Source organism: Panthera tigris, chromosome C1, assembly GCF_018350195.1.
Source record: "Panthera tigris isolate Pti1 chromosome C1, P.tigris_Pti1_mat1.1, whole genome shotgun sequence".
NCBI classification, from domain to species: Eukaryota; Metazoa; Chordata; class Mammalia; order Carnivora; family Felidae; genus Panthera; species Panthera tigris.
This window is the reverse complement of record NC_056667.1, coordinates 91,879,205-91,999,762: the sequence shown is the minus strand read 5'-3', so window position 1 is coordinate 91,999,762 and position 120,558 is coordinate 91,879,205. Positions and strand designations below refer to the sequence as shown.

Below are 120,558 nucleotides of genomic sequence, written 5' to 3'. Positions count from 1 at the left end.
ATTTTGGCTTTCTAATTTAAACATACATGACTCTGAAATTACATAAAATTGTGTTCTTTAGAAGTATCTGGGAAGACAGTATACACTGTGAAATTATTTCTATTAATGACAATACTATTTTACACATAAAAGAAATTATGAACTTCAAATGGAAAAAAAACCTGCACTTATAGAAAATCATTCTATCATACACACACTTAAAGTTTTTACTTTTACTACCTTTTCACTTAAAATAATTCTTTCCCAAAAAACTATATTTCAGTATAAGACAGATAAGCATCTGGTAAGTAATTAATATGTACATAGGTAGTTGTGAAAAATTACCCACAATTCTAATATATTCAGTCCCAAAGGTGAAAAATTTCCTTTTAGAAAGCATTTTAACATTTCTTCTCATCATCTACAAAGCAACACTATTTAAATTATTAAACGTGGCAAATCCAAAGATATGTAATCATAAAGTCCCTTAAGAAGTATGTTTGAAAAATCATTATTCCATAAAATATTTACAGTGTTAAATTACATGGTAGCAACCTTGTCTTGATCTATTTTAGTTGAACATATTAATAAGAATCTCCAAAAAAAAAAAAAAAATCCTTATTCATCCTTAATTAAGGAGACTTTATCCTTGGGTTTATTCAGCATCTTTATATCATCCAAAAGCTTTCTGGGTGTTAAAATATGCGTAGAACCTGGTAGGAGAAAAGATAAATTTTCAGAGGCCAGCACTTAAATAGATTCTTCTTGGTTAATTATATTGCCCTGTCCCTCAAATTTGCAAAGTGCCATAGCATGGAGCAATTTAGCAAAATTTCTATAGGACACGTTCCTGAAATCTGCCTATACCACAATATTTCAAGTCCTTCCTCTTCATTGAACAGTAGGCTTAATAATTCACTCCTAGGGCTCTGTCTTCTTTGTGCTATATATTGATATGCTGAACAGCAAAACTGGAAGTTATTCTATCCCTGTGGCAGAACACAATAGTCACTGTTCAACCACAGGATCATTAAGCAGTGCTCTAGATTTAGACCTGGTGTACAAATGTTGCATTCCATAGACGAGGAGAGGTTATATATCAGTGGCTTTGATAAAATTCTTAAAACTAAATTCCACACAAGACTTGCCAATGTCACATCCACAAAAACATTCAAAATATTTCTGTAATAAAAATGTATTTATGTCTCAAAATTTATTTCATAAGAGCAGAACATAATATTTTAAAAGATACTTAATATTTAAGTCATATAGTATCTTCAAGCTTATTCCTTCAAAATCAGAGTATTTAAAAATCAAATTATCAAAAAGGTCAACCAGGAAAAACTAGTACATCACATAAAACACACTATGATTAATACCTTTTTGCACTGAACAATTTAGTCTTACATATAAAATACAACAAAGTTTTACATATATATTCTTGCATTTAGAGTTTGTTTAAAATAAAATTGAAAAGTGGAAAAAAAAGACTTACCAATAATAACTTCACAGGATTTATGTGCCTGAGAAACTTCATAAGCACAACGCATTTCAGAGTATGTAATTCCTCCAATTACAAAAACAATCAGTTTTGAGCCATTTTTCCTGTCCTCTAAATAATTAGCTCTGGGCTTCTGGCGAGCACTAAAAAATAAACACAAACATGTTAGAAACATTTCCAAAACCATAGTGCTTGTAGATTTCTTAAAAAGGCTAATTCAAGCAAACTCAAATTTGGCACCAACTACACTGATTTTATGGAAATGACTTAACTATGGTATGACTGGAGGATCAAGAATTAGATAGGACAGCGTCACTTCAAGTTTAATTTTGATCAGGGGTGCCTGGCTGGCTCAGCTGGAAGACGGTGCAACTCTTGGAATTCTCTCTCCCTCTCTCTACCCCTCCCCTGCTCACTCTCTCTCTCAAAATAAATAAACTTAAAAAAAAAAAAGTGGGGGGATGCCTGGATGGCTCAGTCAGTTAAGCACCTGACTTCAGCTCAGGTCATGATCTTGCAGTTTGTGCATTCAAGCCCTGCAATGGGCTCTGTGCTGACAGCTCAGAGCTTGGAGCCTGCTTCAGATTCTGTGTCTCCATCTCTCTCTGCCCCTCCCCTGCTTGTACTCTCTCTCTCTGTCTCTCTTTCAAAAATAGATAAAAAAAAAAAAATTAAAAAAAAATTTTTTTAAAAAGAGTGGTCTCTGAGGGCTCTCATAAAAAATAAAATATAAAATAAAAATAAGATAAAACTCTATATACCTGAAAAGTCTATGACCTTCTGGAGTCTTTAAAACCCTCTTGCTTCAGTGCCACTTTCCCCATTTTTTTTAACTTCACAAAGTCACAGACTTCTCAGGTATATTATTTCTTCATGTGAAATAAATGAGAGTGTCAGCTGTATTTATAGGTATAGGGAGGGAGGCACAGGTATGGATTTGCAGTTGATGTGGTACTGGGACATTCCATGCTGGAACTCACTGAAGTATGATGGCAGGAGATATTGAAGATATATCTGTACTTTTGTGTTACCTGCAGCATTATTCACAATAGCGACGATACGGAAAACACTTAAATGTCTGCTGGTAGAGAAATGGATAAAGAAAATGTAGTGTATATATCCAGTGGAATATTATTCAGCCTTAAAAAAAAAAAAAAAGGAAATTCTGCTAATGGCAACATGGATGAACCTGCAGGGCATTACGCTAAGTGAAATTACATTGGACTCAAAGACAAACACTGCATGATCTCACTTCTCTGTGGAATATGAAACAAATTCACAGAAGCAGAGAATAGATTACTGGCTGCCAGGAGTTGGGGGCGGGAAAGGGAAATGAGGTAGTGTTGATCAAAGGACACAAAGTTTCAGTTATGCAAGATGAATTAATTCTGGAGACCTAATGTACTGCCTAGTGACTATAGTTAACAAAAATTATATTGTATATTGAAAATTTGCTAAAAGGTTAGATCTTAAATTATTAAATTAAGCCTTCTCACCACCCCCCCCCACACACACACATGCGAAAGAAAATGATAACTTTGTAAAGGTAATAGATACATTAATTAGCTTGTGGTGATCATTTACAATATACATGTATCAAAATACCAAACTGTAGATCTTGAATATATACAGTGTTTCTAAGTCAATTACACCTCAATAAAGTTGTTTAAAAAAAAAAAAAGATAAAAGGAGTTAGACCTGGGTTACAATTCTGATTCTGTTGCTTTCTAATTCAGTTGCACTTTTCACCAAGTTACGGAACTTCTTTCTAAACTTCAAGGGTTGTTTCCGGATTAAATGAAAAAATGTACAGGATACACAAAGTATGCAATCTGGTACCAAGGAAACACTCAATAAATAATAGCTATTATTTATATGTCACTTCCTCCCCCAGATTGCTCTAGATCTGCACTGTCCAATACAGGAGCCACTAGCTCCATGAGGCTATTAAAATTTTTTTAAAGTTTATTTATTTATTTTGAGAGAGGGAGAGAGAGGGAGAAAGAGAGAGAGTGAGCAAGCGTGAGTGGGACAGGGGCAAAGAGAGAGAATACCAAGCAGGCTCTGCACTATCAGCACAGAGCCTGATTCAGGGCTCGAACCCATGAACCATGAGATCATGACCTGAGCCAAAACCAAGAGTCAGACGCTCAACCGACTGAACCACCCAGGTGCCCCAAAGCTACTTAAATTTAATTAAAATTAAATAAAATTAAAAATTCAGTCATACTAGCCACATATCATGTGCTCAACAGCCATATGTGGCTAGTGACTATCATACTATAGAGGACAGATATATGACATTTCCATTACTGCAAGAAAAGTTCTACTGGATAGCACTGCTATTCACAGGAATCATGTTCCCACACTTCACTAGTAAAAATTTTGAGCTTTTACTTCAAAAGTAAATATTTCAAAATAAAATTTTTGTACATCTAGGGGCGCCTGGGTGGCTCAGTTGGTTAAGTGTCCGACTTCGGCTCAGGTCATGATCTCATGGTTTGTGGGTTTGAGGCCCTGCATCAGGCTCTGTGCTGACAGCTCAGAGCCTGGAGCCTGCTTCCAATTCTGTGTCTCCCTCTCTCTCTGGCTCTCCCGCACTCATGCTCTGTCTCTCTCTCAGAAATAAATAAACATTAAAAAAATTTTTTTTAAATTATATGTGTATTGGTGCATATTAATAAAGCTTTAATTTCTCCCTCTTTTATAAAAATAAATACCCTCAAATCATCTTGTCACCCACTTTGGAGACCATGTTCTAGAGGACCTCTAAGATCCTGCAATGTAGGATCCCATAGTAAACTTTTAATAATGTTCTTGTTTACATCATTTCCATCTGACATCTTAAGGAATGACGAAGGAGTCAACAACAGGAAAAAAAGTAAGAATCAGTAACTGGTTTTGAAAGATGAAACAGGAATTAAGATACACTCATGATTCCCATAAAAGATACATCAAGGAGATACTAAAAGTGCAATTTTGGTTTAAAAACTGTTTCCAAAGTAAGAGAATTAGAGTAAGGAAGCAAAAAAAAAAAAAAAAAAAAAAAGGAAGAAAAATGGGATCATGCTGCTCAAAACAATTATGTGATTCTAACAATTTTTAAACTTCTGAACAGCAGTTTTGAGGGATTATATTTAATTTGTTTCACATATATGTATAAGATGCTGTGCTAGTGTTTTACATTCTGATAGATTAAACAAATAGTAATTAAAATCCCTAGATCCTAAAAATCTCACTCTAGAAAGCATCTAGAAGCTTTGGTTAAAATAAGAGTGAAACTCTTTTTAAAAGCACAGCTGAAAGTAAACAAGTAAGAGAAATCTCCCAAAGGCCAGCAGTAAAAAGGAAGCTAAAAACTAGGCTGGTAAACTGAGGTGAGGCTTGGTCTGCCTTGTAGAATGTCAGCTTAATCTTGGCAAACAAGGATGTTTACCAGTTTAATGAACAAAGGAGACAAAGCCTTAGGTATTGTGCAAAGTAGGGTCTGGGAGTTGACACCCCTGCATTACATAAGATCATGACATTCATTTGTTCTACAGTATGGTATGTTTTCATATTGCTTACCTAGACTCATTTAAAACAGGTCACAGTTAAAGAAAAACTGTCTTCTAAGTAACTATTCTTCCAGGAGAATTCTCAAAATAAGAGTACTTCTCAACGTAAGAGTACTTTCAATTATTAGTCTATAATATCATACTTCTATAGCTTTTACCTTACAGCCCCTGAGCCATTCCATACTGCTGGACACTGGGAACAATATGGCCATTCTTTTGAATCTAATCTATTATCGATGGCATCCTAGGGAAGAAAAAAATTAACACCATCAAAAAAATGTAAATTCCAGGATTTTTTTAATATTTATTTTTGAGAGACACAGAGACAGAACACGAGCCAGGGAGGGACAGAGAGGGAGACACAGAATCCAAAGCAGGCTCCAGGCTCTGAGCTATCAGCACAGAGCCCAACGCGGGGCCTGAACCCATGAACCATGAGATCATGACCTGGGCCGAAGTGGGACACTCAACCGACTAAGCCACCCAGGTGCCCCCTCCAGGATTTTTTATTTGTATGTTTTACATAAAACTCAAAATTTGTGTTAACAATTAAGGAACCTCAAGATATATAAATATTTAATAAAATAAGGTTAACCCTCTCTCTGAAACTTACAAACCTTACTTGCTTCAAAAATTAATGCAATCCTTTATTTACTTACTAAATTAATATTTACTGAATGTCTAAGTTTCATTTGGAGGGTCTACTGGTGTAAGGATTACAGAGACTTTATCAAAACCTTTATCTCTAGAGCACTACAGGTTTCTAAATACCATCCTAGTCCTGACATACCTCTTAGGCTACTGGAGAGTCCAGGTTTTGCCCTTCATTGCAATGGCTCTAAAATAAAATGTGCGCTCCTGACCTAGGGGTAATCAAGACAATCCAAGGGGATGAGAGAAGTTTTCCTTTATGTTTAAAAAAATTTTTTTAAGGGTTACATTTTATAATATACTTATATGTATGGGTATACTATATACATACATTATGCTTTATCAGTACAGTAATGCATAGTTCACAGATAGTTCATATGCTATAACTCATGTTCATAATTTTTATGGTTAAGTGTACATGATTAAAACAGTTTGGAGACCACTGCTTTACAGCATGGTAGTATAATAGGTATCAGTAGGTGGGCACAAGGAATGAGCACAAGGTACTGAGTAGTCCAAGAATATTTCATTAAGATTGTAAGAAGCCTAACTTGCATGTAAGTAAGTAAAGTAACTAAATAAATAAATACATAAATAAAAAGATTGTAAGAAGCAAAGAAACCAAGTTTCAGGAGAAATCTTGAAGGCCTTAGAATGTCACTGAGCCAAAAATAGACCATTGTTTAATTAACATGCAAATTCTTGTTACAGGGTTCAGGATAGTCAATTCTCATTTTAAAAGTACTAGCCAAGGGCCACCTGGGTGGCTCAGTCAGTTAAGTGTCCGACTCTTGATTTTGGCTCAGGTCATGAACTCAAGGTTCAAGAAATCAAGCCCTTTGTCAGGCTCTCTGCTGGCAGCGCCGAGCCTACTTGGGATTCTCTTTCTCTGTCCCTCCCCTGCTCACGCTCTCTTGCTCTCAAACATTAAGATATATACTTTTTAAAGTACTAGCCAAGAAAGACTACTTAATTCTACATCCTTGTTATGGATAGGGAAAAAAATCGTATGCTATATAACAAAGTCTAAATTCTTTAAACTTTTCATCTATGTTAAACATGTATGAATGACATAAAATTAGCCAAGCAAAACAGGAAAATCATAGTAATAAATTATAAACATTTAGTTCCCAAAGCAAAATAGAAATTGGGGTTTAAGTCAAAGGAAAATTGGAATAAATAGAACTATATGATTATAACTGAAGAATCAATGCCATGATTTTATTGTTCATAATATAATTTTTATTAGTTCATTTTCTAATTTCCTATAAATGAATATTAATTTCTAAAAGGAAACAGTATTAAAGGCATAAACCATCTGTTGGATATAACAGCAAACTACAATTTACAGTTTAATATCACAAATACATTTCCAAGAATACTAGAGTGTATTTTTTTTTAATGTTTATTTTTGAGAGAAAGAGACAGAGTGTGAGCACGAGAGGGGCAGAGAGAGAGGGAGACACGGAATCCGAAGCAGGCTCCAGGCTCTGAGCTGTCAGCACAGAGCCCAACGCGGCGCTTGAACTCATGAGCAGTGAGATCATGACCTGAGCTGAAGTCGGATGCTTAACTGACTGAGCCAGCTAGGTACCCCTGGAGTCTAACACTTTCTAACAGTGGTAACATACAAATGTTATTTTGTTGAACTTTCATTCAAATAAATTATTTATATTTATGCTACATAGTTATTAAAACAATAGTTTTTTTCATAAGGCAGTATGTGTACTTATTTTTATCTTGAGGCCATTAGTGTGTAAGTTTGTTTGATATCTTCACAGAAAGAATCTTCAAGTTTCCTTTCTCCCCCTGACCCCAGATACAGCCTTCTTTTGTGAACTCTCCCAGTAGTGCAGAAAATTCCTGACCCATAGATATGCTCAGACTGACAAATATACAAAGAGTAAAGAATACTCTACAGAAAGGCGCTTAGCGTATAAGTAAAATTTAATGAATTATACCTCCAAAATATCTTTGATAAAAGGTGTCCATCGGGAGAGTTGAAAAGTTTCTTCTGTAGACCTATCCTTTCTTAATGGTTTGCCTTGTTGAGACTAATACAAATAGAGGAAAAAATTAAAAACCAGTAATTTTATTTAGTAATATTCACTTATTACATTTTCTTAAAAACATACGTAATTTACACCAAATACTATGTGTATTTGACTTAGAACTAAGAGTGGAAAATGCTTACTCAAAAAAAATCTGAATAGGAGTGGTCACAAAATTTCACAGTATTTTGTGCTCCAATGATACAATTTGTAATAGTGTCAGAAATTATATTTACTCAAAAGTGCTATAAAACTTGATGGTAAAGACTGGGATTCTAAACAGAATTCTTTCAAAATTTGCTATAAATGAATCATACAGAAAAGTATAAGAGCAAATTACAACAGAAAACAAAAGATACAAATTCACTAGAAAATGTACTTGTACAAATTACTCATATACAGAAAATGAAATTAAAATTTTTCTACTTACCAAATCTATCGAGTGAAATTAAGCTATCCACATGGATTTCCCATATGAGGAAACATATTTAATGTAAACACACACATGCATGTATATGAATATATACCAAATGTAAGATTTCTTACTGGGGGGACAATGGGAACACCAAGGTAACTCCAGTTACGGATCATGTCACTCTCATTTTCTATCTTTACGTTCTGGATCAACCTGTCCAAATTTTCTTCTGTAGTTCCTTAGATAAAAATATATGAGTGAACAGTCACATCATTGCCACCACAATCATCTCTAGGTTCCAGGTAGTACCCATTAATAAAGCTTTTTAAATAAAAAACAAATGTTTAATTACATACCCCCTTTGGTGTTCTCCCAATTTCCTATTTTTCTTTGTGTTTATCTTAACCAACTTCAGCTACTATCTTTGAATTTTCTAAGACTCTCTTATGATGAATAGTAAAGTACTTAATTATAAAGTGATTTTAGAGCTGAGTATTTCAATATATTCGTGAAATAAAGTCTCAATTACCATTAATACTGAAGATGTAAAGTAGAATCGCTCTTATTTTATCATAATTATCATGATTTTTGTTGAGTAGAACTGGAAGAAGTACTCGCATAGAATCTTTCACTTTCTGTCCTTCTGCATCAGTTCCAAGTGCCAGGTCCTTAATGAAAATTAAATATAGTCAGCGGCCTATAATCCAAATTCATTTTTTTTAATTAAAAACATCTTAAACCCAAGGGTGCCCGGCTGGCTCAGTCAGTAGAGTGTGAGACACTTGATCTCGAGGTTGTAAGTTCAAGTCCCATGTTGGATGTAAAGATTACTTAAAAATAACATCTTTTTAAAAATACCTTAAATTATGCCAAATTTTAATGTAACACTGATGATACTTCACAAAAAAGTAGGCATCACTTGTAAACCATTGACTGTCTAAAATATAAAAAGTTAAAAAATAATTCAAAGAAAATCATTAATCTAAACCTATGCTAATATGGTAGCCTTGAGCCACATGTGGTCAATGAGCATTTGAAATGTGGCTAGACTAAATTAAGATGTGCTTACAAGTGAAAACACCAGATTCTGAAGACTCAGTTTTTAAAAAGGAATGTAAAATATTTCACTAATAATTTTATATTGATTACATGTTGAAATAACATTTTGAATTTATTATGTTAGGTCAAGTATATTACTAAAATTAACTATATGTGTTTCTTTTTACGTTTTAATATGATTACAGCTGACCCTTGAACAACACAGGTTTGAAGTGTGTGGGTCCACTTATACATGGATTTTTCCTTTTCCTTTTTTTTTTTAAGTTTATTTATATTTAGAGAGAGAGACAGAGAGAGTGAGCAAGCATGAGTGGGGGAAGAGCAGAGAGGGAGGGAGAGAGAATTCCAAGCAGGTTCTGTGCTGACAAAGCCTGACACAGGGCTTGAACCCACAAACCCTAAGATCATGACCTGAGCCAAAATCAAGAGTTAGATGCTTAACTGACTGAGCCACTCAGGCACCCTGGATTTTTTCAATAAATATAGCACAGGACTTTATTTTTATTTTTTTTTTAGTTTTTATTTAAATTCCAGTTATTTAACATACAGTATATTAGTTTCAGGTGTAGAATTATGTGATTCATCATCACTTAAATACAATACCCAGTGTTCATCATAACAAGTACCCTCCTTAATACCCATGACCCATCTAGCCCATCCACCCACTCCCTTCCCCTCGCCTCCAGTTAACTATCAGTTTGTTCTCTAAGTTTCTTGGTTTGCCTCTCTCTATTTCCCTTCCCCATCAATGTTCATTTGCTTTGTTTCTTAAATTCCACATATGAATGAAATCATATGGTATTTGTCTTTCTTGGACTTATTTTGTTTAGCTTAATAGTCCCTCGCTCCATCCACATTGTTGCAAATGGCAAGATTTCATTCTTTTTTTTTATGGCTGGGTAATATTCCTGTATATACACACACACACACACACACACACACACACACTTCTTTATCCATTCCTCAGTCGATAGACACTTGGGCTCTTTCCATAATTTGGCTATTGTTGAACATACTATAAATACTGGGGCGCATTTGGCCCTTCGAATCAGTATTTTTGTATACTGTGGGTAAATACCTAGTAGTGCAATTGCTAGATCATGGGGTAGTCCTATTTTTAACTTTTTGAGGAACCTCCATACTGTTTTCCAGAGTGGCTGCACCAGTTTAGCACAGCACTTTTGTTTTATTTCATTTTAATTAATTAATTAATCAATTTAGAGGGAGAATGTATGTGTGAATGTGCAGGCACATGAGTGGGGGAGGGGTAGAGAGACCACAACCTGAGCCGAAATCAAGAGTTGGACACTCAACTGAGCCACCCAAGCACCCCAGCACAGTACTTTAAATGTATTTTCTTTTATGATTTTCTTAGAAACATTTCATTTTCTCTAGCTTACAATATCATAAGAATACAGTATATAATATGTATAACATACAAAATATGTATTAATCAACTGCTTATGTTATCAGTAAGGCTTCTGGCCAACAGATGTTATTAGTAGTTAAGTTTTGGGGGAATCAAAAATTATACATGGATTTTTTACTGTGTGGGCAGTCAGTGCCCCTGATCCTTGTTCAAGAGTCAACTGTACTATAGTATTTAAAATTACATGGGGTATCTGGATGGCTCAGTTGGTTAAGCATCTGACTCTTGGTTTTGGCTCAGGTCATGATCTCACGGTTTGTGGGTTTGAGCCCTACATCAGGCACTATGCTGATGATGCAGAGTCTGCTTGGGATTCCCTCTCTCCCTGTCTCACTGCCTCTCTCTCTCTCTCTCTTTTAATGTTTTTTAATAAACATTAAAAAAATTAAAATCACATATGGCTTGCATTCTATTTCTCTTTGCACTAAATAGTTTGGCGTTAAAGAGGGGCCTCTAAAACAAGTTAAATGTGCCAATGCAGTACTCTGCAGGATGCTGCATTAAATGTTGTACCTACTGAGAAAGGCCTGCCAACAGTGCTACTCTGAAACAATGTTCTAAATACTTAAATTATTCCATTTAACCAAAAACACATAATCACAGATTAGGAGGAACTGCTTACTATGATACTTATAGCTACATGATAATGTTGGTGAATAGTGATGTATTTAAATACTGCCTAGTTGAGTCCCCTTCTAAGAGAGATTTTGTGGTTTAGCACACCTTACAAAGTTCATTCCGGAAATGTATTAGGACATACGTATTTCTCACTCTGCACATACCTGTTCACTTTTGCAGAGCTTTTCTATATTAGGCTTGAATTTATTCATGCAATCTTCTGCTAAGTTAAGATGGACAACTTGCTGAAAAACAAATCAATCATTTAAATCATTTTAATTTCTTTTTAAGCAACTGATAATACTAAACTTGTAAGATGGGCCTGAAGGAAATTATGGGCTTAGGCAGAAAGTAGGTACCATGTAAAGCAAGGAAAATAGCTCAAGAAAAAGAAAAAAGTGACAATTAACATGGTCCACAGGAGACAATCAACAGACAGCAAAAAACAGAAGGGTTGAGTATGTGTTGGGTTTAAGAGTAATGAAAAAGAAGCAGAGAAAGAAAATCAGCTAAGTCCTTAAAGTTTGAATTTATATTATTGGTTCTTGATTAGGGTGCCATATGATAAAAAATGAGTTAAAATTATTCTGATAATGACTCATAAGAAAGAATGATACACCACCACCACCACCAACAAAAGTTTACCTACCAACGTGGCTTAACTGCTCTTAACTACTAACACATAACTATTAAGGAACCAAGTAGAGTAACAACCAATGGTCAATCCAATATTAAATTTTCTTATTAAGTTGATAAATACAAAATTCTCTGTCTGGCTGTTCAAGACAAAGATATAAAAAGTTTAAGCTGGATTTGGATGAATCTACATTATATACAGAGAATACTACTGAGAAGCTTAAGTATTTGGAAAATTTCCCAGACCTAGACTAAAATTTTAGAGGTTAACTAACACCAACTATCCCATGACACCCACTACTAAACCTGACTATAGAACTGGACGACTAATAAACTAAAAATGATAAAGTATCTCATATACAATACTGCTTACCTTAGTAATCTGTTTACGGAAATGGGGCATCTTTTTCATCAGTTGCGCAAGAGCACTAAGTGATGTCTAGAAAAAAATCAAACATTTTTAAAGCAAACTTATAATTCTGGTATTTTATATAAAAATTGTTAAATCTTGTAGTTTTATTGTTAATTTTCTAAGTATTTGGCAAATTAAAAAAATTCAAGAGGCTTCCAGTTTCAGTCACAATAAAGTAGCTAATTTCAAAATTACTCTACCTCCATAAACAAAAATAGAATTGGACAAAGTAAATAAGACAACTCTCAGGCAATGGCTAAGAAAAACTGCTCACAGCTAAGATACGTAAGCAGAAGAAAGCACTGAAGGCGATCCCTGCACTTACCCTAGCTTTTCCCTTGAGCACTTTAGAAAACATGGTGAAAGGAAATAGAATTCAACTAAAAAGCACTAGTCTCTCCAGGCAGAGGAAAAAGAGGTCAGAGTTTGCGGCTGGTGAGACAGGGTTTGGGGGGCAGGGTGCTAGGAAAGAGGCAGTCACAACATAACTCAAAGATATAACTCAAAGAAGGGTTGTCTTTGGATCCCTGGCCAAACACCAACCTGCACATGTAAAGGGCAAAACTTTTAAAGGTCTAACACAGAGGGGCACCTGGGTGGCTCAGTTGGCTAAAAGCATCCGACTTTGGCTCAGGTCATGATCTCACGGTTCGTGGGTTTGAGCCCCACGTGAGACTCTGTGCTGACAGCTCAGAGCCTGGAGCCTGCTTCAGATTCTGTGTCTCCCCCTCTCTCTGCCCCTCCGCTGCTTGCGCTCTGTCTCTGTCTTTCAAAAATAAATAAAACGTGAAAAAAAAACTTGAAAAAAAAAAAAAAAAAGGCCTACCAGAGAACAACGGCTGGCTGCCTAAATGCTGAACAGAGATTTCAGAGGGGTCTTAGTGCTAAGAAAATACTGGCATTCTCTGATCCAAAGAAGACAGTGTTAAGGGAATATCCCCAGAGATTAAGTTCTAGTCTAGGACTACGTCTCTGAACTAAAGGAAATATGCTAACCATAACAGTGCCTGACATGAAGTGGCAACAAAATTAAGATTATCAGCAAATTAAATCCCTGCCAGAACAGAACTCAATACTCTTTGCAGGGAGAACATCATCTAGAGCTTCTGCAATGTAATCTGTGATGTCTAACATACACGAAAATATTACTGGACATATAAGACAAAAAAAGTGATCAATATTGAAGTGATAAAATAGTAAAAGTAGACTCAGGACAAAGAAGATGCGGTATATATACACAATGGGATACTACCAGATGTAAACAAAGAATGACATCTTGCCGTTTGCAACAACATGGATGGATCTAGAGGGTATAATGCTAGTGAAATAAGTCAGAGGAAGACAAGTATCATATGATTTCACTCATGTGGAATCTAAAAAACAAAACAAAAGAACAAAGAAAAGAAGAGACAAACCAAAAAAACCAGACTCTTAACTGCAGAGAACAAACTGATGGTTACCAGAGAGAACATGGGTGGAGGCATGGGTGAAACAGGTGAAGGGGATTAAGAGTACACTTATCATGATGAACACTGAATCATATATGGAATTGCTGAATCACTATATTGTATACCTGAAACTAATATAACACTGTACGTTAACTATACTGGTATTAAAAAAAAAAAAAAGGTAGACCCAGGACAATCCAGATGTTGGAGTTAGCAGACAAGGAATTCAAAAATAGCATATTTATGTTAAAGAAAACAGAGGAAAAGATGGACTAAATGGATAAAAAGATACAGTACTTCAATAAAAAATTAGAATTTATTTAAAAAATTCAATGGATGTCTTGGAACTAAATGCAATATTAGAAATCAAAAACATAGTGATTCCTTTACAATGCTGGAGGGACTATAAAATAGTACAGCCACAGTATTTTGGAATTTTCTTATGAAGTTAAACATATATTTACTGTATGGCCCAGCAATCTCACCCTTAATGGTCTATCCAAGAGAATGAAAACATCTTTTTACACAAAACCTGAATGTTTTATAGTGGCTTTATTCATAATTGCCAACAACTTGAAAAAAATTTCAATGTTCAGCAAGATGGGAATAGATAAACACAGTGGAGTACTTCTAAGCATTAAAGGGTAAAACCACTGTTACAGCCAACATGAATGTCAAGTGCATTATCATAAATGAGAAAAGTCATACTGTATTATTCCATTTAGATGACATTCTAGAAAAGGCAAATCTACAGAGACAGAAAACAGATTAGTGGTTGCCAGGAGATCAGAGTTGTATACAGAGGTTGTCTACAAAGAGGCACAAGGGAATTTGGGGGAGGTGGTGGAACTATTCTATAACTTGACTGTAGTTATATGATCGTATGAATTTGTCAAAATGAATAGAATTTTATACTATAGAGAGAAAACTTTACAAATCAACTTAAAAATAATAGATAGAATGGGTTTAACAGTATACTGGACACAAAAGAGACAGAAATAGGAGACTCAAAGGTTAACAGAAAATATTCAATTTAAAGTAGAGAGGGAAATATGGGGGGGAAAGAACAGAATGTAAAAGATGTGGAATATGGTAAAAAAAAAAAAAAAAAAAACTCTAAAACACAAGTGAATGGAGTCCTAGAAGGAAAGGAGAAAGATTAGGACAAACATGAGGAAATAATGACCAAGAATTTTTACAAATATGATGAAAGTTATTAATCAGTGATTTAAGAAGCCCAACAAACCCAAGGAAGATACATATTTTATATATATATATATATTATATACATTATACACATTATAGTAAGAAATATGATGGCCAAATTGTTAAAAATCAAAGATAAAGGGAAAATCTTTAAAAAGCCACTTTATCTTCAGGAAGATAACATGACAGCTGCTTTCTTTAATATAAAATATGGTAGCCAGAAGGTGATGTTTTACAATCTTCACATTGCTGAAAGGAAAACTGCTAACCTTTCATTTTAAATGCAGCAAAAGTGTAGCTGAAAAGCTTACAAAACAAAGATAACCTCAGATAAAACAAAAATTGAGAGAATTCATCTGGCCCTTGGAAAAACTGAAGAGTTATAAGGAATAAGTAACAATACATCTCATAAATATGAGGGCAATATAAAAGTCTATTGAGAATTTAAATAATAACAACTTAAGTTTATAAACACATGTTAAAGTAAAATACACGACGACAATGGCACAAAAGAGGAAGGAGGAAAATGTAGTTAAACTTTTACAAGGCTCTTGAATTCTTCAGGACATGGCAAAAGTATACTTTAAGGTAGACTGTGATAATACATTTAGTAATACCTAGCATAATGACTATAAAAAGGATACTAAAAGATAAAACAAATTTATATTGGAGATAAAATGGAATCATTAAAAAAAATACAATACATAAAGGTGACAGAAAAGAAAAAGACAAAAGGACAAAACAAATAGAAACAAGATGGTAGACATAAACTCAACTATATCAATAATTATATGAAATATTTATGGACTAAACATTTCAATTAAAGACAAAATTGTCGGGGTACCTGGATGGCTCAGCTGGTTAAATGTCTGGCTCTTGGTTTTGGCTCAGGTCATGATCTCACGGTTTTGTGGATTTGAGCCCTGCATCAGGCTCTGTGCTGACAGTAGGGAGCCTGGTTAGGATTCTCTCTCTCCCTGACCCTTCCCCACTTGGGCGTGTACGTGCACTCTCTCTCTCAAAACAAATAAACAAACTTAAAAAAACTATTTTAAATGTATAAAATTGAAAAGGGTCAGGCTAAATTTTCTTTATTCACAGATGATATTATTGTGTACTCTTTTGGAATGATGGAAATGTTCTCTATTTTGATTTAGGTGGTGGTTCCATATATATATATATATATATATATGTGTGTGTGTGTGTGTGTGTGTGTGTGTATACATATACATATATATGTAAAAAGTTACTCAGTATACACTTAAGATTTGTGCACTTGGGTAAATCACACCTCATTATTAAAAAATCCAACAAGAATGCATTTATGAAATTGACTAAATGACTTTTTAATTTTTTTAAATATTTTTTATTTATTTTTGAGACAGACAGAGAGAGGGGGGGAGAGAGAGAGAGTGTGTGTGTGTGTGTGAGCACAGGAGGGGCAGAGAGAGAAGAGAGAGAGGGAGAAACAGAATCCGAAGCAGGCTCCAGGCTCTGAGCTAGTCAGCACAGAGCCCGATGAGGGGCTTGAACCCACAAACCAGGAGATCATGACATGAGCTGAAGTTGAACACTCAACTGAGCCACCCAGGCGCCCCAAATGGCCTTTTAAAAATAAACTCAAATGAAACAAGACAGACGAAATGTTGCCAACTGTTGAAACTAGGTAATGGGTACATGGGAGTTCATTTCTTCTACTTTAGTGTGTGTTAGAAATTTCCCAAAGTGGAAAATTAAATAGTTAAAATACACATTTTAAACACACTTTAAAATCCACCATCATTAGTTTGAATGTTAAATAAAATTCTTACCTTTCCTTCTGTTGCTTTCTTTGTTGATGAAATTTCCTTCATTAGTTTGGGAATTTCCCTGTCAAATTTGAGAAAATTATTTAGATTTCTAAGGTCTAACTCTTTACAGAAATATATTAAGATTACAAAATGTACTTTCAGGTACTTAGTGCCTAAAAAATATGGAATAAGAATTAAAATGGGTTCACATACTCTAATACAACTGCAATATGCCGATGTCGAATTCTAACCCAGAGGTCATCATCTTCTTCAAGGACGGCCTCCTTTTCTTTCCCATCTGTTTTGTATCTACAAGCAGACAGAAATATAAAACTTTTGGATTATCTCCCACCTAAAGTGGAAGAAACATCTTTACAAACAATAATTTTAAGACATAGCTCAAGAAACTGAACAATACATATATATATTCAATCCATTAATTTTAGGAGGATAATGAATATCTACTCAAAAGTAAGGCATATTGGTATCCTTACATTCAAAATCAAAGTTGTAGGTCTACCAAGACATTTTTGCTTTCAAATGTTAGATTCAGCTACATTAAAGAGTTTTAGCTCAGCCAAATGGTACTTTATGAAATATTAAACATTCTACAATCAACTCTAAGAACAAGACTGAATTTATATTAACAATGTGTTCTAATTGCTTAAAATACTATTTTGATGTGCTAATAACCATCAGCACAACTATTAAACACCTATTAAATGTCACCCCTAATGTAGCCTATTAAATACTGAAGGTGTTTCAGAGTTCACATTTTCACAAACATGTATCCAAGTATATAAAATCATAAACACGTGTCATCTGTTTCTACATTCTTCCCTAATCCTATAACCACATCTCCAATGAAGAATGAGAAAGGATATGAGAGAAAAACTAACGCAGTCATAAAAAATTCTGATTGCCTTAATAAGTCCTACCGAGGTGAGTAGAAATTCAAGAGGTTCATGAAACTACTCAAAATGGGCTTTTTGACTGCCTCCCCAAATGTAACATCTCCCTTCTTTTTTAATGCAGATAGCCTCCTTCCATCTATAGTGCTAAGGAGATTCAATCATCCTTGGAACTGTCAATTTCCTGAGCCAAGATTAGGAAGTACAGCTTTGAACTTTCCCAGCTCTAAACTGAAGATAATAAATATAGATTTCTACTATATGAATATAATCCCACTTCCATAGCTCCAAACATTACAGGCCCCACGTATAAAACCATTTACCTATGCAGTCTTAATTGCAAATACCCAAAGGTAGAATGAGAGCTTAATCAGAAGATACATTAAGGACACAGCAGCCTATCTGCCATTTAAAATGTAACTTTGTACTTACATAATTCTTTTAACCTTTGATTTATAAACAAAGATTAAGACAGCAAGCCTGACAATACTAAAAGATGATGACAACCCCATTTTAAAAGTACATTTAAAGAAATTACTAATATAAAAACAGAGTATGGATACTTTGAATTTCCTGCTTTGTACTGTCTCCATTAACAATTGTAATGGAGCACAAACCATAGGGAGTTCAAACTTTCATCTCATTTTATCCCTGGACTTTTTTGATTCATAAAAGGGAGTATTGCTGGTGTTTTTGTTTTTTTTGTTTGTTTAATAGGTCTCTCCCTTACTCTTAAAAAAATTAAAACTTTCTTTCCTTGCCAGCAAATTTAAAGGGGATAAATATTTTAAATACTAGGTTAGAACTGCCTGAAATGTCTGGAGCCAAGTCCTTCAGTGTCTACTAGTTTCATTCCTTTCTAATCTCTGGAGCAGTGCAGGCTTACAGACCTAAAGGACAACAGAGGTAAACAGTATTATTCTCTCCTGAAAATTCTCAATAAACTGTTTGAAACTACTTTTATGTTAGAAAAATAAGCTATATTGATTTCTCTATGTCACCAGATGTAATATAAATTACAGGAAGGAAATTCAGAAGCCAGGATTTGACCAGAATGCAAATAAGCATACAATAGAAAATACATAAATATATACAACAGAAAAAAGATCTTTTTAATTTATTAAAATTACTGAAGTAATTTACACAAAATTTCAGAAAACTAATTTTCATTTTTACTACTATGCTCAAGCAGTAAATCTTAGCTGAAAAACGCCAATTTGGACTTAGAGATTATGATATCAAATAACATGTAATATACATATGCCTGTACATATATATATATACTCATAATGACTCACAAAAATACAGTAAAATGGTTCCCTAATAGAAAAATTATTTCACTTTTCATTTAGCTATTTGGCCTCACTTTTAAAGTAAATATGCTTATATCAGAGTTAAGTCAATAGGTACTAAATTAGTTAAGACTATATCTATTCTCAATAGCTATCCTATTCAGTTTTCCAGTATTCTAATCTTCTTAAAGATATTACGTTGACAAGACATACACACAGATACCTTTGGGTGGGTGATTCAGAATAATTACAGCCTAATAAGTTTGAATATGGTTTCCACTTCAATAAATATAATAGTGGGCCAGGTATTTACTCTTAACATAAGCAAGAAGCCCAAATTCCACTGGTTTAAATGTAGCTTTGTTGTAGACATAGTTAAGGAAGCAACTACATCAAAGAAGCTTCAAAGCAGTCAAATTACCCATTAACTTACAAGGTCAAGGTATTTTTTAATACACTATGATTATAGGGGTAAGAGAATAATAAAGTTTCTGAATAACAAAGTTACAGGGGCATTGGATTTCTGGTGCCTACACAAATCATTAAATGCTCATATCCTATATGCTCTTTGTATATGCCCTTTATATGCCCTTCAAAATATACTTGCTTGTATGTATCATTCTCAATTGGCAGTAGATCATATGCCATTGCCTGAAAGGTCAGTTCATGCAGGACAGTGGACACAGGATCAAAGCCACGATCAATTATTATGAGCTGGGAATGAGTTTTACCCTGGAATAACAAGATAAAATTATCTTCAGAAACTTCAATTTGTGTGAACACCTTGTTAATATCTCAGAAAACAAAAGCAGACTTTTCCTAACTTCTGTCTCATTCTTAAGAATGTGAAGTTCTATTAAAACAGAAAAATTGGAGTGGCACAATAGGGGAAAAACCAAGACTACAAAACTGAAAACTTATAATTAAGGAGCCAAACTTGATATCACAATATTGTGAAAATTTGTTTTAAAAAAGCAACATCTGCCTTGCACTAAACCCATTTTCTTAGGAATTTAGTTCCATAAACATTGAAACTGATATAAATTATGAACAGCAGTCACTACTTAGGCGCTTTGTATTACACATGTGCTAAGCAAAAAAATATATATTACTCAATTCTTATAGCAACCCTATGAGGCAGGTATTATATCTCCATATGACGAAGGCATTAGAGCTTAAAAGTCAGCAACCTGACTAAATGACATAGCTAGTAAGTAGCAGAATGGAGATTCAAACCCATGTCAGTTTCATTCCATGCCTATGCTCTTAACCATTATGCTATTTAAAAGGATTATACTGATACCAGCTAAGATGGCAAATCAAAATGAAAGCCTTGTTATCATTAATTCACAAACAGCAGTAATTATTAAACAGTGAATAACAGTGCTAGGAAAAGTATTGTTAATACTAGTATCTTTCATATGCTCTATTTTAGAAAATAATAAATTATTTGGATTATTATTTAAAGCAGTCAGAAATAACTACAACTCATTAGATAGATATTTCCTATTTATTTACTTATATCAGATATAAGTAAATTACATGAGAAAGACCTTTAAAAATTGTTTTATTTAACATTTACTCATTTAAACCTTGAGACAGTATGATACAGTGGTTAAGAATACAGGCTCTGGAATCACATAGATCCAGGTATCAGCCCAGTCTTGACCACTTTCTTGCTAAATGACTTTGGACAAATTGCTTAACTTAAATATCTCAGTATTCTCATTTGTAAAACAAAATATAACCAGAACCTCTGCTGTATAAGATTATTGTAAAGACTTAATGCAGGGGCACCTGGGTGGCTCAGTTGGTTAAGGGTCTGACTTGGGCTCAGGTCATGATCTCACGGGTCGTGCATTTGAGTTCCGCATCAGGCTCTCTGCTATCAGCACAGAGCCCACTTTGGATCCTCTGTCCCTCCCCTTCCCCCTCCCCTCCCTCCCTCCCTCTCTCTCTCTCTCTCTCAAATAAACTTAAAAAAAAAGAAAAAGATTTAATGTAATAACACCATAAAACACTTAGTGCCTAGGATTTGGCAAGCCTTCAATACATTTAAGTTATAGGTCCTCAAAAATACAAATATGAAAAAGATGGTGCAATGCAAGTGTTATATCAGGGCTTGGGGTTATGACAATACGTGGGAGGAAGTATCATTTGACCTGAAGAGTCACGAAATGCTTCAAAAAGAATGTGACACTTCATCATGTTCTCAAATGAAGGAAAAATACCAAGCATTTGAAGGATGTATAATTTCCCAGGCAGAAAAATGGAAAGTACAAGTTTGTTTTTTTGTGTGGATCTTGCCGTTTTTTGGTTTTTTTTCATTGAAATCATAAAGGACAAAAGGATATTTACTAACATACTGACAAAAGGATATTTACTAACATACCCATCATGTATCTCTTCCTGCATTCAACATACATTGACTATTACTATGCTACACACTGAGCCACTGTCTTCATCACTACACCAGAACAGCTTTCACCAGACCTCTAGCAACTCTTAAAAGTTGTAAGCTAACATTATATCTAAGCTTATACCCTCCTAATCCAGTGCAGGTATTTGTGAATTTCCCTGTTTCACTATGCCTCTGCCAAAGAATCCTGTTATCCAAGCAACAAACCCCTTCTTCCATCATGTTGTACTCATTCTTTAAGTTCAAGAGCCTCCTCTGGGATGCCTTCCAAGACTCCAGTTAGAAGATTAATCCACTGCCTATGTTCCCACTACATTCTATGTATTATTTTTTTCATTTCACTTATTAAAGAACACTGTATCAGTGGTTTCCCTTGCCCATCTCCTCTTCTAAACTGTCAACAGTTTCTTCTGCTCATTTAATATGGCTTCCGAGCCCCCTGGCCCCACCTCCTTCAGTTTCCTCAGACTCTTCATTTTCCAACGCAAGCCTAAATGCTGCTATTCTCCAGGACTCAACCTCAGTCTCTGATTACTTTATACTGTCTTCATAAGATAATAACAGCTGCCATTTATTAAACTCCTATACGTGCTGAACATGTTAATTCACCTATCTTCATGCCAACCAAGCAAGCTATATGTTTATCGCATCCATTTTATAGATGAAAATACAACTCAGAGTAAATAATTTGTATAAAGTCACAGAGCTAGCAGTAAGATAAGAATAACTATTAAATGTTTACTCAGCAAGCATCATTGTAAGAACTTTAAAAGTAATAACTCATTTAACCCTCTACTTTATAAAATAGGTATCCTTATTATCCCCATTTTACAGTTTAAAAAACTTAAGCACAGAGAACTTACATTATTTGTCCAAACTAACATATCTATGAATTAAAAATGGCAGAACCAGGAGTTGGACACAGTCCTTACTTCAAAACTCTTATCTTCCCCACTAAACCACAACATTATTAAGGTTCCCTCTACCATCTATATTAATTATTCTTAAATCAATACTGGGGATCTATATCAATGATTCTCAAATCAACACTGGAAATGAACAATAATTTTTTTGGTTTATGAAGAAATAAGACAGACTTTGTTCATAATCACTATTTGCCTTTTACACATTACCTTTATTAGGCTCTTTTCATCAATCTTGTAGTAGTTTTCAAGTTTTTTTTCAACAAGCTGGGCAAGCTTACTGGCATTATCTAGAGGTTTACTATAAGTGGAAAAAATGTTCAAACAATTATCCTTCTTTCAAAACACATGTTATACTAGCATAAAGCTGAATTCTAAAATTAAACCATGCAATAATTTATTAATTTAAAAGACTTTATAAACACAGAAAAGTTCAAATAATACATCAAATATAATATTATACCAATTTGTCTGGATTTTACAAATGTAAACCTTATCATATGTGCTTCAAATTTTCTTAAAGAAAATAATATATTATAAATAAAACTGCAGGTCCCTTTATTTCCTTCCCAACTCCTAATCTTCTCCTCTACCTCCATCCACTTCCAATAGCAACCACTGTCATGAATTTGGTGTGTATTCTTCCTGTCAATGCTGTTATATATATTTACTATTTTACATATGTTTAATAGTATATGTTATAAATGTTTGATATCTATGTTGATATACACATACCAAATTTACTCACTTTAGTTTTACACAATTTTCCATCATATAATTATATTGGATTCTATGTATTCATCCCCTTAAAGATGGACTTTAAAAAAAAATTTTTTTTTAAGGTTTATTCATTTTTCAGAGACAGAGCATGAGTGGGGGGAGGGGCAGAGAGAGAGGGAGACACAGAATCTGAAGCTGGGCCCAGGCTCTGAGCTGTCAGCACAGAGCTCGACGCAGGGCTCAAACTCATGGGCTGTGAAATCATGACCTAAACTGAAGTCAGATACCCACCCAGCCTCCCCTTAAAGATGGACATTTAAATCATTCTCAATTTTATACTATTTCGAACAAAAGTGAAACAAATATCTTTGTAAATATATCTCCATGTATGTTTTTCTACATCTAAAAGTATAATTGCTGAATCATGAAGAACATTTTTACTTTTCTAGATACTAGCATATTACTCTCCAAATGAGTTGACCAATTATCCTTCCTACTAGCAGTGTGAGATATCCCAATGTGCTAACACCTAATTAGCTTTCCAGTATAATCTTTTGCATAAAGTCTTGTATATCAGTCTTCTAAAATGATAAAATCATAGTTTAAATTACAACTTCATGACCAGTGGCATTAGCATAACTTCTGAATCTACAGGGAAAAATTCTGTGAAAGGCTCCTCAATTAGCACACCAATCTCAAAAATCTCATTGTGACAGCTTCCAAGAGTGAAAGACTCTTTAGGTTTTATACCTTAAAAATAAAATAGCAACTATAAAGAAAAATTTATTACATGTTTAGCTTTAGAGTATTTTCAAAAGGAAATAATTTTATGTCAGAATTACACTTTAACAGTCCATAAGACATAAAGGAATGCTTTGAGAAACTACAAGTAGGATTTTAATGTAACTTAAATATAAAGTATATGAATTTGAAATTAAACAGCTCAGCCAACAAACATGACACATGCAAATGTTTAAAGAAACTTTTAAAAAAGAAATGAGTGATAATACTTACTAGTAATACCATAGTATATTTACTACTACCATTTTACTAGTGTCATGTACTATCCCGAATGCTTTACAGAGTTCTAACAACAACTTAATAAGGTGGGTACTATCATTCCCATTTCATAGATAAGGAAACTGAGGGCAGAAGGGTCACACAGCTAGTAATTAGCAGAGATTAAAATCCAAGCTGTCTGGTTACATACAACAATATGGATGACTCTCAAAACATAATGTTGAACAAAGAAGGCAGAAACAAAAATTTCATATGATTCCATTTTTACCACGTTCAACACCAGGCAGAACTAAAATACATGTTAAAAGTCAGGATAGTAGTAACCTTTGGGGAGAAAAAAGGGGGTAGTGATCAAGAAGGATCATGAGCAGAACCTGTGAGATGCTGTTTATGTTCTATTTCTTGACCTTGGTAGGTTTAGAGGGATATGTTCACTTTGGAATGATTTATCAAGCGATATATATATCATTTATGCACTTTACAGTAAATTTTTATTATTTTTATTATTTATTAAAAAAAATTTTTTAATGTTAATTTTTTTTGAGAGAGAGCACGAGCAGGAGAGGGGTAGAGAGTGATAGGGAAACACAGAATCCAAACCAGGCTGCAGGCTCTGAGCTGTCAGCATAAGAGTCTGATGTGGGGCTCAAACCTGTGAACTGTTAGATCATGACCTGAGCCAAAGTCAGATGCTTAACGACTGAGCCACCCAGGTGCCTCACAGTACATCTTATTTTTAAAAAGAAGCAAATAAATAAAGGTACACGGTATTAAAGTCAAACTTTAGCTCTTTAAAAAAAACAACAGAAAATCTATTTAAAATGGCCACTGGGGGGCAGCTGGCTGGCTCAGGGTGGAATTTCTGACTCTTGATTTCTGCGCAGGTCATGATCTTGCTATTCTTGAGTTTGAGCCCTGCTCTGACAGCAGGGAGCCTGCTTGGAATTCTCTCCCTCTCTCTCTGCCCCTCCCCCGCTCATTCACACATGCTCTCTCTCAAAGTAAATAAACATTGAAAAATAACACTCAGATCAATGAAATAGAATAGAGAACCCAGAAATGTACCCACAAACGTATGGCCACCTAATCTTTGACCAAGCAGGAAAGAATATCCAATGGAATAAAGACACTCTCTTCAGCAAGTGGTGCTGGGAAAACTGGACAGTGACACGCAGAAGAATGAACCTGGACTACTTTTCTTACACCATACACAAAAATAAATTCAAAATGGATGAAAGACCTAAATGTAAGACAGGAAGCCATCAAAATTCTGGAGGAGAACGCAGGCAAAAACCTCTTTGATCTTGGCCACAGCAACTTCTTACTCAACACGTCTCCAAAGGCAAGGGAAGCAAAAGCAAAAATGAACTACTGGGACCTCATCAAAATAAAAAGCTTCTGCACAGCAAAGGAAACAATCAGCAAAACTAAAAGGCAACCGACAGAATGGGAGAAGATATTTGCAAATGACATATCAGATAAAGGGTTAGTATCCAAAATCTATAAAGAATTTATCAAACTCAACACCCAAAAAACAAATAATCCAGTGAAGAAATGGGCAAAAGACATGAATAGACACTTCTCCAAAGAAGACATCCAGATGTCCAACCGACACATGAAAAAATGCTCAACATCACTCATCATCAGGGAAATACAAATCAAAACCACAATGAGGGGCGTCTGGGTGGCTCAGTCGGTTGGGTGTCTGACTTCAGCTCAGGTCATGATCTCACTGCTCCTGAGTTTGAGCCCCATGTCAGGCTCTGTGCTGACAGCTCAGAGCCTGGAGCCTGCTTCAGATTCTGTGTATGTCTCTCTCTCTGCCCCTACCCTGCTCACACTCTGTATCTCTATCTCTCAAAAATAAATAAACATTAAAAATTTAAAAAAAAACACACACAATGAGATACCACCTTACATCTGTCAGAATGGCTAACATTAACAACTCAGGCAACAATAGATGTTGGCAAGGATGTGGAGAAAGAGGATCTCTTTTGCATTGTTGGTGGGAATGCAAGCTGGTGCAGCCACTCTGGAAAACAGTATGGAGGTTCCTCAAAAAACTAAAAATGGAACTGCCCTACAACCCAGCAATTGCACTACTAGGCATTTATCCAAGGAATACAGGTGTGCTGTTTCGAAGGGACACATGCACCTCCATGTTTATAGCAGCACTATCAACAATAGCCAAAATACGGAAAGAGCACAAATGTCCATCGATGGATGAATGGATAAAGAAGATGTGGTATATATATACAATGGAGTATTATTCAGCAATCAGAAAGAATGAAACCTTGCCATCTGCAACTATGTGGATAGAACTGGAGGGTATTATGCTAAGTGAAATTAGTCAAAGAAAGACAAAAATTATATGACTTCACTCATATGAGGACTTTAAGAGACAAAACAGATGAACATAAGTGAAGGGAAACAAAAATAATATAAAAACAGGGAGGGGGACAAAACAGAAGAGACTCATAAATATGGAGAACAAACAGAGGGTTATTGGAGGGGTTGTGGGAGGAGGGATGGGTTAAATGGGTAAGGGGCAGTGAGGAATCTACTCCTGAAATCATTGTTGCACTATATGCTAACTAATTTGGATGTAAATTTTTAAAATAACTAATTAATTAATTAATTAATGTATTTATTTATTTGAGGGGCACCTGGGTGGCTCAGTCGGTTAAGTGTCCAACTCTTGATCTCAGCTCAGGTCATGATCTCAGGGTTCATGAGTTTGAACCCCATATTGGGCTCTGCACTGACAGTGTGGAACCTGCTTGGGATTCTCTCTCTCTCCTCTTTCTCTACCTCCTCCCCACTGACATGCTCTCTCTCAAAATAAACATTTTTTAAAAAGTGCTTGCAAATTATACCAAATTTAAGCTCTGAAATTTAGTAACAGGGGGCTATTAGTTGCTTGGAAATTTCAACCTTAAACTTTAAATCTGCTATTTGAACAGCATAATTTTACATGGAGTTTGCAAAGTAAACCTTGCAAACCAATACACTTTAGCCCAGAGATATTACTTACCTCTATATTGGAGATCAAATAGAAAGCATAACATATACAGACAGTATTGAGTGTTCTACCTTTTATATCTTACTCCAGGGTTTTCATCCAGGGTAGCACATACTGTAACTATCTGCTCAGCCATTGCTTCCATAACGGCATCTTTTCCATTTGCATTACTAGGGTCCGGACTGTAACAGTAATAGAATGCATCCGGTACATCAAGAGTATAAACCTAAGTTAGGCCCCCCCCAAAAAAAAATAAGGTCATACTGTGTCAATTGGTGATTTGGTTTAACACACACACACACACACACACACACACACACACACACACACAGAGAAAAATGTGGCTATTATTTGGGACATTAAAAAAATTACTTGCTTAACCATGCTGTTTCCTGAGACCACTGTGTCTTTACCTTAATCAAATCTCATTTTCTCTCAGTCATCTTGATTTCATCCTTTATTTCTTTTCCCACTCTCCTTTCCTGCTTAGTCTACCTCTCTCCTTCATTTCTTGTTTCATACTGTACTATTTGTTTCTTACTACCTGTGCAACAGATGAAGGAATTTGAGGTAGTCAAACTAAACTAAAAATCTAATACCTGACACAAAGAAATACAACAAAGCCAAAGTTGGTCTATATATTTGACATACATTAAAAATCTTAATCTGTTAGAGAATAACCTAGAAATTTTCCATAGTTGATATGTATCTTCAATTCTTTGGTTTATATTCTTCATGTCCTTAAAATAGAGATATGTTTCCCAAAAAGACACAGTATTGTGCCAGACATAGTAATTGGTCTAATCATAGACCACACTGAAACCTCAAAGACACATTTTTTCAACTAACAAAAACATTACTTATGTGCAAAGAACTGGATTAGAAGGGCGCCTGGCTGGCGCAGTCGGTTAAGCAACTGACTTTTGATCTCAGGTCAGGTCATGATCTCTCCATTCATGGGTTCGAGCCCTGTGTCAGGCTCTGTGCTGATGGTATGGAGCCTGCTTGGGAGTCTCTCTCCCCTTCTCTTTGCCCCTCCCCCGCTTGTGTATGTGTGGCTCTCTCTCACTCAAAAATAAATATTTAAAAAAAGAACTGCATTAGAAATTTACTATTATTATGTTATTTGAAGAGTACAAAAGTGAGGCACCTGGGTGGCTCAGTCGGTTTAGCGCCTCTTGGTTGCAGCTCAGGTCACAATCGCACTGATAGTGGTATCAGCTCTGTGCTGATGGTGTGGAGGCTACTTGGGATTCTCTCTCTCCCTCTCTCTCTGCCCCACCCCCACTCATACTCACGCAGTCTCTCTCTAAATAAATAAACTTTTAAAAAATGAATACAAAAGAAGAAGCTCTTTTACTAGGGTTGGGAGTTAGTTCTTCATTAAACCAATTTTTATTTTTTTTAAACAATGATGATAATCTCTCTTAGCCTAGGATGATGTATTGAGTGTAAAAGTAAGTATGTAATAAACATTACATGCTAAACTATTGCATTATGAATAAACCTGCTCATGAAAAGTTTCCTTTCATTGTACATTCATTTCTCTGAACATAACCAACAGCAGCAGGCTGCACATGGATTCAGATTTAGCCATAGCTAATCCACTTATGTCTGTGTTGCTCAAAATCTTGGCTATTATATTAACTGCCAACAAGCACTTCTCTTAGTATACTATTACACTACAGTAGATAATATTATCTGTTCAAAAATACTTACTGCCCCTCCCTAAGGGCCTCTCCCTATAAGAGTATACTTCCCACTCACTAAAGTCAGCCTTGGCTATGGGTATTCAAACATGAGTAGAAGTGACACATGCTACTCCCCACAAAAGCTTTAAAAGCCATTGTGTGTCTCCAACATTTCTCTTTTCCTTCTGCTATGTCCCAGACAAGGGCTAGTCCTTCAGCCTCAGTTCCAGAATGAAGAGAATATACAGCAAAGCCCCAGACAAACCACAATGGACAAAAATATGAGAAATAAACTTGGCTACAGTAATGAACTGAGATTTAGGGAGTTATCACAACAGTTTAACCTAAGCTAATACTCCAATGAACCAAAGAGAATATTAGAGCTTATTTTCATTCTACTCTCACATTTCTTCCATTCTTCCATTTCCCTCCTCCTCTTCCTCTCCACTTTCCATTACCACCATACATGTTCCTTCAGACCATTGCCAAATATTTTCTTCAACTTTATGACCCACAGTCAGCTCCTTAAATAAAGACTCCTCCCACCCCTGCCACTTTCATCTACTTTTTTTGCTAATCTACAACTGGCTTAGCTCTATTTCTACCTAAACACCTCCCTACTAACTACACCAGACTCTTTGTACTCTGTAAGATCCACTGTAATCAAATTTCCCTACATTCTTAAATGCTTTCCCTCTAATTGCCTTAATGTATATGTGATAGCACTAATTATCTTAAATCCTGTAAGAAGTAAAGCAAGAGGTTTCTTTAATCTCTTGGACTCATAAATTCAGGAGTGAATCAACCTCCTTCCTCTCCATGCAACCTCTAAATGTGTTTAATGTCCGTCCAACTTGTCTTCTTTGGAGCACTATCCTATCTGACTTTGCATCTGGCAGACAGTATCCACTGCACAAGACCTTGATAAATGCTCACATAGGCCTTTGCTCTTAGCTCAAAGCACTTAGTAGTATTTCCTTTATATCTTCACTTGCAAACAAAGTTGAAAACATTTTCACTGTAATTTCTCTGTAACAGTTATAGTTACTAAGTAAACTCTCAGATGCTTATCAAGGAAATAAAAGCAAAAACTTCTTAGGGGAAAAACAAACCAGACAGGACCTTAAATAATCACATTTTGCAAAGACACAGTAAGAAGATTCTCATGAGATTTCTCTATATAGACAAAAACAAGTTATTCTCATCACCAATCAAATTGGTCAGATAGCTACACAAATCTCTCCTTCAAATAGAGCAACTGCAGAATTTTGATGAATTTTGAGGCTAAAACTATATTTACCATCTGTACAGCAGATGCTCTGGATCCGTTTATAATATTTATCACACTACTATTCATATCCCACATCATTTAGAAAGCCCATTTCACCCTATTTTAAACTTACATATCACATTAAAAGGAACAGGCCTAAAGGTAACCTTTGGCAATAGTGTAACGTTAAACAGATATCTTAAAATTTTACAATCTGGATTATAATCTTTCTTTGCCCAAAATAGCAATAGCTTAAAAGAAAAATCTCTTGGGGTGCCTGGGTGGCTCAGTCAGTTAAGCGACCACTTCAGCTCAGGTCATGACCTCATGGTTTGTGAGGTCGAGGCTGGGAGAACCCCGTTTAGGATCCTCTGTCTCCCTCTCTCTCTGCCCCTCCCCTGCACTCTCTCTCTCTCAAAAATAAACATACATTTAAAAAGAAAAGAAAAAGAAAAATTCCTCTTCTAGGACCCTTATTTCTCTTAAAATATTGACCTTATAGTTCCAAACAACAGTAAACTATTAGAATTCTATGAAATGCTAGAATCCAAACACAGAGAACAGAGCACAACAAAGTTGAGCAATGCACTAGCTGTGTGATCTGGGGCAAGTTACTTAACTTCTTTGATTTCCCCATCTTTAAAATGAAGACAGAATTACCATCCATTCATAGGACTATCATGAGGATTACATGAATATATTTACGGAAAATATTTAGGAAAGTGTCTGGCACATGGAGAATACTACATAGGTGTTTCCTATCACCATCATTATTATTAATTGAAGGATCATAACTATTCCAAAGTCAAAATGAATTTTTAAAACCCTTCATTTTATAAATTAATGCAATCTATATAATGTTATAGAAAAAATTTGTTGAAGAACATTTGTTTTAATATCACAAATGGTTACAGAAGCTAAAGATTATTTCTTTTGAGTCATCTAACATTGTGTTCAAAATCTTTTCATTTCATAATCTAATAGTTCTGTAAAACTTGACATACACAGCACTTAGTGGCAGCTGTGAAATTTAAGCTCCACTTTCATAATGTTCTGTTCCAATTTATGTTCCTCTCCTTTCCTTCATCATGAGAAATGTTTATTTGTGGATCATTCAAAATTCACCAAATACATAACATATAAAACATCTTTAAGATATACCTTATTAACAATAAGTAAGCTCATAAAACCAAAATTTTAAATCCATTATAAACTAAAATTAAAAGTAAAACAAGAAAGTACCTGAGATTCAAGTGGAATGAAGGAAATATTTATTTCTTTACATCTTCTTATTGATTTGGAGCAAGAAGTCTTAATTTTGTTAAAGAGACTATCAGGGCAAACTGAGAGGGGGGGAAAAAATCAAAGCATATAACTCCATCTAAATTTTTATTCTTTGGAATAAATCATTTTAACATGCAAGAATATTTAGTTTTTACATATAATTAGTGACTTTCACAAAGCAATTTACTATGAGGACAGAGACAATATGTAAATATTTTTCTTCACTTTACAGAGCAAATGTATTCCAGCCAACAGGGCTGTAACAGAAATTCCATTTTCCCCATTCATAGGCACCATAACTTATGATTATTTCCTTAGAGAGCTGCTTACACAGCAAACTAAAATTGTTAGGAAGGAAAATCAGATCCAAACTCATGGCTTAATAAACTTTCATAGGACTTTCAGAATTTCTTAGGAATTTATACTGCTTTTCAAAATGTGGCACTAAGTGCAACCATCCCACACAAATTGTTAGTTTTTCCTTGTATCTCAAGACCTTCTCTAATGTCAGGAAATCCTGAGACTAATCCAGAGCCTGTTCTCTCCACCCTCCCTTTACCTGTCTATATCTCTATTAAATCTAGGTTGGAACATCAACCATTGGGTCCTAGTGTCTTTTAACATGATGTTCTTTAGCCTCAAGATTCCTTAAGTTAAAAGAGGCTTCACATTCATTAAATTTTATAACTTCTATAAACATGAATTTCTGTGTAATACAGTTATTTAAAACACAAATACTTATAGCATGACATATTTAAAATGGAAACTATTACTAGGCATGAGATAAATAATAACTTCTAGGAAAAACAATATACTGCTTAAAATGAATTTCTAATAGCACAGACTAAGACTACACTTAGATGAACAGCATTTTTATTTTGCAAAATAATTATGTAAGATATAACATAAAGCAGAATTATATGTGTGTCTGGACTTCTCTGTGATGCTTTTGTTTAGCTGCTTTCTATCTGAACATATGGCATTGCAAGAGAAATGTGACAGATTCTCTCCATTAATATTTGCCAAACAGATGGCAATTTCTCCAGTACCGTCCCAAAGGGTCTTATTTTTGATTATATAATCAAATCCCCAATTAAAACTTAGATTTAAAAAAGAATTCCTCCTTCATCAGCATAAAATTTGAGATACAGCTCTCACTACCAACCCCCCACCATTGTATACCAGCAAAAATGACTGGCTCAGAATTTAATTTTCTATCACTTTAATATGAATTAGGATAGATATGATCTTATATTTTTAGATTTTTTCTAATCTAATTAGAACAAGCAATAAATAGAAAGTTAATATTATAATAGTACTATAAGAAATACTTTATAATTAATAGGATTTTAAACAATGAAGCAATACTTTTACAAAGCTACTTACAGTCAGTGAAGTATATATATGCTGCTTTGTATTTGTTCTCGGACTTACTTGCAAAATCACGTAAAAAACATTCTACAGACTTAAAAAAGGTTAGATGTTAATACACATTTAACAAAATACTAATTTAAACGTGCTAGCTTTTGAAGTAACTAAGATTATTCTTTTTCAATAATAAAACAAAACCTTAACTATCTCAAAGTTTACTTTATAAGCTGATTTTTTTTAAATGCTATGTTGTCTAGCAGTAACAGCTAAAAACCTAAGAAGTAGTAAGGTAATATGTATAAACAGAGTACTGTTTTGGCAATGAGAAGATCCAGGAACGATCCAGTGACTGGGAAGCTGAAGCCACACAGACCATTAGAAGATAACAAATCAAGGAACTGAAAAGCCAATAAGCATACTGGAAATGTTATCTACCTGGATGATGAAAGCATTGTGACTGTAACTGGGAAAGTGCTGAAGAGAGTGACAGTGAGCTAGGAGTAAAATTATTAAGGGATAATGAAAGACCCAGAGGTTGGTAGATGACAGCAAGGAGAGGAATGGCAGGTAATAAAGTCTGGTAGTTCTTGCATGCCTCAGTGCTGGTAATTTTATTTTTTTTTTCAACGTTTTTTGTTTTTTTTTTTTTTTTTTTTTTTTTTTTGGGACAGAGAGAGACAGAGCATGAACGGGGGAGGGGCAGAGAGAGAGGGAGACACAGAATCGGAAACAGGCTCCGGGCTCCGAGCCATCAGCCCAGAGCCCGACGCGGGGCTCGAACTCACGGACCGCGAGATCGTGACCTGGCTGAAGTCGGACGCTTAACCGACTGCGCCACCCAGGCGCCCCAGTGCTGGTAATTTTAAAGATACAATGATCTAAAAGCAAAAATGAGGAATACAGAATGTAATGATCTCTCCTCCATCTGTTCCTTTTTCTCCTGGAACTCTAGAACTATTTCTGTTAGACCTCATAGATCAATCCAGCAATCTCTTATCTTTCGCCCATGATTTCCATGACTTTGGGGTTTTTTTTTGTTTTTTGGGTTTTTTTTGCTTTGAGATATTCCATTTTAACTCGGCTATTAATTCAAATTTCAATAGTGATTATCCTCTTCTGCAATTAACCATTTAACGGAGAAATCACACACTTTTGAACTTCAGGAAGTTTTTTATATGCTGTACTAGACTCTTCTTATGTGTTATCATTTTTCTGTTCAGTTCATCATCCTTCTCTCTAAGCAGCTATATTTTATATTTTCTTCATTCTTACTGAACTTCCTCTTTCTGGCAGCTTGACTCACTTAGATGTGTTGATGCTTTCCTTTGTTAACTCACTGAAGGTTTAGGTTTGTTGCTGGAGAATCCTAAATACAGGCAGTTCTACAAGAGGGGAAGGCAAAAAGATTTCTCCTTCTCTGGGCTGTAGGTATATAAGCAGACAAACCACCAGGGCTTTGCTTTTTCACCAAATGACCTTTCCCCTGGGGTTCAGAGATCTCGTACAGCTAAACTCTTCAGAAATCTGTCATTTTATGACTTTGGCTAGGAACACTCTCATGCTGGTGTCTAAGGTGCTTACCCAGCTACTAAGGAAGGAAGTCTCTCTCTAGGCTTCTCCACTACTACCCAATAAGCTCAAGCCTTCGCTGGTACCCATAGGGCTATGGGGCCCAATAGGTAATTGATTCAGGACAGAAAGAGAAACTGGAGTTGGTTATAGTAGAAAAAAGAGTCACATTCAGGTACTATTTTCTCTGAGCCCTTTGCTCCTTTACTGAATATACAATTTTGTATCCTGCTTCTGTCACTTAACATTAAAAATGAACATTTACCTAAATCATTAAAATTTCCTAGAAATCTCATTTTCAATGGACACACAGTCTTTTCTACTATTAATCTATTAATGATAAGAATTAGCATTAAGATATAAAATGTCATTAAAACCCACCAGCAGCCAGCATATAGAAACTAAATAGTGAATATCTGTTTTTTTTCCTGCTGTCTGCTAGAATCAAAAGAAATGAAACTGCAATTGCCAACTTAACATTCTGGATGAATGTAACAGCCAAAGAATGTGTTAGAAAATCCATTCTCAAATATTGTACAGAATAAAGGAATATGACATGGCACCTGGGTAGCACAACTGAGCCCTGCGTCGGGCTCTGTGCTGACATCCCAGAGCCTGGAGCCTGCTTTGGATCCTGTGTCTCCCTCTCTCTATGCCCCTTCCCCACTCACACTGTGTCTCAAAAATAAATAAACATTAAAAAAAAAATTAGAATAAAGGAATCTGATATTTACTTGGCTCTAAAAGTTTGGCATTAATATGCATTCAATCACAGATTATAAACTAATTCCTTTGACGTAAAAGATATATTTACATATATATGCATGCATATATGTGTATATACACACATGTATGCTACAGGAAGTAACTACGATAAAGGATTAATCCAAGACTATTTCTTTTATGTACATTTCTATCCTCCAAAAATATGGTTGCATAGGAATAGCATGAGTAACAAACTACTCAAACTTCATCATTTTAATACAATTAAATTCTGCTTTCAGATATGAGGGGAGAATTCTTTCATTTATACATTCTCATTAAGAGTGCAAATGAAACAATTTTCTAACACAGAAAAACTTTCCTAAGCAAACTAGTTTATGGCACTATTTTTCTAATAAAGTATGTTTTATTGCTTTGAATTGCCTATGAGAAAATGATGTCAATGATAAATGAGGAAGATACTTTTTAAAGATTCAAAATACTCACCTTTGATGTTGGAGAGATAAAATAAAGAGCTTTCATTTGTCTGACAGGTTCTCGATTCCTATAAATATTCTCCACAACTAATAAAAAAAAAAGTCCATTTTATATAACCAAGTATTTATACACTTGAAACAATTTTAAAATAAAACTATACTTATTTATAATAGGGAAACACATTAACATATCCTGGGTTTAACATTTTTTTGGCCTCCCTTTGATAAATTAAAAAATCCCAAAATTGTATCTTCCCTAAACCTAAATTCTGGGCTAAGTAATCATCATAAGAAAAAAGGATGAAACAGCTATTTCATAGTTACATCTACCAGTGTAAGCAATCAACATGCCATGAAGCAAGAAAATGCATTAAAAATTAAAATTTGTATTTCTTTTTAAAAATATTCTAATGTAATAGCAAATATAATACCACATATCAGGCTAAGTCCTTAACATTACTTATCTGTTAAACTTTCTAATAATTATTATATAACAAACTGGTAAGATAAGTATTTTACAAATTAGGAAACTGAGACTTAAAGAAGTTAGGTAACTTGAAAGCTAGAAAGTAGAACAGGTAGGATTCTAACCCAGATCTGTCTGACTCCAGAACCCAAGTTTTTAACTGCTATAGTATTCTTTAAATAAACTGCCAATTAACTCTTACTCTTTTAAAACTACGCAATATTTTTAAAGTATTTTTAACAATGAAATATCGCCATAATTTACTGTTATATTTTTATTATTGAAATTAAGAAGTTCATAAAATTAACAAATATAAAACAAAGTGAATTTAAAACTAGTAAACTCTAGGGGTGACTGGGTGGCTCAGTAAGCATCCAACTCTGTTTCGGCTCAGGTCAGGATCTCACAGTTTCAGGAGTTTGAGCCCTGCATCGGGCCAGGCCCTGTGCTGACAGTGTGGAGGCTGCTTGGGATTCTCTCTCTCCCTCTCTCAGACCCTCCCACGCTTGCATTTGCCCTGTCTCTCCCTCCCAAAAAAATAAACTTAAAAAAACCCCAAAACATTAAAAACGAACAAAAACCACAAAAAACTAGTAAACTCTAAATTGTCAAATTAACTATTAAAGCTATATTTTAAAAAAATTAAGCATTATTCTACAAATCAAGAGAACCACTTTTCAAGACTAATGCTGGCAAAAGCCCTGGAAACAATTAAAAAGATTAACCTGATAGGCGAGGAAGGCTACTGTTGAACTTCTCTGGTAAATATGGTGATTCACCTTCTCATTCTTACATTTATATTAGTAAAGTATAGACTTATCACAGCTTCTATTAGACAGGATATCAAATAAGGTTTCCAAGGAAGTATTTAATTTTAATCTCCATTCCCAACTATTGTAATTTCACCTTTAAAAGATTAAAGTTAAATCTGTGCAAACTTACTTTTATTACTTAATATTCAAAATCAAGTGCCTTATAGTCATCTTACACTATACATACTATTATGCTTGGTGAGTAATGTACATGTTAAAATGTTAAAATATTGTGCTATGATTTATTAGAACACAGACTTTGAAAATAATCTGAAATGTCTGGTTATTAATAGCAGAAAGTGCCACTTCTTCAATTCCCTGAAAAATGGATACATACTAATAAGTGATTTAACAAAAAGGTTTTTACAGGATGCCTGAATGGCTGTTAAATATTAATCTAAAACCTCACAATAGCCCAACAAGATCAAAATACTCATTGCCATTTTACAGATGTGAAAATTGAGATTCAGAAGTTAAATAAGTCAGGGGCATCTGGGTGGCTAAGTCGGTTGAGTGTCTGACTGTTCATTTCAGCTCAGGACATGATCTCGCCGTTCTTGTGTCCTAGCCCCGAGTTGAGCTCTGTGCTGATGGTGTGGAGCCTGCTTGGGATACTCGCTCTCCCTTTCTCTCTGCCCCTCTCCCACTCATGCTCTCCTCTCTCTCTCTCAAAATAAATAAACATTAAGGAAAAAAACAACTCTGGAAAGTCCTAAAGAAACCTGTTTATGGGCACCTGGGTGGCTCAGTTAGTTGAGTGTCCAACTTTGGCTCAGGTCATGATCTCACGGTTTGGAGTTTGAGCCCCACGTCAGGCTCTGTGCTGAAAGCTCAGAGTCTGGAGCCTGCTTCGGATTCTGTGTCTCCCTCTCTCTCTGCCCCTTCCCTGCTCTGTCTCTCTCTCAAAAATAAATAAACATTAAAAAAAAAAAAAAAGAAAAGAAACCTGTTTAGCTTTGTCTAATGCTATATCCCAACTTACTTGGCAATAGAATTTTTTCCTTGAAGAGTATCTATCAACACCAAACACACAGTAATAAACAATGGTTACAGAAATGAAATAAAACCTCCTTACAGTGCAAAATGGTTCTGTAGCTTCATTATATTTTTATAAATATTATCAAATGGTTCTAGGGGCACCTGGGTGGCTCAGTTGGTTAAGTGTCCAACTTTAGCTTGGGTCATGATGTTGCAGTTCTTGATTTCGTGCCCCGTGTTGGGTTCTGTGCTGACAGCTCAGAGCCTGGAGTCTGCTTCCGATTCTGTGTCTCCCTCTCTCTCTCTCTGCCCCTCCCCTGTTTGCATTCTGTCTCTGTCTCTCAAAAATAAACAAACATTTAAAAAAAAAAACCTTAAAAAAATGGTTCTCACTTTAGTTGCTAATTAGAATGGCCTCTGGAACTTAAATAACTTCATGGCCTGGGGCGCCTGTGGGTGGCTCAGTCGTTTGAGCATCCAATTTCAGTTCAGGTCATGATCTCACAGCTCGTGAGTTTGAGCCCCGCATCGGGCTCTGTGCTGACAGCTCAGAGCCTGGAGCCTGCTTCCGATTCTGTCTCTCTGCCCCTAACCCACTCGCATTCTGTCTCTGTCTCTCTCAAAAAAAATAAATAAACATTAAAAAAAACCAACTTCGTGGCTTAATCAATACTATATTTGTCCAGTGTCAGAAAAATCAAGGCTTCAATCTTTTAATGTCTAATTGAGAGTTTTTCCATTGAAAAGGCCATAAAGACCAGGAAGACAAGCTGAATATATGATCAATAATAAAGTATCATATAGCAAAGATTTTATATATAAGTATCAAAATAATTATTACAAAATTTTTTAGATAATCCTCCCTTTGTATACACTGCTCAGGTTTTCTTGAAAATACTGGTGTAGTTGTTTTTTTTTTTTTTTTAAGTTTATTTATTTATTTTGAGAGTGACAGAGACATCTGGGGGAGCCAGAGAGAATCCCAAGCAGGCTCCAAGCTGCCAGCTGCGGAGCCCAATGTGGGGCTCGAACCCACAAACTATGAGATCATGACCTGAGCCAAAAATCAAGAGTCAGTCACTTAACCAACTGAGCCACCCAGGCACCCCAAGTGTACTTTTGAACCTCACAAGTAGCAGTGACAAGGCAGTACACATACTACACTAAATTCCAAAATATAAAAGAATTGTATTCGACTTTGAGTCTTAGTTTCCTCATTACAAGTGGGGGTATTTAAAATCTCTTTAAAGGGTTGTCATGAAGATCAAATGTAAATAAATGAGTGAAAGGATGAGGAATTTAAGGATAATGGTAAGATTATAAATGTTATAAAATATTGGTATCATCCCCCAAAGAGATTAAAATCTCATTAACAATTCTGCCCTAATGAAAGATTATGGCAGTATGGTTTTTTTCATAATGTTATTCTAAAGCGGATTAAAAACAATTTTTTTTAATGTTTTATTTATTTTTGAGAGAGACAGAGACAGAATGCAAGTGGGTTAGGGGCAGAGAGAGAGAGGGAGACACAGAATCCAAAGCAGGCTCCAGGCTCCGAGCTGTCAGCACAGAGCCCGACGCAGGGCCTGAACTCACAAGCTGTGAGACCATGACCTGAGCTGAAGTTGGACGCTCAACCGACTGAGCCATCCAGGCGCCCCATAAAGCTGATTTAAACTTGTAATTAACTGCTTCATTTCTAGGTAATAAAGAAAAACTTACAAAGTCAGTATTATACACTTGTAAATATGTACAAAAATTGATTTTATAACATAAATCTTACTATCTACTTAAAAGCAATACATGAAAACCACCAACATTAGTAAAAACACTGAGGTAAACATAGTGTCAGCATATATAATCCTTATCAAATATGCAAGAATAAAAATTTAAGTAACAAACTCAACAAGGCAATTGACTTACTCTTGGTCAGAGGCACTGATTTATAATCAAAGCTTAAGAGGGGCGCCTGGGTGGCTCAGTCGGTTAGGCATCCAAATTCAGCTCAGGTCATGATCTCACAGTCTGTGAGTTCGAGCCCCATGTCAGGCTCTGTGCTGACAGCTCAGAGCCTGGACCCTGCTTCAGATTCTGTGTCTCCCTCTCTTTCTGCCCCTCCCCCAATCAAATCTTAAGAAAAAACTTCCAGGGGTTATTCTGAAGATTCACAGAGAAATGTCCAGTGTTATTATTATGGCTAGGGTTATAAAAATAATGAAATATAACCCCATCAAAAACACAATGACTAACTAAAATTTATTATTACTTCAAACTTTCCTAATCACAATAAGAAAGTTTTTATGATGAGTATTGTTAACACTTACCAGTTATACCCTCTGCTAGAAGATCTGTCATTTTGCAACACGATGCCAAAAGCTTAGTGGTAAATTCATCTAAAAGCATTATCTTAAAATGAATATATATTAAGAAATAGTGTAAGTACCTGATTGCCAAGAATTCACAATAGACACAATTTAATCCATTAAACTTACTCAAACATAAACCTTTTATAACATAAAATGAAAATATTAGGACAGTAAACAAAATTATCAATTCACCTCTTAACTTGTATGACCTAGAGATTTATTTTCTCAATATACATACATATAATATTATACATAAGCAAATAGAAACATTTCCATTTTGAAGCAGAAAACTTGTTCATTTTAAATGTATCTTGTGTTTAACATCAAATTTCTTACAATTATAAAATGTCACTTACAAAATAATAATTGTTCCAGGTGCTGTTCTTATTTTCCATGGATTAATTAATTTAATCTTTACAACTATGCTATGAGGTAAGACTATCCCTATTTTAGAGACAAATAACAGAGAGGTCAAGCAATTTGCCTAAGAAGCCACAGCTATCAAGTGGTGAAGCTATGATGTGAATGCAGTCAGTATGGTTCCAGACTACACTCTTACAGAAGTATAATAAGGACAATAGATTGATGTCCTCAATTAAAGGGCAAAATATGCATTCTACCTTCCATTCGCCTTCTTTCTTGCAGTCATCAAACACTGTTGCTTTTATCTCTGCCAAAAAAAAAAAAAAAAAAACACAATTATTTACAAATTTAAATCAACAATTAGAAACATAATAACTACTGAAAGAACAAAAAGATTGGGGAAGTACCCAATTTGAAAATCTGTTAACTTACATAAAAAGTATATATACCTGTTAATCTCTAAGTAAAAATTCAGTTCTCTTTAATACCTAACCTATATTTAAACTGCAATATATTTTTACATTTTTGAGAATTAAAGTATTATAGGGGCAGCCGGGTGGCTCAGTAGGTTAAGCGTCCAACTTCGGCTCAGGTCATGATTTCACAGTTCTTGGGTTCGAGCCCTGAGTCAGGCTCTGTGCTGACAGCTCAGAACCTGGATCCTGCTTCAGGTTCTGTGTCTCCCTCTCTCTCTGCCCCTTCCCTGTTCCTGCTCTGTCTCTCCTGCTCTCAAAAATAAATAACAAACATTAAAAAAAAAAAAAAAGTTAAGGGATGCCTGGGTGGCTCAGTCGGTTAAGCATCTGACTTTGGCTCAGGTCATGATCTCATGGCTTGTGAGTTCGAGCCCCGTGTTGGGCTCTGCGCTGACAGCTCGGAGCCTGGAGCCTGCTTCAGATTCTGTGTCTCCCTCCCTCTCTCTCTGCCCCTTCCCCACTCACACTGTCTCTTTCTCTCTCTCTCAAAAATAAACATTAAAAACATATTTTTAAAAAAGTTTAAAAAAAAGTACTATAAAAGATTAATATAAGTATATAAATATATCTGGAAAATATTTCCGAAACTATTATCTGATTTGCTTTTTCCTATTCTACTTAAACCCCAAGTAAACAAGATGAAAACAAAAAAACTCATAGGAAAATCCCTAACTAGCCCATTGCTAAATTATATCTGACAATCAAAATTGGGTAAGCACTTTTCTTCCTGGTTTACTGCATTACAATTTTCAACAATTTATATTACAACATTAGGATACAGATATTCAGTCTTGATTTATAATCAATAAATATTAACATGTTCCTTGGAATGATTTTTAAAATTAACCTAAACATATTTTTTAAATTAGTTCACTGATAAACAAAAATTTTTTTCTGATGTATTAAATAACACACATAGGCAATCAACACAAATATCTGTTGTTCTACCTCATAATAAGACAATTCCTCACAAAGTTTTACTAATTTTCAATCTTGAAAACTGATATGTAGTATGTAACAAATAAAATATAATTAAAATGTAAATTACAGTAACTTCTAATTTCATTAATTCCTGGTAATGAAATGTTTATATAATTCATTTAAACTTTCCTACTTCTTGGGTAGGCCTGGCTGGCTCAGTCAAAACATGCGACTCTCGGGGCGCCTGGGTGGCGCAGTCGGTTAAGCGTCCGACTTCAGCCAGGTCACGATCTCGCGGTCTGTGAGTTCGAGCCCCGCGTCAGGCTCTGGGCTGATGGCTCGGAGCCTGGAGCCTGTTTCCGATTCTGTGTCTCCCTCTCTCTCTGCCCCTCCCCCGTTCATGCTCTGTCTCTCTCTGTCCCAAAAATAAATAAAAAAAAAATAAAATAAAAAAAAAAAAAAAAAAAAAAAAAAACATGCGACTCTTGATCTCAGGGTTGTAAGTTTGAGCCCCAGGGAGAGTATAGAGAGTACTTAAATAAGTAAATAAACTTAAAAAAAAATAATAAAAAAATTAAAAGATAAACTTTTCTACTTCTTAATTTAATACCTAAACTTTAATTGTTTTAAGGTAATGCTTGTGGAAATATACCATCAATTTTTGGCATCACATTAAATGACATGTTCAAGCAGAGGGTATATTTAATAAGGATTACTAATACTCATCATAAGAGGTGTGATCTGGAAGGTTTTATTTGATTGGCAAGGCTTGAAAGTGTTAAGAAATACTAGTTAAGGTGCTTATATGTGTTTGTTAGGAAGATTGTAGCTTTTTTAAATGTTTATTATTTATTTTTGAGAGAGAGAAAGAGAGACTACGTGCGCACACAAGTGCACACGAGTGGGGGAGGGGCAGAGAGAGAGGGAGACAGAATCCAAAGCAAGCTCCAGGCTGTCAGCACAGAACCTGATGCAGGGCTCAAACTCAGGAATTGTGAGATCATGACCTGAGACAAAGTCAGACATTCAACTGACTAAGTCACCCAGGCGCCCCTGCCAGGAAGATTATAATTTTAAATGAGAATTACAGCAAAAGCCTAAAGTGTTTAATATTTGGGAACTTAAACCCAAAGCATTGGTTTCTTCTACTCTATAGGCAGAGATAAAGGATTTTCTCAGGCAGAGTTCAGACACTAAAATACTATGCCACTTCCCTTTCTAAGCTTGCTTTATTTCTGTATACCTCAAACAAGCTGAAAATCAAAGAAATAAATGCTCATGGAATTTATGATGGAGCAGATTGAAGAGTTCCCTAGGAAGAACTCATCTCATTATAGTCTTTAAACCCTCAGAAACTGCACTGATGTATATGGTAAAAACTCATCACATGTTGCCATTAAGCACTTAAAGTACGGCTAGCCTGAACTGAGATGTCCTGTAAGTATAAAATACACACCAGATTTCAAAGACCTAGTACAAAAAAAGGGAATAGAAAATATCATTAATTTTCTATATTTACATGTTTAAATGAGAATATTTTAGAAATTTATTATTAGGGGCACCTGGTTGGCTCAGTTGGTTAAGCATCTGACTCTTGATATCGGCTCAGGTTGTGATCTTGTGGTCATGAGATTGAGCCCCGCATGAGCCTCCACACTGAGTGCTTGGGATTCTCTCTCTCTGCCCCCTCCCCCCAAATAAATATTTTGAAAAATTTATTATTAAAATTATCTTCATCCGTTTCTCTCTCTTTTTTAATGTGGCTACTAGAAACTTTTAAATTATATATGTGGCTTGCATTATATTTCTACTGGATAGTGCTGCCTTGGAATATGAAGATACCTAGACAGTGTTAGTGTTAGCATCTTAACAACAAAGCATAGGGGCACCTGGATGGCTCAATCAGTTGGGCATCCAACTCTTAAAATAGGCTCAAGTCATGATCTCACAATTCCTGGGATGGAGCCCCATGCTCTCAGTATGGAGACTGCTTGGGATTCTCTCAAAAATAAACAAACTTCAAAAAAAACCAATAAATGATAAACAACCAGTTTTGTGGACTAGAAATTAGGTGCATCCAAAAAAAGTAATATGGTCAAAGGTAAGGTATGTTTGGAGGGGAGTCAAAGGAAATCACATCAACTAATATGACAACTTTTTAAAAAAGTATTTCCTCCAAATACTAATGAAAATTATTTGACCTTACATCCATTTCTCTAGCACCCCAAATATGGATATATTTGATTCAATTCTCTTACTCTAGTAAGAGAGTCTAGTCTCTTGCTCTAGTCTCTTTCTCAGAAACCATATTTGTCCTTAAAAGTTTCGTCTATTAGATCTAGCCTTCAATTTTTCCCAACATTACTGAGATACAACTGACACATAACACAACTTCAAAATATATAATGTGTTGATCTGATACACATACTGCAACATAATTACCACCGTAATGTTAGTTAACAGATAATTACCATTCTTTTAGTAATTTTGGGAGGTGAGAACATTTAAGATCTACCTTAGCAACTTTCCAAGTATATAGCACAGTAGTACTGCTACCTGTAATCACAGTACTGTTCACTAGATCTCCAGAACTTACTCCTCTACCAACTGAAGTCTGTACTCTTGGACCAGCTTCTCCTCATTCCCCCTAACCCCCATCAGTCTTCAATTTTTTGCAAATCTAACTCTCCATCATTCAATTATACAGTACAGGTTTAAGCACCTACCTGCCTCAAATTGAGATTATAGTTCCCTAAAAACTGCTTTAGATTTCTCTAAGAGTTTTAGTGACATTTTCTTAGTCATAGTCTTTGTATAGTTCCTCCATCTCCCATATCCAATAATCATGCAGTGTTGATTGTTCTTTCTGGTGACTGCCACAGTCCTCAGCATTGCCTTGGTTCTCATCATCTCTCACTCAACTACTATAATAGCCTCCTATCCGGATTTCCTGCTTTTAATTTTTTTTAAGTTTATTTAATTTTGAGAGAGAGAGAGAGAGAGAGAGAGAGAGAGACAGAGAAGGAGCCCATGAGCAGGGTAGGGACAGAGAGGGAGAGAAGGAGAGGGGGAGAGAGAGAGAGAGAGAGAGATTGAGAATCCCAAGCAGGCTCCACACTGTCAGTGCAGAGCCCAATGCGGGGCTCAAACTCATGAACCGCGAGATCATGACCTGAGCCAAAATCAAGAGTCAGATGCTTAACCAACTGAGCCACTCAGGTGCCCCTGGATTTCCTGCTTTCTACCTCCAATCCTTTTGCCTGTTCAATCCATTTTCCACATTGCTGTCAGTGATCTTCCTCAAGCACAAATTTCTTAATGCGCACCTAAATTCCCTCAAATGCTCACTCTTGCCTCAGAATAAAATCTAGATTTTACTATTCAACCTCCTGTACCAAGTGGCCTCTGCCTACTAAGTTGATCTTCCACCAGTCCAAATGATATCCAAATAATTATCTATTAATACCAACTACTCTCTTTGCTCATCCTGTTTCTCCTAAATGCAAAAGGAAATGTGTTTAAAACTAATGCCAAAGATGGGACGCCGGAGTGGCTCAGTAAGTTGGGCGTCCGACTTCGGCTCAGGTCATGATCTCACAGCTCGTGAGTTCAAGCCCCGCATAGGGCTCTGTGCTGACAGCTCAGAGCCTGGAGCCTGCCTCGGATTCTGTGTCTCCCTCTCTCTCTCTCCCCCTCCTCCGCTCATGCTCTGTCTCTCTCTGTCTCAAAAATAAACAAACATTACAAAAAAAATCAAAAAACTAATGCCAAAGAGGAAATGAAAACATGGAAGGGAAAAATGAGAACAGAGCTAACCAAGTTTTGTGCAGGATCAGCAATGCAGAAAGTATACTTGCACAACTATCTTAAACCACAGAGAAAGTATTAATAAACATGGTAACATTGTAAGAGAAACTGATTTGTCTGGAAAATAGTAAATCATCTGTAAATAACAGTTTTTTAGGAAACAAAAATGCCTAGCAACGTTTAAATCATAAATTAGGAAATAAGAGGGGAAAAAAATACTAGTACTAAAGACAATCTCAACAGGGACCTGGAAAAGGTACCCTTTTCTCTTTATCTGGTCTTCCTTATCTAAATCCAGATGTCAAATTCAGCTCCCTTTTCTGTAATTTATACCTATGTATCTCCATCTGCTTTCTAGATACCTCAACTTGCACTTACACTCACTGTATTTTAAACCTAAACTATTTTTTCTCTCCAAAACTGTTCCTTCTCTTTCCCTTTATCAATAAAGATACTACTACCTAGACTCCTAGACCTGAATCCGAGTCTAGGATGACTCTCCCCCAGCTTAAATCCTATTTAATCTTTCTCCAGAACTGCTCTCATACTCTCAGCCATCTTCTACCTCCTTCGCCACATTTTGGCCTTCTTCCTTGGACCAACACCATAACAGTACCAGTCTCTGCCACCCACTCCAATTTATCACCCAAGTGCACCCCTGCTTCTAACATCTGAGTTTTTTCTAATAATCAAATTATTACAACAATGATAATCAACATATATACACTACTCTATCACTTGCTTTTTTCAATAAATATACATCATGGATACCCTTTATACAGCATATAAACATATAGATTTAAATAATTCTTTTTAATACCTACATAATATTTCTTAGTGCAGGCACACCATTATTTATTCAACTATTCTCCTCTATGAGAGGCAGTCATCCTGTTTCCGTTTTTGCCACTATAATGTTGCAGTGAAGATCTTTATACATATATCTTTATTATCAGTACTTTTATTTCTTCATTTTAGAGAGAGAGAGAGCGCGGGGAGGGGCAGAGGAAGGAGAGGGGGAGAGAGGGAGAGGGAGAATCCCAAACAGGTTCCATGCACAGCGTTGGTCAGTGTAGAGCCCAACTTGGGGCTCGATCCTATGACCCTGGGATTATGACCTGAGCTGAAATCTAGTCTCAAACAACTGAGCCACCCAAGTGCCCAGACTTTTATTTCTGAAGCAAAGGTTCCCATAAGTGGGAATGCTGGCATCAAAAGATGTGTCTGTCGTGTTACTATACATTGCCAAATGCTTTGTCAAAAGTTTTTAACAATTCACATTCCCACCAGCAAACTTCCCAACGATAGCATGTCAGTCTGATGGGTTAAAAAGAGGAACTGGTCTTTATTTGCATTTCCACTCAAAAAACAATCAACTGAATGTCCTAATCTGCAAGTCACCTGTTCACATCCTATATTTTTCTATTGTGTCATTATCTTCTCTTTATCAATGCGCAGATACTCTCTACAGATTGACCCTTTCTCTTCTATGTGTGGTCAATATTTTCTTTGAATCTAGAGTTTAGCTCTTGATTTTTTTGTTAATGGTGTCTTCTACCATATAGGAATTTATAATTTTTATTTAACAAATTTTTTATGGGATTTGGGTTATCAATTTTTTTAAAAGTGTAACCCATGTTACTCTATATTTTCTCCCCATTTTATTGTTTTATTTTACATTTTAGATCTTTATACATATGGAATTCATTTTAACTTGCTAAAGTTGGATTAAGATCATGCCTAAGTAAATAAGGAGCAAAGAATCATGCTAAGTAGATGTCAGAACAAATACCTTAAGACAAAAATTTGTAAAATGTCATTAAACAATGAAAACCTAATATTAAATATTTATGACCTAAACAAAACAACCATGGCATAAAAGAAAACCATGGCATAAGTGAAAACTATCAGGAATCTAAGTGGAAATAAAGAAAATATAACAAAATGAAGATCTAAAAAATGGAATCATGAAGAATTCAAGTTGAAAAAGACTTAGAGAACATGTAGTTCAAACTCTTCATTGTTTAGGCTAGGAAAGTGAAGTACAATCTGGAATGCAAATCAAGTCTTCCAACTATTAGTCCAATGAGGAGAAATAATAAACCAGCTTTTATAAGTAATGCATAATGAAAAATCAAAAAGCCAAAAATCAAAAGCAGACTTGTAGGCTACAAAGAGTTTACATTCTCAGAAAACCAAAATATATTATTAAATTCCTAATTATGATTCCAACAGATTCTGCAGGGCTGTGGCCCAAGTTATTTAGTGAACAGGTAAGAATCTTTATAAAGGTAAAGCCAGAGGCCTGGGGCAAAGACAAATGCAATACTCATTATTAGTCAGCTTAATAAAAACAAATTGAATTGTGCATGAAAAAGACCACTTAGGGCTATCAAGGTACACTAAAAATTGTATGAAAAAATAAAAATAAATAAAAATAAAAATAAAAATTGTATTAAAGTAGAACATATGAAAACTGAGAACTAATAGAAGACCTACTAAAATGTATACAAAGACAAACATTAAAGAGCTAATATTTCTTGGTAGGGGGTTAGTAAATTCTGTATTTACTTCTGTAATGAAAATAACAATGTAAGGTTTAGAGGGTTTCTCTCATAAACATAAAAGTGTAAAATAAAAAGCCACTGTTAGAAAATTATTCATAATGACAGTATGAGTCAGAAGAGTAGTTACTCTGGAGGAGAGGGTAGGATTCAGACTATTAGACTATTTACACTATTTTAGACTATCTAAAAATTTAGGATTTTTAGACGAGAGGGAAGGATTATGGAGTACTTGAAAACGTTCTGTAACTTGATCTAGGTGGTAGTTAACATGGATAAAAATTCATCCAGCTGTACAGTTAGCAGTAGTGCATTTTACCATTAGACTTAATGAAATCTTAGAGTCATTTCCCTTCAAAACAGAAACAAGAAAATGACTTCCTTTCAGCACTGCTGAAACAGTGCTGGTAGTGACTGATATTTGAAAGAAAAAAAAAAAACAACCTTTCCTTTTTACTGGTTCCCCACTGCCTAATGTCTACTCTATTTAGCTCCAACCTACCTTTTAGTCTTCATCACCCTATTCCTTGCAACAAATACCCTATACTCAAAAGGAACTATTCCCTCTTCCAAAAAACTCATGCACTTTTTCCTCTTTGGGCCAAATTTGGCTCCAATTTCCCTATGTCTGGCAAAATCTTACCACCTTCCAATGGCACTTCCTCTTGGGAGTCTTCCCTGATCCACTCCCACAGAGGAAATAATTCCTTTTTCTTCTCCTCTCCCTTTCCACAATGCTAATATAGTACTTAGTACTTGTGTACCGTCTCCTCTCACTGAACTATGAATTGCAGGAAGTCAAGGGATATGCACCTGAAATAGTGTACAGCAAAGAGTAGATACTCAATAAATACTGATTTAAATAACTATGTGGGACTGGAAAAATCCAAAAATTAAAGTATACAATTTTGCTCAACAAGATAAACTTAAAGAAGTGACCAGAGGGGCGCCTGGGTGGCTCAGTCGGTTAAGCGTCCAACTTCGGCTCAGGTCACGATCTCACGGTATGTGAGTTCGAGCCCCGCGTCGGGCTCTGTGCTGACTGCTCAGAGCCTGGAGCCTGTTTCAGATTCTGTGTCTCCCTCTCTCTGACCCTCCCCCGTTCATGCTCTGTCTCTATCTCAAAAATAAATAAATGTTAAAAAAAAAAAATTTTTTTTTTTAAAAAGAAAAAGAAAAAAAAAAAAGTGACCAGAATGAAAAAAACACATAAAACTAAAATAATTAAAACAAAAATGCTTTACACATGCTTATATTTGCATAGAAAACTTTAGAAGAATTTGTAAGAAACCTAAGAGTAGTTGTGTCAGAAAAGGGAGGCTGTGTAATCTTTTCTGCTATCTAAATTTCTTTGCCAAGTCAGGTATTTAAAAACACTTAAGGGGGACCTGGTAACTCAGTCAGTTAAGCGTCCAACTCTTGATTTCAGCTCATCATGATCTCACAGTTCATGAGTTCAAGCCCCGCATCAAGCTCTGTGCTGATGACATAGAGCCTGCTTGAAATTCTCTCTCTCCCCTCTCTCTATGCCCCTACCCGACTTGCTCTCTCAAAATAAATAAACTTAAAAAAATTTTTTTAAGTACTTAAAAATGATCATTACAAAGACTATGAAATGGCATGGAAAATGCCATGTCAACCTTAGATATTTTTAAAAAGGAAATCACAGAATGACAAATAAAAAAATATATCTGTAGCTATACAAGGACTAAAAGAAAATGTGAAAAAAGGGGAAACATGTAAAGAACTGGCTTAAATACATTCTGATTACTTTTACTTGTAATTTTTCTGGGTTAATTTTCTCTTAACATTTGTCAAATATGTGGTATGAATCACAGACACTAGACTATTGTTTATAGATAAGGAGAAAAAAAAGACTGCACTAAGGGGGAAAAATGCCACAGGTGGCTTGAGCTTGCTTTGTAGTTGATTTAATTACTCTTGTTATTTTTTGAATAAACTTCATCAAATTTTTATTTAAACCCTTTTATCAGTGATATTTTTGCTACCACTTTCCTGTAGTAAAAAGTGGCAAGGGAGCAATATTGAGCACTAGAAACTTCACTGATTTTAAGTATGGAAATTCGTTTTGTAAATAAATATAGCCTTTGCACTCAAAATATTAAAGCTCTTTTTGTTTTTTTTTTAAGTGTTTTGAGATAGTCCCTAAAGGCTGATCCCTTCTCAGGTTTTAGGTCTCAGCTCAAATATCACCTACTCAGAGAAAACCTTTCCTGATCCATCTATCCAAAGTAGCCCCCTCTCTCTATATATATCACAAACTGAAATAATGTTTATTCTTTGTTTACAGATTTATTTTCTATTATTTTCCGCTTGAATGCAAGCTTCAAGAAGGCTGGGAACTTGTCTGCCTTCTATTGCTGTATTTCCACAGGAATTCAGTAATATTTATTGAGTAAATGGGGACTTTAGGTAGCAAAAAATGGAGAAAATTATAAAGCTGATCTACTGTTTACTTTTAACAAACATTTCCATTTTTCTAGGGCCTGTTCCAAATTTAAAGCTCTAGAAGAAAAACTGGTGGACCCACCTTTAAGAAGCTTATCAAGATGCTCACATTAGGCAGTAGTAAGAAGTGCCATTTTGGAAGGATAAATCAAATGCTACAGAAATATAAGAGGCTGGGTTAAAATAAGAAGTCACTATGGTGATAGTAGCCCCATTTAAGCCAAGACTTGAAGGCTAGCTAGAGTTTGGATAGGTGAAGAACAGGCATAAGGCGAGCATTCTAGACAGGAATTGGCATACAGATGTAGAGGCAGAAGATTTCAATAAGAGTGACTAGTTGAACATCAAGATCACACAAGGGAAAGGTAGATAACAAGGTAGGTTACTGTCAGGTTGTAAGTCTTCAAAAGCAGACTAAGCATCTGAAATTATCTCTACACAACTGGAGGGGTCTCTCTCTGCAGGTCTTCAAACAGTTGAGCATGATCTCAGCACAGCACTGTTACAGGAAAATTATTCTGGCAGCGACTGGCCAGATAGACTGGAGTGAGAAAGAATAGGTGCTTGGAGGCTTAGTTAGGAGGTTACTTCAACAAAGTGGGCATAAGGCTCTGAACTAAGGTTTAAACATTACAGAAAGTCATAGACACATGACATGTTAACTCTGCAGTCAGAAAGATCTAGGTGTGGGGAAAAAACAAGAAAGATCTGGGTGTGGAATACTAAGTCTATATTTAATACCTCTATCAGTTTTCTAAAAAATAGCTTTATTAAGATATAATTTGCATAGCATATAATTAACCCAAAGCGTACAATTAAATAAATGGTTTTCAGTATATTCAGAGTTGTGTATCTATCATAATAATCAACTTTAGAATATTTTCACTCATCCAAAAGGAAACCATCTCCTTAGCCATTATCCCTGAATCTCCCCACCCCCTACACCTTCCAACATACACAACTCCCCATCTACTTTCTGTCTCCATATATTGTCAATTCTGGATATTTAATGTAAATGGACTCACACAGTGGTTATTTGTGAATGGCTTATTTCATTTGGCACAACTTTTTCAAGGTTCATCAATAGTGTAGCATGTATCAGTACTTCATTCCTTTTTATTGCCTGATATTCCATTTTTGGGATATACCACTTGTTATTTACCTATTCATCAATCTGTGGATATTTGGGTTGTTTGATTTTTTGGCTATTATGATTAATACAGCTATGATAACAGATGTATCAGTTTTAATGTCTATGAAATAAAGATAATAATTCTTATCAAGTTTTAAAAGATGTAAAGAATAATGCCTGGCACAGAATAAATGTCCAAGAAATATTAGTTTCCTTGTCCCTACATTTTAGGTAAACTGAAGATTAAGTAATTTATCTTTCTACCACGACTCAACTGTACTATCTTCAACCTAGCAAAACCTTTCCCCAGTCAAATGTATGCTTCTCCTCCCTCTTAGGATATTCCTTCATCATTTCTTACAGACTCTGTCATCTTTTGCTAACAGAACTCACAGTCCCCCTTCTTTCTCTCTTTCTACTCCCTAAATGCTGAATGAATGTCATCTTGTGTTTTGCTCATGTTTCTATTTATACAAAGATTCAAGGAACTATTTTTTAACCTCAACATTGCTTTCCTTCCCTTCACTCTTCTGTCTTATCTTACACTCCATCTGACATCCTGGTGCTGCTTCAAGTTAATAGCGCTAGATGGAAATTTTCTTTTCTCTAAAATCTCCCTCTTGCCCAGTCTCCATGCTATCAAAACTGATGTTACTATCAACCTTTTTTCCTCATAAATACTGATGTTAAGGACCATGTACATCTTGCAAACTATTTACACAATGCAATTCACTACCCATTTTCAAAGAAATGTACTTTAAGTACGACTGTGATTTAAAAATATTACCAAATCTTACAGGGCACCTGGGTGGCTCAGTTAACCAACTTTGGCTCATGTCCCGATTTCAGGGTTCATGGGTTCCATCCTTGCGTGGGGCTCTGTGCTGACAGCTCAGAGCCTAGAGCCTACTTGGGGCTCCGTGTCTCTCTCTCTCTGCCCCTCCCCTGCTTGCACTTTTTCTCTCTTTCAAAAATAAACATATATATATATATATATATATATATATATATATATATATATATATATAACAAATAAAAATCTTACCAAATCTTAAAACTCACCCATGCAAATCTTAAAAAACAGAATGCCAACCTTATAATTATCAAATTTTTAAAAAGATGTCTCATAACCTTTTCCCCCCTTTTATTTATACACTCGTTCTAGTACGTTCAGCACTATGACAGTTACTGATGTGGAGTTCTAATCTTGCACGAGGAACTGTATCTCCCAAAATTTTGTTGACTCAGTCACTTCTGTCCTTTGCTCAACAAGCTGGAGTCAGAGATACTAATTAGATGTCACTCCCTTTCCACTACTAGACCATAATTACTTTCAACCCAGCTGCCAAACAATGATGGTTCTTCCGGTTTGGTGGTTTCATTCCTTCTCTAACCTAGCTGACCTAAGTTTGGAGAGATTTTTATGAAAGCCGTAGGTGACATGGCAGAAAAGCAGAATATCAACCAACAAGCAGTAGTACAGCCCTAACAGCAGTGAGTGGCTCTCAGAGTATAGACAGAAATGTGAAGGTGCAGCTTTTGCCCTGAAATTTAATCATCCAAATGGCTCCTTCTCATGAACTCTTTAGAAAAGTGAGCTCCTCTAGAAACACAGGAAGAAGGATCTGTTCAACAGTCAGCGTTTGTTTTTGTTTTTTCTTCTATTAGAAGACATTGAAAAGTGTAATTCCAGAACCCTGCTTGGTACTAAAATGAAGAAACATAGCAAGCAGTCTTTGGAAACAAGTGTGAGGAGAAGGGGAGGGGCGGGTTACAGAAACACAGTGCCCAGACCGTACTGGGTGCAGAGACATCACCGACTGGTGGGGCTCCGGGGGGGGACCAAGGAGCGTCGAGAGCAACGCCGAGGATAGTCACAGGGGCCGAGGGAGAAAAATCCGGACTGGGGGCCGCTCACCCAGGGCGGGGCCTCGGGGCCAGAGCCGGGCCGAGGCGACGGGGTGCCAGACGACAGCTAGAAGGCCACAGGCTCCCGCACCCTGCCCATCCCTGAGGCTAGCAGGAAACAGGGTTGGGAAGGCGAGCACGAAAAAGTCCTAACAGGGACCTGGGTCCCAAAGCAACAAGTGCCCGCGGCGGCTTCCCAAGAGACTGTTGGTCTGGAGCAGGATAGCAAGGCACGGCGCGGCGGCCTCCTGGCCTTCCCTCTCTCAGCCCCTGCCCCACCGCACTCACTCTGCCACACCACGCTCTTCAGCCCCCGCTCCGTCACCGGCGGCGCCATCTTCCCAACACTGCGGAGGAGCAGCCGCCGCCTCCCGCTGGCAACCCACTTTAGGAGAAAGAAGCTCGGAGTGGCCCCGCCCCCACTCACGGACCGCGCCCTCCGGTAACGTCACGAGCTACCGCCAGGGGATTCCCGCCCACGCCTGGACGGAGGCTGCGCAGTGCGGGTGGAATCTGTGTGGGCAGTCGTGCGCCCCCTAGCGGGACTCTGTCAGCCGAAGTTCAAGGACCCGTGACGTCAAAAAGCGAAGTCGTGCCTGTGTGTTACGAGTTAACCTGATATAAAAAATTCCGAATTCACGCAGACGGTATTTGAAAAAGGAATGGGTCATTCTTTCGCTTTGCAAAAGAACTCTTCACCTGGCGAAGCCGTTCATAATAGACTCCACTCAGCAGCCCCCTCAACTACTGAATAGAAAATTTACCCATTAAAGTCTATTGTATTCATTTTTCAAGGACATAGTAATTGTGTAGAACTCTGAGGTTCCCTCCAGTGTGCCCCGACCTATGCAGGACTTTCAGGAAACTCAAAGAAGTGAGAGACCCACTTCTGAAGAATTATAAATCTCATTGGAGAACTCAATTCCTGGTATGCTGAAGATAGTCAAAAGTTGGTTGAAAAAGCGAATGCCTTCATGATGATAATATACGTAAATGAACCAATAAAACAGTAATTATTTACTCAACAAGCATAAATTCATGTGCAAAATTGTGTGAGAGAGAACATCAATGCTTTAGGATTTAAAAGAAGGGGTTATTGTTAAGAAGGGATTCACAAAGGAGGTGATTTGAGCTTAGACTTAGCAAGTTTAAGCAGAGAGTTATTTCCTGAGATGGTGCTTTTGAGGTGAAATCACAGTAATCAGTCATGAATGAAATCAGTTTAGTTGCTGAGAGCCCCATCTGTCACTAACCATCATTTACACTGTCAGAAAGTAGACTTTCCCATAGATTTGCAAAGAATCAATGGTCTTAATTCAAGTTGGTCACATAGGAAAGTGGAAATATACTCTTAATGATAATGGCTAATATTTACTGAGTGCTTACTACATACAAGGTATTATGGTAAGTGGATTATAACCCTTAAAGATAAAGAAACTGATAGTGAAATAACTTCCCAAGGATGCTCAGCTTGTGGTATAGTGGGAACTAGGATAAGGCATAAGCTACACAGAAAGCAACAAAGTAGTCAATGGGACAAGCTGCAGTATTTGCTCTTTAGGAGAGAAAGAGAATGACGAATAAAAGCAGCCATAAAATAGGTTCAAGCACAACATGTGGCGTAAATGGTTTTTCCACTCATGGCTTATATGGGAATGGAAGCTGGAGCTCTGGCCTCTTAAACCTACTTTAAATGAACTCAGCTGCTCAGAATTTTAAACAAATGAACGCATTTATTTTCCTCTCCCTTTTCAATTTAAAATCAGGTTCTGCTTAGTATGGCAGGATAGAGCCCCAAGCCATCAGAGAAAGGCATGACATTGCTGACTCATCCTTCTAAAATGGAGCTCCTTGCCCTAGACAGTCAAACCAAGACAGAGGAGTGAGGGGGTAAAATTCCTCCATCTCCTCCCTTGAGGAGAATGACCCAGTGTCAGAGAATGAAACAGTACAGCCCTTTGGGGCTGGAAGTTTGCCTCGGACCACATGGAGTACAGCTGTGGTTCATGCCCCTGAAGATTCCAAGGTGGGAGTGTGTTATAGGAGAACAAATGTGGTCCTTAGCTGCACAAAGACACAGGTCCACAACCTACAAATCCTGGCTCTGCCTCTCAGTAGCAGTGTGATTGCATTTATGTGTTAAATATGAGTGTAATATCTAAAACCTCACAACAGCCCAACAAGATGAAATACTTATTGCCATTTTACAGATGTGAAAACTGAGATTCAGAAGTTAAATAAATCATGTAAGACCTCAGGACAGCTCCAAGACTATTGCCCTTTTTATCGTACCATATTGCGTACCCTCCCTTGCCACCTTAATTTCACATAACCTCCCTGAGCTATATCTCTAGTCTCCTTTACTTTATTTGCCTAAACAAATTGAACAGGGAATTTGAATTCCCTGAACATGACATGGCAGAATTACAGGTAAAATCCAACAACACTGGTCAGAGGCAAAAAATTTGCTTTGCAGGAAAAAAAAACAAACAAACAAACCCAGAACCCAAAAAGCAGAAAAACAGCCAGAATAGCCAAGGGCTGAATTAGGGTAGATCATTCACCCAACATCTTATTCTCAGGTCTTCTTTATCAATAACTGATGACTTAATCATGATAATCCAGAGAAATAGTCTCCATAAAAATATCATGAAAAAAAAAAATCATGGACTTTTACTTGGTGCCCTGAGAATTTGTGTTTCAACTGGTTAGCTATGTAAACATGAGTGAGTTACTTGATCTTTCTGAGTCTCATTTTCCTTATCTGTATGAAAGAATATTATCTAGCTCATAGAGTTGTTCTGAGAACGAAATGAGTATGTGGAAAGCACCTAGAAGCACATGATATGTGCCACATCCATGTTTTGGTTTTATGTTCACCAGTGTGGACCCCATTGTCTTCTGTGGAATTCTGACTGAAGCACCTCAGCCTCAGATGCCTAGTTAAAATAGGCATGGGGCGCCTGGGTGGCTCAGTCAGTTAAGTGTCCGATATCTGCTCAGGTCATGATCTCATGGTTCGTGAGTTTGAGTCCCGTATCTAGGCTGTCAGTGCAGAGCCTGCTTGGGATTCTCTCTCTCCCTCTCTTTCTGCCTCTTCCTCACTCTCTCTCTCTGTCTCTGTCTCTCTCTCAAAATAAATAAACTTAAAAAATAGATAAATAAAATAGTTGATAGATAACCATTTCATTTTCTGTGTTCTGGTATTCATAAGGTATAGGTATATAGGATGCAGTTTCCTGGTGTCCTAAAATCAGGGATTCTGACCTTTGTTTGGCCTTGGCCTTTGGCTCTTTGGCCATTCCAATCAGCCATGGACACAACTCTACTCAGAACACCCTGCTGGCAACTGGAATCAACACACAGTCTCACATGGGCCCTGGACCACAGCTCAGAATGTTGCCCCAGTTCATGGTGCCCTCATAGGGCATGGAACCACTCTGAACCTCATGGACCCTTCTAGATCTTCTCACCAAATCTTTCCTCATATGCCATATCCCTCTATCTTGTGTTAAATTAAACAAGAAATCTATTAAAGCAAGGTGGTTCTAATGCCTTGACATCCTGTGTAAGCAAACCAAAACCTAAGCCTGTAAGCATCTTTCTTGATAAGAAATCAAAGTCTAAGGACAACCAAACAGCCAATTAGGCTTTCCCAAATACAGAAACCACTTAAGCTATAGCCAATTAAACAATACACTTGATTTGCTCCTGTCTCTTCTCTATGAAAGTCTTTTCTTGAGATCCTGTCAGTGGAGTACTCCTAACTACTTCTGTTCTGGTGGTGCTGAATTAGAATCAGGTTCTGGTAAAACTCTCAAATTTATTAGTATGCCTCAGTTTATCTTTTGACACTTCTCAGACTCTCATCACTGAAATTTTGCTTCAAGGAAGAGCACACCACTGCAAACCTGTTAAGTTTCCCAAACCTGGCCACGTGTTACTTGGTGAGTTTGTTGAAGATATAGATTCCCAAGCCTGGTCCTAGACATACTGAATGAGAATCTCCAGGGGTGATATCTGGGAATCTTTATTAAGCAATGAGTTCTCCCAGTGATGTGGATGGCTCCTGTTCATATACTGGTGTTTAAGAACAAAAGTAAGAGGCACCTGGGTGGCTCAGTTGGTTGGGCATCTTTTTTTTTTTAAGGTTTATTCATTTTTGAGAGAGAGGGAGAGACAGAGCATGAGTGGGGGAGGGGCAGAGAGAGAGGGAGACACAGAATTGGAGGTAGGCTCCAGGCTTTGAGCTGTCAGCACAGAGCCCAATGCAGGGCTTGAACTCACGAACCATGAGATCATGACCTGAGCAGAAGTTGGATGCTTAACTGACTGAGCCACCCAGGTGCCCCATGGGCGTCTGACTCTTGATTTCAGCCCAGGTCATGGTCTCAAGGTTCGTGGGTTTGAGTACCTCATGGAGCCGCACATCGGGTTCTGTGCTGACAGTGTGGAGCCTACTTGGGATTCTCTTTCTCTCTCTCTCTCTCTCTCTGCCCCTCTGCTGCACGCTTTCTCTCTCTCTCTCAAAGTAAACAAATAAAACTTTTTAGAAACAAATTTTTTTTTTTTTTAATTTTTTTTAACGTTTATTTATTTTTGAGACAGAGAGAGACAGCATGTGAACAGGGGAGGGGCAGAGAGAGAGGGAGACAGAGAATCCGAAACAGGCTCCAGGCTCTGAGCTGTCAGCACAGAGCCCGATGCGGGGCTCGAACTCACAGACCGCGAGATCATGGCCTGAGCCGAAGTCAGACACTTAACCGACCGAGCCACCCAGGCACCCCAAATAAAACTTTTTAAAAAGAGCAAAAGGGAATTGTTATTTTTAAGAAGAAAAGTGAATTAGGAACACCTGGGTGGCTCAATCAGTTGAGTGTCCAACTCTGGCTCAGATCATGATCTCACAGCTCGTGAGTTTGAGCCCCGTGTTGGGCTCTGTGCTGACATCTCAGAGCCTGGAGCCTGCTTCGGACTCTGTGTCTCCCTCTCTCTCTGCCTCTCCCCTGCTCACGTTCTGTCTGTCTCTCTGTCAAGAATAAATAAGCATTAGGGGTGCCTGGGTGGCTCAGTCGGTTAAGTGGCTGACTTCGGCTCAGGTCATGATCTCGCGGTCTGTGAGTTCAAGCCCCGCATTGGGCTCTGTGCTGACAGCTCAGAACCTGGAGCCTGTTTCAAATTCTGTGTCTCCCTCTCTCTCTGACCCTCCCCTGTTCATGCTGTCTCTCCCTGTCTCAAAAATAAATAAACGTTAAAAAAAATTGTTTAAAAAGAATAAATAAGCATTAAAAATTTTTTTAAAAAAAAGAACAAAAGTGAATTAAACTCAGTTCTCCTCTCTGGTGCTCTTTGATGCAGCAAACTCCATTTTTTTGAGACCTGTGTCTTGCCTCCTTTACAAGAGCAGATGCCCTGGGGAGTATCTCTTATCAGTGTCACATTATGTATCTCCCATCAGTCTTACACAGAAAAGGAAAGGAGGCATAGAAAAAAAAAAAGTTCCTTCCCCACTCCCTGCCCCCCCCCCCCCAGCTTACCTCAAGCCTTAACTCCATGCTCCACTTCCCTTTGGGCAGAGTTTTATGGTTGTACCTAACTACAGACATTCTTGGCTCCATGGCTATGCTTTTGGGGAGTAGCACTATGGTCATGTGTGTTATGCAATCCCACTCACACTATTTTTTAATAATGTTATTGACATTCAAAGGACAAACATTTTTCTAGGTATGACAGATTTATATTAGATATCATTGTCTTTCCTCTCCAAAGGTGAAAATAGCACAGTGTGAGTGGGGGATACCACCAGCAAGATCGATGGTCCTCCCCGAAAAAGATGCATGGATGTCAGTCTGCCACAGTGTAAGGCTTTGCCTTGGCCATTCCTCCATCAAAGTCTTTGCTCACTCAAAACCATGACTGCAATCCTCCTAGCAACAGACCGGCAGTTTGGCTTTCCCAGATGCTTGCTCAGAGGTAACATCACACGATGCTTTGTCTCGGCGAACACTACCAGCAACTTGGCTTCCTCCAAACTTAAGATGAGGGTGTTTGTTACTACAGGTTGCCCTGGCAGCTGTTGCTCTCCAAACTATGCCAAGGTCCTGCTGGGGGTCTGTCTTGAGATGAGCAGTGTCTCTGTGTGGTGGCTTGATTTCAAGCTCTCCAAGTGAACATTTGCAGCCTTTGAACGGAGAGAGGGATGCTTGGCAAGGGTGTCTGTGAACTACCTATAAAGTGGATGTGTTGAAGTCTGTGTGGTGTCTGGATGTGAAATTTCAGAAAGAGTTCCTTCTCAGCAGACCTTTCACGTTTCCAGAACTTTCCCAGCATGCTAGCTCACTCTGGCAGTCTTCCAGAGGACTTTCTGGATTCATTTCTCAACTGAGTCCTCTCCACATCAGAGCTTGAACTCCTGCACAGGTGAGGACACACCTGACCTTGCTTGCCTTCAGGAAGTGGAGTCTGAGTTGCGGTCTAAAGGCCAAAGGAGCTTATACCTACCCTAGAGGTACTTTGTATTGTAATAGAGCTTTTCCACCTCTAATCGCACTAACAATCGAGTCAACTCTGCAAAAGATACGGGAAGAATTTTTTTGAACAAAGCCAAAAAATTTTGCCTTGGAATCATACCATTTCAATTGAAGTTACTCACTAGGTCCAGCCTCTGTTTTTGTCTGTGGCTCAGTGTGTTATTCTGCATTTCTTTTCCCTCGGTAAATCACTGAAAGGGCAAGGAAGGGAAGAAGCCACAAGATACATTAAATATGCAGACATTTTCTTAAATTAAAAAGCCCTCAAATATCTCTGAAATCTAGCTTAGTCTTTTGACCTGAAAGGCTGTTTTCGTAGCACTTCACAGCAAGTAAACCGGAAATTAAGACGGTCTGAACTGTTCAAAGGTCAAGAAGAAACGAACCAGCAGGTTCTAACTAACCAGGTTGCTTCAGGAAACGAACCTGCCCAGGATCTCTTGGAGTTCAGACTCCTGACTCAGGACAAAGAACTTTCCACTTCCCCCTCTACCCCAGGCCAATTTGCTGGGCTCTCAGACAGCTACCAAATCTTATTGATTCGGGGGTCTGTGTAGGGACAACATAATAAATCTGTTTAACTGCTGAGGGAGTTTCCAGGAGGAAAATTCCCCCCAAAGTGTGAGTGACAAGGAAGCAGGTTGGATGCTGAGGACAAACAATGCCTCCATGGAGGGATGTCAAACTACTTCTTCTTAGAGCCCCCTTGCCCCAGGTGGTTTTCCCTCTTACCTTCCAACCTGCATCAAATTTCAAGCATCAGAATGGCTGCTTTGAATTAGAGCTGTGGCTCTCAAACTTGAGCGTGCATCAGAATCACTCAGAGGGCTTGTTAAAACAAAGATCCTGGGCCCCAACCCTGGAATTTCTGACTCATCACTCATTAGGTCTATGGTGGAGCCCCACAAATTGCATTTCTAAGAAGTTTCCAGATGTTGCTCATGCTATTGGCCCTGGGACCATACTCTGAGAATGAATCAATTAGGGTATTATGAGGATTGAGGTTACAACGCAAATATCTCACAAGAAGCACATTAAAGTGTTAATAACTGGCACATAATATAATACAGCATGATATGAGCTTAAACCGATCTGAATTAGTAATAACTACCATTTAGGGATGCCTGGGTGGCTCAGCTGAGTGTCTGACTCCTGATTTCTGCTCAGGTCACAATCTCACAGTTCGTGAGTTCAGAGCCCTGTGTTGGGCTCTGCACAGGCAGTGCTGAGCCTGCTTGGGATCCTCTCTCTCTCTCGCTCTCTCTCTTTCTGCCAGTCCCCTGCTCACATGTGTGCACACTCTCTCTCTCAAAAATATATAAACTTTTAAAAAATTTAAAAAATAACTACCATTTATTAAGTAAGTGCTTACTATGGAACTCTCATTGTGTCCAACAGTTTGTATCTTATTTAATCCTTATAACATCTGATGAATTAATTATTCCAATTTTCAGGAAACCTAGGCTGAGGGAGAGTTGAAGCAACTTGCCTAAGGGTAAGTGATAGCGGTGGGATTTGAACCCAGATCTGTCTCTTAAACAATCCATTCATGTTGTTAGAAAACTTCAGGATAATCCAAGAGCCAAGGAAGACCAAAAGTCTTAGACCAACAAGATTCCCAAGGCTTCTCTTAGTGTATCTGGGAGCCCCATGTGCCCCAGCAACCCAATTTGATTAGTCCTGTGTATAAGGAAGAGAAATGCCAAACCGAGAGACAACAGTAATTCCTCCTTAGATAATAATGAATTCTGTATGATATAGAGACTCTCAAGTGATCTGGCTTACTCTTATTTTTGAAAGTGCTTCAGGATCTACTTGAAGAGAGTGTCAGATTTCAGGCTCAAGCCTGAACCTCACTAAGGAAGGAGAAATGACAACCTGGGGCAGCCCAGAGGGACAGAGGAAGAGGGGAGGGAGAGTATTGACCAGAGCACTACTGCTCAAACTCCAGAGTATCAGAATCACCTGAGAAACTGATAGAACTGCAGAGGCCCAGACCCTATCCCACCTCAACAGGCCTAGACATCTACATTTTTTTAAAGTAATCTCTACTCCCAAGGTGGGGCTCAAACTCACAACCCTGAGGTCAAGTCACATGTTCTACTGACTAAGCCAGCCAGTCACCCCCGAGACTACATTTTGAACAAGATTTCTGGTGATGCTGATGAGTAGCAAAGTCTAAGCATGATGGTTTTCAAGCATTTTTTTAAAGAGCCATTGCAACTCTTTCTTTAACAAAATGTTAGGAAAGGCCAGTATTATAACATACCACTCCTCTCCTCCGAGAGGCCCCCAAGTCCCTTCTACCACCCCTCTGGGTATCAGGGAAACACTGGTTAAATACTGCCATAATACTGGATATAGGATCCAAAAATGCAGATCCAGGCCTGTGTACATTTCACTGAAGACCAGGGCTCATGGTCATGAGGACTCAGCACAGAGGCTCAGCACAGAGCCTGACACGGGGCTCAGTTTCAAAATGGTGAAATCATGATCTGAGCCGAAATCAAGAGTCAGACGTTTAACTGAGCCATCCAGGTGCCCACTCACAGTTTGTTTTTAATAAGTCAGGCAGGTTTCCCTATAGTTGCTGGAGACAGAACACTTTTAAAAATTAATAGGGATTGTGCTTATTTCAGATCTGCAGGTGGGACAAGAATTGGAAAGCATGCGTCCTGCTGGGCTCAGAGAGGCATTGGACCTGGAGAACAGGCAGTGGAGAGAGACTCTAGACCTAATCCCTGTCAATGGAAGGAAGTGTTGGATGGGGAGCTGGCCCAGTCTGGGAGGCTCTCCTGTGGTGTTTACTGATGGGCAGGTTTCATTTCCACTCATACCCTCTAAAGTCAGCCATGTCTGAATGGGCATGTGACTGTGTGTGTGTGTGTGTGTGTGTGTGTGTATGTCCTGTCTGTAGTTTGGGGTTGATAATACTCCCTGGGGGTTTTCTCAAAGCCCCAAACCAAGCAGGCCCCTGGAAGATGTGGCAAGGATTCCTTTAAAGCAGCACATGCTACTCACTGGGCCAGCACACACAGCTCTGTGGTCATGCCCTGCCCAAGAGTAGCCTCCATCTGGGACCTAGAATAGCCCAGGGGAGGTCAGTTCTGAGCATAGCCAAGGAGGTAGTGAGAGTATCCTTACTCCAACTCCCCCTTCAGCACCCTCTTTTCCTCCACTGGCATAGCCACCCATGTAAATGCAAACCAGACATCCTTGCTCTTTGCAGGCTGTTAAGTTTCCCTCTAACACCTGGCTACTAGGTGGTCAGACCTGCAGCATCAATGTCACCGGCATCACCTGGACCTTGTTAGAAGTGCAAAGTCTCTGATCCTCCCACACCTACCAAATCAGAATCTGGTTTTAACAAGACCCCGGGTGATTTGCATGCACAATAAAGTCTGAGAAGGCCTGCTCTAAAGCTGCAGTTCTCAGGCTTGGCTACGCTGTAGGATCACCTAAGGAGCTTTGAAAAATCCTGATGCCCAGACTTACCCCAGACCAATTAAATCAGACTTTCTGGGGATAAAGCCCAGGCGTCACTTTTAAGCTCTCGAGATGACTCAACGTACAGCAGGGCTGGGAACCAGTCTCTGAAATGAAGGAGGAAGCAGCAGCCTCTCTGACACGTATTTACATTTTCCCGTGGGATCCTGGGAGGCTGAAAAGACTTCCGAATGCAAAGGAATTCATTTCAACTGGTGGAATCTGAGGGGAGGCATTCTAATAGGGGGAAACGGTTATGGGAGGGGAGGGCAGGAACCACTCACATCACAGAAAGAGTCAGCTTCATTACGTCACCCTAAAGAGCAACAACAAAAATTCTATTTCATCCATGAGAAAAAGGACTTACCCATTCCAAGTGTACTTCCAGAGCAGGTTACTGGAATGAATAACAACAAAAGCATTTATATGTATTAACTGACATATTTAAAATATTAAAGATATTTTTAAAAAAGATGGTGAAAGTATAGCTTTAAGAATAGTGGAAAAGTGGGGCACCTGGGTGGCTCAGTCGGTTGAGCGGCCAACTTCAGCTTGGGCCATGATCTCACACTCCGTGAGTTCGAGCCCCGCATCGGGCTCTATGCTGACAGCTCAGAGCCTGGAGCCTGCTTTGGATTCTGTGTCTCCCTCTCTCTCTGGCCCTCCCCCATTTGCACTCTGTCTCTCTCTGTCTTTCAAAGATGAATAAATGTTAAAAAAAAAAAAAATTAAAAAAAAAAAGAATAGTGGAAAAGTGAACCAAAGAATGAATAAGAACCAGCTTGGGTGATAAGAGGATACAGCTAGCAGTATGACCCTGGACAAGTCACTTTCCTTTTCTGTGTCTTAATTTATCTGTAAAGTGGTAAAGAATAAGAGCACCGACCTCATAAGGTGGTTATAGGAATCAACTGAGTTAATAGGACAGTGCCTGGCAATACACTCGATAAATATTGGTCATTATTATCATTTATAATATCGTCCTAATAATCAAAGGAAGGCATCAATGATATTGAAAAAAAGAAACCAAAAAACAAAAAGAAAGAACTTTCCTCAGAGGCCTGATTTTTACCAGAGAAATGGAGCAAAAGCAGATTCCCTGAGTCGAAACACCCATCCTTCCTAATATGGAAAGGCTACAGGTTGCGATGGCACCCCACCAGAGGGTATAGAGTTCTTTTTTAAGTTTATTTATGTATTTTGAGAGAGAAAGAGAAAGAGAGCACGAGCAGCAGAGGAACAGAGAGAGATAATCCCAAGTAGGCTCCATGCTGTCAGCACAGAGCAAGACACGAGGGTCAGTCTCACGAAATGTGAGCCAAATCAAGAGTCAGATACTCAACCGACCGAGCCACCCAGGCGTTCCGAGGGTATTCTGATAACAAGGTCTTCTAGTGGCTGACATACTGGCTGTGGGATCATAGGCAAACACATAAACTCATTCATTTTTTAATTTAAAATATATTGGAGATAGTTATGTGCTATATGTTGAGAGTCCAGAGATTACTATTTATTAGGGGAAATAACACATTTTCAACTCACAGCTGTATGGCGGGGTAAAGATAAGGGTGATACGGGGCCACAAAAGAGGGAGCACAAAGACTAATCAGCCTCTAAGAATTGGTGAAGACTTGGGTGACCTGGGTGGCTCAGTCAGTTAAGGGTCTGACTTCGGCTCAGGTTATGATCTCACAGTTCATGAGTTCAAGCCCCAAGTCAGGCTCTCTGCTCTCAGCACAGAGCCTGCTTCGGATCCTTTGTCCCCCTCTCTGCCCCTCCTCCACCTTATGCTCACTCTCTTCCTCAAAAATAAACATTTTTTTAAAAATTGGAGAAGACTTAACAGAGAAGAGGAAATTCCCTTGGCAGAGGTGGAATCCCAGGCAAAGAGAAGAGTACTGCATCAGCTCAGAAGCATGGTACAGCACGGTATATGTGTGTGGTGAGGGCAGGTGTGTGGGAATGATTCCATGCGGCTATACTAGAGAATAGAGTCCTCTTAGGACAGATATTGTGGAGTGAGCCTAGAATTGTGTTGTTCCGCACAGCAGGCACCTGTCACATGTAGCTCCTGAGGGCTCCACATGTGGCTAGTCTGAACTGAGGTATGCTGTATTACATGAACACCAGATTTTGAAGACTTAGTATGGAAAAAAATAATGTGAAATTTTTACATTGATTTCATGTTGAAATTATATTTTGGAGATGTTGGATTACTAAAATATATAATTAAATTAATTTTACTTGGGGAGTCTGGGTGGCTCAGTTGGTTGAGCGTCTGACTCTTGATTTCAGCTCAGGTCATGATCTCAGGGTTGTGGGATCGAGCCTATGTTGGTCTCTGCACTGATGGCACAGAGCCTGCTTGGGATTCTCTCTCTCTCTCTCTCTCTCTCTCTCTCTCTCTCTCTGCCCCTCCCTGCTCAAAATAAATAAATAAACTTAAAAAATTAATTTTACCTATTTGTTTTTAATTTTTTAATGTGGCTACTAGAAAATTTAAATTTTTTCATACGTGGCTTGTGTTAAATATCTATTGAACAGTGCAAGTGTAGGAAGACTAACTATGGATGGACTGTGAGGAGCTTTGAATGCCATGCTCTAAGTACTGACTTTTATCCCATGGGGCAATGGAACACTTTTTGAGGATTTTGAAGCATAAAGGAAACATAATTGGATCAGTGTCTGGAAATGACAACTCTGATAATAGCATGGAGGCTGGCATGAGCTCCAGAAGACAACACTGGGGCAGTAGTCTAGGGGAGAAGTGGTGAGGGCCTATCATATAGCAGTAGGTGTAGGAGAGAAGAGAAGTTAGATTTAAAAACCATTGTGGGGTGCCTGGCTGGCTCAGTCAGTACAGCATGTGACCCTTGATTTTGGGTTTGTAAGTTTAAGCTCCATGTTGGGTGTAGAGATTACTCTTCTTCTTTTAAGTTTTTGAAAAAATGTTTATTTATTTATTTTGATAGAACAGGGGAGGGGCAGAGAGAGGAGAGAATCCCAGGCAGGCTCCATGCTGTCGGCATAGAGGCCAAGGTGGGGCTCGAACTCACAAACTGTGAGATCATGACCTAAGCTGAAATCAAGAGCCAGATGCTCAATGCACTGAGCCATCCAGGCACCCTGGGTGTAGAGATTACTTAAAATGTTTTTTAAAAATATTTTTAAAAACCCCAAAACATCACAAAGTGAATAGGACAGGACTTGGAGACCCCTTAAGTATGGAGGGTAAAGGAGAGGCTGAAGCTGACTCCAGGGTTCTTAAAAACATTTTTTTTAATGTTTTTATTTTATTTTTGAGAGAGAGAAAGAGACAGAGCACTAGTGGGGGAGGGGCAGAGAAAGAGGGAGACACAGAATCCGAAGCAGGCTCCAGGCTCTGAGCTGTCAGCACAGAGCCAGATGTAGAACTTGAACTCATGGATGGTGAGATCATCACCTGAGTCGAAGTCAGAGGCCCAACGGACTGAGCCACCCAAGCACCTCTGACTGAAGGATTTCTAGCTTGTGTACCTGAAATAAGGATGTGGGGAGGAAGATTAGAAACTGCAGAAGATCAGGAGTTCCCTTTTGCCCTGAGGAGTTGAAATGCCTTGGGGCACCTCCAGGTAGAGGTATCAAGTTTGAATATGAATTTAGAGGTTAGAAGAGTTATAGATAAGAGATTTGAGAGGCTGGAAGCCTCAATTTTCTCATTTATACGTTGGAGCTAATAAAACGTGTTGTTGAATCTACCTTATAGAGTTATTTTGAGCATTCAATGAGATACCGAATGTGAAAACACTTGATAAATTACAAAACAATACAAATATGATGAAACACTGGTATTGAGTCTCTTTTTCCTAAGATCTGTCCCTTCCCATAGGGCAGTACTTTGGGCGAGCTTGTTCTGTGGACAAGATAATGAAAATACAAGGAATCAGAGCATGACAGCCAAGGGCAGCAAGAACAGTATTAAGAAGACCTGGCCTGGTTCTTTCCAGGGGCCATTTGAGCCTTCCTGTTACCTATACATAATTAGAAATTCTTAGATTCTGGTTATCAGTAAAGGTTTCTGAGTCAGTATTTATTCCTCTTCCTGTGACCACCTATAAAGTTCTAGGGCCTTATCTCTTCTCTTAAAATTTATTTTTTAGAAATATATGAAAAATATATGTCTATGCTCTGGGCAAGGTAGCAGAAGGTGCTGGAAGACAGAACAGGGGAATTGCTAATGTTTTTCTGCCAGCTCTGGTGAGATGGCAGCTGCTGACAGTCATGTTTTGTGACCACAGACTGCCTGCCCACTCATATTTCCAAAGCTAGCTTCTGATTTATAAATTAATTTTTTCCCCTGATTCTCCAACTTCTCGAACCTGTGCAGATAAAGATTCAAGTCTCTTAATTTCCAACATTTCAGGGTGTTTATCATTATCTCTGAGACTATGTTAAAAATCGATTCCCAAATCTCAAAGCAAAAAATCATTTTAAATCTGCTTTACTATTTCAACAGCAAGCATCTGGTCCTTTTTCTGAAAAAGAAAAGGACAGTGAAGGGAGGAGTGTCTCCAAATCATATAATAAGAAAACATCACAGTTGCAAAGAAGCTTGAGATCCCTGTAGCCAGAATCTGCCTGCCGCATATAGAAATTTCACCTCTTTGACCTTCCTAACATAGCAAATAAGTGTGATTGCTCTGAGTCTTAACTGACAGATTGAGTTCAGGGTTAGTTTCAAATAAAGCGTTGTAACTTGCTCTACCTGAATAGATTTTTTTTGGACAGAAAGTAAGCTTCAGTCCTGTCTCAGCAACTGGTGAGACCATCACGGTATATACATCCCCACAGGGTATCTCGGTGACATCACAAAAACTGAGGCCAGCTCTTGGGGCACAGGTGAAAATGCCTTTAGAACCGTAGAGGTCAGTGCTATAATTGGTAGAGCCCCTGGAGGCTTGCCAGTAGATTCGGATGCCATTAGGGCTCAGCCTATATAATTTCACTCCCAAAGGGCAGCAGGCACCTGAGGATAAAAACAGACACAAATCACTTATTCCACCATCAGATAAACATGGCCTTTATTACAGTGGGGAAACAAGATAAGTAACCTAAATGATATATGATTAGAGCATTATTCGAAGGGGTACTCAAGTTCTTTCTGTGGTGGGCCACATGATTAGAAATCCATGTGTGATGCTGAGGTGAGCCAAGAATTTTTAATGGAGAACAACAGTGAGTTAAAAAGTCCCCACTTGGGGCACCTGGGTGGCTCAGTCAGTTAAGCGTCTGACTTTGGCTCAGGTCATGATCTCACTGTTCCTGGGTTGGAGCCCCGTGTTAGGCTCTGTGCTGACAGGTCAGAGCCTGGAGCCTGCTTCAAATTCCGTGTCTCCTTGTCTCTCTGCCCGTCCCCCACTTGCACTGTCTCTGTCTCTCAAAAATAAATAAGACATTAAAAAAAAATTAAAAAACAAAAAAAAAACAAAACTCCCCACTTGGTGGGGCGCCTGGGTGGCTCAGTTGGTTAAGCTTCTGACCTCAGCTCAGGTCATGATCTCACAGTTCATGAGTTCGAGTCCCGCATCGAGCTGTCTGCTGTCAACACAAAGTCCGTTTTGGATCCTCTGTACCCCCTCTCTCTCTGCCCCTCCCCTGCTTGCACTCTCTCTCTCTCTCTCTCTCTCTCTCTCTCTCTCTCTCAAAAATAAACAAATATTACAAAAATCTCCACTTGGCAGCTATGTATTATATACAAATGTGAGCCAAGTGTATAGAATCCTTGTTAAGATCTTTCATAATGCCCTAGTTCCACAAGATTTTAGTGGGATTGAATTTAAATCGTCTGCATTCAGGTTTTTAAAAATTTATTTATTTATTTTGAGAGAGCTAGTCAGCATGAGCAGGAGAGGGGCAGAAAGGGAGAGAGAGAATCCCGGGTGGGCTCTGTGCTAACACAGACCCCACAAGGAGCTCCAACTCATGAAGCCAGATCATGACCTGAGCCGAAACCAAGAGTTGGATGCTTAACTGACTGAGCCAGTCAGGTGCCCCATTAACTGCTATCAGCTTTAATTGAAAATACCTATTTTGCTGACCTGAGTAGCATGACACCTGGGGAGTAGTCACTTACACAAGAGTCAGGTGACCAGGCTTTGCTCATCCACACTTTGTCCATGCTAGCTCACTAGGTCCTTCTGTTTTCTTTGCTAGATGCCCTGAGCAGGCTACACACATCAGGTGTCAAGCAGGGCACCGAATGGTGGCTTACTCAGTAACAAAAATTAAAATGTTGTGGTATGATGATTAAAACATTCAGTTATAGATAATCAGGTTCATTTGATTTGTTCTTTCTTTTAAAGAAAGGTTTTTTTTACATGTGAAGATAAGCAGTGGGCCATATTCCCAGAACTGGATATCAGGGTAAGAACGCAGGCAGTAAATCTAATGAAAGATAATGGTCCCAAAGAAAGTATGAAACAGCTTACGTATGTGTAGCATGTTATAAATGCTTTCACATTATAATTATTACAATTTCTCTTACCAATGAGGAAACATTAGGGAAGATAAAGCAACGAAGCTTATAGGAAACTTTTTTTTTTTTTTTTTTTTGAGGGAGAGAGAGAGTGTGTGAGTGAGAGGTGGCGTCAGGGTGGGGAGAGGCAGAGAGAGGGAGAGAGAGAATGTCAAGCAGGCTTGCGTGGAGCCCCACGCGGGGCTCCATCTCATAACCCTGAGATCCTGACCTGAGCTAAAACGAAGAGTCGGACGCTTAACAGACTGAGCCACCCTGGCGCCCCAGAAGCTGTATCTTTAGATTCCTAGTTGAAGACCTTTTCTACTGCCCTTGGGGAGGCAAAATTATATTTTAGCTCTCCCATCCCGTGCCCTGGGGCAGACACGGTGAACTAATGATTGTACTTTCTCATTAAAAAAGCATTTCCAGGAGTTTTCTTTTCTTTTTTCAAAAGCATGCCCCAAACAGCCACTTCAGTGGACTAGATTCACACAAGAGAATCAATCTTATTTGCTAACCCCATACCCACTACCTTCCCCTGCTATTCCCTAATGATTTGCTCTTTGTGAAGAACAAGATACAATACTGTCAGTAGACAGTGCTCTTTCAGCCTGTTGAAATAAGAAACCATTGAAGGAGATGGAGTGGTTTAGAAGAGAGAGGTGATAGCATAATAATAATGAGAAGAAAAGAATTCAAGACAAACAGAATGTGTGACCTAAATGCTTTCTGGAAACTCTGCCAGGCTGAGTTACTCTGTGCAGCGGGTAGCTGTGCCGTATAAATCTGTCCTGCCTTCAGAAAAAGCATACCTGAACCATGTTACCAAGGGAATCAATTCATCAACCACCAACAGAAGCCTCCGACGCTTTGAGGTTCTAAGAGGAAACTTGTAAACATTTTAGAAAATAATCTGAATTTATAATGCTAGCAGAATGGAGATGCAGGATCTTTTTAAATGAGAAGGATGGGCTTACATCTGGATTGATAATAGTCAAAGTCCTGGGGTACCCAGGTGGCTCAGTCAGTTGGGCCCAGCCTCCAACTCTTGATTTCAACTCAGGTCATGATCTCACAGTTCTGTGAGCTTGAGCCCCATGTTGGCTCTGTGCTGGCATCTTGGAGCCTGCTTGGGATCCTCCCTCTCTCTCTCTGCCCCTCCTTTGCTTATGCTCTCTCCATCTCTCTCAAAAAAAAATAAAAAAACTTAGGGGTGCCTGGGTGACTCAGTTGGTTGAACATTTAATTCTTGATTTCGGCTCAGCTCATGATCTCATGGTTCGTGGATTTGAGCCTCACATCAGTCTCCGCACTGACAATGAGGAGCCGGCTTGGGATTCTTTCTCTCTCCCTCTGTCTACCCCTCCCCAGCTCAAGCTCATGCTTTCTCTCAAAATAAATAAATAAACTTTAAAAAATTATGAATAAGTAAGTAAATAAAGAAGGAAAGAAACTTTAAAAAAATAGTCGAAGTCCATATTGATACTCCATAGCTGGAATTTAGAATTCACTTACTAGAGGAATAACTTTGGTAGGTGCAGTCTGCAGTCAACCCAGTGGCACTAATCGCTTTTAAGGCCACTGTGTAATTGACGCCACATGTGATACATCCCAGGAGGCACTGGTTTTGATGGGTGAGACACTTAGATTGTCCGGTGTGTGACTCCAGAACTGTCACATAGGTTTGGGCCCCGGTCCCAACAGTCCAGCTCACGTTGATTACTGATTGGGTGACCTGAGTTACTGTCAGACCAGCTGGACAGCACGGCACTTAGGTGGGGAAGAAGAGAAAGAATTGGGGATTTATTTCCACTGAGGGTTATTTGTGGGAAAATGACAGAGAATGGTATTTTGTCTGTATACCATTCAGTATCCTGCATTTCTCAAATCTTTAATTATTAAGCAAAATCTCCTTTTGTTAAGTGCAATCTCATTTCCTCTGATACATCATTTAACATCAACTCTACGTTGGGGTTGCTTTCCCCAAGAAGGCGGAGCACTAACTGGCTGTGGGTAATGTGAGTTTCCTCCCAATGTTTTCAGAATAAGAAAGAAATCCTTTGTTGTTTCCCAACTTTAACAATTCCAGTTGCAAACTTCAAAGCAATGGCTGTATTCACCTCTTCTCCCAATATAACATTTTACAGCCTTTGCAATTGAAAGTATGTTGCCTTTTTCATGCATTTCATAGTACTTAATTGATATAAAAGCTTGCAATACCTAAGAATATCACAGCCAATTCTCAAATTTTCAGAGATTGTTAAACAGGATATAGGATATCTAGAATCTTCCTGAATATTGGGCATGGTCTCTATTCTGCTGCTTTTTACATTTCAACTTTTATAGTCCAAAGTGCCATCCATTGTATATAAGAGAAAATAATGTCCAAAAGCTTTAAGTAATTTGCTAAATTTCACTCACACACAGTGCTTTAAAGCTGTAACAGCTTTCTTTTATCAAGCTCTTACTGTGTATGCATCAGGCACCATGCTAAGTGCTTGCAGCATTAACTAACTTAACATTTGCAACCACCCGAGCAATCCATTCTCCCCTTTTACCAGAAAACTGAAACTCAGAAAGCATTTTACACAGAAAGGTTTTAAACGGCTGAGCCAAAGAAAGAAAACATAAGCCAGCTCATTTGGTTACTTGTTCGTTGTTTCGGGAGATCATGTCATGGAGGAATGTGAATTCAAATCAATGTTTTGCAGCGTCAATGTATTCCTCCTTTGATGTCAGCATAGGAATATATTAGAGTCTTTTGATGCTATTTTTACAGAAACTGTGTCCAAACATGGCAAGTTTTATTTTCTAAGACTGGGCTGTTTGAAAGGCCAGAGAGTATAATGTATTTCTATCACAGTTAGGGTCAACGAAATGAGAAAGTTCATGTCATAACGATTTCTAAGGACCACACTGAAGTCAACATTCAGGATGGAGGCTGCCACCTACCTGTTTCCAGGGGCACACTGAAGCTGGGCAGGCTCCGCCCTGCCTGTGTTTCAGCCACCGCAGTGACGGAGAACACGGAGCCGCAGGGCAAGCTCCCCATCACGCAGGACTCTCCCTTGCTGCTGCACCGATACAGCCCTTTCTCCCCCTGGGCAGTCACCGTGTAAGTGGCATCGTCATTAGTGGATCGCCAGTGCACACGAATCATGGAGAATGCATCCTTTGAAACGTTTTTTATTTCGGGACTGCAAGGAGCTAAGCGATTTTAGATTATTAATTGAAACAGTGTGAGTCAAAAATATCAGGTGTGCCATCTGGTCTAAATGTGATTCCCACCCCCGCCTCCCCCACCACCCCAACATGAGATCATCCCTGCTTTCAAACATAACGAGCATGTAGCCCAGATTCACAGAGGCTTTGTGTGGAAACATGGTATTAGGTTCCTGTAGCATCAGACTCACCGGAAAATATTAAGGGGCATTTTGAGCTCCAAAAGCAAAAGTAATTAAGATGAACATTTGCAGTCTTAACCCTCGTGGTGTGAATACAGAGAGTTCCCTGTCCCCCCACCCCCCAAAAGTCAGAGGAACTGAATGGCTGAAGTAATTACTGAGGAAGCTTTCTACTCTCCCCGTGATCTCCTTTTCTGTTTTTTCCCCCCCCACTTTCCTTGTTCTACCTACTCTTCTGCCCTTCTGTAGGAAGAGAGGGGCTCTGATGGTCCCCACAAAGAGTGGTTTTACAGTTCTTGCTGAATGCCCATCATGAAGGGCATGCCCATAGCTAGGGTGAATAGTTCAGACAGCAGTGAAGGAAATCATAGCTGTATCGTACCTGTGGTTACAAATCGGGAAGTACATGACATATTGCTGCCCCGGACTTCGCTGAAGGAATACACTGTGACGTTGTACTTGGTGTCACACTCTAGAGCGGAGAGGGTGCAAGCAGGAGCGGTGTCATTGCACTCAACCACTTTGAACCCATCTACAGCCTTGGTTTCATAAAGTTCGGCACCACGGACAGGAGACCAGACAATCTCTACTCTGTCACTGGACACCAACACAGGGTTAATATCGCTAGGACAACAGGGGGCTGAAAGCAGGAGCAGAGAGAGAAAATGGAGGTCAGTAAAGGAACAAGGATGTCAGAGGAGGGCATTGAGTCCTGATCTCCCAGGGCCCAGAGTTTCTGCCACAGCCCTCCTAAGTTGCTCCAAGAACCTCCTACAGGTCTTTCCAGCTGTGATCTTGGCCTAACACCCACTACATAAAGGATAAATCCTCTATGCATGATGTCCAAGGTCATCACAAGCTGCATCCAACCTACATGTTCAGCTGTGCCTCCCCTCACCAATTCCCTCAATTCCCCACCCTACATGTGCTCTCATTTCCTTATGCCTTGAAGACTGCTAACCCTCTACTGAAATGCTGTTCCTCTCTTCTGCCTGATAAAAATGATACCTAGTCTAAGTTCCCAATCCTATCAGTCTTTCCAGACACTAACCAGATAAGACTGAGGGCTGCAGGAGGGGGAAGGATCATTGTATTAGTACATCTTAGAACAGACCCTATATTATGTCATGGACAAATTCTGACAAATGTCTAGCATGGCTTGGAGTTTTCTGGATGCCCTTGCCCCACCTCCATTCCATTCATCCTTAAATATCCAGTTCAAGGTCACTCCTTCTGGAAGGCCCTCCTGCTCTTGAGACTTGATTGATAGCCTCTTATTCCATTTTCCAAAGGCATCAATTATTTGCTTCCTTCAACTTGGTAAAATTTATTGTAATCCAGCTAGTCATACACAATGATATTATGTTTTTATTTGTAAATATGGTTAAGTTTAAATCACTCACTCCATTCATTCTTCAAACATCAAGCATTTCCCATATGCCAATCACAGTATAAGAAACATTGAGGATGAAGAGGTAAATAAAACAGTCCTTGCTCCCTAGAAGATCCAAGACTAGTAGAAGAGAATAATAGTAATAATGATGCTAATAAAAAATACTTTGCACTGTGCTTTACCACATGCAAAGACCTATTTCATATTCATGCTCTCATTATTATTTGTCCCATTTTGCATACTAAGGATACTAAGGAACTAGCAAGGTAATGTCTTTATCCCCATTTTTCAAATGAGTTAGAGATCAAGTTAGGACAATTAGGACAAGTTAGGACAGGTGTCCTGCTGCAGAGCCTTCCACACCAGGCAGTGCCTTTGCCATGGCATCTCTGTTTTCGGTCTTGGGGAAAGGGTGAACTCCTGAGACAGGAGGACTGTGTCCCCTTCAGCACCTTGCACAGGGTGCTGAACACTCAGTAGATCATGGTGGAGGGTTTAATTTTTCAGAGCAGGTATGAACAACTATATTCTTTGCTCTCTTTTCACTTCTACGCCTTGCATTCTTGTTAAGGTTGGGTCCATGAACCCAAAATTTCCTGCTCTGGAAAGAATGTGAGAGGAGAGATTCTCTTTCTGTTCTTGACCCTGGAATGACTCCCAGGTAACCTATGTCAGTCAGTTATCGCAAAGGTGATTTATGCTGCTGCTGAGTTCAGGGAACTCAGAACTCCCTTCACAAGCATCAAGTGCAACTTACCTGTGGTATAATTGAACACATCGCCCAGAGGACTCTGCCCTGCCTTGTTATAGGCAAAAACACTAATAAAGTAAGTGAAGCCACATTCAGATAAGAAATTGCACTGGGTGAGGGATGTGTTGCAGTGGACTTCCAAGCCATCATCACTCTTCACAAAGGCCACATAGTAATCACCCAGATCTACATTGGACCAAGCCACAGACAGGTGGCCTGGAGGATCTTCTTGGATGGTCACTCTTCCAGGTGCACAAGCAACTAGGAAACAGTAAATAATGACCAGCTATGAGAGTCCTGCAAGAGATTTTCTTTATACCTTTGCAATTGTCCAGAATATCACATGCCATGGACAAGGAACAAATCAAACAGTATGTGCAAACCAACAAGGCATTCTCACATGTTGTAAAACTTATCTCACACAATACATGCTAGACAATGTTAGAAACAGGCATGGATGGGGCGCCCGAGTGGCTCAGTTGGTTAAGTGTCTGACATCGGCTCAGGTCATGATCTCACAGTTTGTGCTGACAGTGCAGAGCCTGGAGCCTGCTTCGGATTCTGTGTCTGCTCCTCTCTCTGCCCCTCCCCCGCTCACACTCTGTCTTTCTCAAAAATAAATAAACATTAAAAATTTTTTTTTAATTAAAAAAATAAAAGAAATAGGTATGGATCACCTTGGTTAACATTGCATTCATTTCTGTGTTAAGGCAATGCCAGGATCAGCATAGAATGAAGGGATGACTTCAAATGAAGTTTATTCTTTCAAGCTCTAAGCTTTTAAAATTTTAGCCATCTTTAGTGGAATCTTCCTAAAATATATTTCACAATTCTGGGACCCAGGAAACACATAGCACTTTCGAAACATAGTTCTTTTATTGGTAAGTTGGGCTCTTCCCATGATCATGACTGATTGTTTTACAATTTTTTTAATGTCTACTTATTTTTGAGAGACAGAGAACAAACAAGCGAGGGAGGGGCAGAGAGAGAGGAAGACACAGAATCCGAAGCAGGCTCCAGACTCTGAGCTGTCAGCACAGAACTCGATGCGGGGCTCGAACTCACAAACCATGAGATCATAACCTGAGCCGTAAGTTGGACGCTTAACCAACTGAGCCACCCAGGCGTCCCATGACTGATTGTTTTATACGCAAACTGATGCCACCCAACTGCAAACATGCAGAATTATTTCAGTGGCACTTTACCCTGGCTGCACATTAGAATTAAGTGAGGAGCTTTTACAAACTAGTCATACCAGACTCCACTCCCAGAAGCTCTGATTTAGTTGATCTTAGGTGGATTTTTAAAAAGCTCCCCAGATGCTCTTAATGTGCCTCCAAGATTGGGAAACACTGGAGGGTTCTCTCCTGCATTAAATGACTAACTTGGATCTGCTATGCTTTTGAAAGTGTATTCTTATCTTTCCCTTCACTCTCAGCTATTCCAACCTCATAACCATTTCTAATAGGCTGTCTGCAGCAAATTATAACTGTCAAAAGAGAAGCCAAATCACCAGGTTTGCTATCAGTGACCTTAATTTAACATAACTATAAGAAATTGTGCATCTGGGCTCCTGGGTGGCTCAGTTGGTTAAGTGTCCCACTCTTGATTTCAGCTCAGGTCTTGATCTCACAGTTCGTGAGACCCAGCCCCATGTTGAGCTCTGTGCCAACAACATGGGACCTGCTTGAGATTCTCTCTCTGTCTCCTCTTTCCTCTTTCCTCTCTCAATAAATAAATAAACTTTTAAAAAAGTTAAAAAAAAAAAAAAAAAGAAACTGTGTATCTGAGGGCTTGGCTTATTTTTTCCTGTAAAATACACTGTATCAGCTTGGTGATGGCTCTTTTCCTCTCTGTTCAGAAGCCTTTTAAACACAGGATGACATAGTTCTCTCTGTTGGGTAAAGTGGACATTATTGTGATTATCTACATTTTCTTTGGCTTAGAGGGCTAAAATCAGGCAAACCTGGGCTTGAATCCTAGCTCTAACGCTTATTATTGGTGTGACTTTGGAAAAATTACATCACTCTCAGACCTAAATTTTTTTTTATCTGAAAAAGGAAATAATAGAGCCTACATCATTGAGTTGTCATGAAAGATAAATAAAATGATGTATTTATAGTGCCTGGTACATAGTAGGTCTTCACTAAATGTTAGTTCCCATCACCAAAACACATAAATGTTTCTAAACAGAGGAGTAAACCTCCACATATGTAAGCCTTCATTTTTCTGATAAGATGAAAATAGGAAGATATTTAAACACATACTCAGAATTATAGACTGCCCACCTTTATTTAAAAAATAGCTCCCTCCCAGCATAGGTCTGTAAAACATGACGTAAGGAAGAGGCCATTGTGTGTACTGCACAGTTAAACCTATGTATAACTCCAACTGGATCCTAGAATTTTTACAGCTTTACAAAGTATAAAGAAAATCAATTAATGAAAGAACAGAATAGGAGCCAGGACTCCTAATTTTCAAAGATGTGCTTTTTCCAATGTGTGATATCCAGTTTTACTATCACATTAAAACTCCTTAGAATGTCCCATTCAATGCTTTCACTTAGATCAGGCTTCTAGAATGTTCTGGAACATCATCAACATTATCAGGTGGTTATTTGTTTCCCTTATGGCAGTCACACTGGCTTGCCAGCCCCACAGTCACTCTTGCTTACATACCAGTTTTTAGGGCCTCTGATGAAGTTGACTTGCTAGACCCAGCATCATTACTTGCTAAAACTGAAATTAGGTACTCAGTCCCACACTGTAGGGAGGAGATAGTACAGGCACTGAGAGTCGTACTACAGCTCAGCTCCGAAGAGTCACTCAAAGCCATCACAGTATAGTTGAAAGCTCCTTCCGTTGGGGCCCATGAAACAGAAGCCTTCAGAGCCCCACCGTCAAGAGAGACTTGAATGCTGGCAGGGGCACGAGGACCTAGATATTTGAGAAACAATTAAGATTTTGCAGTAGCCTCGAAAATCCAAGTAAGATTTGGCCTAACAACATTGCAGAGCTTGGAGGATGACGTACCACGATAGAAGGATAATTGCAAGCGTTTAGAGCATAAAATCGGGACTTAGGGTAACACATCTGCCGTTGACTATGCAAACTCATAACTAGCTATCCGACCTTATCCATGTTATTTAATATGTTATTTACTTTTTTTTTTAATGTATGTAAAATGGATCTAATAAGATCAGTCCCTAACACATATTAGGTGCTAAATAAGCATTCATTCATTCACTGAATGAATCAGTGAACACACAACTCAACAAGTAATTGAATAATTAAATGAGATTATAAATGTGAAGGGCTAAAAGGGCCCTACGGATATGTTATTCTTAAGTGGTAGGTCAAATATTCTATTATCGAAAGATGAAGCTGAACGGAGTAGCTTCAACAATATCATTTCTTTACTTTTTTTTTTTTTTTTAAATAGGCTCTATGTCCAGCACAGAGCCCAATGTAGGGCTTAAACTCACGACCCTGAGATCGAGACCTGAGCTGAGATCAAGCGTTGGATGCTTAACCAGCTGAGCCAGGCAGGCACCCCTACTTTTTTTTTTAAGATATTATTTTTAAGTAATCTCTACACCAACATGGGGCTTGAACTTACAACTCTGAAATCAAGACTCATATGCTCTACTAGTTGAGACAGCCAGACACCGTTCCCTTCTTTACTTCTGACACCTGCTAAGACTTTTTCTGTAAGTGTTTTTAGGTCATAACTGATTCTAGAAGAGCAGAATTTCATTCCATTCGAAATCAAAGGGAAGAAAGGAAAGTATCAAGTGTGATGGTCATATATTAGAGCAGTCATTTTAGTGTCTCCAAAAACTTCCCTCTACGTTCTTAGAAATATGCCTTCCTCTTTTCAGGGTTATCCTTTTGAGAAAGCTTGAGAAGTATCTTTTTGTGTTGGGGATCTGTGCTGTAATGAGGCCCACCTGGAAGGCATTAGAGAACTGCTTGCATAGCATATGAGCAGAAACCAGCAACTTCTAGACACACGTGGGTTATACAGGCAAGGCCCTGTTTGAGGAAACAGGGACTCAACTCATCCTCTACAGGGCACATCCCTGCCATGTTTCTCCTATAGGCCTTCGAGGTCCTACAGGACCCTTCCCCTGCTTCCTGGTTAGCTTACCTGCAGAGGCAGTTCCGCTCTGAAGTAATTCTGGGTTCAAGGCTAGTAAAAGTAACCTGCAGTATTTTAGGACAACCAGCTCTTTCCACATGCGGGATGGGAGAACCAGGAAAAATGAGTACAGTATTGGGGGTTGCTGGGGGGTTGAATTGAGTCCCCTCAAAATTCATATGTTGAAGCCCTAACCCCTAGTACCTCAAAATGTCATCTTATTGGAAAACAGGGTCATAGTAGATGCAATTAGTGCAGATGAGATCATTAGGGTGGGCCCTAATCCAATAAGACTGGTGTCCTTAGAAAGAGAGAAAATTTTGTGCTTGCTTTGGCAACACATATACTAAAACTGGAATGATACATGGGGCGCTTGAGTGGCTTAGTTGGTTAAGCATCCAACTTCAGCTCAGGTCATGATCTCACAGTTGGTGGGTTGGAGCCCCATGTTAGGCTCTGTGCTGAGCTCAGAGCCTGGAGCCTGCTTCGGATTCTGTGTCTCTCTCTCTCTGCCCCTCCCCTGCTCATGCTCTGTCTCTGTCTCTCTCAAAAATGAATAAACATCAAAAAAAATTTTTTTTAATAATAAAATTGGAATGATATGGATTAGCATGGCCCCTGCATAAGGAATGACATGCAAATTCATGAAGCATTAATTAACTAATTAAAAAATAAAAAGAGGAAATCTGGACATAGGCATACACTTCCAGGTAGAATGCCATGTGATTATGAAGGGCACCATCTATAAGCCAAGGAGAAAGGCCTGGAACAAATCCTTCCCTCATAGTCCTGAGAAGGAACCAATTGTGCTGACACCTTGATGTCAGACTTCTGGCCTCCAAAACGGGAGACAACAAATTTGTGTTGTTTAAGTAGGTTTGTGGCACTTCGTTAAGACAGCCCTAGCAAACTAATAGAGAGGCTAAACCTATACTCTAAAAAATTAAAAAAAAAAATTTTTTTATGTTTTATTTTTGAGAGAGAGAGCGAGCGAGCACGGGAGGGACAGAGAGAGAGAGGGAGACACAGAATCCGAGACTGACTCTGTCTCAGTCCAGACTCTGAGCTAGCTGTTAGCACAGAGCCAGATGTGGGCCTCGAACCCGTGAACTGGGAGATCATGACCTGAGCCGAAGTTGGACGCTCAACTGACTGAGCCACCCAGGCGCCCCAATACTCTAAAATATGTTTAAACATGGGAAACAAATGAAAAAGGAAAGCTTTAAGAAAACAGTCACCTTTGGAGGTGGCTGTCCCTGACCCCAGCCTGATGGAGAGGTTTCCTCTCATACCACTCTGTGCCTGCAAATCCTTCTCTCAAAGCACTTGTTACACTGAACTGTAACCACTGATTTATGCATTGGTCTCCCCTAAGACACAATCAGTTCTCCAAGTGTAGGGATTACACTTTAATTGATTTTGTGTCCCCATCAGCTAAATGATGCCCAGTACATAGTGGGCCCTCAGTTAACGTTTGTGGAAAGAAAGAAAGAATGAATGCATAGAAAAGGGCCGGGGGAGACTGGTTTATCACAGACATCCTGATTCACCAGGCCCATCAAGAATCACCTTAAGGCCACCTTGCTATGATGTCACTCTAGAGAAGTATTACAAAAGGCACACCCTTTCTCCCTGAATTTCTGTCTTGACTCACAGATAATGGGGCTTCCATCCCACCCTCCAAACTTAGGATATGTTGGAAAGAACAGCTCTGGTTTCTTTCCTCCCTTTCCTTGGTCCTCTCCAAGGGATGAAACAGCTTATCTGGTTGGTGAGAGTCTGGCATTAGGCCACATTGTCAGTGGGTGGCTTACAGTGTCTCAAGAGAAAAAAAAATCCCTCTCCTTCCCTCCCTCTCCCTCTCATTCTTTTTGGCTTACTCCAGCAGATCGGTTTGGGTTTCCATGTATCATGCAGTAGGATCCCCTGAGCAGGCCTAAGCTGAGGTTTGGGGCAATATATCTGAAATTCTGATTCCCACCACAGCATAAAGTACCCTAACAACAGGAACTTTGTTTCATTTGCTGCTGGATCTCTAGAGCAATGCTCGCTCAAAGTTGGCTCACACTCACTAAATGGCTACTGAATAAAATGAATTCCTGTTTGTCCCAGTTCTTTCTGTTTATGCTGTTGGTCTGAAGCTAGGAAGGGTCGGGGAGACTCATAAACCTAGCAAAAATCATCTCCTGTTGTGTGATACGGCATGTGTATGCTTGAAATAAGTTAGATATCAGAGACGGAGAAGCCATGCTCTGTGTATTCTGAGCAGCATTTCTTTATACAGGCAGTCAGCATTTAAACTACCGCACTATAAATAAACTCATAATAAATTTAAATATCTACTGCCAGCTGCTCTGTACTTATCAGTTAACACCCGCTTCCAACGGCTACGATGCATAGCCTCTCATTAATCAAAAGGGAGATTGCTTGAGGCTGAGCTGGGAAGTCCTTACTTGTTCTCTGATTGCAGATGGAGTCGTCCCCAGGGGTTCCATTGGCATTCCACGCATAGGCCTTTATGGTGTAGAGAGTCCCAGCATCTAACCTGGTGAATGTCAAGGAGGTGTTTGTGGTATTCTCTTTCCATATTCTACCCAAACCATTGGCTCGCATAATGGACACAGAGAATCCAATTGCCATATATACAGCTTCCCACTGTACAAGAATAGAGTCTGGACTTGGAGAGCTTACTTCTAGAATTGGTGCAGCCAACACTATGAAGACAAAAACACATGCATTTGCGTTAGGAAACTCCAATAGAGGATAATTCAGATTTAGAAATAAGTAATTGGAGGTTGATCATCCATATTATGAAATAATTATTTGCTTTGCAAAAGGATTTACGGTAGGTAGAGTTCCATTAAATAATGGCTATCTAGGGGCACCTGGGTGGCTCAGTCGGTTAAGCGTCCAACTCTTGCTTTTGGCTTGGGTCATGACCTTGAAGTTGGTGAGTTTGAGTCCCACACTGGGCTCCAAGCTGACAGCACGGAACCTGCTTGGGAGTCTGTCTCCTCTCTCTCTGACCCTCCCCCACTTGCGCTCTCTCTCTCAAAAATAAATAAATAGGGGTGCCTGGGTGGCTCAGTTGGTTAAGCGTCCGACTTCGGCCCAGGTCACGATCTCATGGTCCGTGAGTTCGAGCCCCGTGTTGGGCTCTGTGCTGACAACTCAGAGCCTGGAGCCTACTTTGGATTCTGTGTCTCCCTCTCTCTCTCTGCTCCTCCCCCATTCATGCTCTGTCTCTCTCTGTCTCAAAAATAAATAAACATTAAAATAAATAAATAAACAAAAAATAATGTGTATTATAATACACATTATTATAAAATAATAAAATATATAATATATATGTATAAATAATGTGACTATCTAAATGTGTATTAATCATAAATGACTCAGCAAAGGAATGGGGAACAGAATAATTCTAACATTAGGCATGACTTTCAACTGGAGGTTTGTAAGAAATTATATAAAATATCTCTGTAATTATAATATGGGGAAATGATGGTTTATAATATTTTTTTAGAAAATTTTTATGTTTATTTGCTTATTTTGAAAAGGGGCAGAGGAGCAGAGAGAGAGGAGTGAGAATTTGAAGCAGGCTTTGTGCTGTCAACCAAGAACCCAATGTGGGGCTCGAACTCACTAACTGTGAGATCATGACCTGAGCCGAAGTCTGATGCTTAACCGAGTCACCCAGGTGCCCTTAAAAGCAGGGATGTTTGTAAAGACGCCCAAAACGGGTTTTATTTTCCAAAGCGTCTGGAATTTAAATACCACCACCTCCACAGATATCTGAATTCCTAAAACATTTGGTGGCTTTCACCTCTGGGCCCTGAGTCATAGGCACTCAAATGACACAAAATTATATCATGTACTTGCAGCCTGAGTATAACGGATCCAGGTCACAAACAATAGCCCGACAGAGGACAAGTATCCAGCTACCTGTCTTTGCCTGCTTTGGAAGCGATGCTGGGCTTCTCCCAGTGGCACTGACGGATCTGACAGTGATTTGGTACAAGGTTGCAGCCTTCAGGCCTGTCACAGTGCCTGGGGAATTGGCCACCATGGTTTCAATGACAGTGCCTCCATCTTCAGCCGTGAGGAGATAACTGGTGGCCCCTGGCACTGTGGCCCATTCCACAGTGATGCTGGTGCTGATTTTTGAATATGCCTGATCAATAGTGGGTATTTCAGGAGCTGGAAGAGATTTTGAAGTTGTACATTAGCTAGGATATCTATGAAGATTACTTCTTTCACCGTTTTCTTTTTCTTCTTTTTTTTTTTTTAAGAGATTTTATTTTAAGTAATCTCTGCACCTAATGTGGGGCTCGAACTTACAACTCTGAGATCAAGAGTTGCATGCTCTCCTGACTGAGCCAGCCAGGCGCCCCTGCCCTCATTTTCAAGATCAAGACAAAACAGAGAAAAAGAAATGCAAAGCTACTCTCCAAAAGAGAGCCAGAAAGCTCAAACTGCTCATTCAGAATGGGATTTCAAAGAGGTTTTTCCCAGTTGCCTCTGGGATAATTTGTATTTTTTGTACTTTTCAAAGGGTTAAATCAGAGTGGAGAGTGGGGCCCCTGCCTGGCTCAGTCTGTAGAGCATGCGACCCTTGATCTCAGGGTTGTGAGCTCTAGTCCCACATTGGGGATAGAGCCTACTTAAAAAAAAAAAAAAAAAAAAAAAAGCAGGGAATGATTGTGGGAAAGAACTCTGAGAGGAAGGAGAGAGTCATTGAGGGGCTTCATTCCAGAGGCTTCCACACTGGTTTGGCACTCTGTGAATTCCCAGGCCTTCTCTGCTGCCACCAATCTCCCCTCCCAGCCCCTCACCTATGCTCCACTGCCTCCACCTGAAGGCCAGGGTCTCACCTCTGCTGTGGCTATGTCTCCATCTCGTGCACTTGCACATTTCCCACAAAATATCTAATCTAATGGAGGAAGAGGGAACATTGAGCTCTTTTTTTTACGATTGCTCTATCGTACTTTCTTTCATATTATCAGAGTGGAACCATTTTTAGATTCTTCTATATAAAACAAAAATAAACATTATTCTCCCACTCTCCATCAAAACATCTGCCCCAGCATAAGAAGGAGGTGCCGTGGTCTCTCCTCACCTGGGCCAGGCCATGGTTTGTCTGTGGGACATGAATGCTTATGTCATGAGTTTATATAAGGCATTCCTGCACTTTGGGTAAGGGGTAAGAGATACAGCCTGGTAACAAGATTTACAACATTGTAAAACTCCACAGGCACAAAGATGCCCTGGGTGTAGGAGGTCCAAGCGGAAGAAAAGGTCAAACAGAAATAGCCGGTTTTAAGTTTGGAACTGGCTCTTAGCCTTTTATGTTCAATGTACCTCACTTGCCGGGTAAAATCACTATATACCAACTTCAAAACTAAAGGGCAAAACGAAACTATAGGGCAAAGAGGAGAAAGAGTAACTATAGACCAAATGTGTGATTTACTGGTATCGACTCCCTCCCCTCGGCAGACCCCCACCTGCCAAATCCCTATGTGCATAGACAACTTCTCTTTCTGCACCAATAGCCCAGAGGGTTGGCTTTGGCAGCAACTCAGAAATAGCCAATCTGCAAGACTGAACAAAGTCTCCACTGTGCACTGGCCAGACATTCCTTGAACGTCACCCAGGACTGTCTCTTTTGCCACCGAAAGAAAACTCTGAAAGTTACATATGCTGGGGAAAAGTTGCAGACCTGCTCATCTTAGCCATTGGCCAGCAGAAGGTGACTGCAGGAAGCACCCATGTCCCGTCTCCCCCACGGCAGGATAGACAGCCCCATCAAGGGCCCCCCTCTTCACCCCTCCCCTACCCCCCAAACATCCCCTTTCTGCTATCAGCTATTTGTCCTGTGTTATAAGTCTTCTTTCCTCTAACTAACTTGGTTGTGTCTCTCAACTCCTTTTCCAATAATTTCTACATCTTAAGATTTACTTTGAAATGTAAAATATCTACATCTCAGGATTGTTGTGAGGATTAAGTTAAATATTGCATGCGAGGGGGCTTTGATAGGTGGAAAGGGCTAGTGTGTGTGTGTGTGTGTGTGTGTGTGTGTGTGTACTAGGATGAGCAATTTTTGGGTTTAAAAGAGCCAGACCACATGGCACTGCCATGGACAAGTGCTGGAAGGTGAAATCCTGGGGAGTCTGGGGTAAGCACAGGAGAGACAGATTGCCTGCTTCACTGGGTGGGATCTGACCAGTAACAGCAGTGAAAGATCAACACCTCTGTACTATGCTTCCCTTAAAGAAATGAGAAGCCTGACTGGGATGTGTAAGGCTCCATAAATTAACAGGAGTTCTCCCCTCTTTCTCAGTTCTGTGTTTGGCCCACTTACTGCTCTGACGAAAGAGATAACTTTATTCTCTAGATTTGCAATCAACCACTCTGATCAGTCAAAAGTGAAAGAGACCCTTTGCTTCTCAGTATCTGTGCATTCCACCAACTCATAGAGATCTAAATTAGCTCAGGCAGTCCCAGTGGCCAGACACAGATAAAAAGCCTATTTTTTTTTAGGGGCGCCTGGGTGGCTCAGTCCGTTAAGCGTCCGACTTTGGCTCAGGTCATGATCTCACGGTCCGTGAGTTTGAGCCCCGCGTCAGGCTCTGTGCTGACAGCTCAGAGCCTGGAGCCTGTTTCAGATTCTGTGTCTCCCTCTCTCTCTGACCCTCCCCCGTTCATGCTGTCTCTCCCTGTCTCAAAAAAAAAAAAAAAAAAAATTAAAAACAAACAAAAAGCCTATTCCAGAACCCAAAGAGAATCATAATACACACACCCAAAATGGAACCTCCTACATAGTATCAATAAAGCACATGCCATTTATTGAAAAACCAGGATGAATCAATTAATAGCATCATTGGTATCTCAGCCTGCCCCATTCTTTCTCTCAAATACTGTGGATAGTGTGGGACTAAAAATGGCCCCGCCCTGAGGGCTCAGTGTCTCCTGCGACCTTCTAAGGACACAGAAGTAGATTTTATTCTAGTTCTTTGTTCACCCAAAGGCCACTTCTAAAAAAAAGTCACTTTGTATATGGCCAACCAGTCCTTTTCATTGCTTCCTGGTGATCGTGAAGGTTTCTCAAGAATAAGGTAAAGGATACAAATAAAACATGAGATAATTTTTGGAAACTTATTGCACATGCACGGATTTTATGGGTCAACCATCTGTAACACTGTCAAATTTTTATTATTTTGTTTAAGTTTATTTATTTATTTTGAGAGAGAGTGGGAGGGGCAGAGAGAGAGGGAGGGAGAGGGTTCTCTCTCTCTGCAGAAAGACCGCTAAGCAGGCTCTGCACTGTCAGCACAGAGCTGAGGCAGGGTTCAAACTAGTGAACCATGGGAATCATGATCTGAGCGGAAACCAAGAGCCAGATGCTTAACTGACTGAGCCACCCAGGTGCCCCTATTTCATTTTAAAAATTGAGGCACCTGTCTGGCTCAATTGATAGAGCATGTGACTCTTGATCTCAGGGTTGTGAGTTCAAGCCCCACATTGGGTGTAGAGATTACTTTCAAATAAAAATCTTTGGGGCACCTGAATGGCTCAGTCTTTTACATGTCCAACTCTTGATTTCGGCTCAGGTCATGATCTTAAGGTTCATGGAATTGAGCCCTGTGTGGGGCTCTACCCTGAGCCTGCTTGAGATTCTCTCTCCCTCTCCTTCTCTCTTCCCACCTCTCTCCCCCACTCTGTCCCACCCTCCCCCTCTCCCCCTCTCTCTCCTGCTCATGCTCGCTCTCTCTCTCTCTCTCCCACTTTCTAAAATAAAATTTTTAAAAATCTTTTTAAAAATCTGCCCAATTTTTAAATGGCCTTAATTGCACTTCCTTTTCTGTGGCAGACAAAATAATAAATAAAAATTGTTCTCATTTACGTTGAATTGCTATGAGACCTTATTGGTGATATGATCAATATTACATGGGTCCTCTAAATAATCGAAATCTCATTGACTATAAATTTCCTCTAAAGAAATTATCCTTGGCTTTAGTCATTTATTCAGCAAAAATGATGGTAAAATTTTTTTAAAAGACTTTTTCTAGTCCTAAGTTTTCATTTTCTGTATTTTAAGGATGCACTATTACAAGTGTAAAATCCTTTCTTATAAAAGTAGAGAATCCTAAGCTTTTACTCAAAAACATGTCTAGTTTTCTTCTCTAGTTCTTCAGAATACAAATAAGAAAAATTATATAAATTAGACTTTTCACTATTTGTGGCTAAAACTTTATTTCTTTGGCTAGAATGATAATCACCATAATATTTTACTAATGACTAACTGAATTTGAGAAATCCATCACTACATTACTTTTTATACATCTAAGTACTCAATAGGAAGATCTTATGAGGACTTGTAAGTTTGGTCCATGTATTTGTCTTACCAGTTACACTCACAGTGTGAACACTCAGGAGATGTTGAATATTTTTCTGAGATAGCTTTTCTATTTCAGGGTAGCCCAAGAATTAACAATGGAAATTAAAATCAAATATGGGGAGGGAAAACTTGCGTTTTAAAAACTTTTACCTGTATTTGCTGAAGCAACCTGAAAAGGAAAGTTTACAAAAATTAGAACCATGAAGAAAAATACCACTTGGGGAAATGCAAAACATAAATCGGAACAGTAATAAGTGTATCACAACATTTTCATTCGTAATGCGAGCAATATCTGAATCCATACAGAGCATTTATTTGCACAAATTATTTCCCAAACTCAAATCTACCCCAAAGGAATCCTAAATAGAATTTAGAGGCTGGAAACAGATCACATTACTATTTCATTTTTCTCCCTGAATCTGCCTATTGAACTAAGTCAGTAGCTGTTGACAGATTTTTCAGAAATCTTTGTTCTTAAAATATAATGATAATCTTGTTTTCTTTCTCTAGTAAATTGCATTAAATTTCAAACATGCAAGCATATACAATCTTGGTATGGTCCAAAACTATTTTGTTTTCTATCTCCCCACCCACTAATCTCTCAAAAAGAGAGAGACAGAGACAGAGAGAGAGATAATAAATGTCTTTGTTCCCCCCTAAATAGTTGCAGGTGGGTTGGAATTGTGAACTCACCATTTTAAGACAGATAAGGCTGAATCCAATGAAAGACAAACATTTCTTGGGTCTGCCAGCCATCCTGGTGAATATAAGACTCACATGGCACACAGCAGAGTGATCAGGGTCCTCTTTGGTCCCCAGGAGGGCAGCACTGCCGGTGGCTGGGCTGTTGGGCAGCAATGTTAGGAGCAGATTCTGGGAAGTAGCTCCTCCCCTTTAGTGCAAGCAGACTCGTAACTGGGGGCACCTGGAGGCTGGCAGGGACAGGTGTTTCGAAGACTGAAAAAAAGAAGAGTTGAAAAACCACACCAAACTGGCCAAAAAACTACTGTAATCTGTGTTCCGAGGTATATGTAGAATGTTCTCTTTTTCTTTAAAAGACTTTTTTTTTTAAGCTTTTTTTAAAGTAATTGCTACACCCAACTTGGGTCTCGAACTCACAAACCCAAGATCAAGAGTCGCATGCCCTTCCGACTGAGCCAGCCAGGTGCCCCTAAAAATTTTTTTTCTAAATAAAATTTTACAAAGCTGTATAGAAAACTATTGATATAAGGGAATGATCATCTTAAACTGGGGGATCCTGACCGGTTTTATTCATTCTTTTTCATCTTTATTTGTTGTTCTTATTGTGGTTGTTGCAATACAAAGTGATCAGTTCTGCTGTCAGGAGCAATTTGCTGCAAAGCTTCAATATCTAGGATGAAAGGTCAGGGGCCTGAGGGGCAGAAGAATCGGGGAGATGTTGTTTAAGGGTATAAACTTACAGGGCGCCTGGGTGTCTCAGTCAGTTAAGTGTCCAATTCTTGGTTTCGGCTCAGGTCATGATCTCAACCTAGGTTCGAGCCCCACGTGCTGACAATGCAGAGCCTACTTGGAATTCTGTCTCTCTCTCTCTCTCTCTCTCTGTCCCTCCTCTGCTTTCTCTCTCTCTCTCTCTAAATAAATAAATAAACATAAAAAAAGGATATAAACTTAATAGTGTTGGAAATATAATGGACAATATAGTGATTATAGTCAATAATATTGTATTAAAGAACTTCGAAGTTGCTAAATCTTAATTGTTCATAACGCATACAACAATGATGAGTGTATGATGTGATAGAGGTGTTAACTAATGCTATCATAGTAATCACATTGCCATATATTAATGTACCAAACCAACACATCGTACACCTCAAACTTACACAACGTTATATGTCAATCATATCTTTAAAAAAGTGGAGGGGGGTACCTGGGTGGCTCAGTTAGTTGAACACCTGACTTCAGCACAGGTCATGACCTCGCGGTTCGTGAGTTCAAGCCCCACATCAGGCCCACTCCTGTCGGCGCAAAACCAGCTTAGGATCCTCTCTAGCCCCTCTCTCTGCCTCTCCCCTGATTGTATTCTCCCCCAAATAAATAAATAAATAAATAAATAAAAAGATGGAAGGGCAGGAGGATGTCCCTGTGCAGAGAAAGATACCCTGAATGAATACCATTCATGTATCCACAGCACCACCCTGTAGTTCCAGCACTTCTTATTTCCAGAGCCATCATCTAGTTCAAACTCTTGATAAGCATTTAATCCAAACACTGTAATATTCAATTCTAATAATAAAAAATATGCAAATGTGTAATAAACATTGTTAATTGACTCGTATGGAATCACACAAGTATTAAATGGTGGATCTGAGGCTAAAACTCATCGCTCTGACATCTGCTTCTGTCCAAAATAGAGTAAAATGGAGTGGATTTACCACCCCCAACTTCAGCTTATTATGAAACCACAATAATTAAGACAGGATTAAATAATTACAAGGATTGGCATCAAATCAGATACGTCAATGGAACAAAATAGATCAATAGTACAGTGTAGAGAGTCCAAAAATAGATCCACACATGGATAGGCAATTGATTTTCAACAAAGGCAAAAAGGCAATCCAAGAGAGAAAGGGTAGTCTTTTCAATAAACGATACTGGAATGATTAAATAACCATACGCAAAAAACATTACATTTGATCCATACCTTACACCACATAAAAAATTACTCAAAATGGATTATGGACCTAAATATAACACCTAAAACTGTAACACTTCTAGAAGAAAAAAAGAAAAGAAAAATCTTTGTGACCATAGATTAGGCAAAGATTTGTTAGATACCACACTGAAAGCATGATCCATTTAAAAAATTGATAAATAGGACTTCATAAAATCAAGTAGTTCTGCACTATTAAGAGAATAAAAAGACAAACCACAGACTGGGGGGAAATATTTGCAAATCACATATTTAATTTTTAATTAAAACGTTAAAAAAATGTATATGTATGTATGTATATACTCTCAAAACCTAATAAGAAAACTAACAACTCAATAAAAAAATGAGCAGGGCACCTGGGTGGCTCAGTTGGTTAAGTGTTCGGCTCTTGATTTTGGCTCAGGTCGTGATCTCACGGTGGTGAGATCGAGCCCCACATTGGGCCCTGTGTTGACAGCATGAGGAACCTGCTTGGGATTCTCTCTCTCCCTCTCCTTCTGCTCCTCCCTCCCTCATGCCGTCTCTGTCTCTCTCAAAGGAAATAAACTTTTAAAAAATTAAAAGAAAAGAAAAAGTAAAGCATATGTCCATACAAAAACTTCTACACAAATATTCAAAGTAGCATTGGGGTGAGGGGCACCTAGGTGGCTCAGTTGGTTAAGCATCCGATTTCAGCTCAGGTCATGATCTCACAGCTCGTCAAACCCCTGTCAGCTGTGCTGACAGCTCAGATCCTGGAGCCTGCTTCGGATTCTGTGTCTCCCTCTCTCTCTGTCCCTCCCCCACTCATGCTCTCTCTCTCTCTCTCTCCTTCAAAACTAAATAAAAATTAACAAACAAGCATTATTTTTTTTGGCTGTTGTTTTTATTGCTCATGTTTATCACTAAACTTTTGGGGGAAAAAATCCAAATAAATAGAAAATAAAAAGAAAGGGAAAATACATAACCCTGGATTGCTAACTTTTTAATTTCTCTCCTTTATGTATATTTTGTTGTTATTGTCATAATTTCATATACAGAAAATGCTTGTTTTTTGTGCTTGACAGTGACAATACAATAATAGACATTAGTATGTTCTGTGAACATCTTTCTACAACATTAATTACATGCCTATATTATCATTCTTTAGTGCTAATTATAATTTATGTACCAAATGCTACATTATAGGAGTTTAAGATGCTCCCAGGTTTATTTTGCTCTTATAAACAAGCTGGCAATAAACAACAGATAGAAACTTGGAACTCAGTGTAGATGCTCAGCTATAAGAATCTCAAATAGAATTTTCACGCGGCAGTACATGAGAAGTGCTGTCTCACAGATGTCATGAGTTGGAGAAAGAACAGTGGGCTGTGTGTTTAGAAGAATTGTAGAGAAGGGTCTGGAGCTGAGCCTAGGAGATAGTTGGGGTTTGTTTTGTTTGAAAGTAAAGGAAGAGCATTTCGTGAGGGGAAAAACTGTATGATTCCTTTTTATTTATGAAACAATAGCTCCTCTAAAACATTAAAAATTTTTTTTAAAAAAAGAAAGAAAGAGGAGCAGTGCCTGGGTGGCTCAGTCAGTTGAGTATCTGACTTTGGCTCAGGTCATGATCTCATGGTTTGTGGGTTCAAGCCCTGCGTCGGGCTCTGTGCTGACAGCTAGGAGCCTGGAGCCTGCTTCAGATTCTGTGTCTCCCTATTCTTTGTCCCTCCCCTGCTCCACTCTGTCTCTCTCTCTCTCTCTCTGTCTCTCAGAAATAAATAAAACATTAAAAAAAAAAAATCTAGCTCCTCTAACAATGATGCATGACCGTGCAAAGGTTTGTTTGTTTGTTTTTTTGAAAATTGCCATCCAGTTCTATTAATCTGAGAGTGGATCTTTTTATATGTGTCCCATCTTACCAGAAACCTGGGATTGTTCTAATTCCTGTTTAAATGAGCTCATACATCAAGCAGAAAGCTTTTATTACAAGACAGTTCATAGTTTTCCAGCAGGTATAAGTTCTCCTGGAGTTACCAGAATTTCTTTTCTCTTTTTGTAAACTTAATTTCAAAGATACCAACATTTTCTTTCTTAAAGAGGCCAGTGAACTATTTAAGGTTAATAGGAATCTTAATTTTGAAAGTTTTTAGTTTTTTTTTTTAACGAATCTGGCTGTGGCATAATTGAACCCATGTTTTTGCCACTGTGAAAACTTGAGAGTTGAAAAAGTTTCCAATGTTTAGAGAAAGGTTGCGAAAAGTATGTCCCTTAGTGTTTATTTGATGCACACCATAAGTGGCTACTAGGATACAGGTATTCCCTGAATATGACTAAGACATGGTATTGCTTCATACTGAAACATAAAAAAACCTTTTCCCATGAATGATGAAACATGGAATACTACTCAGCAATAAGAAGGAATAATAAATAAACTATTGATACACGCAGCAACTTGGATGAACTTCAGCAAAATTATGCTGAGTGAAGAGCCGAGTTATATCTCAATAAAGTTGTTTAAAAAAGCAGTCTTGGGGGCGCCTGGATGGCTCAGTCAGTTGAGCGTCCAACATCGGCTCAGGTCATGATCTCGCGGTCTGTGAGTTCGAGCCCTTTGTCGGGGTCTGTGCTGACAGCTTGGAGCCTGGAGCCTGCTTCGGATTCTGCGTCTCCCTCTTCTTCTGCCCTTCCCCTACTCATGCTCTGTCTCTCTCTGTCTCAGAAATAAATAAACATTAAAAAAAATTTTTTTTACAAAAAAGCAGTCCAGGGAGCACCTAGGGTGCCTGTCTCCCTCTCCCTCTGCCCCTCCCCCACTTGCATTCTCTCTATCTCTCTCTCTCTCAAAAATAAAAACACTAAAAAAAAAAAAAAAAAAAAAAAAAAAAAAGAACCAGTCTAACTCTAACACTCTGAGATCCTTCCCTAAACTACTCTGCCTTCTACAAGTTGGCTACTTTGAATTCAAGGCATTTTTTTTTTGTGCATTCAACAAGGATATATTGATTACTTACTGTATACCAAGATCTATTCTAGACCCTGGGGATATAAACATTAACAAGCCAAAGCCCTATACTCATGGAGCATACACTCTAGTAGGAAAAGACCAAAATAGGCAGCTAAAGTAATAAATGTCTAATATTTTGGTTGTTGCCAAATGTTATGAAGAAAAATAAAGCAGAGCAACAAGAAAGAATATTGAGGGGTAGAGTTTATTTACTGTGGTCAGGGAAGACTTCTCTGACAATGAGGCGCTGGAGCAGAGCCTCCGGGAAGTGAGGATGAGCCCTTCGGAAACCTAGGAAAAGAGTATGCCAGGCAGAGGGCAAAAGAAGGGCAAAGGACCTGAGGAGCAGGAGCGCTAGGCTACAGCAAAGCGAGCACTCATCCCTCTGGCTGTAGGGAGTGTTTGTGATCACGGCTCAGGCTCAGTCTCTCAGACTTGCCCTTGGCAAAAAAAGTCAAAGTCACACCCTCTTCTGGGGCAGCCACATCCAATGAACTGGGAGATGAAGGAAGAGAAGTGCCCCTTGCCTGAATTCAGGACATATCTGGAGGGGAGACGGGAACGGAGCACTCCGGCATCCCCCAGGGCTGGGCGAGGGTGAGGTTGTAAGGGCACTAGCTCTCAGGTTCACATGAGCCCCAGGTTCCGGAGGTTTATGGTCATGAGTTTAAGAGACGCCAGTCAGCACGATCGTAAATTTTCTCCAGTCATGTCCAGCCACTGGTGCTCGGTAACAGAGAAGGCTGAGGGTTGTATCCAACTAGGACTAGGAAATACCTAGGCAAGTATGATGGAGAGAGACTGCAGGAAGGGAAAGGAGGGCGTTTATGAGGAAATGACGCATGATATCAGACTGTGGCAGCCAAGGAAGTGAGGCTGAAGGGGGTGCCGTAGAGAGTGAAGAGCTGGCAGGGACAACAGATAGGAGGCCCCAGTGGAGTCAAAGAATTGTTGGCAAGGGTATTAGAGGAAAGCAAGGAGAAAATTTGGGCGTTGGTAATTAGAGAATGGGATGTTTGAAATGGAAGCTGCGGAGAAATTTCAGTTACTGATAATGGCCAGTTCTTGGATGCAAACGTTGGAATCGGCAGCTGAGGTCGGGTGGAGGGAAAAACCACTGGTGGCCAGGAGATCAAGAAATTGAGAGTCCTGAGTGTTGGAAACATTGGTCAGTGGATACTGGAATCACTAAGAATCGTGGCAGGAGTAGTGAGGAAAGAGGTATCGAGACACACGTTAGACCATAAGTGTTAAAATTCTAGGGGAGTATCTCTCAACGTCTGTGGATGACACAAGCTGAGGGATAGTGGATGGTAGAATCTGATGACATGAACTTGAGAGAAGCTAGGAGGTTCCAAGAGGGAGAAACGGTATCTGGAGGTACAATGATTTTATGTTACCAAACTGGGTTCTGGCTAATGTCAACTTCTTGATTGTTGTTGAAATGGGTTATGAGTGTTACTGCTGAACACTCCACTGGTAAACAATGCCAATAAAGCCATTGTTTTGTAACATAAATGTACTTTAAAACTTCACATTTCTAAATTTGCCAACTGTCTGTAATTCTCCTTTCAGGGCCAGAATTCTGCAAAGCAGTACATGCTGGAGTTTAGGTCCTGAGGAGTATGGAGCCAGGACATCTAGAGGGGGAATGGCTACAAGAGGGAGTCTGTTTAAACATTCTCAGTGTACCTGTTGGGTAATGCTAGGAAAATTAAATTAGCCAATAATCCAAAGGCCTGGAGAGGAGCTGAAAATAAAAAATAAAGACAAAAGTCTGGAATGAAAGAGAGAAAATGTTAGGATTCTGCATATCAAAAGACATCAGCTTTCTTGCCCATAATACCTGTGTCTATGCCTCCTGACATCCGACCTCCTTTGTGGAGCTAATGTTACATATTTTAGGCTTTGTTACTTGGTATATAATTTCAGATATAAAAACTGTAATGTCAGGATCATGCTTTTCTGAGAGTGACAAAAAAAAAACATATAAAGAAAGTAGCTTAAACAGAAGTTTCTTTAAAAAAAAATTTTTTTTTTAATTTTATTTTAGAGACAACGCATGAGTGGGGCAGGGGCAGAGGGAGAGAAAATCTTTTTTTTTTTTTTTTTTCCTTTTCTTAGAGAGAGAAAGTGTGTGACATGGGGCTCCATTTTAGGATTGTAAGGTCATAACCTGAGTGGAAATTAAGAGTCAGATGTTTAACGTTTTTATTTATTTATTTATTTGTTTGTTTGTTTATTTATTTATTATTTAATGTTTATTTATTTATTTTGAGAGAGAGAGAACATGCTTAGTAGCAGGGGAGGGGCAAAGAGAGAGAGAGAATTCCAAGCAGGTCCCATACTGTTTGTGTGGAACCCAATGTAGGGCTCGAACCCACAAACCTAGAGATCATGATTTGAGCCAAAATTAAGAGAAGGATGCTTAACCAACTGAGCCACTCAGGTGCCCCGACAAGTTTCTTTCTGATATAAAATAGTGGAGGCAGAGCATTGAGAGCTGGTATGGCAATTCTGTTTCATGGGGGTCTACCAGACCCAGGATCCTTTCAGTTTTTTAGTTTGCCATTCTGAGGATGAAGTCTTCCTTTTCTTGTTCCAAACTAAAGTTCCAGTTATCATATCAAAATTCTAAGCAGCAAAATTCAGTAAAGGGGGAGAGGAAGAAAGATGAACTTTATGCCAACAAGCTCTTAAGGAAGGTTCCTGCTGCCATTTACATCCCATTGGGCAGAAAGTTGGTTTCATGGCTATATCAAACTGAAAGAAGAAAAAGGTGTACACAGTCAAAAAATTCTATCACTGTGGAAAAAGGAAGAATGGATATGGGACATTTGGCAGTCTGTGCCACACGAATGTAGAAGTATAAGTCTAGGGCAGAATTTACAACATTTAACCAAAGAATAAAAAGTGAGAGAGGTAAGGAGGAAAACAGGATAGATGTGACTGCAGCTAATGTTGTCATTTGAGGGAGAGAGGACAGCAAGTTGAGGGATTTTTTTTTTTTTTAATCTGATAGTCTCTGTAGATGAAGGGAGAATGAGTATGGAGGTGGAGAAGGGGACTTAAGAAACTAGTGAGGATTCCAAAGAAGACCTCCAGATGGCCAACCGACACATGAAGAGATGCTCAACATCACTCATCATCAGGGAAATGCAAATCAAAACCACAATGAGATACCACCTTATACCTGTCAGAATGGCTAACATTAACAACTCAGGCAACAATGGATGTTAGCCAGGATGCGGAGAAAGAGGATCTCTTTTGCATCATTGGTGGGAATGCAAGCTGGTGCAGCTGCTCTGGAAAACAGTATGGAGGTTCCTCAAAAAACTAAAAATAGAACTACCCTATGAACCCAGCAATTGCACTACTAGGCATTTATCCAAGGGATACAGGTGTGCTGTTTCGAAGGGACACATGCACCCTCATGTTTATAGCAGCACTATCAACAATAGCCAAAGTACAGAAAGAGCCCAAATGTCCATTGATGGATGAATGGATAAAGAAGATGTGGTATATATATAATGGAATATTACTCAGCAATCAAAAAGAATGAAATCTTGCAATTTGCAACTATGTGGATGGTATTATGCTAGGCAAAATTAGTCAGTCAGAGAAAGACAAGTATCATATGACTTCACTCATGTGAGGACTTTAAGATACTAAACAGATGAACATAAGTGAAGGGAAGCAAAAATAATATAAAAACAGAGAGGGGGACAAAAACAGAAGAGACTCTTAAATATGGAGAACAAACTGAGGGTTCCTGGAGGGGTTGTGGGAGGGGGGAAGGGCTAAATGGGTGAGGGGCATTAAGGACTCTACTCCTGAAATCATTGTTGCACTATATGCTAACTAACTTGGATGTAAATTAAAAAACAATAATTTCAAAATTTTTAAAAAAGAAACTAGTGAAGATTTGAAATAGACTATAGGAGAAATTAAAAAGTTGTTTCATGATATAGAAGGGACATGGAGTAGGATTAATCGTCCAGGAAAAAACTGGACACTGTGAGATTTACAGTGGCCCTAGTTCATACTTCATTTTCCGTCATACCTATATATCCCCCTTCTGCCCCCGGGCAGACAATTTCTACCAAGGAAAAGCAATTGCACTTAGAGCTGCTTTGTTGACTTCTTTGCCAAGTCCAATCAAGAAGATGATATTTTCTTACTGGTGCCAAGCACAGATAAGAATTAAATGTCAAGGAAATGTCAGGTAGACATCCACTGATCAGGGATCTCTGATGGTTATGATAAAAGAAACCAGAGTTAGGCTTGTGGGTTCCAAGGTAGAGAAACTCAGGCCATCTTAAGGGGAAAAGAATTTGCAAGGATAGCCAATGACCAGACCAAAAAAAAAAGAAAAAACAAAATCCAACTGGAGTCTGCAGGAAGTAAGGGTGCTTCAGGGTATTTAGTGTGCCATCTTTTTCATTTCATCCTCATATAACAACTACACAAGTCTTATCCATTCTTCTAAGGATTGGACAATTCTTAGTTCTCAGTCAAAATTCTGTAAGGAGTCAGTCTGATTCACTTAAAAACTTCCCAGCAAACTTAATGGGCTGAGCCCCTTATACTAGGGGTTATCAACCAACCTAACGAATGAGGTGGGCACCCTTATGACTGTTATCTTATTCCATTGTATCATTCAGGGTCCAGTCCAAAAAGGAGACACGGGAATTTGAACTGGGAAAGTGTGATATAGAGAACTAGTACCTAGTAACAGGGGATTAATTAGTAAGGGTAAGGAGAGCTCATGAATACAGCAGTAGTGGGTATAGGAGCAGCCGATATGTCTAGGGCTGAGTCAAGTGACCCAAGTAAGGAACAAATTTGGAACAGTTTCCCTTGCAAGACTGAGAGTCTGACTTTGTTGGAGAGGGCGTGGCTGTGACCCACTGTTTGCTACTGAAGCCCAGGGCTGGAGAGGAGAGGGTGTCAACAAAACTAGTTCAGAGGCAACCCACTGGGCTGTCACTGAGACTTGCTGGCAAGTGGCCCACTTAAGATTTGCTGGGAAGCTGGTAGGGGGACCAGTGCACTCGCTGGGAAACGCCCTCCCACGAGGTGCCACTGGCCCCCACACACTGCCGAAGCAAGAACACACAACCAGGATGAGAAGCTTTTCTTCTGCAGCATCCCTCTAGTATCCTCTACCGACAAGTTTAGTACTGTGCTAGCAGGCAAAAAGAAATGTTTGGAGTGCTGAGCCCCGGTATCACCAAGCAAAGAGAGATTCAGGAACTGAGAAGAAATAAACTGGTAACTGGTACAACCACAAATCCGTGCAGTTCCTGCACAAGGCTCAGCATAACTCAACTTCCCAGAACGGGGGTCAGACAGAGCATTTCATTCAGGAAGGAATGCTCACTGACCCAGTAGCTGGACTGGCTGATTGAGTCCAGCATTTAAGAAATGTCATCTATTTACTATTATTAAGGACACTGGTGACTTCAGAATTTTTTAAAAAATATAATTTATTGTCAAGTTAGCTAACATACAGCATATACAGTGTGCTCTTGGTTTTGGGGGTAGATTCCTGTGATTCGTCGCTTACATACAACACCCAGTGCTCATCCCAACAAGTGCCCTCCTCAATGCCCATCTCCCATTTTCCCCTCCCCCCACTTCAACCCTCAGTTTGTTCTCTGTATTTAAGAGTCTCTGTTTGACTCCCCCTCTGAAACTATTTTCCCCCTTCCCTTCCCCAATGGTCTATTAAGTTTCTCAAGTTCCACATATGAGTGAAAACATTTATCTGTGACTTCAGAATTTCTGAATAGGAGGAAAGTAGAGCGGGCAAGAGAACTTCTCTTGCATTTGCTCAGCAAGCATGTTTTCTCACTTTAATTATATATTTACTAGGGATGTTGGGAGGACAGGACTGGTGGAATTTGTGGGGGAGCCACTAAATTCAGGGACCCAATGGAGAAATAATTCAGCTTCAGAATGGCCAGAACAAGTACTGACCAAGGAAAACTAGCTTTAGACTAGTGGATTTTTGGTATTTGTACGTCAGGGAAGCTTAAGTGAAGATTTCCTTGTGATGGCTTTTCTTTTCCTGGTACTTGTGATTAAAAAAAGAAAAAAACAAAACTTCATGGTTTGTGTATACGAAATGCTTTAAGGTCAACTGTTCAATTTGAACAAATAGAACTCATTCTTTCAACAGGCTGAAAAGACAACCTCCCCTAACCCGAATACTCCACCTGTGCAACAGAAATTTGACTATGAATGCTCTGAGCAACAATGGATTTTAAGTTGGCTATGAGAATAACATTTTTTTTAATGCATGCTGTCATGCTTCCAACAGTAACAAATGCCAGTGATCCTAAAATGAAAAAATGCCACTTCGATAGTATTCACAAAGCACTGTAAGATCTCATAGGATGCAGTGAAGGAATTTCAGAGACTGAGACTATCAGGAAAAGTGTTTCCTTCTCCATAAAAATACACTCTTCCTGTAATTGGATTACTCAAGGCTGACTTCATCATTTCCATGATGGAATCAGATTGGGACCAGAACCAATTTAAAGTCCATTAACTGGTCAACAGAACCAGTGAGAACTGGCCAACTAAGTCAGTTGTGTAATCAAGGCTGCACATTGGAATCAGTTGAAAATATAAACTGATGTCTGGGCTCATCCCTGCCCAAATTAAAAACTATTTATATTCATATTTGACAACTCTTTGGGGGAGTACCATTAGCTTTTTTCTGTTTCACCTTTTAAGTAACAAAACAACCCCAAAGCTATTGCCTTTGGTAGACTCTCAGGAATTTAAACTTACTATTCCTTCCCAACTACTGTTCACCTAATCACAGTTTTTTTAAAAAAGAAAACATCACAAAAGCCCTGGGGCAATTTAGTTCTTGTGAAATTACAAGCAAGTTTTAAGAGTACTTTTATTTTTGTAGACAGGATTTGTAGCTTTCATTATATTCCTAAAAAGGAACCCATAACTCAAAGGCTAAGAACCATTGCCTTAAAGGGGCAGCGCCTGGGTGGCTTAACAGGTTGTCGAACTCTTGGTTTTGGCTCTGTGCTGCGGGTGTGGAACCTGCTTGGGATTCTCTCTGCCCCTCCCCAACTCATGCACATTTTTCTCTCCAAACAAAACAAAACAAAAAACAAAAACAAAAACCAAACCCTCTCCCCAAACCACACTGCCTTAGAGGAGCTAAGGCACCAAACCCACCAAACATTATAAACTGATCATCAAAATGAAAATTTTACATTCAAATTTCAAGATTGAGAATATACTAGCCCATGTATAGTATTTAATTGCAAATGGAACATTAGAAAACAGGTGAAAGACGTTAATACATGAAAAGGTAAAATCATTTCAGTAAGCTGAGAACACTGGATGGAAGCTATTTATAATTCTATCAAAAGCTTTTCAAGTTTGCTCATGTTCCAAGAAATAATTCTGAAGGGCACCTGGGTGGCTCAGTCCGTTAAGCATCAAACTTTGGCTCAGGTCATGATCTCACAGCCCGTGGGTTCAAGCCCCACGTTGGGCTCTGTGCTGACAGCTCAGAGCCTGGAGCCTGTTTTAGATTCTGTGTCTCCCTCTCTCTGCCCCTCCCCTGCTCACATGCTCTAAAAAATAAATATTAAAAAAATAAAAATTTTGAGAGGTCTTTTTCACAGCCATTTTCCCCCAGTGTTTCAGGAAGCCTCTCTCCAAATTAAATCATATTTGGCAGCAATTAGTATTAACATGTTCCACCACTTATCAAAGTGTTCAAGAGCAAACTTAACATTAAAAATCATATGAAATCAAATACAGCTTGATAGTACTTTTATCTCTATCTGAAATAAATTCTTCCCACATTTTACCTAAAATACAAGGTTAAATTAGTATTTCAGGAGGAACTATATTCAGGAGTAGCACCATAATTTAGGTATGCTAAAAATATTTTCAATGTACATCTCCTTTCATTACTTGAAAATACTTTTTTAATTTCTATGTCATGCCAATTTACTTGAAGCTCAATTGAAAAGGCATGACTGAACTTATTTAAAAGAAAAAAGCATAGCATTTTTCAGAAAGGAATTCCTTCATTTAATGAGATTTTTCTGGAGTTAGGTAGGTACAAATGTTAAGCCGATACATAAAGGGACTTGTTTGTACATTAAAATGTACTTGTTTGCCCCATTTAACACTTTTGCAAGGTGGCTTCTGAGTGCCCATCAAGCTGGCCAATATGAACAGTGAGATAAAACATGTTAATATGGTATACACTCACTTTGTCTTGGCACTGACTGAACAAATCACCTTGCACCTCCATTTCTTGTTCTAAGAAAAACTAGATGAGTTAATCTTATAAAAGTTACTTCAAGTCCAAATTTTAAAGGATTCTAATATGTGATCCAAGTGCAAAGTATCTCAATAAGCACCTTTGACGTGAAAACTAAGTAATCCTCCAATCCAAAGAACCACCTAGTGACACAGAGAACACCCAATGACAAAGGGAACCGCTGTTATTTAGAACCTAGTAAGGGTTACTATCAGGTATGTCCAATTCTAGTCTACACGTTTAAAATTCACTGGTCATCTGGGCACTGAGATATCTAACCCTCTACACAAAATGGGACTCTTAACACTGTTTCAATTTCCACAACAAAAATACTTAAAAAAATGCTGACAAGTGGGGCGAAAGCCAACACCCAGAATAAAGGATTTAATCCAGTATTTATTCCACACTCATGATCGTTCTCTGTAATCAGAATACAAGTCATAAGAACAATCTATCAAATAGTTTGTTGATAATCTTAAATAATGCAGCATAGCATTACTTTTAATACTTCTCTGTTCTAGATTAAGTTTAAAAACTCAAACAGCAATCTTCATTATCAATAAAAAAAGTTTTGAATTTTAAAAAAAGGACACTATATCAAGCGGTTTCATAATTTAAGTATTTCCCATTTATAAAAATGCTTTGGAAGCTTCAGGCTTGAATCTATTTCTCTACTCATCTGCCCCACCCTCTCCCAATTTCACGTTAGTACAGGGTTGCTGCAAGAATGCTAGGCTTTAGACATTATTTTTCTCCTTTAATATAGTACTTTAAAATCTGATAAATTCAAGAAAAAAAGATTACATGTCATGAATTTTTTCAAATAAAAAAGGAAAGCTAAGTGAATAAACTTTAGGCATACTAACAGTGTCCCTTTGAGGTAGAATGCTAAAAGGACTTTTGATCAAATCACAGCCTAATTGAAACCTCTGCATCAGAAACGAACTTGTCATGAATCTCTCTAAAGTTAACTGTGGAGAATATTAAGTGTAACATAGTAACAAGAGCCTTCCAAGATAATATACAGTGGACAAGAATGTTAATCCTACAACTGCTGCCTTCATGAACACTGAAAGCACAAAATTCTCCTATAAAAGACATCCAAGATCCATTCTCAAAGTCTTTAGCATTCTATTATGAAAAGCACAGCCATGCTAACTTCAGTACACAAACCATAATCCCACACCTACAAAACAAAAATAGAATTAGTGGCAGTTTATTGCCTTATACAAATTTAACCAACATGGCAACCATGCCAAAGGAATTAAAACATTTTCAGGACATATGTACAGACTGTACATCTCAAAAACAATTAAACAATAAAAATGCAAGAACAATCTGTGCATCATGTATCAAACTCAACAATTGGGTGAAAACATCAATGCAATAAATGGGATTACAAAGGCACTTCCCTACACAAAAGAGGAAATGAAAATGCAGCCTACAGGGAGCTTGAAGAGTGCGTAACTACTGCACAATCTCAACTCGGGAGGAAGAAAAAGAAAGCAGATTTAATCAAACATTTATAGGATTCAATGTGATCCACTTTTACAAAAAAATTTTCACACAGTCTCGTCTTTGTTTTTATGTTGTTTTTCTTGGCTCTCTGGTTCTATACTTTGGCTCCTTCGACGATCATGTTTGTCAGACTGGTCCTTACTATCACTGTGATCTCGTTTGTGGGAACGTTCTTTGCTTCTGCTACGCTTTCTAGATTTTTCTTTGCTGGGGCTATGTTCCCGTTTTCTTGATTTTTCAACACTGTCAGTTCTTCCTTGACTGCCACTTCTACTTCGTTTATTTGATTTTTCTTTACTTTCATTTTTATGTTTACTTGATTTCTCTTTGCTTCTGCTTCTGCTTCGTTTCCCTGCATTTCTACTTCTACTCCTACTTCTGTGTTTCCTTTCTCTGCTTCTACTCCTACTGTGTTTTTTCTCCTTTTTGGAATCCTTTTTGTCATCTCTGTGCCGCCTATCATCTTTATCTTCTTTGTGTTTCTTCTCTTCTACCTCACCTCTACTTCTCCTTTCCTTGGACCGTTCTCTCGATCGCTCTCTCTCCTTTTCTCGGTCATTGCCTCTTTCCTTATCATAGTCACGATCTCGTCTTCTACCTCTCTCATTTTCTTTTTCTCTTTCCCGATCCCTGTCCCTTCGGTCCCCTTTCCTATCCCGACTTCGACTACGAGTTCTATGCCTTTCCCTGCTTCTGCTACTCCGCCTGCGTTCTAATCCCCGATCGATACTTCGGGATCTTCGCCTTTCTTTCTCCCTTTCTTTGGCTTCACGCTCTAGTCGCTGGCGTTCTTTCTCTCTTTCTAATTCTCGGTCAAAACTAGAAGACCCATGGCCCTCTCGATGATGACTTCTACTTCTTGACCTTCTTGGGGACCTCCGTGGACTCAGTGATCTCCTTGGAGACCTAATATTTAAAAAAGGAAAGAAAAACATTTCAATGAATAAAACATATCCTAAAACTTTAACTTTCATCAGTGTTATTTATTTATATCCCCAGACTTACACAAACACGTTAGGAACAATTAAAGGCCTTGAAAGGCAGAAAATGACCTTTTGGGGTTAAAAGTGACAAACGCATAAAATGAACAGCATAAAAGCTGACTAACATGAACAGCATAAAATTTCCTACGAATTTGCCACTGATTTCCAAGGACCTTTGTATAAAGCCTATTTTTAAAGTAATTCAAGGAGTTACATTACCTCGAACGCCTGCGTTCAACATGTCTGTCTATTTCCTCAGCACCTTCCTTCCCATCTTTCTTGATTTTTCTAGGCCGAGTTTTAATCTGTTGATCAATATTCTTCTGAACTGGAACTGGAATTCTTGGAAACAGGGTAGAAAACCACTCCAGCTTTGTGAGAAAAGACCGTAGCATTTCTCCAATGGTCATTACACAGCCTCCACCAGCCTTCACATCTAGGTCCTACAAAAACACAAAAGATACCCTAGCCGTCAAAAAAAAAAAATAATTTCAATACGTATGTGAATACTATAAAAATATTACCATCTTTGGAATCTCAAATACAAAAAATTCTAACAGAAAAATTTTAATTTGTGTACCCTACTAATCTGGCAATGAACGATACAGAGAAATATTTGGGCTTAGTGTGTGCATGCAGGTGAGAACAAATCCTGCAGCCTCGTGGGCATAAAGAGCACTGAGCTCACTCAGTTAAAAGGAGTATGGAACAGCCCCTTAGATTACTAAACTCTGTGGAACAATAAACTTAAACTAATATTCCACATACCTACTAAGTACGTATTTCTTTCTGTGGACACGTCTGCACACATCATTCCTAGCACTGTAGCCTAACTACACGTATGAACTACTTCAGACAATCATGTCTAAAGATATCTTTTAACAGCTCTAATATAAAATGAAGCCCTAATAAAACTGGAAGCAATAGCAAACCAACTGCCATGAAGCAGTGAGGTTTCTAATTTAGAGTTATGTAGAAAATAAATAAATGAACAAATAATTGGAAACGCATAATCCATGATGACCATTGTCTCTGAAAAGGGTCATTACCGCATGAAGGCCTTCTTGCTATGCCCTCTCACAGCTCAGGACATGTTAGTCAGCTATTGTCAGTCCCAAACCTATAGTGCAAGCACACAAGGAAAGTGAGATTTGTTATCTAAACAGGAAAACAAGAGCTAAAGGTAAAACTGCTTGCACTCACACACATTTAAGTGTTCAGATATACAGTATTTCCAAATATAATCGCTGCAGATATCTAAGGAAGAAAACAATAAGTTAGCTTAAATAGAGATCCTCAGGTTTGTAAATACAATAAAAAACAGATTAAATAGAAGCATTCAGAAACAAACCTAATACAATACCAATCATAAAGAGGAACATGCTTTTTAAATATAGAAGGGAGAAGTGCTTTGGCCTGAAAAATCTCATCTAAAAAGAAAAACAATTTTAAAGATTGTGATTTATCACCTAGTATGTTTTTTGCTTCTTCAAAAATACAAACAATTCAGTAAACAGCCCCCACCAAAAAAATGCAGAGAAAAATTCTCATTGTCTATCTACACTAGTGAGATTTTTTTTAGGTGTGCACGAATTAACAAAAACACACTAGAAAAATCTCTATTAGAATGACCCTTTAATAAATCCTTTGAATAAATGTTTTATAAATTTTTTTTTTTTTAGTGTTTATTTATTTTTGAGACAGAGAGAGACAGAGCATGAACGGGGGAGGGGCAGAGAGAGAGGGAGACACAGAATCAGAAGCAGGCTCCAGGCTCTGAGCCATCAGCCCAGAGCCTGACGTGGGGCTCGAACTCATGGACCGCGAGATCATGACCTGAGCCGAAGTCGGACGCTCAACCGACTGAGCCACTCAGGCGCCCCTGAATAAATGTTTTAAATAGGACTACTAAAACATAGCACTCAAAGGTTACTTTATGGACCTTAAAATACAAAATGGTGGGAGCTTATGTATAGACAATACAGGAATGTTTTAAGTACCTTTTGAGATCTTGGACTTCACTGTGTAAACATATCAATATATGTATATATGATTTAAATCTGACATAATTACGATTCCCAAAGTAACTTTTACTTTCTGAATGTATGTAACAAGCTCAACCTTGTTAAGCTTGAATGGTAAACTAGATTTATAATTAAATAACAAAAAGGGGCGCCTAGCTGACTCAGAAGAGTATGCGACTCTTGATCTCAGGCTCATGAATTCAAGTCCTACGCTGGGTGTAGAGCTTGCTTTAAACATTTTTTTTAGTTAAAAAAACCTAAAGTACAAATTTTAAAAAAGGGTTTTTTTCTGGCTTTATAAATATGCATAGTATATCAGGAGTCAGAAAGCTAGAATTCAAATATTTTGATCATCTTGAATAAGTCATCTAAATTCTCACCCTATTTAACTCCCACTCAGCTCTTTGACTCTGCACTTCTATGCAAGTGGGAGTATTAACATGTGCAAGAAGTTAGAGCATAAAGAACTGAAAAGTTCCAGGAGAAGAAAGTGCTATAATTAGTATTGTATGCACAGGTCTTAACGCCTCAATCTTGAGCATGGCCCACTTAAAAAGTCACTATCAACTGCACAGGTCAGATCAATGCAATATACAAAATGTAATTAGAAAGAATAAATTTTCAATTGTTACCAAAACACACTTAAACAGTTAAGAAAAATAAATTTAAGAAACTTAACCTAAGGTATATAAAGTCCACGAAGCCTTAGTAAAAGGACATTCATTCCAAAAGTATGAGTAAAATAAATTTAACTACAGAAAATTCTGAAAAACACTAAGCCTCCAATAAATAAAAGATATTAAAAACATGAGAATAATCAGAAGAAAACTAATTATTACCCTTGTTGACATACCTCTTCATCATCAAGGAAGGATTCAAACCAGTCCCATAGATCTGTAGGGGGCTGTGTGTACCTAGAATAACAAAAGATTGATTAGGCTTATGTGATTTAAAATGACATATTTAATAGAAATGTAGATAAATGCATGCTTACCTTATATACATAAATCCAAGGGCTCTAATATATGGAGAGTCCGTGTGTGTTATGAGACCCATCACTTGCTTGCGAGTTAACTTCAGGGTAAATAATTTGTATAACAGGCAGAAAGCTGTAGAAACTATTCCTCCTGTTCCAACACCTCGAACCTTTAGGAGAAACAGTTAAGATAAAATAGTAAATTAACAGAGACATTTGACACCAATGATTCATCCCATTAGGTATTAATAACAAGATATAATCCAGAACTGAGAATGGAGCTTTAATAAATAGTAACTTTTCTAACCCCATTCACCAGACACTAGAATCAAAACAAAAAAACAAACTTCTAAGCTTTGTCAACTGCCATTTGGTAACTGTCAGACTTTTAGTTTCCTAAATATTAACTTAGTTATCAGACACAGAAAAACTGAAAAATGCACGTACTTCTACTTACCCCTCCGCACATCCCCGTTTGGCCCGCTGTTTTCCTGCTTCCTTTCTCCCATGGTTCAACATGTGTGACCTGAAATAGAAAAGAGGAACACAACAAACATTCATACTTTGAATTTTTTTTTAAACCACGATTAAAGTAAACCCAATTCCATATCAGAGCAGCTTCTTCCAAATGTTTGGAAGTTGGGTATTCTGACATGATGCATGTATTTTGTTTAAAATCTTTTAAACTTTAAAACATCTTTTAAAAACTGCTTAGATTTTAAAGAGCACCAATAAAACTTCCAGGGCTTAACAAAACCTCAACAGCTTTATGGGCAGAGATTCCATTAAAATAGCTTTGTAGAGAGCGGATACGTGTGGAGCCAAGAGATTTCTAGTAGTCTCATATACTTGTAAAAAATATTTGATAACAGATCAACTTTGTATCTTATTATGAGTTGCCTAAAAAAATAAAATTCTCATTTTAAATTGGATTTAAGGCTCCAATTTAAATAAAAAGGATCAAGATAAATAAATAAAATGAATACATAAATACATAAATAGAATCAATGAAGTTTTAGTATTTATTTCAAAAAAAATTCTTCAACACCCTTGATAATTTTATGGTTTTAAAATTTTACATTATAAAACAAATGACTTGGAAGTATGTACGTTAAAACAGTAACAAGTTACTTGTAATGCAAAATTATGGAACTTTGTATGTTTTGGGTTTTTTTTTACCATGAACAGGCATTATGTTCATTCCTGATTAAAGATGAAATTACAAGGACCACGCCTACACAGATCATTCTTGTTAGTGTGTAATTTATTTTCAGCCTAATTACATGAACCAAGTCAATTTTCCCCATAATATAAACTGCCAAAAAACTGAGTGTGACTAGTCATTCATTATATTAAGTGTAATCGATACAATATCGTCTTTGTTGAAGTGAGTACCCTATAAAAACCACATACTTTACCTAAAAATAGCAAAGAACGAATATTAACAATAACATATAACTCAAGGTGTTTTGGAAAAATAAGATCCATATTTAGTCTAAAATAAAAACAAAATTAAACCCTGTTCTTTCACTATGCATTTCTAAAACTGTATTTTTACCCATCCATGATTACATTTTATAATCTTTTTCAGTGGCTTCAGACAGAAAAGCACGCATTTAGAGCTCTACACTATTTTCCTCAGCACTGCTTTACTATTTCATTTCGTTCCCCCAGTTTGCTATATTAAAGATGTTTCAATTCCTTCCCAGCTAGCCAAAGGGGTGGATGCAAGACAAAATCCGACTTAAAACTAGAAGCATACATATTTCAGTAATTATTTGATCTGGACATCTTGATAACAAAACCTGGGTCTTTAATTTTACAACTAAATTTAAATTATTTCTAGTATAATCTTAAGTTTTCAAAACACAGTATTTGAAATTTGAAAACAAACTTTTCCTCTATCACAGTAACATTTGCTGTATTGTTAAACAGAACCTGCCACAAAAAGGGCAGGAACCCAATTTTCAATTGAAGTTTACTACACAAAGCTAAGAATTAAATATTCACCATACTGTATTCATGCTGAAAAAGACCTTACCTTTTTAAAAGCTAAAAAAAACCTAGTTCACAGTATTACAATTACTTACAATACTCTTGTAAAAGGATAACAAAATTTCAGTGTACTTTACATACCCAAGGTTGAACTGTATTCTCAAAATATGGCTTTCTATAAAAAAACAACTATCTCAAATCCTTTGATAACCTAATCACTTAAGGGGGGGGGGGTAGATTGTGGATAAAATATAACCTAAAAGCAAATAAAGAGAATTTCCTTTTGCTAACACCTCTACAGATATGTTCAGATCACAGAAAATACTTTATGTGGTCTGTCAAGTGTTTTCAGAGTCAAATAAACAAAATGGATGGTATTTTATTAGATGCTCTAGCTAAAATATTCAAAGGTCATTAATTCTATTATTAATATTCCTTAAAATATTAATTAACCGTAAGAGGCCTGGAAGATATTTTTAAACTATATAATTTGCAGGTAAGTGGAGGAAACCTATCTAGTTGGTGAAGAAAAGCCCAAAACCAATGGCCAAAAAATACCTAAATAGCCGTTCATTTAACCAGGGAAATGCATTTATGGCGATTGAGCATGATTAATAGTGCATACCTCTACCTGCGACCCTGGGCTGCTCCGAGCCTCGCTGCAAGACTGAGTCAATCCTGCTAACGAAACAAGAACTGAGACAAGAGTGCAGTGAGGAGGCGCCAGGTGAGCTCCCCAGCACAGCCAAGCCAGCACCGACCCTGCCGCAGAAGCCCAGGGCCCAGATAATTCTAAATAAGCCCAATGCACAAGTTACTGAGACCACTTACTCCTGACTTCCTGCTGGGAAAATTTCCAGGCCTTCTTCTGCACACCTCTTGCACTGGCTCCTCTCCACCCTCAACCCTCCCACCCCCACCCGCAACACGCACTGACCATTTCCCTGTCTGGGTCGGACAGAGAATACCAACAACACGAGGCCAACACTGTAGTCAATACACGCCCTGGCCCAGGGTGAGCGGGAGAAGCACCAACAAGTTGGCGCTGAGTAGATGCACGTCAAAAAGAATAATTTTAAAGCTGTAAACTGGAGAGAATGGTTACTCTTTTCTACCCTCCCATCCAACTCCCCCCAGGGGTGGGCAGGAGGTTGCGGGAGGAGAGTTCGATAGCGGCGGGCTCTCCCAGCCCTAAAAATCTGAAAAAGAAATGAGAGGGCGGCCCCCATTTGACCCCTCCCTGGCAGACTACTGGCCACCGCTCCCCCTCCCCACCTTCCCGCACCTACAAATGCTCAGACCTCAAGGGCTGCCTCCGCCCAACCGTATACCTTCCTCCGAGCTTAACCCGACCGCCCCCTGCCCCCCCAAGGCCAAGACTCTTCGTACCTTAAAGTAGATCTCGTCCACCACCTCGTGGTAGGTCTTGAGCTCGTAGAGCTGCACTTTGAAATAAGGCGACGACAGGATATTGGTCAAGATCATGGGGTTGAGGTTCATAGTCTTCTCGTTGCCCCACAGCGGCAGCACATTTCCCTGCTTGCCCGAGACCGCCGGCTTGGTGGCGCCACCGCCGCCGCACTGCTGCTGCTGCTGCTGGGCCGCGGCTGCGGCCGCCTGGTGCTGCGGCTGCGAGTTGCCTGTCAGCGCGGGGCTGTTGTTAGCCATGTTGCGGCGGAAGGAAGGAGGGAGGGAGAAGGGAGGGGGAGGGGGGCCAAGCTCGATCTCGCTCTTCGGGACAACGGTCCGGGACCCTACTCCATGGAACGCCGTCGGGAGAGGGGACCGCCTCGCTGTCCCCCGGCTGGGTGAGGGAGGGCAACGAGGACGCCGACGAATGGACGCTGGATCGAGAGCAAACGCCGAGACGCGAGCTGCGAGAACTCCCGGCAGAAGGCGAGCCGGCGGCCACGGAGCGCGATCTCTTCCGCCAACTGCCCCTGGGAACAAGATGGCGGGCCCGGCGGAAGTGACGCCTCACGCCCCAGAGTTCCAAGATGAGCCGGGAGCCAATCAGAGACGCCCAGCTGGGCTGGAAATTCCTCTTCCTAGTTCCGCACGTTCTGTGCACGCTGAGGTCCCCTCGGTGGTCACCGGTGCCCGACTCGGGAGATTTCCCCTGGGAATCTAGGAGTCAGGGGAAGGGGTTATAGGTTCAGTTCCTATGCTTTAGGATCTGGGCTGCGGGCCCAGTTTCTCCTCTTGAAAGCCGGACAGGAAAGGGTTCGCATGGATATATGCTTGCGAATTCGTGACTCTGACTTCTGTGAAGTACCTTCGTCTCTTGAGTTCAGTTTTAAGATTCTCTGTAAGGAAGGATGATCAGGACTTTATTCCTCCATGTGATTCCGATGCAATTGTTACATCTTTCTGTCTGCCGGATGTAGGGTACGACCGGAGGATTTATTGTTTGAGCCTAAATTTATTCAGCTGTAAGATTGGAAAATGTGCTGGGCTGTTAAAACATCTGAACATTAAAAGAGCGACGGTACTTGTAGCGACTAGTAGAGTTCTCCAAGTATGTGTTAGGTGCATTTTCTTTCCTCCTTACTCGAGTTAGTTCATTATGCGGATGCATTCTGAGTGGTAAACATTGGGCGAGGCATTGACGGGGTGGGGGATGGGGTTGAGGAGGCGGGAGGTGTAAAAATGAGTCAGAAATCGGTCTTGTCTCTCAAAAGCTATTGTTAACCTAGAGAGATTAATGGTATTTGGAGTTAAGAGAAAGCTGCGAAAAAGCACTTAAGTTTCTACAGATCCTGTCAGGCTGCTCAGCTTTATCAGCAGAGATCACCCTGAGGATATGTAGAAGCAGGAAAGATCAGGTTTGTTAGAGCGAAAATAGCCCAGTTACAGGAGCAGGGAAATAACGCTTATGGGAGGGAGAGTAATGGCCTGGTTGGAATTGGGCCACTGTTTAATGCCTGGAATGCCAAGTTGAAACATTAGGAATTTAATGATGTTTAAATCCAAGGGCTACATAATTAAACCCCTAAATCTGCTTTTAGATGCTAATATTCCTAATATTCTCTGGCTCCAATCCATTCTTCAGTACTCTTCAGAGTACTGCCAGATTCTTTGTTACAAAAGTACAAAACCCCTCCTCAAAACCTTGGATGGCTCACTTAGTGACATCCCAATTGCCAAAATTCAATGACTTTTTCATTCTTCGTCCTATATGATTTCTGTGGCACTTTTTTTTTTTTTTTTAAGTTTTATTTGTTTAATCTCTATACCCAACGTGGGGCTTGAGCTCAGGACCCAAGATTGAGTCTCATGCTCTTTGGACTAAGCCAACCAGGAGCCCCTGTGGCACTTTTTATCATTTACTCTTTCCTAGAAACTATTGGGGTTGGAAGTTTGAAAGTGGAGATCTTCACTTTCAGTGGCCTAGACACTGAGGAGGGGAAAGGGTAAGAGAAACCTTGGGAAAAATCCACACCTAGATGAAGATGAACCAGCAGGAGACCGAAGATAAAGCAGTAGGAGGTAAACTGGGAGACCATAGTATGACAATGCAAGGAAAGATAAATGATAAATGAAGGGTTGGAGTGACTAATAGAGTTAGACAGTACATGAATGATCATCCTTTATTTTACATTAAAGAAATGAAGCTTTGAGAGAAGCGGTTTCACTTCCTAGTAAATCTTGTTTTTCTATACATTAGTTTATACCAATGCAGTCTCCAAGGAAAACTGATGATCTCAATCTCTAATGAATTACCAAGTTAAAAATACAACGGAAAAGGGGTGCCTGGGTGGCTCAGTCGGTTAAACATCTGACATTGGCTCAGGTAACAATCTCACAGTTCATGAGGTCGAGCCCTGCTTCTGTGCTTTCAGCACAGAGCCTGGAGCCTGCTTCTGATTCTGTCTCCCTCTCTCTCTGCCCCTCCCCCCCCCCACTCGCACTCTTTTCCTCTCTTTCTCCCTCTCAAAAATAAATAAACATAAAAAAATACAATTAAAAAGAATTTTGAGGGGTGCCTGGTAAGCCTCTGACTTCAGCTCAGGTCATGATCTCACAGCTCTTGAGTTCAAGCCCCTTTTTGGGCTCTTTGCTGTCAGCACAGAGCTCACTTCAGATCCTCGGTCTCCCTCTCTCTCTGTCCCTTCTCTCCCCCACCCCCCCAAAATAAATAAAATTAAATAACATTAAAAATTTTTTTTAAAAAAGAAAAAGAATTTTGAACCCAGTTTTTCCTTTACGTGTATTTTTCTTCCTTTTTTAAGACTTCTTTCCTTTTTGTTTTTATTTACTTTTAAAGATTCTATTTATTTAAAAAAATTTTTTTTCATGTTTATTTTTGAGAGAGCGCGTGCACATGTGAGCACAAATGGCGTGAGGGGCAGAGAGAGAGAGGAGACACAGAATCCAAAGCAGGCTCCAGGCTCCACACTGTCAGTGCAGAGCCTATCCAGGGGCTTGAACTCACAAACTGAGATCATGACCCAAGCCGAAGTCAGATGCTTAATTGACAAAGCCACCCAGATGCCCCTAAAGATTTTATTTTTAAGCAATCTCTGCACCCAACATGTGTCTCGAACCCACAACCTCAAGTTCAAGAGTCACATGCTCTACTGAATTAGGTAGCCAGGCAGACAGGTATTTTTCTGTTTGGATAATAAGTTTATTGAATTTTTCTAGTGACACTCCCAATTGCCAAATTCTATGATCTTTTTTATTTTTTACTGTTTATTTATTTAGAGGGGGAGAGAGAGAGAATTCGAGCAGGGGAGAAGCAGAGAGATAGCACAAGAGAGAATCCCAAGCAGGTTCCGTACTGTCAACACAGAGCCTGATGGGGGCTCGAACTCACAAACCGTGAAATTACGACCTGAGCAGAAATCAAGAGTCAGACACTCAACTGACCGAGCCACCCAGGTACCCCCCAAATTCTGTGATGTTTTAATAATTCCTTACTATATGGGGGTGCTTGGGTGGCTCAGTCAGTTGAATGGCTTTTTTTTTTTTTTTAATGTTTATTTATTTTGAGAGAGAGAGAGAGAAGGAGGCAGGGAGGGGCAGAGAGAGAGGGAGACACAGAATCCTAAGCAGGCTCCAGGTATGACTGTTGATCTCAGATCTTGATCTCAGGCTTGTGAGTTTGAGCTCTGTTTGTGCTGGGCATGAAGCCTACTTAAAGTAAAATTAAAAAATAAAAATAATAAAATAAATAAAAATTCCCTAAAACATAGGATCTAGTCTTAGACACTATTTACCCCTAGACTCTAATTTAATGAGCTCAGTGGAGGTTGAGGTTTAATGTCTAAGTCTCAGTAGCACCAAACTAAGGGAGCCAGGTATTATGATAAAATGCTTAGCACAGTCAATGACTCTTACAACAGCCTGAAGATATTACTATTATTCCTCATTAAAAATTAACCATTCATATTTAAATTAGAAACACTACACTGCATATAGATAAAGCAGATAAGTCTGGTTTGATCTGTTTTGACATGTGCACACCCATTGTCTTAGTCCATTCATGCTGTTATAACAAAATAGCGCAAACTGGGTAGCTTATAAAAGTAATTTATTTCTCACAGTTCTGACTAGTAGTCCAAGATCAAGGGACATGCTCTTCCTGGTTCATAGTTGGCACCGGCTAGCTATAGTCACATGGTTGAAAGGGTGGGGAACCTCCTGGGGTCTTTTTTATAAGAGCACTAATCTAATCTCATGAATGTGGGCTCTACCCTCATGAATTAAATACCTCTCCAAGACCTCACCTCCTAATAGGTTACTTTGGAGGTTAAAATTTCAACACATTGGGGCCCCTGGGTGGCTAAGTCTGACTTCAACTCAGGTCATGATCTCCTGGTTTGTGAGTTTGAGCCCTGCATTGGACTCTGCTGTTGGCACAGAGCCCAAATCAGATCCTCTCCCCCTCCTCCGATTGTTCTCTCTCTTTCTCTCAAAATAAATAAGTAAACTTAAAAAAAAAAAAAAAAGAATTTCAACACATGAATTTTGCAGGGATACATTCAGACCACAGCAGTCATTGTCATCACCACAATCAAGATAACACATCACTTCCAAAAGTTCTCATGCCTTTTTCTATTTTTCTAATCCATGTCTCTCTCCAACTCCATCCCCAGGCAGTCATTTTCTGTCAGTTTGCATTATCTTCTATTTTGAAGTTACTTCAAATATTTTGCCCATATCCTTATGTGGTTATTGGTCTTCCTATTGAGTTGGAAGAATTCTTCATATGATCTGAATATAAGTCCTTTGTCTAATATGTGTTTTGCAAGTATTTTCACATAGTCTGTGGCTTGCCTTTTAATTTTCTTAATGGTGGCTTTCAAAGAGCAAACGGTTTTTTATTCTAATGAAATCCAAGTTACCAAATTTTTGTTTTGCTTATGATTTGCACTTTTTATGTTTAAGAACTATCAACGCTAAGGTGGCAATGACATTCTCTTATGTTTTCTAAAAGTTTTATAGTTTGGGTTTTTGTTTTTTTTTTAACGTTTATTCATTTTTGAGAGAGAGAGACAGAGCATGAGTGGGGAAGGGGCAGAGAGAGAGAGGGAGACACAGGATCTGAAGCAGGCTCCAGGCTCTGAGCTATCTGCACAGAGCCTGACATGGGGCTCGAACTCACAAACTGTGAGATCATGACCTGAGCCGAAGTCAGACATTCAACCGACTGAGCCACCCAGGCGCCCCTATAGTTTGGGTTTTGACACTTAGGTCTGTGATCCATTTTGAGTTACTTTTTGCCTACAGTGTGAGATAGAGTTGGTTTTCACTCCCCCTCCCCCCCTAGAGATATTCAAGTGATCCAGTACTATTTGTTGAAAAGACTTCTTTCCGTATTGAATTGCTTTAACATCTTTGTCAAAAATTAATGGACACACCATGTATAGGTCTGTGTCTGTTCTGTTGATCCTTATGTTTGTCTTTTCACCAATACCCAACTATCTTGATTACGGTGGCTTCATAGCAAGTTTTGAAGTTGAGTAGGTTAAATCTTCCAACTTCATTCTTCCTTTTTAAAATTGCTTTGGTTACTCTAGGACCTTTATGTTTCCATCAATTTCTTAAAAAAAAAAAAGCCTGGCATGTCGGCATGTAGTAGTTGCTCAATAAATATGTATAGTTCACTAATAAACAAGTAAAGAGGTAAAATAATTGCCATGTGTAACTAAAATAAATGTTCTGGCATTTTGAACAATTTACTGCTTAGAACAACTACAAATCGAGGGGTGCATGGGTGGCTCAGTTGGTTAAGTGTCCGAATCTTGGTTTCAGGGTCATAAGTTTCAGCCCCATGCTGGGTGTAGAGATTACTTAAAAAACAATCATTAGAGTTAACCAGGCATATAAAAGGGAAAGGATATTCTAGTTAGGGCTAGCCTGTGCAAAGGCTCTGAGGCATGAAAGAACAAATGATGTATTCGGGGAACTCTTTGTCACTATTATACTACTTAAATTTTTTTCAAGGGTGATATGAAAAATTGGTACAGTCATACAAATGAATACATAATCCTGATTATAATGTAATAATCTGATTTGTCACCTTCAGCCACCAGAGGGAGGGTCTTTCAGTGAATCATTCCCAGCACTAGGCATAGGGATGGACACATAATAGGTACTAAGTAAATAGTTAAAATCATTTTTCTTCTCACAATATTTCTGACATCAAATGTGTGGTTTCACCCCCACCCCCACCCCTACCTTCTGCCTGGATATACACACCAACCAATTTTCTTTTTTTTTTAGATTTTTTTTTAACATTTTATTTATTTTTGAGACAGAGAGAGACAGAGCATGAATGGGGGAGGGTCAGAGAGAGGGAGACAGAATCGGAAACAGGCTCCAGGCTCTGAGCCGTCACCACAGAGCCCGACGCGGGGCTCGAACTCACGGACCGAGAGATCATGACCTGAGCCAAAGTCGGCCACCCAACTGACTGAGCCACCCAGGCGCCCCCACACCAACCAATTTTCAAACTCTTTAGACACTGACTAGATATTCTACAATTTAAATCAATTCTGGCACTAACTACTCAGAATTAGCACAGACTGTATGGGTTAAGGGCTCACTCCCACAAAACTGCCCCAATTTCAGACAAAATTACAAATAGCAGGGCCCCAGGTTACATATACTTTTGTCCTTTGGATACAAATTGGGAGTTCCCTTGACCCCCTCTTCAGGTTTGACAATTTGCTATCATAGCTCTCTGAATTCAGGGATACACTAGTTGCTGTTATAAATGACACTTAAAGGATGTTATCTTTCATTTATTTTTTTTAAGGATGTTATCTTTTTTTTTAATTTTTTTTAACTTTTTTTTTTTTTTTTTTCGAGACAGAGAGAGGCAGAGCATGAACAGGGGAGAAGCAGAGAGAGAGGGAGACACAGAATCTGAAACAGGCTCCAGGCTCTGAGCTGTCAGCACAGAGCCCGACGCGGGGCTTGAACTCACGGACTGTGAGATCATGACCTGAGCCGAAGTCGGACACTTAACTGACCGAGCCACCCAGGTGCCCCGAAGGATGTTATCTTTTAATATAAGGGATACAAATGATGAGGAGATGAAGAAGTGACAGGACAAGGTCCAGAAGGGTCTCAAGTGCAGCAGCTTCTATCCCAGAGGAGTTTGGGGTGTACTACCCTATCAGCACATGGATGTGTTCAGCAACTTGGAAGCTCTTTGAAACTCATTACTTAGCATTTTTTTAATGGAGTTTCTATTAAATTGACATTATTGATTATATCATTGGTCATGAATGTCAAGGATGGGACTGAAAGTTCCAGCCCTCTAATCACATGATTTGGTTTATCTGGCAATCAGCTCCCACCTGATGCTATCTGGGGTCCTATCTAGAGTCATCTTATTAGCATACAAAAAGGCACTTTGGGAGCACCTGGGTGACTCTGTTGGTTAAGTGTCTGACTTTGTCTTAGGTCATGATCTCATGGTTCTGATTGAGACATGCATTGGGCAAGTTGCTGTAGATGGGAGCCCACTTTGGATCCCCTGCCTCCCTCTCTCTCTGCTCCTCCCCCGCTCTCTCTCTCTCTCTCTCTCTCTCACACACACACAAACTCTCTCTCTCTGTCTCAAAAACAAACACTAAAAAACAAAACAAAACAAGACAAAAAAGGCACTTTTATCCCTCTAGAGACTGGAAGGGATTTAGAAGCTCTTGTTTCAGGAACTGGGAATGAAGACCAGATATATGTATATGTCTTATTATGTCACAATATCACAGTATTTATTTATTAAGTGAATAGACAACTCTATGAATTGTTGCTTCTATTTGGTTGGAGAGTGAGACTGATCCAAAGTATTCAATGAATGTGAGAACAGTCCAAGAAAGTCAGTTAATGCCATGTCAGGGAAAGACAGAAAATAATAAGGAGGGATTCGTGTCTCAAAATGCAACAGTTTCTTTTAAGGATGGAGCAGTAATCACAATGTAAGATAACATTTCATAAGAATGAACCTGAATTACTTAAATTATAGTTATTGGGACATGAGATTATATATTTTAGAAAAACTTAAATGAAATTATTAAAGTTATTTAAGTTAAAAAAATTTTTTTTAATGTTTATTTTTGAAAGAGAGAGACAGAATGCAAGTAGGGGAGGGGCAGAGAGAGAGGAAGACACAGAATCTGAAATAGGCTCCAGGCTCTGAGCTGTCAGCAGAGTCCAATGTGGGCCTCAAACTCAGGAACTAGATCATGACCCGAGCTAAAGTCAAATGCCTAACTGACCGAGCCACCCAGGCCCCAAGTTATTTAATAGTTAACCCTTGGGGCACCTGGGTAGCTCAGTGGTTGAGCATCTGACTTCTCCTCGGGTCATGATCTCATGGTTCGCCAGTTCGAGCCCTGCATTGGGCTCTGTGCTGACAGCTCAGAGCCCAGAGCCTGCTTTGGATTCTGTGTCTCCCTCTCTGTCTGCTCGTCCCACACTCATACTCTGTTTCTCTCGCTCAAAACTAAATAAAACATTAATTTTTTTTTTAATGGTTAAATCTTAGTTTTCTGAAAAAGGCTTTTCTACATCATTTCACTTAACTGTAAGAGATAAGCCCACTGACCCACCCAAAGGATGGACATGGAGACTTGGAGCACAGTGAAGCATGGCTTGCAACGTTCTTGCAAGAGCGGATGCCTGATGCGCAGTTAACAGCAGGCAATTTATCTCCTAGCGTCAAGTCCCTCCCCTGATTCCTCATTGGCTGTGTACTACACAGGTTTAGCCTTACCCTCCCCAACCCAAGTCGGCTATGTCCAGGTAAGGCAAAATGAGGTCTGAGTGGAGCAAATGTACATTCCTTGAGGTGACACAGAGACTTCAGTTCTCTGACATACGCTCATTGCAAAGCCCGCGAAAAATAAGCCCATGAAACAGCGAGGGGGGTAAAAAGAACCAGGAAGTGAAGTATCTAAGGGGTTGGCACTCCATTGGGGGTGGGTGGTGGCGTTGATACATATTTCCAACAGGTTGTAAACCTCCTGTTAACTAGACAGCACAGCTTTTATTTGGTATTTCTGAATATGAATCATCTCACTTCTCACATAACCAGCATGTTGCTGTTAAAAAAAAAAAAAAAAAAAAAAAAAGGGCCACAGGCAGCATAGCACTTTGCAGCCAGGACACCTGGGTTTAAATTTTGTCTCCACTATTTTAATTTGGACAAATTGTTTCACCTTTCTCTGCTTTTGTTTTCTCATCTGTTAAAGTAGGGATGTTATTATTACCTACTTTCTCAGGTTTTATGTGAATAAAATTTCTTGATATATATGTAAATGCTTAGAACAG

At 38.8% G+C, this 120,558-nt stretch overlaps 3 protein-coding genes and 1 pseudogene across 5 annotated transcripts; 1 reads left to right on the top strand and 3 right to left on the bottom strand.

The window, feature by feature from the left end:
- Nucleotides 1-236: 236 nt before the first annotated feature.
- STXBP3 (syntaxin binding protein 3) lies at nucleotides 237-54,105 on the bottom strand. 3 transcript variants are annotated; one of them, XM_015534989.2, is made up of 19 exons: nucleotides 53,994-54,105; nucleotides 40,686-40,735; nucleotides 40,024-40,105; nucleotides 35,454-35,530; nucleotides 32,691-32,769; nucleotides 31,263-31,363; nucleotides 27,131-27,285; nucleotides 22,508-22,598; nucleotides 19,563-19,687; nucleotides 16,966-17,061; nucleotides 16,774-16,831; nucleotides 12,270-12,335; nucleotides 11,425-11,505; nucleotides 8,684-8,822; nucleotides 8,286-8,392; nucleotides 7,650-7,742; nucleotides 5,196-5,281; nucleotides 1,475-1,623; nucleotides 237-692 (listed from the first exon to the last, which is right to left on the bottom strand). In XM_015534989.2, exons 1-19 carry the CDS (start codon nucleotides 54,040-54,042, stop codon nucleotides 598-600), a joined length of 1,779 nt encoding a protein of 592 aa, XP_015390475.2. In that variant the 5' UTR covers nucleotides 54,043-54,105; the 3' UTR covers nucleotides 237-597. The 3 variants fall into 3 exon arrangements, with proteins under 3 accessions (XP_015390475.2, XP_042854029.1, XP_042854028.1); XM_042998094.1 differs by lacking the exons at nucleotides 237-692; nucleotides 1,475-1,623 and adding an exon at nucleotides 5,828-5,900; XM_042998095.1 differs by lacking the exons at nucleotides 237-692; nucleotides 5,196-5,281 and having other exon boundaries at nucleotides 1,510-1,623.
- A 6,289-nt stretch (nucleotides 54,106-60,394) lies between these two features.
- Nucleotides 60,395-89,059, bottom strand: FNDC7 (fibronectin type III domain containing 7). Its single transcript, XM_015534995.2, has 12 exons — nucleotides 88,997-89,059; nucleotides 88,454-88,472; nucleotides 83,851-84,105; nucleotides 82,359-82,619; nucleotides 78,444-78,701; nucleotides 75,772-76,026; nucleotides 74,004-74,261; nucleotides 73,170-73,424; nucleotides 71,733-71,987; nucleotides 68,466-68,726; nucleotides 64,089-64,118; nucleotides 60,395-60,426 (listed from the first exon to the last, which is right to left on the bottom strand). The coding sequence occupies exons 1-12, from the start codon at nucleotides 89,057-89,059 to the stop codon at nucleotides 60,395-60,397; spliced, it is 2,202 nt and encodes a 733-aa protein (XP_015390481.1).
- LOC122241709 lies at nucleotides 80,474-80,569 on the top strand (annotated as a pseudogene).
- Nucleotides 89,060-102,650: 13,591 nt separating the features above from the next.
- On the bottom strand, nucleotides 102,651-111,703 carry PRPF38B (pre-mRNA processing factor 38B). Its single transcript, XM_015534990.2, has 6 exons — nucleotides 111,160-111,703; nucleotides 108,233-108,301; nucleotides 107,794-107,945; nucleotides 107,653-107,713; nucleotides 104,995-105,218; nucleotides 102,651-104,698 (listed from the first exon to the last, which is right to left on the bottom strand). Exons 1-6 carry the CDS (start codon nucleotides 111,436-111,438, stop codon nucleotides 103,837-103,839), a joined length of 1,647 nt encoding a protein of 548 aa, XP_015390476.2. The 5' UTR covers nucleotides 111,439-111,703; the 3' UTR covers nucleotides 102,651-103,836.
- Nucleotides 111,704-120,558: the final 8,855 nt, after the last annotated feature.

Excerpts from the sequence above, each read along its gene's own strand:
- STXBP3 (XM_015534989.2), bottom strand. The coding sequence starts at position 54,042 with ATGGCGCCGCCGGTGACGGAGCGGGGGCTGAAGAGCGTGGTGTGGCAG. Across the intron at positions 27,286-31,262 it reads TCATTCCACTTGAATCTCAG|GTTTATACTCTTGATGTACC; the intron begins GTACTTTCTTGT and ends GGCCTAACTTAG. Across the intron at positions 693-1,474 it reads ATCCTGTGAAGTTATTATTG|GTTCTACGCATATTTTAACA; the intron begins GTAAGTCTTTTT and ends TTCTCCTACCAG.
- FNDC7 (XM_015534995.2), bottom strand. The coding sequence starts at position 89,059 with ATGGCTGGCAGACCCAAGAAATGTTTGTCTTTCATTGGATTCAGCCTT. Across the intron at positions 73,425-74,003 it reads TTCCCGATTTGTAACCACAG|CTCCTTGCAGTCCCGAAATA; the intron begins GTACGATACAGC and ends AAAATCGCTTAG. Across the intron at positions 60,427-64,088 it reads TGGAAGTACACTTGGAATGG|TGATTTACCGAGGGAAAAGA; the intron begins GTAAGTCCTTTT and ends TTGCCCTTTCAG.
- PRPF38B (XM_015534990.2), bottom strand. The coding sequence starts at position 111,438 with ATGGCTAACAACAGCCCCGCGCTGACAGGCAACTCGCAGCCGCAGCAC. Across the intron at positions 107,714-107,793 it reads CTTGGATTTATGTATATAAG|GTACACACAGCCCCCTACAG; the intron begins GTAAGCATGCAT and ends TTGTTATTCTAG. Across the intron at positions 105,219-107,652 it reads CCTTCCTTGATGATGAAGAG|GACCTAGATGTGAAGGCTGG; the intron begins GTATGTCAACAA and ends GTGTTTTTGTAG.